Below are 144,179 nucleotides of genomic sequence, written 5' to 3' on the forward strand. Positions count from 1 at the left end.
GAATATGGTGGACGAACGTCACCATGAGGATGCCCAGTGACCAATTGACTTGGTCTTTATTCTTAGATGAATTTAAAAACAAGTACATTGGAGATCAATTTATTCGAAAGATGAAGCAGGAGTTTTTGAATTTGAAACAGATGAACCGCTCTGTATATGAGTATGAATGTGAGTTCAACAAGTTGAGTAGGTTTGTATCCGAGCTTGTGCCTACTGAAAAAGAGGCTTGTGAATGGTTTGTGGAGGGTTTAAGCCCTAGATTGAAAGAGATGCTGATAGTATTGAATTTGTCCTCGTTCCAAGAGGTGATCAATCGTGCCAAGGCTCTTGAAAGAGCTCAGAATGAGAGATTCGAGGATTTTAGAGTTCAGACATCAAAGATAACGTGTGCTTCTTCTAGCTCAGCACCATCAAAAAGGGGAAGAGACTCAGGATTTCGATCACAAGCTAGATCAGAATCAGTTGCATCGTCTGCTAGGGGAGCAAGTCAGGCAAGACCTAGACAGACGCAATCAGTGGGATCTGGTGTTGGAGATCTACTCCGAGTCAAGCGAGACAATGTCAGAACTGTGGGAAAAACCATTCTGGGGCTTGTCGGATGGCTGCTGGGACTTGTTTTCGATGCGGAGATGTCGGACATTTTATCTGGGATTGTCCATTGATGGTTGGTGAGCCTGCACCATCTGAAAGAGTTGGTTCTTCCTCACAAAGAGGACGAGGAAGAGGCAGAGGAAGAAACCCGTCTGAATTCTCTGCTCAACCTGAAGTTCGATCAACCGCACGGGTGTACAATCTAAAGATAAGTGAAGACCGTGATGACCCTGATATTATAGCAGGTACTTTTCAGTTATACGATAAATTAGTATTGGTACTGATTGATCCGGGTTCTAATTATTCTTATATTACAAGTAAGTTAGTAAAGGAATTGAGGATTCCCTTAGAAGCTACGAGTAATGAGATTATAGTAACAACTCCGTTAGGCCATAGTGCCCGGGTGAATAAATTCTGTAAGGGGTGCCCCATAAAGGTTCAGGGAATTGAATTCCTTGCTAATCTGATGGAATTACCCTTTGACGAGTTTGAAGTGATTCTGGGAATGGATTGGTTGTTCCGTTACTATGGAGATGTTAATTGCAGATTAAAAAAGGTAACCCTGAAAAGTCCAGGAGGAATAGAGATAAGTGTGAGCAGTGAAAAGTTTAATCCCTTAGCAAATGTAATGTCAGTAATGTCAGGTAAGAAGCTATTGCTACAGGGATGTCAAGGATTTCTTGCAAATGTTATAGGTTTAAGAGCTATAGAGAAAGGTCTAGAGGAGGTTTCAATAGTTCAAGAATTCCCTGAAGTTTTCCCAGCTGAGTTGCCAGGATTACCTCCAGATAGAGAGGTAGAATTTCAAATTGAAGTAATGCCAGGAACCGCTCCAATTGCAATGGCACCTTATCGGATGGCTCCGAAAGAATTGCAAGAGTTAAAGAATCAATTGCAAGAGTTGTTAGGAAAGTGATTTATTCGACCAAGTGTGTCACCTTGGGGAGCTCCGGTGTTATTTGTTAAGAAGAATGATGGATCAATGTGTCTCTATATTGATTATCGACAGCTTAATAAGGTGACCATCAAGAACAAGTATCCCCTTCCGCTCATTGATGACTTGTTTGATCAACTAAAAGGAGCTTCGGGTATTTTCGAAGATCGATCTATGTTCGGGTTATCATCAATTGAAGATTCAGGAGAAAGATATTCCGAAGACGGCTTTCAGAACGAGATATGGTCATTATGAATTCATCGTAATGCCATTCGGAGTAACGAATGCACCAGCTGCTTTCATGGATCTCATGAACAGGATTTTTCAGCCCTATTTGAACCAGTTTGTTGTTGTCTTTATTGATGACATACTGGTTTACTCGAAGTCCATTGAAGAGCACAACGCACATCTGAGGCTAGTTTTGCAAATTCTCAGGGATAAAAATCTCTATGCGAAATTGTCCAAATATGAATTTTGGCTAAACGAAGTAATTTTCTTGGGGAATGTGATCTCGGCAGTTGGGATTAGAGTAAACCCTCATAAGGTTAAAGCTATAATGGACTGGGAAGTTCCAAAGAATGTATCTGAAGTTCGGAGTTTCCTTGGACTTGCCGGTCATTATCGAAGATTCGTTAAGAATTTTTCGATGATAGTGTTGCCTTTAACAAAGATGATGAGAAAGAATGTACCATTTTTTTGGACTTCTGAATGTCAAGAAAGTTTTGAAGCTTTAAAGAGAATTTTGACGGAAACTCCGATATTGGTTCAACATGAATCTGGCAAGAATTTTGTAGTATGCAGTGACGTATCCCATAACGGGTTGGGGTGTGTATTAATGCAAGAAGGGAAGGTGGTAGCGTATGTATCGAGACAGTTGAAACCACATGAAAAGAGAATTACCCTACTCATGATTTAGAAATGGCTGCTGTAGTATTCGCTCTCAAGATTTGGCGTCATTATCTTTATGGAGAGCGTTGTTACTTATATACGGATCATAAGAGCCTGAAGTACATGATGACTCAAAAAGAGTTGAATTTGAGGCAACGTAGATGGGTAGAGTTCTTAAAAGATTATGATGTGATAATTGACTATCATCCCGGAAAGGCTAACGTGGTAGCAGATGCTTTGAGTAGAAAGACGTTTGCAGCTTTACGAGCTATGGATGCAAGATTATCTTTAACGGGAGACGGTGGTCTTTGTGCAGAGTTAACCCTTAAACCAGCATGGTTGGAACGAATAGGAGAATTACAAATTAAAGATGAAACGTGTTTGAAAAGAATTGAGCAAGTAAAGAGCAAAGAGATTAAAGACTTTGAGATTAAGTAAGATGGAAATCTATATTGTAAAGGAAGAATTGTAATACCCGATAATGACGACCTGAAGAAATAAATATTAACAGAGGCTCATTGCAGTCCGTTAACGATGCACCCGGGTGGAACCAAGATGTATATGGATTTAAAGGATCGATTTTGGTGGTCAGGGATGAAACGAAGCATCACCGAATTTGTGTCTAAGTGTTTGATATGTCAACAAGTCAAAGCTGAGCATCAAGTTCCGTCAGGATTATTGCAACCGCTTTTTATTCCTCAATGGAAATGGGAAAATGTTACAATGGATTTTGTTTCGGGGTTACCATTGACTCCGAACAAAAGAGAATCAATCTGGGTAATTATTGATCGATTAACTAAGTCAGTGTATTTCCTTCCAATTAGAACGGATTTCTCTATGGAAAAGTATGCAGAGCTGTATATTAGAGAAGTTATTAGATTGCATAGAGTGCTTGTTTCCATAGTCTCTGATCGAGACCCTCGATTCACTTCTAGATTCTGGAAATCTTTGAAATGAGCGTTGGGGACTCGTTTAAACTTTAGTATGGCTTTTCATCCTTAGACTAACGGGAAATCAGAGAGAACTATTCAGATATTGGAAGATATGTTGAGAGCATGCGTAATGGAATTCAAAGGATCATGGGAAAAGTATTTACCGCTGGCAGAGTTCGCTTACAACAATAGTTATCAGTCTAGTATAAAGATGGCCCCATATGAAGCATTATATGGAAGAAAATGTCGTACTCTATTAAATTGGTATGAACTCAAAGATCGAAGTGTTCTTGGTCCGGATTTAATTCAAGATGTAGAATAGAAAGTTCGAGAAATTCAGCATAACCTCAAAGTGGCCCCTGATCGACAAAAGTCCTATTCTGATCTTAAAAGAAAGGAGATTGAATTTGAAGTTGGGGATAAAGTATTTTTAAAGGTATCTCCATAGAAGAATGTGTTTAGGTTTGGTCGGAAAGGAAAGTTAAGTCCCCGGTTTATTGGACCATATGAGATTGTAAAAAGAGTGGGACCCGTAGCATACCAATTGACTTTACCACCAGAAATGGAAAAGATTCACAATGTATTCCATGTCTCAATGCTTCGGAGATATCGATCGGATCCCTCCCATATCGTAACCCCAGAAGAGATCGAGGTACAACCGGATTTGACTTATGAGGAAGAACCGATTCAAATTTTAGCTCATGAGGTTAAGCAATTGAGGAACAAGACTATCCCATTGGTTAAAGTTTTATGGAAGAATCACAAAGTAGAGGAAGCAACATGGGAGAGTGAGGAGGATATGAGGAATCAGTATCCCCATATCTTTTCTTATTGAAAATTCGAGGACGAATTTTCTTAAGGGATGGAGATTTGTAACATCCTCCATGCCGGGTTAGTGATTAATTTGTAAAGTTTCAGCATTTGGTGATTTAAAGTAGAATGATGGAAAAGTTCAATGACTTATTTGAGTTGTTTTGTGTAGGATTGAATTATAAAGAAGGAAGATTAGAAGGAAAAAATGGTCTTTTTTATAGTAATATAATTATTTAGGGTTAGTATTATATTAACCACGTGGAAGTATAGGAAATTAAAAACAAGCTTCCAGAGTCCTCTTCTTCTTTCTTCTTCTTCATACGTGAGACCCAAGCTAAGGTAAGATTCTATTGTTAGTGAATTTCTTGATGAATTTATGGTTGATTCATGACCATTAGGCAATAGTTAAGCTTAAAGGAAGTTTAAATTGTTTTAAAACCTCAAGATGAGAAGTATATGAAGAATTAAAGAAATGAAGTAGAAAAGTGAAATCTTAGATTAGAGTTCATAATAAGAATTGGAAGTGAGATTTGACTTTTCATCAAGTTAATTAAGGGATAGGAAGTGTTAGAATAGGAATTTGAACATGTTGCAAAACTAGTATATTTTTTGCAATTACATAGGAATGACTAGATTTGGAGTTAAAGAAGTGATTATTGAGTAGAAATAAGTTTAAGTATGTGTATTAAAGTTAGGAATATTAAAGGGAGTGAAATAGGAAGGTTTGAACTCAAATAAGGTGATTTTCGAGCTCAAAATGGGATTTTTGGGCTAGGGGAATCGGTACCCATTCAAGGGGAATCGATCCCACCTCAAACGAATATGAATTTCTAGAATGCTAAAGGGGAATCGATACCCCCCAGGGGGAACCGATTCCCCCCAAAAAAAAAGAAGAAAAGAAAGAAGAGAGACTAAACTATCAATCCCTTAAATTGGTAGGCTATTAGAGGTTAATTTCAAGACTTAGGCATCTGATAATCATCTTGAAAATTTTTCTTATATAGATATTGAGCCTAATCGAGTTCCGGAACCATCGACAAGTAGGATCAATCGAGGGAAAGGCAAAGAAATCTAGGTGAGTGCATATGCATAGCATGAATATGTATTTTATTCAGTTCTAGACTTATGATAAGTCTAGATTCAATATTTTGATACATGATCGTAGTTCATATGATGATATATGACATGAATCCATACCATATGCATTATGGGACATGAATATGAAAGAAAAGTTATATGATAAAGTTATGGAAATAATATGTCTACGTGATATAAATTAGATAAATTGTGAAAGCCCATGTTATGTAAATGAGAACTATAGGTATAGTTGGCATGCCAAGGATAGAGGGTCTATGTGGTCCTTTGGGACATATATGTATTCTTTGGAACATGTGTGAGGTCTGGTGAGACACATACTTGATCCTTGGTATATGTATATGATTCTTAAGGAATGATATGTGGTCTTTCGGGACATATATGTATTCTTTGGAACATGTGTATGGTCTGGTGAGAAACATACTTGATCCTTGGCATATGTATATGATTCTTAAGGAATGATATGTGTTCCTTATGGACATTATTATATGGCACTACGGTGCAATTCTACGCGGCACTCCGGTGCAATTCTACGTGGCACTTAGGTGCAATTATATGAGCTGTGGTGACAGCATAGTACACAACCTCACAATACTCACATACCTTAGGTTCTCTATATGGTACCATGGGCTAATGAACTTACTAAGGCGAACTTATGAATGTGAATTTGATAAGTATATGTGTAAGAAACATGGTTTTGGTTATTGCATTGTTTACATACATCTTATTATTGCAACACATCTCATTTTGGCAATTACTTTATATTTATTGATATTATTATTATATTGCCTCACTAAGCCGATAACTTAGCGTGTGAGTGTTTCACACGTAGGATCCGATAAAGTAGACGATCGAGGTTAAGCAGCTGGATAACATTACTCCTGCAACTATCAGATCAGAAGTAACTTAATCAGTAGGTCATTTTGTTATGAAAATGGATGTTGGCATGTAATTAAAGAGTTAAGTTGTGTATGCTCTGAATATTTTGGTAAACTTATATTACCATATGTATATTATTGTATTTTTTGTAATATAAGTTCAAGTATTTTACTATTATTTGTAATGAGTTGTGTTTTAAAAGTCAATGTAATATCTCTGACTCGTATCCGGGTTGAATACGGGTTGGGGGTGTTACATAGTGTGGCTAAAGTATCAGCCATCTGGTTTTCTTCTATCGGGAGATAACTAAAAGTAATCTCCTCAAATCTTTTTATCAAATCCATGACTAGATTATTGTACTCTAGCAATTTGGAATCTCTAGTCATCCATTCTCCGCAAAGTTGATAGATAACTAAGGCTAAATCTCTGAATACTTCTAGGATTTTGATTTTGCGTTCAATTGCAGCTCGGATCCCGATGATACAGGCTTCTTACTCAGCCATGTTGTTTGTACATTCAAAACTGAGATGACTGGTGAAAGAATGGTGATCTCCTTTGGGTGACACTAATACTGCCCCAATTCCATACTCGACAGCATTTGATGCACCATCAAAATTCATCTTCCATGTTTCATCTTTTGGAGCTTCCTCTTCTTCTATTGTATATATGGTCATTAAGTCATTGTTTGGGAATTCGAATTTTACTGGTTCATAGTCTTCTAGTGCCCTATTTGCCAAAACAATCTGCAATGACACTACTTTTCACAGCTTTCTGGCTCACATATACCAGGTCGAATTCTGCTAATAACATTTGCCATCTCGCCATCCTCCCATTCAAGATTGTTGATTTCATCATGTACTTCAAAGGATCCAATCTTGATATTAACCACGTGGTGTGGTACAATAAATATTGCCTTAGTTTTTTCGTAGTCCAAACCATGGCATAACACAGCTTCTCGATGTGAGAATACCGGGTCTCGCAGTCAGTGAACTTTTTACTTAAATAGTAAATGGATCGTTCTTTCTTTCCTTGTTCATCATGTTGTTCTAGAACACATCCCATTGAATTTCTAAAAATGATCAAGTACATAATTAATGGTCTATCAGGAACGGGCGGAACTAGGACCGGAGCATTGGATAAATAATGTTTGATTTTGTCAAAACCTTCCTGGCATTTATCGTCCCAGGTTCCTGGATTCTTTTTCTTCAACAAATGGAAGATTGGATCATATTTCTCCGTTAACTGAGATATGAACCTGGCGATATAATTTAACCTCCCTAAGAATCCTCGTACCTCCTTTAGTGTTTTAGGGGGCGGTAATTCTAGGATTGCCTTGACTTTATCGGGATCTATTTCTATCCCTTTCTCACTGACCACGAACCCGAGCAACTTCCCTGAAGTGACCCCAAATATGCACTTGGCTGGATTAAGTTTTAACTGATATTTCCTTAATCTCAAGAACAACTTCTTGAGAACTTGAACATGTTCTTCTTCAATTTGTGATTTGGCAATCATATCATCCAAATAGACTTTTATCTCTTTGTGCATCATATCGTGGAACAAAGTAACCATGGCTCGTTGATAGGTTACCCCTGCGTTCTTTAGCCCGAAAGACATCACTTTATAGCAAAATGTGCCTCACATGGTCACAAATGTGGTTTTTTCCATATCGTCCGGATTAATTTTGATTTGGTTATATCCTGAGAAGCCATCCATAAATGAGAAGAAAATGTGACTTGCACGATTAAGATCTCGGTAGTCAACACACATTCGGACCTTTCTATCCTTATTTGGAACCGGCATAATATTTGCTACCCATTCGTGGTATTTGGACACTTGTAGGAATCCATCATCAAATTGTTTCTTCACCTCATCTTTTATTTTTAGCAACATATCTGGTCTCATTCTCCGAAGCTTTTGCTGAATTGGCTTGCATTATGCCTTTATTGGAAGCTTGTGTACCACAATGTCATTATCCGAACCTGGCATGTCTTGATAAGACCATGAAAACACATCTTTGAATTCATTCAAGAGATGTATAAGATCCGATCTTATTTCTGCTGAGAATGAAGTACCAATCTTAACCTCCTTCTTATCATCCTCAGTCCCCAAATTTACTATCTTAGTCTTTTCTTGATGGGGTAAAATATGCTTACTTTCTTGCTCAATCAAGCTGACAAGTTCAGGATTTAACTTGCATTCCTCATCATCCTTATAACCCTCGGATTCCTCTAGACACATATCATTTTCAAAATCAACTCTTGGTTCAGAAACGTCATTATTCGTGCAATTAATATCTGGAGACCTGCAAAGGGAGATGAATACGTTTGGGCTAGAGACAATAATATTTTTTTCAATGACTAATGGCTATCATAAAGACAGAATACATGTTTTCCATGGAAAGAATGAAAGAAAATGAATCATTTTATTAAAATAAGGATTAAAGATAGTACACCCTAACAAAGGATCCCTATTACTTTCGGGCTAAAGTAACAAGGTTGTTATCATGTATTACTCTAAGATTTGTTTGAAAAATACAGGGAGCTCCTCAACAGTATAATTGTTCAGAACATATCCAGGAGGACATGGACGAATCAATGCCAGAGAGCACTCCCCACTAGTGTCATATAACGTTGATACTGAGATCTTTCATCAGGGTTTCAACTTCAGTAGCTCCTTCCTCAATCCATGGAACTTCCAGTGCCTTTATCACAAAACCCATATATGTGAATGTCTGAGTGATGAGTGGTATGATGATAGGTTCCCCGAAGGCATCTTGGCCATATGCTCTGGCCTTCTTTCTGTCCCTGAGCTTCTAGGCATATTTAACCCTGTCTTGATAGGTAGGTTTGTATCTTATCCCAAAAAATTTTCTCTTAGGTATGGGGCTCAATCTCTTGGTGACTCCTTGCAGCTCCTTCCTCAATCATTTCCCAACTATAGCTCCTCGGGCTAAAGTTTCCTTCAACTGCATCTTAGTATTCTTTGAAAGTTGGGGAGATGTAAATTTCTTTCCTTCAGGGACAAAGGTGGCATTGACGAACTCCAGGGATTGGAAGGACTACTCGAGTGCACTTTCGTTTACCTCTATATATGGCATATCAGTGGTGATAGAGGCTATGATTCCCTCTTCAGCTTTGATGGTTATAAAAGGCCCTTCAATGATAAATTTGATTTTCTGGTGCAGTGAAGAGGAAACCGCTCCAGCCATATGTATCCATGGTCTTCCAAGTAGGCAATTATAATTCGGGTGAATATCCATGACCACGAATTCTACCTCGAATGTTACAGGACCTACCCTCAAAGGGATTGTGATCTTTCCCATGATGCTCCTTTCTGTGCCATCAAATGCTCTAACAGTATTGCCACAAACTTTCATGTGTGAGGTATCTACTGGAATTCGATTCAAAGTTACCCAGGGCATGACATTCAATACTGATCCATTGTCTATTAAGACTCCAGATATGATAACCCCTTTACAGTGAACGATTATATGTAGTGCCTTACATCTACCCTTATCATCCTCGGGTATTTCATCATCATTAAAATAGATAAAATTGTCGGCATTGATGTTGCCCACCAACCTATCTAAGCGTTCTACTGGTATGTCCTTGGCTACGAAGGTCTCATTCAATACATTCAACAACGTATTTCGGTGTACCTCTGAGAACATAAGAAGATACAATTTTGAGATACGTGCAGGAGTGAGTTGTTCCACAATGTTATATTCACTGTGCTTCAAAAATTTTAGAAACTCTTGGGCCTCATCAATTTTAATAGGTTTATTAATCTTTTCTTCATTCTCATTGATTACAACAGCTCTAGCCTTTTCTGTTCGGCGAACATAACATCTGCCACTTTTAGTTAAACCTCCAACCTCATCAACTTCGCATTCCTTGTGCTTGGGAGTGGTAATTTGACATGTGTAACTCCATGGAACACTTCTGTTGTCTTTGTAGGAAAATGGTACTGGTGTTTTTATCACTACTTTCGGTACCGTTTCCCCTTGTTCACCTCGTAGCTTGGCTTAGATATAACCAAAACTGGCTTTTTCATCTTTGTGTGTCAATCTTTTTTGAATTGTCTTCGGAGGAATGAATGTCTCATTCATTCTTTGTCGATTCTTCTTCAAAGAATTGCATTTCCTTCTCATCCATCAGCTTCTGTATTATATTTTTGAATTCATGACAATCTTGGATCTGATGGCCATTATCACAATGGTCATCTGTTCATACACCCATTTTAACGGTGTCTTTACTTCTTCTTTACAAAGGGTTTCTTTAATGAGTTTTGGCCACCAACAATTTGGCCTTTCTTCAATGCCCTCTCAATCATTTCCCCACACATAACTATATCCGAGAAACTTTTCGTGGCTATCCCCAGCATATGATCAATATAAGGGGATTTTAGTGTATCAATGAACATGGTTATGAACTATCTTTCAACCAATGGGGGGTGGACCTGGGCAGCAATATCCCTCCAGCGTTGCGCATATTGGCGGAAGCTCTCGTTGTTTTTCATCTCCATATTTTTGAAGGGTAACCCTATTTGGCATCATGTCAGTAATATATTGATATTGCTCTTTGAAGGCAATTGCTAGATCTTTCCAAGACCTTATTTTAGCCTGGGTCAGTTGGTTGTACCATCTTGCGGTAGATCCTGTCAGACTTGCTTGAAAATAATGTATCAAGAGACTATCGTCTCTAACGAAGTCGGTCATCCTTCTACAGAACATTGTTATATGTGCACTAGGACATGTCTTTCCTTCATACTTCTCGAACTCATTCATCTCAAACTTAGGTGGTAAAACCAAGCCGGGTACCAAACTTAGCTCTACCGCGTCTATCTCTTCATGGGACCCTTGCCCACCCATCTCCTTAAAGAAATCCTTGCACCAATCTTTAGATGCTCAGGCACTTGATTCTTCATTTTCTCGATCTTATCAAGATCTGGTATATTATACTCGTTCGGGTTGTTCTGAGGGTTTGTGACAACCATTTGAATTTTAGCAGCAGATGAACCTGTTGGATGCCCAGTGAGCTTTTCAAATGAAATAACCAATCTAGAACTAGATTGTACTGGTGCATATTCAGAAGTCTCGGCTACTGCAGTATTTTGTTCTTTCCCTTCCATGCCGCTCTGCCCAGGTAATTTGGCCACGATGTCATTCACCATGTTAGATTGGCTTTGTATTATATGGTCAATGGCGAATTTTTGTGACTGCTTCATCTTAGCCTCCCAGTCTTGTTGCATCTTCAGGAGCTTTTCTTGAAGTTCTTTTTCTATTTTCTCGAGTTTAGCATCCATTTTCTTAGTCTTGTTTATGGTTTTATGCGAATGTGTGGCTTCGGACTGGTTTTTATCAGTTTTCAAGGTATTTTTCTTCAAAATAAATGTTCATAAATTAATATCTTTATGGTTGTTTTTTATGCACTTGAGATGTTTAGAAAATTAATATGCAAATGTAAAATTGCAAAATGCAAATGCAAAAGGTATCGATTTCCAAAAGTAACCATTCTTAGAAAAAGTTTCATTCTTCCAAAAGACTTTTCATCATTACAAGAGAGATCAATCTGCAAATATGGTTTGGCTATTTTACTTAGTTCCATGACCTCAGTCATGATCTCAACAACTTTCTCTCCATATTCGAAAGATAAACTGGTGCAAAGTAGGATGACTTCAGCTCTTTTGGCGAGCTCTTGTGTGTAGTGAGCCACCTCGCTCATTTGTGCTATTGCTTCACCCATCATGCACTCATGTTCCTCAACCAACATCTGGTGGTGCTCATACGTATCCTTCCACCCATCATTGATACGAGTGATTTTTCTTTCCAGGTTGGTGATGTGTACTCGAGAGCGCTGAAGCTCACTCTCTAGTCCTCTGACTTGTTCTCGCAAAAATTTATTCTCCTCACGAGAAAGCCTTAAGTCCATCGACCCGGGTGGTACTTGAACTTGAAGTAAGGACTCCTCAAGGTGCTTAACATGATCTTTAAGTTCACTATTCATATCCCGAGACTGATTTAATTCTCCTTCAAAACTGGTTTGTAGATCTTCTATTTCCTTGGTTAATTGTTCCACTCGCCTGTTCTTTATTTGGAATCTTTGCAAACCATGACCCAATTTCGGCCTACTTTCTTTCGAGAATTCGATTCCACCCCTGTCTCTCAGTCCATACTTCATCTTTTTTTTCTCTCTTGCTTTCTCTAATTCTTGGATCCTCTGATCTCTAGCCTCGAGTTCTTCCAGCATACTATTCATTTCAGTTTCCAAACCAAAAACTCGATGTTTTTCTGCTTCCCACTCCTTCAAGCTAGTTTCTTTCTCATCTTTCTATTTCTCAGCTCTACGACTTTCAATCTTAAGTTGCTTAGTCGCTTCTCTTTTTTCAGCTTTGTATTTGTCCCGTAATTTCTTGTCGGCTTCAATTCTCCTAAGTTGGTGTTTGTTCTTGGCCTCTAGACTTTGAACACGTCGCTTCTCAATTGCTAACTCTTTAGCCCACTGTTGTGATGTCTTGCTAGATCTATATATTTTCTTTACCTTTTGTAAGTTGCAACAATCTCTTTTCAGGCCAGCCAGTTCAAGATTAACTTTCTCTTTATCTTTCTTCAACAACTCACATTGTTTGGCATGGAGACCTCTATCAAGATCTAACATGAAATTCTCTTGTTTGACATCTTCCATTGCCTTGTCCCATTTATTATTTTCAGTTTCAAATTCAGCAATGAGAATCTATGCTTGTGAGGGTACCACCCTAATATGTTCTTCCCAAGGAATAACTTCTCCTTGATTTGGAAAATGGACATTTTCGTTTCTTCTTGCAAACCTCCAAGCCTAATAATTTGGAGTGTACATAACATCCTCGGCCACAACTTTTGTTCGAAAGGTTCTTTTCCAGGCAAGAGATAAATCACGTGCTCTCTTCTTGTAGTGGTCTCCATGGTATGTGATTTCAGACTTATTTAAACCACTCGTAACTGGGATAAATTGGCATGCCCTATACTGTCTGAGAACCATCACGGGGCATAGTTGACTCCTCCTCATAATCACAGCAACAAAACATGATCAAGATCTCCACATCTGAATAAAATGCTAGTATATCCTAGCCAATGAACACACCAAGCGATGTCTCAATCTTGTAGATTACTGAAAGTTGATATCCATCTTCTCCTTGGTAACCCCTCTGGACACTCCTTGCTAAGAAATTCTTTCAAAGGCGAATACATGGTGGAGAAACGATGATAAGATATTTTCTCTTCCTTCCAGAAGTGGCTAAGAATCCAGACAGTGAGTAGCTGGGCGCATCCTATAAATCGACCCCCTCCAGTCTACACAATTATTTAAGGATCGGAAGGTCTCTGCCAAAATAGCTGGTGCCGGATTTATGTCTTTCTCCAATCTGTCAAAGAAATCTGCAACAGCAGCCTCCGCATGAAACAAGGTATTCGGGAATATCACTAGACCATATACATCCAGAGCAAACGTGTTCAATCTCTTATCTTCATCCATGTGCTCGAGTATCACCTTCTTGAGACAATGCCACGTAAAATATTCACTTTCTCCTTTCTGTTGGATGTGCTCTACTATCAAATTTCTGCCTCTACTAGTAATCTTTACAAGTTTACTTTTAAAGGATTGGACTTTTGGAGGTCTAGAATAAATCCTATCCACCTGAAGGCTCTCAAAGTTAAATAGAGCTGTATACTCTTCTATTGTCGGCGTCAAATCTTGTCTGTTGAAAGTGAAACAGTTGTATGCATGGTTCCAGAATCGGACCAGAGCTTTAAGCAATGGTTCATCTATCTTTACATAGAGTTGATAGGATATGTCACTATATTTCTTGTGGAACTTCTCTTCGGTAGCTACTTTCCAACTCTCCCAAATCTCTATGCGTTCTTGTAGATTATTCTGCTTGAGAGTGACATTTACATCTGTGGACATATGTGATACATAATACCCAGGCAAACTGTCTCCTTTCGCCCTTTGTGTTTTTTCAAACCAAACTCGGACAGCCGGATTGAGTTCTTCCTTGTTATGAAAACTCTTTTCCATTTTAATGGTCGCTCTTCTACTATGATGATTACTTAGTTAATCAACACCTTTCTTTTATTTATGATGATCATGCAAAAAATGCCAAATAATAAACCATTAAACACAGAAAATATGCCAGTATAAAAGAATTCAAATATCAAGCAAATATTATTGAAAGGTAATTGCAACACCTACCCACATGCTCTTCTAGTTCACATGCTTTATTCAGAAAATAAAATATTATGAGTAAAGAAAGAAAGAAGGTTTAGCGTTGTTTCTCCTTTACGTATACTTATTTTGGGTACTTATTGATGGACAGAGGTTCTGAATGAATTTTATCGGGATGAGTTCGTAGAGCTCACTATATGCATGGTTTCGACACTATGAGAAAAATGTACTTGAATTGTCCCTGTTGGTGCCTCCTTAAGCTGCCAAACCCTCAATCTTGACCCATTACAGGCTCAAGCGGATCGAGTTCAATTCGAGAGGATACATTTCCTTATGTCCATACGGAGAAACAATTTATCTCACTTAAACATAAGGTATATGAACCCCAAAGGTTACTTGCTAAAACCCGTACGGAGAAACAAATTATCTCACGTAGGCTAAGCTTTTACCTAAACTTAAAAGGGACAAATCTCGTAAGTGAGCTTATGGTATATAAATGCACGTGTCGTTTGTGAGGAGAAACTCACAAACCTTTAACATATGACCAAAAAACAATTCTTTCACAAGTCCCAAAAAAACTGTTTAAATCTGAAAATCACTTAAAATCAAAAATCAATTAGTTAAAGATAAAAATAATGCATGTAATGTTGAAATTCAAAATAAATAAGGATCATAAATCAAATACAATTTAAGTTTGTAATTCCCAAAAATAAAATCAATGTATAATCGTTTATGGCTTGACTCTCTAAGCTTCCCCAGCGGAGTGGCCAAGTTGTCATAACGTTTCCCGCGAGAATCCGTTAGACTTTAAAAATTTAGTTTTGGGGGGAAAACGATGAAATTCGATTTTGAAAATAATTTGATTTTGGAGTCGCCACCAACCCTTAAGTTAGGTAGATTGGAAACCTTCAACGACAAAAATGGTCTGCGTTTTACCAAATATTCATTTTTAAGAGTTCGGGAGTCGGTTACGTGTGGGGAAGGGTGAGCACCTCCACAACACCCAAATTTTGGTACCTAAACGATTATATGTTGTTTAAATATTGGGAATTACAAACTTCGAAAATATATTTAAATCATGATCCTTTTATTTATTCTAATTTATTTAAGTATCAATTTCAAAAAACGACTTAAATAAGAAATACGGTGGATCAAAAGATTAAATAGCTCATAATATATTTTATAGAATAAAAATATCATAATTATTTTTATAAGAGAAAATGTGTCATTTTGTACGAACAATCCTTGAAAATGTGGTTCCTTTATAGTTAGGAGACTTTTCCATAGATTCTCCTCACAAAAGACCTTATTTCATATTTTTTTTAACTATAAAATATAAGTTAAGATATTTAAAAGTAAATACAGAAAAATTAAAAAAAACTAGAAAATGACTGAAATAAAATATTGAAAAATTAAAGGGCAGAAAAATAAAGTACTGAAAACTTACGAATGATGAAAAATAAATAAAGGAAATAAATCGCATTATATTTAAATGTTAGAGTATTAATAAGTCAGTGGCAAAAATCAAAAGAAAAGAAAGTAAAATGCCCAAATCAGAAATAAATAAAAAAGAAAATATAGCATATTTAGTGATATAATTAAAAATAACGAAACTAAAGTGTCAAAAACTAAATAAATAAATAAAGAGATCCGGGGACTAAAATGTGAGACACGGTAATGTATTAAGAATTTAACGTAATTTTACACAAATAATTTAGTGACCAGTTTATAAAAAGGCTTAAGTGTACAGGGGCCTAAGTGTGATTTTACGCACAAGTTTGGTGGCCAGAATGTAAAACATGGAAGAAATTTGAAGGGCCTCCACGCGATTTGTCCATATTTTCTCCTATATATTTATCTAATTTTAGGTAAAAAACCTAGCCATCTTTGTTTCTTCCTCTCTTTTTCCTCTCTACCTCTCTCGCATACTCCCTCTTCAACCTTTTTTCTTATTTTTTTTTATTTTTTAGAAAGCCATGAAATTTGTGTAGACAAGCAGAATCAAACTATAAACTACATTAGGTTTTCTAATTACATCTCAAGAATCTAACAAGATAAACCAAAAATAAGAAGAAGAAAAAACGAGAATACCTCTTTAATTTGCTTTAAAGATTTCAGTTCTATTTGTTGTGTTTTATTGCTGAAAAATCCGTTTCTTTTACATAGAATTCGATTGGGTTTTATACCCATTACAAAATCATATAAAATTTAGTGATGAAATGATCAAGTATGGGCTGCTGACAAGGCATGGAGGTGGCAGGGGATGGTGTGGAGCAACAGTGGCATGGGTGAGTAATGGGCAGCATGGGGCATGTTGACCGGTGAGTGGAGCATGGGCATGAGAAGCTGCACAGCTTTGGGAACAACAAGGTATGGGGGACAAAAATTGGTTATTACAGTAATATTACATTCCGTGAACCAAACGCACCCTTAATGGTATAAATAAATCGAGTTTGAATAAATAAAATTATACTTTTATTTATTTATTTATTTTTTTAAGTGTTCATATCCGATTCTATTCATTTAAATTTTTAATATCGTGTTTGTGTTCGTATATTTATTTTTTAAGATGTCCGTGTTCGTTCGTTTAATGCTCGTGGATATATTTGTTTGCCCTTCACGAACACGTTCCGCAACCAACACTCTAAAAAAACTAGTCACTTAAGATCATATATGGATCATACAATGATAATATCCTTAATATTATTAAGATAATTATGACTTGTTTTAATATATTTTATTCAATTTCACTATTCAAATAATGTTATAGCGTAGCCAACATAACATATAATCATGATTCATGTTAGACAATTTATCTAAGACTAATTCAAGAAGAGATCTTATATGTTTTGTGATTATAGGGCGAATTTTAATTAGTAACTCGTTAATACGAAAAATCAATTTATAGCAACCTTTCATTTTCCTATCTCTCAACGAGTTCATAACTAAAAAAATCATACAACAATTAATTTCGTTGATTTTATTGTAATTTTAACATCAAATTTAGTCTTCGTAGTAAAAAAAAAGTCATTAACAGAGTTTGTTTAAGTGGTACACAATTTGATACCGTTTAAGTAGATTTCGAGTTTGAGATTTTATGTATACATAAAATTCACTAAATTTGATTAAAATACGTTATATTAATAAATATTAAGTTTACTGATAAAATACGTTATATTTTTATGTGTGTATTACGTCAAAATGATTAAAATTCTATTTAATTTTAAAAAAACAAATTTTTTGATTCGACTTATTTTTTAAAAATTTGAGTCAAGTTATAAAATGAAATCGAATCACACTAAATTTTTAATAATTAATGGATTAATTTTTAAGTTTGATTCAAATATCTCAACTCTACATAGTATACATGAAATAAGATCAAATTACATAAAAACTTTTTTAGTTTTACTATTTATAATCATTGGATGAGTGAGAATAAACGGATGAGATTAATAGTAGAAATTAATAATATATTCACTAAAAAACCGTTAAGAGTTAATCTCAATAGTCTATTTTTACTTAGTCAACGGTCCTAAACATGTATAAAATTAAATAAATTTTATATTATGTAGATGGATCATAAATTCATAACCCTATATATATATATACCATATATGATTATAGAAAATTATTTATATTAGAATCAAATTGTATCATAATATTATAAATATTTATAATTAAAATTAAACAAAAAAGGAAAAACATCACTCGACTCGACTTAATTTTCTTTAAATAAAAATTAGATTATAAAATAAAAACTCATCGATTCGACTTATTCAAAATGTTTAAACTCAATTCTAACCCGGCTCAACCGAAAACTCAGGCAATGAGTTAAGATTGTAGAAAAAGAAAAGCGTAAAATAAAGAAGAGGGAAACGAGTGAATGAAAGAAAGTAGGTGAAGGAAGGAAGCGATGGGGTATAGGGAAGAGTGCACCCTGCGAGAAGGCAAACAGCCATTGACTTCGTTGTTACGTGCCGTTGAGGTTTGGGAGTGCATTTACCACTACTGCCATTCGCATTACTTTTATTCTTTCCACCCTTTTATATATAACCCCCAATCCATAGAATTAATAATGATTGAACCAGCATTTCCAGAAGAAAAAAAGTAGGTCAAGTTAAATTAGATTAAGACGAAGCTTTTGTTGCTTAAATTGTCACAAGCATGGTAATTTGGGTTTTCTTTGTTTTGGGTATTTTGAATTCAAACATTTGGTTAGTAGTTTTTGTGTCAAAACTTGGGAGGGTACCCACCTAACTCAGCACCCTCTCAATTACTCCATTTACTTGTTTGTTGGTTGAATTAGGAGAGACTTTCCAACCTCATGCTTTTGACTTTATAAATATATATATATACACATAAGATTAGTATCCACATACGCAATGTAAAAACTCTTTACAAATATATATACATAAAACACATTGTTGACTATGGATTGTGGAAGCTGAAATTATCTGTTGGAAGAATTGAGGGGAAAAGATTAGCAATGAAAATTCTTGGTTTATCAAGGTGACATCCAAGCTCAGTTTAGTGACTTTTAATTCAGTCATCAGATCTTCCTCTTCGTCATCAACGTCGAGTCCAGTTGGTGCCATTGGTTTGACAGCAACAATGAATTAAAGCTAGTTTGATTTAGAACCTGAACTTGAACCTAATTCAATACTACTAGATCGATCTATCCGTGTATCAAACAACCTGAACCTGCAATATATTAGCGTACAAACAAAGGGTTTGATTTAGAAATCAACATATTAATCGTTTCTGTGCAATGTTCACAGCAATCAAGCAGGCTCTAGTAAGATGGAGAATTTCATTTTATCATATATAAACAAGTCAGTCTTGGGAAACATAACTAGTAGAGCTGAATCTATTACATTTTAATTAATATTTGTTTGCAACTGTTATCAAAGTGTTGGGATGGCCGAGTTGGTCTAAGGCGCCAGATTAAGGTTCTGGTCCGAAAGGGCGTGGGTTTAAATCCACTTTCAACAGGTTTTTTCTTTTCTCCAATTTGGTGAAATTATTTTTTAGACCTCTTACTATACTTATCTTTAAGATTTATTCCTTGTACTTTTATTTAGTATAATTGTCTCCCTTTTACAATGTCATTAGTTAATTCAAGTAGTTAACAAAAAAATCATGTCAATATTTATGGATTTGGTCCTCTTATTATGCCCAAATTAGAGTTTAGTCTTTATAATTTAATTTAACGTAATTGTCTCCCTTTTACAATGCCATTATTTAATTGAAATAGTTAACAAAAATAATGTCAATATTTAAGGTTTTGATCCTCTTATTATACTTAAAATTCAAAATCTAATCATTATTGACATATCTGATTCCTCTACTTTGCATAACTGACTCCTCCAATTTTACACTGCTATTAGTTAATAAATTTCACACCAATATTTATGGTTTTGGTCCTCTCAGTATAATCAAATTTAAAATTTATGGTTTTGGTCCTCATAGTATAAACCCACAATCATTGTGTAAACCATCACCCCACTTGTTATTTGTTAACATTGATGCAATGAACGTGAATCATAGAATTGGTCGAAATGCTTAACCCGCAACAAACCCAAAATAGGTTGATGACGAGCCTGGAAGAGAAGCTTTTTAGGGACCTCATGGATCATTTGTCTTAGAACAATGTCTGTAGGTTTTATAAGAGCTTCTGACGAGCTTAAGTGCAAAGTCTTTCCGACCACCTTCCTCAGAAATGCTCGAAACCGAAACTATTCCCTTTCGAAACCGAAACTAATCCCTTTCTCCCAATTCTATTTATGATTCTAGAGGACGTTCATATCATTTTATAGGGCACTTCTTGGCCAATAAGGTCATCCTCAAACCTAGAGTAACTCTCCTTAAAGTAGTATATGAGCCACATGAATCCTTTGGAGATTATATTTTAAGGTCCAGTTGAGCCATTAATAACATATTTTAAGGATGTTATGGAAACATTAGTCAAACAAGACCACATCAATATTAGTCAAACTAAAACACATAATAAGGACAATTTTTTTATAATCATTAACACAATAAACTAATTACTTAAGATCATACGAGGACCATGTAATGAGAAAAATTAAAAACATAACCAAATAAACTCGGATAAAAGCTAAATACGAATAAATCTTATTGCATCGACAAACAAGCCACAAAAAGAGGTCAAACTATTGAAAGATCACTAATAAACTTCAAATCAGAATCAAATGACGTGAGAAAACTATCAACGAAATTAAATTTGTGTATTCAAATCCAATCCGAGGGTTCAAAGCATGGAAGATCAGTATGATAACAAATGAACACAATCTTCATCAGTTGTGGCAATATCAAATCCGACCCTGAAAGAAAAAATAAGTGAAACTAATTGACAAACTACCGAAAACTTAGCATGAAGACAAAGGAAAACGTGACATAAAGACATGTCATAATAAAATAAAAAGTAATGAATACCTACGGTCGATGATCAACACTAAAATTTATAGTGTCGTTAGTTATAAAGAAAAAAAAATTATCAACGACACAAAATGAAAAAAGAAAAAAACTAAAACCCCTGAACAATTCCAATTACCTTTTGACTATTTTTTCAAAATTAAATAAATATAAATATTGAAAGTATGAAATAATTTTATGTCGACCTTTGAATACAAAACTAGTAGGTTCATTATTGCTTGTAAGCCATCACGACACGAGACACCATCAAACTAATCCAAGAACCGAGGATATGGTTTCCACGTGCCTAACAATCTAGAAAACAAAAAGATAAAATACTTGAAAAGGTCCAAATCTTACTGGATCTTACTCTACAAGGTCCAACATGGTATTGCTGTATTGGTAGATAGGATCGACTTGAATTTTTTTATTTAAATATATCCTAATTTTATAATATAATTGATTTATGCCGTTTTAACTTTATATTAAAAAAAACTCTCCCGATATGACATGGTCACTTTAACATAGGTATAATCATTGATTTTTTTTAATTTAAATAATAATTTTTAAAATTTTATATTTTTTTATTAATAAACTATGAGATAAAGTTTATTTAAAGTGAGATTTTGTTGCACCCATTCTCTTTAAATTGATTATCTAATTTTGTCGATTAAAAAAGATTATCTAATTTTGATGTCGTTCTTTTTTTTGTTCTTTACTTAATTTTTTATTTAGACTTAAATAAATGTCCTTTTATTTTGATTTTTTTTATATACTTAAGGTGTTTCATTTTATTTGTTTTTATGACACAAATTTTTTTAACGAAAACTTGTTTCTTTGTAAAAATAAAATAATCAAACGTAGATCCTTTACCCCAAATTTTTGCTTCAAATTCTCTTTAACTTTAATTAATTTTTTTAATAATTGGTTTTAATAAGAATTTAATTTAAATATTTTTTTTTGTTTAAAATATAATAATTGTTTGATTTGACCTAACAATTAAACATTGGTTTTCCCCCCTTAAATCATGGTTTAAATATTAAAAATTGAATTTATTAAATTATTTGAAATTAAAATTAATTTATAATATATTATATATTAAGGATGAAAATAATATGGTGGTCAAAATAAGAGAAAGGTAATAGTATGATGATCGATGAGTGTAGTTTACCCATTTAATAGAAAGCTCAGTTTTGTTACAAGTAGGATAGATAAAAGGTGTGTAGTTCGCTGCGTGGGAATCCAAAACGTGGGGACTCTGGAGGAATAGAAAAAGAAGAGGGCCGCAGCAATACTTTCTCCGCCGTCTATATTTTTAAAAATGCCACCGTATCTTTACTCATTCACCATCTCCTTCGCCGCCGCTTAAATTTCTGAACCGCCGCGAACCCAACCCTATTTGCCTGAAGGAAATAAATATATTGACGAAAGGAAGAATGGATTCTTTGACCACTCTTTCTCCATGTAAGCCGTCGTCGTTTTTGTCCTCGTCTTCGTCTTCACTCTTCTCCCTTTGCTCTGTTGGCCTCAAAAGCGTCAGTTACAATGGGTCTCGCTCTCGTACTTGCGCTTCCAACAACTTCGTAGGCCAAATTTATTATTATATATAAACTTTGATTTCATTTTTGGCGTCTTTAAGATGCTGAAGTGAGTTTTAGTTTGCTTTAATTTTTTATTTTAGATGCTGGTTTTCCTTTTCTTATTATATAATTCGGCTTTCTTCTCTATTTGGAGTTGAATGTTTGATTTTTATTGGTGTTATTTTTATGTAATGTGCCGCACGTGTGGGTATTTGGTGCAATCGACAGTGCAACGTTTCTTATTTGAGAAAATCGTCACAGTAAACAAAAATGCCTTATAATATACGATTTTAATCAAATTTTTTTTGAATTTACCAAAATGACCAACAAAATCGCAATTCGAAATAAAAATTACAACTCGATCTCCAGAATCGCAAATCAGTTCCCAGAATCGCAACGCGATTATGAAGAATCACAATGCGATAGTACAAATTCGCATTGCGATTTTTCAGAATCGCAACGCGAATATGAAAATCACAACGCGAACATATAAATCGCAACGCGATTCTGATTATCGTAACGAGTATCCGTAAAATTGCAACGCGTATCCGTAAATCGCAACGACAATACGTAAAATCGCAACGCGTATCCGTAAATCGCAACGAGAATACATAAATCGCAACGAGAATACGTAAATCGCAACGAGAATACGTAAATCGCAACGCATATCTGTAAATCGCAACGAGAATACGTAAATCGCAATGCGTATCCGTAAATCGCAACGACAATACGTAAAATCGCAACGCGTATCCGTAAATCGCAACGCGATTTTTAAAGCGCCATTAGAATCGCTACGCGTATTTTATTTTCAAATTCCAAACACGAATATTAATTATCGGAACACTGAACCGTCCACAGTATATCCCGTAATCGCAACTCATAACCTAAAACTTAAAATCACAACTCAGTCTCATCTCCATCTCTCACTCTCTACGGCGAAATATGTCCCCATCTCCGAAGATTTCCGTCCCCATCCCTCACAACCATTCACGGTCAGAAATCCCTCACAATCATTCAGAAATAGAAAATCAACATCCGAGGGTTTGTTTTTTTAATTATTTTTATTTTGAAATTTTTGCATTATTTTAGGTTTTTCATATTGAAATTGATGATAAGTTTACTGGTAATTTCAATAATAGATTAACCATTTCACTTAGATTTCTTATTAAATTCATTCGATTGCTGCCAATACTGCTAAACTGTTTAGTCTTTAACCCTGTGAAGTTAGTATTTGTCTTTGTTTTGTCTTTTGGTTGAAGTAATGCAATCCATTAAAGTTTCAATTTGCAGAAGAAGAATAATTTCTAAACTTAAAATCGCAACATGAAAATGAAAATCGCAACACGAAAATGACTATCGCAACGAGAGAAATGAAAATCGCAACGAGAGAATCGCAACGCGAAATGAAAATCGCAACGAGATAATCGCAACGCGAAACCAAAATCGCATTGCGATTTTTATTTCGTGTTGCGATTCTTTCGTTGCAATAGTCATTTCCGCGTTGCGATAGTCATTCTCTCGTTGCGATTTTTATTTCAACCAAAAGACAAAACAGTGTTGCAAATTTTAGTTTCAAGAATAAACTACTACTCTTTATGTTTATTGTTTTTGATATATCTTCACAGTATAGTTTTTGGTATATCTAACTTGGTATGTTTATTATTTTTGTAGAAATTTGTTTCGGCTTCATTGACATTTAGGAATAAAGTTAGCCTAGCCACTACAATTGCTTCGAAGCTTTCACCTGCACAAATAAAATTGTTTGAGGAAACCTGCTTCTGGCCATGGCTGAGAGTACAACATCCGGGTGGAGATGCTAATTTGACCCATTTGTGGCTTCAGACCATGACTAGCGATCTACCCGACAGTATACAACGTGGTGAGGAAGAGATATGGTTTCATTTTCCACCGGCGTATACTTGTTTTGGGCGGAAGGAGTTATGCTTAATCACTGGTCTACGATTCGGACACGATGATGTAGGCCGGTACACTCGTCATATCACCCGCCCATCATGGTTATCCCGGGTTTTTTCCTGATGAGTCAATAGAGAAGCCGAACTTACACGTCAACGACCTGAAGAAATTGTTTAATAAGAAAGATGGTTTTACTCGGATGAATGGCGTCGATGTTGTCCGAGTATGCCTTATAGTACTTTTGTATGCCGGCTTTTTAGGCTGAGACGCCAGACAATCTATTCCTCAGGAGCTAATATTATTGGTAGAGGACCTAAATGCATGGAATCTGTTTCCGTGGGGTTCGTATATATGAAAAGCTACCTGGACTAAGTTGTCGTCTGCCTTTGATGACCGCAAAAGTTTGCGTGGCGATGGGTCGAAATACACTTTGTCAGGCTTTGTTTGGGCCTTTAAAGTAAGAATTTCTATATAATGTTTTCAAAATTATAATTAATTATTTAACAATTACTAATGTTTGTTATTATATTGTTTGTACATTTGGATATTCGAGGCTTTCCCCAGCATGCGGACATATGCATTAAAAACTTCAAATGATATTCCTAGGGCTATTTCCTGGAAGAAGAAACGTCTATTGGATTGGGAAGACTTAATACCATATGCGACAATAAATAATGTAAGTTAACACAAATACTATCATATATAAACAAGTTATTAATAGTAGACGTTTAACTTTGTTTGAGTTTTTATATTTTTAGGAGGCCAACACTCCATTACAGAGACTGACACCCACGGAGGATGAGCTTGCCACTGATTGGTGGCAAGCTAGTCAGCGTTTTTTTGATGGCACGAATGATGAGCAGCCTCCACTTCCTCCACTTCGAGAGCCATCACCTCACCCAAAGCCATCACCTGATCGACCCGACTATACACCTCTACAACGAGCGCCATCACCTATCCCGTCACATCATCGAGCCTTTTCTCCACCATCACCTCATGATAGGCGACCGGCAAAGATGCCACGACTTCTATCTCCCTGTTCTCCACCTCCACGGGATGAGTCAAGGGAGTTACGTGATGAGGTCAATGCCTTGCGTGAGGAGATCGGTACTCTACGCGATAATGATGGTGCATGGCGTGTGGAGGTGTCTACTTTACGTAGTGAGGTTGTCGCTCTACGTGAGATGGTAGTATCGCTGCAGAATGAGGTTCATACTCTACGCAACGAGGTAAGTTTAAGATTTTTCATATTTAACTTGATGATAAATTTACTCGTAATTTCACTTAGATTGCTTAGTAAATTTATTCGGTTGCTGCCAATACTGCTAAATTGTTTATTCTTTAACACTGTGAAGTTAGTATTTGTCTTTTGTTTTGTCTTTTGGTTGAAGTAAATTTATTCGGTTGCTGCCAATTCTGCTAAACTGTGTATTCTTTAACACTGTGAAGTTAGTATTTGTCTTTGTTTTGTCTTTTGGTTGAAAGTAAATTTGTTCGGTTGCTGCCAATTCTGCTAAACTGTGTATTCTTTAACACTGTGAAGTTAGTATTTGTCTTTGTTTTGTCTTTTGGTTGAAAGTAAATTTGTTCGGTTGCTGCCAATTCTGCTAAACTGTGTATTCTTTAATACTTTGAAGTTAGTATTTTTCTTTGTTTTGTCTTTTGGTTGAAGTAATGCAATCCATTCAAGTTTCAATTTACAGAAGAAGAAATAGTTTACTTTCGCTACACGAAACTTAAAATTGCAACGTGAAAAATGACTATCGCAATACAAAATGAATCGCAACGAGAAATGAAAATCGCAACGAGAGAATCGCAACGCGAAACCAAAATCGCAACGCGAAACTATAATCGCGTTGCGATTTTCATTTCACATTGCGATTCTCTCGTTGCGATAGTCAAATTCGTATTGCGATAGTCATTTTCGCATTGCGATAGTCATTTTCGCGTTGCGATTTTAAGTTTCAGATTCTATTCTTCTTCTGCAAATTGAAACTTGAAAGAATTTCATTACTTCAACCAAAAGACAAATACTAACTTCACAGTGTTAAAAATTTAAGTTTCAAGAATAAACTACTACTCTTTATGTTGTCATTGAACCTGCACTAAACCTATATGTTGTCCTTTTAAATGTTTATATAAGTGCTTACTTCTGGAATGTTATCTGATGCATTTTGTGAACAATGATATAATAATGAATTGGGTGAATACCGTGCAAGTTTGAAATATATTTGTCTTTGTTCTCACTGTTTAATATCATGTATGTTTATTTACTGATTTATGTATTAATTTATTTTTAGCGGTTCGCTAAGGTGGATGCTCTACATCGGGTTTTTCTTGCAAGACGGAGTTCACGCATCAGACGGCGTGCACGTGCCATTACGTCTCCGTTCACCCCAATAGTACGAAGAATCCGTAAGAAAAAGCCCGACTCACCTGTCATCGTTCAAGAGGCCTCCCCTATCGTTCAAGAGGCCCCTATCATCCCTCAAGAGTCCCCTCCCACCGTTCAAGAGGCCACTGTCATCGTTGAAGAGGTCTCTCCCAACATTCTAGAGCCCGATTCACACGGCGTAATATATCGAATTATTGAGAAGCCCCCTCACGTGCCGGACATGATGGATGACTGTTGGCTTTCGTAAAAGTTACCGGCCAGTACCATTCCGGCAGATGAAGTGGAGAGGGAACAACTACCAGAAATAATTCTGGATAATACCCTTTGGGCTAAGACCGCGGTTGATTTTTATCTACATGAGCGGAGCCAAGGGTGTTACGCTGACATATACAAACTCAACGATGATATGTATTTGTTGATTGAACGGTCTTGGTGGGGTGTATTATTAGGGGTTGAAGACAACGACTATTTCGATGGGGGGGGGTAAGTCTTATATTTCTTATATTTCAGTTTGATTAATTTTTTTTTAAAATTTATGTAATTCACTAATATATGTCTTTTTTTATAAAACAGCATATTGATGCATGGGTGACACGTCTTCTAATTGTAAGGAAATTAAAGAAAAATATTAAAAAAAACGTGATATACAATTATGCCGACGTCTTTTCACGTAGTTGACTTGAAGAATCAACGATATGAATCATATGTGTTGGCTAATGGACAAGCTAAACTTTATCCTTCATGGTGGGAGGTCGATAAGGTTAGTATATTTGTTTAAATATTTTAAAGGTGTTCATAAATAAGTGCGCAATTTGAATTATTACATTTCGATGCAGGTGTTTATCCCTGTTTTGGACCGTACTCATTGGCTTCTCGTCGAGCTTCAGCTCCCATCCCTAAAGACAATAGTATATGACAGCATGATAAATTACATATCATTGTCTGATTTGAGAGATATGATTAAGGGATGGAGCTCTCATTTGGCTAAATTCTTGGATGCAATTGATTATTGGACTAAGTCTGGAAACAAGAAGCCAAAGAAGTTCAATATTACAGTTATCAGAGACGAGACCGCGCCACAACAAACGAAGGAAGCCAGAGGGGATTGTGGTCCTCGTATGCATGTGCTTGGAGCGTTTGACGATAGGAAGTACACATTTTCTACCTCCCACCGATAGAGATAGAGGTGCAGTAGGCTTGTGGTTTCGGCATTTTATGGCTAGAGCGATATATGCGAGACACTGCCTACCTGCATCCGCGTTATGAAAGTGTCCATAAACAATTTGTAAGTCAAATGCAAGTGTTGTTAAACATATTTACTCTTTTTGGTTTGAAAATGTTTGGTTAAGTAGCTAAAATTCAATAATTTGCTGTTTGTAGGTTTTAGATGTGTAGAAAGTGTTGTTGATTCAATGTTTGGTTTCTGCAGGTTAATCCTGAAGTGAGCTGCGTGAAATGGATGTATGGGTGCAAAAGTTGATTTCATTATTATTTTTTGATTGTTTAATTGATTTGTAAAAGATGATTTGTAAATGTTGATTTGTTTAATTGATGTGTACATAATATTTGTGCTTGTTTAATTGATTGAAATGTAATAGTTGATTTGTTGATTTCAATCTGCATTATGTTGAATGCAAAACAGACTATCGCAACGCGTAAATGACTATCGCAACGAGAGAATCGCAATGCGAAATGAAAATCGCAACGAGTGAATCGCAATGCGAAAATGAAAATCGCAACGCGAAACTAATTTCGCGTTGCGATTTTCATTTTCGCATTGCGATTCACTCGTTGCGATTTTCATTTCACATTGCGATTTTCATTTCGCATTGCGATTTTCATTTCGCATTGTGATTCTCTCGTTGCGATAGTCATTTCCGCGTTCCGCATTGCGATAGTCTTGTGATTTTCATTTTCGCATTGCGATTCACTCGTTGCGATTTTCATTTCGCATTGCGATTTTCATTTCGCATTGCGATTCTCTCGTTGCGATAGTCATTTCCGTGTTGCGATAGTCTATTCCGCATTGCGATAGTCATTTCCGTGTTGCGATAGTCATATTCGCGTTGTGATTTCCGCGTTACGATAGTCAAATGAATGTCTAATAAGTGATAACAACTGAACTTATCATAGCAATGTTCAAACTCAAGTTACTAATACATGCCTAACTGAAAATGTTAAAAGTTCACACATAATATACACATAATACAACGTTTGCATTTAAAAATCACCTAAGTTAACAGTCCCAAAAGGTGAAGCCGGTTGTGATTGGGATTTTGATGAGGATCCATATTTTAGTAGAGGAAAAGATGATTGTGATGGCACTGGTGATCCACATGTCAACCTTGTATGACCACTTTCCTTGCACCGACTACATGTCGATCTCTTCTTCTCTTCACCCTTAGACGGTATACGATCGTGACTTTTTGGTCGGCCAGGTAGCCTTCTGTCCATGGCTGGTAGCAAAACTGTTTGTAAGTCATCTGGTATGTCCCACTCAGAAGGATGTGGAATAGGGTAGTTAATCTCGCCATAAGTCTGTCGATATACTTCTGTAGTGAAGCAATCCATAGCGTATGCACTTGAATCATCTTGGTTTAGATGAAGAGAAACTTTTATAACATGGCCACACGGATAACCAGATGTTTGCCATTTCATACAACTACACGTCTTTGCATTTAGATCGACAAGCCCATTTAAGTTATTATCCAGTACTTCAAACAAAGTGTTTGAACATGGTTCAACTCTCCATGACGTTGACTTCACAACACGTTTCGTTATCTTTTTTTCTGTCCATGGTGTAACACGATGTTCCAATGTTCCTATAAATTTAAATAAATAATACTTAGTAAAATATATGATAAGTTACGAATTTAAAGAAATAATACATGCATGGTTTCTTTTTCTTGTAGTACCACTGTTGAATAGAGGCTCGAAAAAACTCCATTAACATAGTAATGGGTAATTTCCGGGAATGACAACTTAGAGCGTTGATTGATTCTGCATTATTAGACGTTATGAAACCATATCTTACTCCAAGTTGATGTACTCTTGACCATCTTTCAAACCCGACATCTTCTAGTGTTTGAGCACACTGAGGCAAAACACGTCTTAAACAGTTTATATGCTTATTAAAATCCACTTCCCGATAAGCTTTTACAACCTTCCAGTATGTCCATTTTGTGATTTTTTATACTAGCAGACCTTGATTTTAGATTTCTATACAAATGAACACAACAAAGTCCATGAAAAGCATCTGGGAAACACCTTCTAACATCGTTGTCAATTGAGTTTGCCCTATCAGATATGATTGTCAGATTGCTAATAGGACCTATGTAATCCCTAAGATGCCCCATAAACCATGTCCATGAATCAGAGGTTTCAGATTTGCCAACCCCGTAAGCTATTGGCAGTATCCCATTGTTAGCATCCATGGCTACTGCTATAATAACTGGGCGTATGCAATTAATAAACGAACGAATCTACAAAATCATATACACAAGAAATATAATCATTTAAATGTGAAATGCATGTAACTAACAAAAATGAGTCAACAAAATTATATTGATTTACTAACCGTAGCACCAATGGCGATAAACAGCAACTCAAAGCGTCCATCTCTATCTGTTTTGATATGAGTTACCGACCCAGGATTTTTCAGCTTTAAATTGTGACAATAAGCCGGCAGTTGGGCAAACGATGCTTCTGGCGACCCCCTCAACAATTCCAAGGCATAACATTTGGCTCTCCAAGCTTGAGAATATGAGATACTAATCTTGAACCGAGCATTCATGTCAGTCATAATTTCATGTCCCCGATATACCCTACCATTAAAAACATTAACTCAGCCAGAAAACCACCTAACACCTTTTTGTTTTCCTGTCTATTGTGAGGAAAAACTTGGGTTCTTGAACATGTATGTTTATCAATAAAATTCCTAACTTGAAACATTTCGCAATCTTTTATCCTCTTTGCAATCATACGCCACATACAGTTTTTGTCAATCATACACCTTGTTTCGAAACGATATTTGTTTGATTTGTTAACTTTTAATTGATAGCCATCTTCCACACATTTCATATACAAAGCTATCTTCAAGTCTTCATTTGTATCAAAACAATCATCTTTCTTGATACGAATAATTTTTGTGTAATAATCAACTGCTATCTTTACCAACTCTTCTTTCGGTATCTGAAGTAATTCTAGCATATTCCAGTTATACTCCCGTGGCATTTTCTTCGTGGACTTTTCTTTGGGGATTTCTTCTTCTTCTTTTTCTTCTTTAGTGTTATATGAATTACAGAATGGATGTTCAACATGTTCATTTACAGTCGTAACTTCCTCCTCATTATCATCAACAACATCTTCCTCGGCAACGGCTGTTTCATCATCAAAATTCAGGTATTGACCAATATCAAAATCATTACACGCAGGGTCTGTTTCTTCTTCTGAAAAATCATCAAAATCCGAGTATTGACCAAGATCAAAGTCCAGGTATTGACTAAGATCAAATTTCGAATACTGACTAGTACTCACAATTTTTTCTGTTGGCTCATCATCGTCTAACTGGTCAATACGAAAACCGGAATTTAGTGCTGAGAGTTGATTGGATTTGGATTAGGGAAAGGTTGTGGGTTTTGAGATTGTGTTTGGTATTGGAAATGTGGTGAAACAATATTTGCTTGGTGATGAAATTGTGGTGAAACCATTAAATTTTGAGCACCATAAACTGGGGTTGAAAAACTTAGTTGATTACTACCCGCTACTAACCCAACTTCACTACTTCTAGGTTCAACAACATACAATATAACATCATCTTGCGAAACACTAATGTAAGCAATGAATCGTTCAACATCTTCATTGTCGGTTAACAAATAAACTTTACATTTTCTCTGATAAGATAGCCTAAATCCACTTAAGGGCTCTAAATTCAATTTATTTGTAACACGTAACATTAGAGTTTCATAAGTTAACTTTTTTAATGAAAGTTTTAGTTGAAGATTCATGGGTAAAGGCATATATTGTAAAACACCATGAACATTCTCCCATGACCCTCCAAAACACAAATCTATCCAAACATGATCAACATTAGATGATTTCATTATTGTAAATTAATTTACTAAACAAACGTGCTGCGAAACTAAAACCTGTTGCCGGATGGGGAAGGATGTCGTTGGATATAGGAACGAATGTCGCCGGAGAGAGTGATATATGGAGATGGAATGAGTTGCGATTTAGGGATTTAGGTTATAAGTTGCTGCTGCTGCGTAGTTATATACCCAAAACATTTTTGTTGCGAAATTAAAACCTGTTGCGAATTCAGAAATCGAGTTGCGAATTTGAAATTCAGTATTGCGATAGTCAGAATCTCGTTGCGATTTATGTAATCGATGCGATAGTCAGAATCGCGTTGCGAATCTGGAAACTGATTTGCGATACTGGAGATCGCGTTGCGAATTATCGATCGCGTTGCGATTTACGGATACGCGTTGCGATTTTACGTATTGTCGTTACGATTTACGGATACGCATTGCGATTTACGTATTCTCGTTGCGATTTACAGATACGCGTTGCGATTTACGTATTCTCGTTGCGATTTACGGATACGCGTTGCGATTTTACGTATTGTCGTTGCGATTTACGGATATGCGTTGCGATTTTACGCATACTCGTTGCGATAGTCAGAATCGCGTTGCGATTTATATGTTCGCATTGCGATTTTCATATTCACGTTGCGATTCTGGAAAATCGCAATGCGAATTTGTACTATCGCATTGCGATTCTTCATAATCGTGTTGCGATTCTGGGAACTGATTTGCGATTCTGAAGATCGCGTTGCGATTTTTATTTCGCATTGCGATTTTGTTGGTCATTTTGACAAATCCAAAAAAAATTTAATTAAAATCGTATATTATAAGGTATTTTTGGTCACTAACACGATATTCTCTTCTTATTTTCCTTGAAAAATTTGGCTTCGTTTTGATTCGTCCACTACTATTTTCCAGTAAAAGAAAGTTTTCTCAACAAAAGGCAAGTTTTGCCTTTTTGGGTGACTGGGAAAGGGCCTATTTAGTTTCTTGAGCAGTGTTAATGTTCTACTGATATGGGTGCTTTTCTTTTTATGGTTGAAAAATACTAGAAATGTGACATGGATCAACCAGTGAATATTGGGAATGGGAAGCCAGTGATTCCTATCCTTAATGAAAGGACACTGCCCAAGTTTTTGGATTCGGCTCGATTGGAGACAACTGTTAACAGAAATAGTGCTAAGATCAAACTGTTTTCTGGGACTGCCAATCCTGCACTTTCTCAGGTCATTTCGTTACATCTTGATCACTTAATGCTTTCTTTGGTAGAGATTTGTTTTAGGTGTTACTTTCAATTTTTTTGTGCTTGAAAGGTGTTACTTTCAATTACCATGTGGAAATGATAAGATTGCTAGGCTGATTGCCCGTCATCTCTAACGACCCATTCTATTTGAACCAGTCAATATGCTGTACATAATATGCCTGCTTGAATGGCATTCCCCCAATTTGTCGATATAAACAGTCTATTTTACAAATTCATTTTTACAGCTGTTGTACCTTATCAAGCTTCATGCACTTTTAATGCTTTAAGGATTAGGATTACTTGCCGTATCGTATCTGAACTTATGCAAGCATACTTTCTTATTTCTTGAAACTTGTGTTTGCCTGCTCTATTATTGCAGGAAATTGCATGGTACATGGGCCTGGAGCTGGGGAAGATCAACATTAAGCGATTTGCTGATGGGGAAATTTATGTTCAGCTGCAAGAGAGTGTTAGAGGATGTGATGTATATTTAGTGCAACCAACATGCCCTCCTGCAAATGAGAATCTGATGGAGCTTCTCGTAATGGTAGATGCTTGCCGGAGAGCGTCGGCCAAAAATATCACTGTGGTGATTCCTTATTTTGGTTATGCCCGAGCTGATAGAAAGGTAAGTTAACATGTGACTATTTTGTAATAAACTGCAGGAGATGAAATTTGTAGTATCAACTAAGATACCAGCTGCAAATTAAATTGATTAAAAATCTGACCACCCGAAGTAGCCTAGTCCGATAACATTGTATTATTCTTTTTTATCATAATCAGAACAAATTGTGCTATATTGTGTTAGACTTATGTTGATTCAATCAATGTCCTTGCTTTGCAGTTTTCAGCCCATAAGCTATAACTTCAAGCGTTTGAATCATATTGTATTTTTATGATACTAAATTATATTTTGTCTGTAATCATGTTTTCAGACCCAAGGGCGAGAATCAATAGCAGCCAAACTTGTTGCAAATCTTATCACTGAAGCTGGTGCAAATCGTGTTCTTTCTTGTGACCTTCATTCTGGGCAGTCCATGGGCTACTTTGATATTCCAGTGGACCATGTCTACTGCCAGGTATTCAACTATAGAACTTCAACCTTATGGTTGTTTACTGTCGATGGCTAAGCAATTACTAATTTGTATATCCTTTTACTGTCTGGACTGTAGCCTGTGATTCTTGATTATCTTGCCAGCAAGAGAATTTGTTCCACTGACTTGGTAGTGGTTTCACCTGATGTTGGAGGAGTAGCAAGAGCACGTGCTTTTGCCAAAAAACTGTCAGATGCACCTCTAGCCATTGTGGATAAAAGGAGACATGGACACAACGTTGCAGAGGTAATGCGTTCTCCATTTCCCTGCTCTCATTATCTTTTTTTTTTCTTTTCAAATTGATTGTGCAATTATATCTATTGTTATTGATATCAACATTGCAGACCTGGCAGTAGGCTGATGTCTGCTGCCAATAGGTCTTCTAAATCCTCAGTTTCTATTGTATTTCTTGCGTTGCTTCTATGGCTATTACATTATTATTGTCTTCGAGTCCATGACTACTACTACTTTGCAGGTAATGAACCTTATTGGTGATGTAAAGGGAAAAGTTGCTGTTATGGTGGATGATATGATTGACACTGCTGGTGAGTGAAAGCAATGTGCTAAGAGCATAAACATGAACCTCTTTTGAATCACAAATACACATTAGTTTTGCTTATCATGATGTATACAATGGTTAAATGGTGGCAAAAAATTTCATATTGATTACATCTTTTCTGCAAAATTCTATTGCCCCCATCTTTTGGAAATGATAGTTTTATTTTTGTTTTAATTTGCTACCTTGAAAGTGGTCCTTTTTTACCATTGGCTGTGTTATAAATTCTGTTTATGTTATCTGACAAAACTTACTGTGTGTGCTAGGAACGATCGCAAAGGGTGCAGAACTGCTACACCAAGAGGGGGCAAGGGAAGTTTATGCATGCTGTACTCATGCAGTTTTCAGGTCTAAAATTAATTGTCTGAACCATGTTAAAAGTGTCATATGTATCAACCTTTTCATCGATGTCATTTTGCTAATATGTGTATTGCTTTACATGGCAGCCCTCCTGCAAGAGAGAGGCTATCAAGTGGCATTTTCCAAGAAGTGATAATTACAAATACACTTCCAGTGGCAGAGAACTACTTCCCTCAGCTGACGGTTCTTTCCGTGGCTAATCTGTTGGGTGAAACCATTTGGCGTGTGCACGGTGATTGTTCCGTGAGTAGTATTTTTCAGTGAAATCGTATAGGAAAGGAATTACCCAAAGGTGTTTTGTTCTTCAGACCTTTGCTTGATGCCTTGGCTCCAGTGGTAAAACTGGATAATGGACCACAGATAGGAGTAGGTTTTAAATCGAAATCCGGTTTTTAGTCCAAATGGGATGGGGAATCATCACAATCGGTCCTATATCTCATTGATTCTTGCTCTCTGCATGTGCATTGCATAACTTAAGTCTCATAGTTTTCTTTTGCCTAAATTATCTTCCTTTTTCATTTTTCATTACCTTGTACTGGTTGGATGTTCTGTACTAAAACATCAACATAACCTGGTGCATAAAAGCTCCATCATTTCTCTCTGTAAAGGTTCAAATCTTTCTGATACAGTTTTTCTTTTGTAGCCAATGCTATTTGTTTTGTTGTCAATGAAGTACAAACCAATGTTCAGACAACATCAAAGTGTATTCTTCTATTTCTTACATGCTCGTGCTTTTGAACAGAGCCAGATTATATATGTACGTAAGTGAAACACCTTCCATTAAATGTGATTGAATGACCTTTTTTAAGAACATTTTTGCATTCTGTGATTGTAAATAATCGTATTTCCTTCAACAATAATCGGGTATACTTAGCATTTTCCTTTCTGTTTCTTACGTTTTACGAATATTGATCCTGGAAGTTTGGGGTTTTCAATCAGTTGGTTAGATTAACCGATCGAACCGAAATACTTAAAATTCATTAATAGTTTTTTTCTTCCTTTTAACGGTTAATCAAACAGAAGTTTTCAATAAATTTTAAGGAGAGTAAAGTTTGGTTAAATGAATTAACTGAAATTTATAAATAATATATGTTATATATTAAATATTTAATTCGACCAGTTAATTCGGACAATGAGCACCTTTGTGCTTTAACAAAAAATTGAATGCCACGATGCTTCAATCAACAACCAGCACCATTATGCACCAATCCATCAAGGAGTACCATTGTACATTTATACATAAATTATCATTAAAATCAACTAAAAACATACACCTCTGTGTTCTAATACCAAGTGTCACAGACATAACATCTCGACCCTTTCGTTATGCCGTGCAACACTTAAATGGAACACACACCTCAATAATCTATGCCTATGACTAAAACTCATCATAAAACTTTGCCATACTTAACAAGAGTCATTCCTTCTGTTCATCAGCTAATCTCATAACAACCTACCTAAATAGATAAGTCAAACATTAGTTCACAAGCCACAATATAATTGTAAAGCCATAACTATTCTTGGAAGGGAGATCTCATAGGGTATAACTAATGCTAGAGTGCAATCTCTTTCTTTAACCAAGAGCACGATATGGGATCCATAGACCCCAAACAATTCTTAGGTATTTTTCCTAGAGAGACTTGGTTCTAATGCCCACACACCTAGGCCTCTCGTGAGCATAGAAAAAGGTCACTTACACTATGGTAGCTCCACATGCTAGCTCAGGGGATGGTAGAGACCCAACACCAGATCGCTTCCCCTAAAGGGCTAAAGAAACTTATTAGTTATGACACCAATAGACGTTTAAACGCCCCAAATAAAGTCACTACCTTGACTGGCCCTCCATCGCCATTATTCAAGCTTTTCCTTGACTCACGATCGCACCTACTCGATCCACCGTCAGGTTATTATCAGGGCAATCTATTGCTACGGGTTGTTTGCTCTGCCCACCACTTAAGTGGTTTTTGTTTCATCCATCTATTGTTGTATGGCATTGCAATCTATGGTTTCTGCCATTGTTTTTTTTCTACCCAACTTGAAAATTTGTCCGAAATTTAGACTCTGATGTCAATTTATGATGAATCTTCAAGAATTTTTAAAAATGAAATTTGAGAGAAGAGATAAACGAAAGATTTCATAAGAGAAACCTTCATTTAATTTTTAGATAAATCCTTTTCCTTTCCAGTACACGTTTTATCTGATAACATTGTACCAAATCTGGTTGGGCTTGACTCCAAATTCGTTCAATTGGTCCACCAGATAAGTGTTTGGACTCCTCATTAAAATTCTCGTGCCTCTTTTCCTTTTTTTATTTCTAATCGAAATCCGTAACCCTTCTGTCAGTTTTCCCAGTTCTCCTTCGTCTTCTCCGACAATCCCTTTATCTTTGTCATTCGTGAGAAGATCTCAAATTTTATCATACTGTAGTTGGTGATAATAAGATCTCAAACTTTATCAAAGTGTAGTTGGTGCATTACAATGTCACAATTACAACGCCTGATATTTCTTACTCTGTAAATAAGGTCTCTCAGTTTATGCACGAACTAAAAGTTCATCATTGGCAAGTAGTAAAACGAACCATTCATCATCTCAAAGGAACAATTCACCATGGTCTTTTTACTTGGCCATCTTGTAACTTACAGATAGATAATTGTTTTCTCCGATGCTAGTTGGGCTGATAATCCAGATGATAGGCATTCTACACATGGTTATACAGTTTTCTTTGGTGATAATCTCATTAATTGGTCGTCTTCCAAACAGCGAGTAGTTGCCTGTTCAAGAACCGACGCCGAAAATTGAGTCTTAACTGCTGATTTCTCAAATGAACTGAAGAAAACTTGTTGATTAGATGCAAAAGCCCAAACCAGCTTTATCCTCCCCTTCATGGTCTTTAGTGACTATCCACTTCCTGCAAGAATGTTGATACCCTGCTTGAAATGCTCTAATTTTTCATTAAGGCTAGCCTGTTCTTTAATTTGAAATAATTGCAAACCTTGTAATAGGGAAATCATTTAAAAAAGTTTTAATCCACGTTAAAAATACCTTTTAAAGTTACACGCCACGTGAATTTACTTGCGAAAAATATTTATTTTAGTTTACATGGTTATCTTCAAGCTCATATAGGTAAATCATCGAAGAATGCTTCTCAGTTCTCATATGGCAGCTTCATCAAGAACAGATTCTCCAAGAACTTGTAGATAATTTCCAGTAACTACTCCAGGGAACAATATCAACAAATTATTACGTTTTTACTGAAATTCTCGATCAATATAACTAGATTTTCTTTGTTTTCTTCCTTGTACCGTCTGTTGTTGACTGAGAATTGGTCACTTTATTCAGAGTCTGTCTTTATTCAAGTATTTAACATGGACAAAAAAGTGATAAACTTAACTAGAGCTTCATTTTATTTATCATAAATTTCAAGTTTGCTGGTCAACTTCAATCTCCGGAACTCCTCAACTGGTATAGTCCTATACAGTGCTTTGTTCGTCTCAACTATATCTTGCAAAGGATCGATCTGAGTTCCCATTTTTTGATTGTGAAATGATGCGATCGACTGCCTCTCTTTCTCCGGATTAACGACAGCTCTATGTACTACACTTTTGTATTCTCCATTGCTCATAAACTGCATTTACATAACATCTTGACTTAGAGGCACATTAAGTCCAAGTCTATGTAGCTTGAAATAATTGTTATATTACCTCAAGTATGTCTCCGATATTGATGATGAATGCGCCTGGGATGGGTTTAACAGGTACCCATTTCTGGTTTCTCTTGAGTTGTAATCCTTCAACTTCTTTCACTTGAACCTAGAGTGTTAAGGTTGTAGCATCAGAGTGTGGAGATGCACTAAGAACTTTGCTTGCCTGTGCACAGGGTGGATAATAGTTCATTTTTATTCCTTGTTCTTCGTCCTCAAAAAGGCTTAAAAGCATCTCAGGATCTGTCCCCAGGTTTTTGGCAAGAATCTTCATGAGTTGAATCATAACATTATGCAACTCCATTGAGTACTTCTCCAAAGTTGGCCTGAAAACAGCTCAAGTTACAGTCACAGACACCCGATTACGGTCATGAAGTTGACGGATCATTATTGATTTTACCTGAATGAAGGGGGATTGGTGGGCCATAATCTCTTATTTCTTAAGGGCACAGGCAGGCCAAAAAGGAAGAGCATGTCTCCCCAGTCAAGCTTCTGTTCTTCTGATACAATAAAGGCTTGGCCATAGCCTTATCTGTGCACAAGCCATCTGATACCTTATTATGGTTATGAAGTTGAAGGATCATTATTGATTTTACTTGAATAAAGAACGATTGGTCGGCCAGAATCTCATATTTCTTAAGGACACAGGCAGGGGGAAAAGGAAGAGCATGTCGTTCCAATCATGCTTCTGGTCTTCTGATAAAGACTTGGCCATAGCCTTCGATGTGATTCGGTAACAGTGCACAAGTCATCTTCCCCTCCAATGGCAAGTTGAAGAACTCTTGTGCGTCGGTCTTCATTTTCTCAATCACTTCATTTGCTATCCCATGATTGATGAACTGTTTCACCCATCAAATAAAACTGAACTACTAAATCCATTTAGTAAAAAAAAAAGTTACTGTGTATTAATGACTGTTGTGATTAGATTATGTACCTGGAAGAAACCCCAGTGTTTGCAAGCGATATGGAGTTTTTTCTGTTCATCTTCATGGTCTAGCTTGCTCATGTCAATTACAGGAATCAGCAGGGATTCATCTGTGGAAACCACATCGGTTTCAACCTCTGGTCTGATGCATCTGGATGGGATGTTCTTGAGGTTCTTGGATGCAAGAGATTGAGCATTCTCAACAGGTAAATAATCAATTTGTTCAAGTTGAACTGTGTTCTGCACCTTTACTTCCATTGCTGTAAAGCTATCTCAAGTTCTGATCTGAGAAAATTTTGGTTTCTCTTTATAGAATTATCACGTTAATGCGTTAGATAATTTCTTAGAGCGTCATTTGATTCTTGTTTATCATTTCTAATTGTTAAAATACAAACGCTACCAAATCATTTTGTCCTTTTATATGAATTATTGAAAACTATATCTTTATTATTATTATTATTCTCAAATCTTCTCGACATCAAATCTTTGGAAATCTGTAATGGAGAGTCACAAGCACTGAGTAAGAACTATTAATGCACTTTTTTTTACATGAAACTGTTTCTTTGAGCAGTGTTTTGTTTGTCATAACAATATCTGGCAATGGATTAATCTGAGTACCCTTTTTTGGATTGTGAAATGCTGCAATCGGCAGCTGTTCTTTTACCTGATTAAACACAGCTTTATGTTGCATGATTTTACTTTCTCCATTGCCCATAATCTGCATTTATAACCAGGGTTTTAAATGGCATTCGCGGTCACGTTTTCGGTCGCATCGCGTTTATCGCGGTTGCGGACATAACGGATGCCATCGCATTCACTGCGGGTGTCGCGGTCGCGAATTTTTTTTAAATTTTGCACAACTTATCTTAAAACATAATAAAAATAATTATAATTATAAAGAATCATTTATAAAGATTTTTAAAATGTTTTCTAAGCGAAATTAACATATATATATATAATATAGTTTAACCAAATAGAAGACTTTAAAAATCCGATGATATGATAAGATAATTAATTAACGATGACATTATGCATACATTATTATTTAAAAGAAATAATACTATCAACATAGGAAAAAATTAATAAATTAAAATGGATAAAAATAAGTTTTGCTATAACTATGAGATAAGAAATTATTTACCATTTTATCAAAGAGTTATCCTTCACTGAAAAACTCAAGAATATATATATATATATATATATATATATATATATATCAAATGTAAGCAAAAAGAACAACACATATCTCATGCGATAATTAAAGTAAGAAAATAATCTTCATTAAAGCAAGAGCATAAAAGTACGATGTACAATAATTAAAACAACACATACCTCATGTAACATAACTATGTTAAGATGTACAATACTTAAAACAACACATACCTCATGCAAGCAACCTAACTATGTCAAGATGTTCAACAATCTTCATTATGGGTGTCTCTCTTTTAATCTAAAAACAATCAAACAATGTAAATTAAAAATCCAAAAAATGATAACTAATTAAATGCCATAGAAATATAGATTCTTTTGGTAGGTCAAACATACCTTATAAATGGGGTGGTAACAGTTTCACCAATTAGTGGAATAACGAGGAAGATCATATCCTTCACCTGCACTTTGAGAGTGATCTCCACTTGATCTTTGTGGTCTTTGTCAAAAAATATATCCAAAAAATGTAACATTTTCACCTTGATTTTCAAATAATTGAGATGGATGATATACTTGAGGAGGAGGATACATGTGAGGTGGAGGTGGGTGATACATTGGTGGTGGAGGGTACATTTGAGGATGATATGGCACACTATAATTAGGAAATGGTGGATAAAAACCATGTGAAGGTTGAAAATATGAATATTGTCCCTGTGGATAAAAATCATGAGTGCTAGTATATGAATTGCTATACTCAGGGTTACTAGAAGTTGATCTTCTGCCAGAAGAAGAACCTTCAGAAGTATGTTTTCTGGTGTCTTTCCCTTTTCCTTTTGATTGAGCTCTTGGTTCACTTCTTTCTCTACTAGATGAAGCACGGAAATGTCCACTACCTATATAAACATATTGTTCTCCATACCGATTAGAAGATCTAAATTCAGCTCCATCATCACTCTGTCTATCATCGTCATCAATTGGACTTAAACCACCACCATCGGTCCCATCACCACTTTGACTTGGTGTTGCACTATAACTTGAATGAGATAAATTTTGTTGTTGAGATTGATCATTAACATTCATTTCATCATCTGAGGTATCCACAGGCAACACACCAAGATTTTCACCATCTAATAATGGATTCCCTTTCTCTTGAAGTCATTCTGATAGTGAATCAACATCTTCAAAGATATTATCAAGGCTGATAGGATTGTAACTAGCGTTTATATCATCAATGCTCATTCTTTTTTGATGCCTCATTTTAAGTCTCATATTATAATAGGTAAACACTAGTTTCTCAAATTTTTTGTACTTCAATCGGTTTCTTGCTTTGGTGTGAATATAGCTGAATGTGCTTCAATTTCGTTCACAATTTGATGTGGAAGTTGTTTGACTAAGCACTTTAATTGCTAATCGTTGTAATTCAGGAATACATGTGCCATATATCATCCACCACTCAGCTGCATAATATTATTTAAATTTCAAACTAACATCAAAATGTACATATATAATTAAATAATATAATTAACTATTTACCTGGATTTATTTGATTCCAAGCTCTTTGTGCCTGTGGAGTACCAAATGTCTCGTGTTTACTTTGAAATAGTAACAACTGCATAAATAAAAGTTTAAGTTAAAATGAGAAAAATATTTCAATTTCAAATTATTTAATTAAGTTACAAATAATATTACTTGAATGAATCTAACATGATTAACCATTATGATTTGATTATCAATAGAAGGTTCTAATCTTTCAATCACTGATCTTGTTCCTTCTAATGTTTCTGCTAATACATTCTCAGAATGCTCCACCCCAAATTGAAATTGAGGATTGAGAAAATAACCTAATCATAATTTATGCTCAAATGATAATAATATAAATTATAAATTATAAAACTTAAAACTTAAAATAAAAAAAATAACTCTTAATGATATGATATGTTTTATCTTACCAGCTGAATGCAAGTCGGAATGCATAAAATTCCATCTATTGTCAATAATTCTTTCATAATCGATGGAATATCGACAATTTTCCTTAATTGCTCGTTTAGCTCTATCAACGGCCTCATAAATAAAACCAATAGTTGGTTTTTCATCACCATCAACAAGCTTTAGCACTTTGACTAGGGGTTCGTAAACTTTTATGATATCAACGGCTTTTTTCCAAAAATCTTTTCCCAAAACAATTTTTTTGGCTTCATAAGCATGCCCTGATTTTTGTTGTCCCCATTTTGATTCTCTGAATTTCTATATTTAATAAGAAAAAAAATCAATAACATAATTTAACTTATTTAAAAATTGGAACTAATAAAATCATTAAATATTGTTATATTTGAGTAATAAGTAACTGTATTAACTAATTATAAAATACTGACCTTTGACTTAAACATCTATCTCAAACCTTGTTATCTCCTCAAGTTGTATGAAATGAGTAGCGAATCGAGTAAGAGCAAGGTGAAGAATTTGCTTACCGTGAGTATATTTCTTCAACAAATCAACGGTCCAAATGTGATTATATATGAAGCATGTCACTTTCTTTGCTTCCTCTAACACTTTTTGCTACACTAGACTTTTTTCCAATATCCTCAAGACATAAATCTAAGCAGTGAGCTACACATGAGGTCCAATAAAGATGGTTTCTTTTCAACATTAATCTTTTCCCAGCGGCTTTCATTGCTGCCTCATTGTCGGTCACTATTTGGATAATGTATTCTTCCCCAATTTCTTCAACAACTTTGTCTAACAAATTATAGTAGAATTCAACATCTCTACTACGAACGCTCGAGATATCCACAGATTTCCAAAATGCAGTTCCTTTACTACAATAAACAATGAAGTTGATGATGTGCATTTGATTTAAACTATTGGTCCAACCATCACACATCAGAGTTGCACCCAGTTGTTTCCAATGCGTCTTCAGTTCATTTACCCATTCACGAACTTGTTCATACTCCAATGTCAAATACACATCTGAAATCTCATAAGGTGTTGGGAGCTTTACACCTTTTCCAACTTCCATTGATACTTGAATTAAGTTATACAACCAAGGCGAGCTTGCTAACCGAAAAGGAAGGCGATCGTATATTATAAATTTTGAGACCGCTTCACCCATCTTTTTATGCAATGTCTTTAAAATAGACTCTCTAACCTTTGGTTGTCTTGAGCTTTTGCTCTTAACCAATTCAGGTATAGTTCCCCTTAAACTAAATTCAGATATTTCTTCACGATATCTTCCACGTGATCCAAGAGAAGAAGATCGTCCTTCTTCATAAATGTTATCCCAACCACCCGTACTTCGTCTGAATTCTTCTCTTCTATGCCATTCGTGTTGGGATTGGATACTTTCTTGAGTGGCTTGTCTCATAGCAGAAACATCATCTACGAATTCATCCTCTTCTTCCCTTAATTGTGATAAGAATTCATATGTTCTCATTTTTTTGTCAATTTTTCTTTTCCTTGGCTTCTTTAAGTAATTTCATCATGCTTTCTCTAATGATACCTGTAATCAAATAAATATAATTCACACTATTAATAATGTATAATATTTATTATTAATATATAAAAATAATTATAAAGTATATTTTTTCTAAAGAAAGTATAAAGAATCAGTAACACATATTCACATACCAGTGACATTAGGACATGGTGCGACTTCACCGGTTTTATGAGCAATGTGTTCTTTAAACCGTGTTATTCCTCCTTTCACAACTTTGCCACAAAGTTTACATACAACATTTCCTTTCGTATTTGGAACTGAATCTCCAAAGTGCCAACCTATATCTCTACTCGGTGCACCTTCTAATCTTTCAGTCGGGAACTTTTCAATACGTGGTGGCATGCTTCAATTTCAATAAAAACTAAAATTAATATATACGTAAAGTTAAACAAAAATATAATTTTCCTAGCTTGTAAACAAAAATATAAGTTAAACTGAAACTAAATAAAATATATGAAAATATTAGAAGTTTAAAATACTCTTCTATTAACTAATCTAAAATAAAAAGCAATTTTCTAATAAAAATTTATTTTTTATATTCAATAGCATTTAAATATGAATATTTGTAGATAATATTTTAAATATAGAAAATTGTATATTCATATTACAATGTGCACAGTTCTGAACATTTATCATATGTTGATAGCATTTACATATTGAATGAAGATAAAGTTAGTGACAGTAAGATAACAAGCAATTCCCTCGGTGGTGCATGAAATAATTTTACATATTTTCATTTTTTTAATATAACCCACACTCATTGAATTGAGTTAGCTGTTTAATTTAATTTCAAAACTATATAATAAAAGGCAACTATGGAATTCTGAAGACCAGCATTTTTGTTTTTTTAATATATGTGGATTTTAATAATATATTTCTCAAATTTAGATTATTAAAACCGTGATCCGTATTTAATCTAAAAAATCGAATATTTAAATTTTCAAATTGGATATCTAAATATAAATTTTAATTTAACAAAAAATAATTTTAAATTTAATATTTTGTGATTTTATACAATTTATTATATATCTATATTATATATATATATTTATCAAAATATGCTTGAACAAAGTAAAAAAAAAATCTTAATATGCCATTTCAAACCTTAAAAAATAAATAATATAAAAGGTTAAAAAGGAAGAAGAACTTACTGGATTCAATTATAAAATATGCAACCATTAAGAGTTAATATATTCTAATTTTAAGGCCCGTTGGGTAGTGATTAGGCATTGAATCTTTCAGTAATTTTAGGGTCAATTTTTTATTAGTTATTTGGATGATTTTTGTCTAATCAAATGTGTAAAAAAATTTACATATTATCTTATTATAAAAAAAACAAATTAAATATCTCAACTTCCAAGAGATGTCCCAGAAGTTTCTCAGCTCTTCTCACTCCCAGTTTCCACTTCTCTCAAGTCAAAGCCATCTTCTTCGTTTTTTTTCCATTCTCATTCCCAGTTAATTTTTTTTCAGTTTTCACCCCACCTATTTCACTCTTTCATATTTGAAATCAAAACCTCAAATCCCCTAGTGAAGATTGTATCTTCAATCTTCCTAAACTAAGCAGCAAAAAAAAAATTACCTTCTTAAATGGAAGCGGGAAGCTTGATGCCTTGATCTACTCCTTCACCGGCGGCGAAGCTCGACGAACAGCTTTATTTTTCCAGCTCTTTCCCTTCTCGATTGGTTTTTGGTAAGATGTGTAATGTGTGGATATTTGAGTTCACGGTTGATTAAATAATCTATTTTGTTTTGTCCCACTCCCTACTCTGGTTGTAACTTGTAAGTAATTTTTCTTTCTTTTCAGTTTTCAGTTCACTTTTCACTATACTTGTGGGCTCACAAGTTGCAGGGAATATATTCCCTTAATTTTCTTTTTTGTTTTCTATACGATGATTGCAATGAACGTTGATTTTTGTATTTGTATTGGAATCACGGTTGAATAACGGTGATTGCGTCCCGTTATCAGCGTAATCGTTCGTTTCCCGTTAAATTACGGGTGCAATCCACCGTGATCGATGTGAATCTGTGACCCACCACAAAAACCACGTATAGTTGTTTCGGACGGTGGCGCGACCGCAATATCGCGGCCGCTATAGCGTTTTCGGAACGCTATTTGATACCCATTATAACATCTCTGTAGTCTTTGCTAAGGTACATTACATTTACGATCCATTTTCTTCAAGCATATTAGGATGCAGACAAGCTCCCCAACAAGATCAATACGCCACTACCTAGTAGATGAATCATTTAAATTGGAAACCCTAATGAGGCGAGAAGGATCCAGACAAGCTCTGTGTAGAGCCATGGGAGACCACTATTGAACCCACTAATAAGAAAAGCTAGATGTGGAAGAACCAACACCGATTTGGTGAGTCTTAATAACAAATAGTAAACGTTGAAGAAAAATGTTTGATTGTAAAATTAGAAAATAATTTTTAAAATATAAAAATTTAAAAGTTGAAAACATAAAGGATATGTTTTCAATATTTTCCAAAAGTTGTTTTAAAAATTTTAAAAATAAAAAAAATACGAGATTTAGGTTTCGCAAGTTCAAATCTTTCTAACAATATTCTTTTTATTTAATAGTATATCTCATACCTTTACACAAAAGTTAAGTCGATCCATGAAATTTTTTTATACTCAATATAGTCTTTAAACTAAAGAAAAAACGAATTACCTTTTAACCAATGAAACCGAACATTGACAATTACGATGTTGAAGTGGTGGTCCATATCAGTATCATGGATTACTACATAAACATCGTGAATTGACATATAAGTATCGTGATTGTCGACATTTGATTTCGTTGGTCAAAGAATTACATTAATATTTTTCTGAGTCTAAGGTCCCTTGCACTATTTTTTTTTGGGTGTAAAAGTTTAAACGCATGAGATACATTAAACCTAGTTTTTATGTTAATGATATTTTTGCTTGTACTTTTGCTTATAATATTATTTTTTACTATCTTTTCTTTAATTTAATTGGTTAAAAATATTTTTTAAGTTATACGCTACATGAATTTACACATGAAAAATATTGATTTTACTATTTTAGTTTACATGGTTATCTTCAAGCTCATATCTGTAAATCATCGAAGAATGCTTCCCGGTTCTCATATGGCAACGTCATCAAGAAACAAATTCTCCAAGAACATTTAGATAAATTCCAGTAACTATTCCAGAGAACAATATGAACAAATTACTACGTTTTCACGCAACAGTCGTCGAAGTTCTCGATCAATGTAACTGGTTTTCTTATTTGAACCGAGTGTTTGCTAAGTCTATGTCTATGTAGCTTCAAATAGTGTTATATTAGATCCTATAACTCCATTTCCTTAAAGAATGTTAATGTTTCCAATGCTTCAGTTTCACTGTCAAATGATAAAAGCACAGGCCATAATATCCCAGTTGACAGTACCCTAATTAGTCATTAATATTTACTTTGAACAGATCACAAATATTGTATCAGTTGAGAGAGATCATTTGGGAGTATGAGTCGAACGCATTATGAAGTGTTAACATGAGATGTAACTGCTACTATAAATGCAATGTAGTTGTCAACTTGACCCTCGTCATTCAGCCTCTGATTCTCCATTACTTCAGGTCATTGCAAATGATGCGTTTCTCCTTTTTAGTGTGCTAGCAACTCCGATTATGACCCGTCCTAATCATAGGCCATTAATGCAGGGTCCATTATAGATTTCCAAAGATTTGTAATAGTAAAATGAAAGATATATTTTTCAATAATTCGTATAAATAGACAAAATGATTTGATAGTGTTTGTATTTTAGCAAGTAGAACTCGTAAACAAAACTCATTTAGTGACTTTGATTAAGAGAGTATTGTTCTTTCTTGAAGTCTCGGATTCTAATAGTGTTTTTTTCAAAGTTGAATTTTACATTGTCTCTCCATATCCAAATAGTGTTTATTTGATTATTCTATTGATTTATCTTTTCTTTGGACCCTCAAATTAGACATTGATAAGCGTTCGTAATCATCGAAGATAGATCGTGATTGAATTGTGACAATGTCAGTTTATCAACAATCCGTCATTATTATATGTGATTTTAAGTTAGTATTGATGATGTTTATCTTTCACTTGTCGACAGTAATGATTGTTTATATCTATCATTTCTTTAAGTTATTTAGTTGAATTTCTGATTAATTTTCTTTGTATGATTCTCCTTTAATTGTAGTGGTTAGTTTGTGGCCTTTTTCTATAATTTTAAAATAATATCTCGTTATTTAATAAAATTAATGTCTATTATTAGTTCAAAAAGAAATAATAAATAAGAATCAAATGGCGATTTAAGAAATTACCTAATGCATTAAAGTGATAATATTACAAAGAGATTATTTTTTTTCTCATATAACTTAAGATAGCTCATACTAGTTGTAACTACTGTGAAGCTTTCTTAGATTTGTTTTTTCTTGTAAATTTGTAGATATTAAATCTTTTTAATTTTTAATTCTTTGTAAATATTATCTGATTTTGTATCTAAAAATCAATTTGAATATACCACAAAATTTTTAAATATTAGATTTTTACTACAAAGTTTACGACGTATAAAATCTTTAAATATTAGAATATATCAAGATTAAATTTTTTTAATAGTCTGAGGAGAACAGAATCTAAGAGTTCTTCAACTTGCTTTTGGAGGAGAAGATGGCTTGTGCACAGATACCGAATCACATCGAAGGCTATGGCCAAGCCTTTATTGTATCAGAAGAACAGAAGCTTGATTGGGGAGTCATGCTCTTCCTTTTTGGCCTGCCTGGCTGCCTGTGCCCTTAAGAAATAAGAGATTCTGGCCGACCAATCCCCCTTCATTCAGGTAAAATCAATAATGAATAATGATCGGTCAACTTCATGACCGTAATCGGGTGTCTGTGACTGTAACTTTAGCTGTTTTCAGGCCAACTTTGGAGAATTACTCAATGGAGTTGCATAATGTTATGATTCAACTCATGAAGCTCATTGCCAAGAACTTGGGGACAGATCCTGAGAAGCTTTTAAGCTTTTTTGAGGATGAAATACAAGGGATAAAATTGAACTATTATCCACCATGTCCAGAAGCAAGCAAGGTTCTTGGTGCATCTCCACACTCTGATACTACAGCCTTAACACTCTTGCTTCAAGTGAATGAAGTTGAAGGATTACAGTTCAATAGAAACCAGAAATGGGTACCTGTTAAACCCATCCCAAACGCATTCATCATCAATATCGGAGACGTGCTTGAGGTAATATAACAAATATTTCCAGCTACAAATATTTCAAGCTACATAGACTTAAACTTTGATGTAATATGAATGCAGATTCTGAGCAATGGAGAATACAAAAGCGTAGTGCATAGAGCTGTGGTTAATCCGGAGAAAGAGCGGCTGTCGATTGCATCATTTCACTGTCAAAAAATGGGAACTCAGATTGGTCCTTTGGAAGATCTTGTTCAGACGAACAAGGCACTGTATAAGACTCTACCGATTGAGGAGTTCCGGAGGTTGAAGATGACCAGCAAACTTGATGGGAAATTTATGATAAATAAAGACAGATTCTGAATAAAGTGGTTAATTCTCGGTCAATAACATTCGGTGCAAGGAATAAAACAAAGAAAATCTAGTTATATTGATCGAGAATTTCAGCCATTGTTTGGTGAAACTGAAAACGTAATGATTTGTTCATATTGTTCTCTGGAGTATTTACTGAAATTTATCTAAATGTTCTTGTAGAATCTGTTCTTGATGACGCTGCCATGTGAGAACCTTCTTCGATTATTTACCTACATGTGCTACAAAAATCGAGTGTTCCAAAAGAATCTGATTTACCTATATGGACTATATTAACTGCAAATCCAATAGATGCATTAAATGAAAGGTATATACATGTACTTGAAACGAGAATATTTAGAATAAATACTCAAAGGTCTGATTTGTTTTCCCAGACATAAAGATGACAAAAAATGAAACGGATATGATCAATCCAAAAGAAAAATAGTTTCTTATTACTAATCTATCCATATTTGTTTGAGTTTGTGGAAGTTTGTCCACCATTAAAAATCCACAAATAATAGTTGGGTGCAATTATCCTTGAATGAGAGGGTAAATTGAGCCCCGTTGCTCATAATCTGAATTAAAATAAAATAGAAAATAAATTCTCTTCAGGGAAATATTAATTTTCTTGAAGGATTGAATTCGAATAATTGTATCTACAGAGAATGTGTATACTAAATCTGTCAAGATAAATATGTGGCATCAGGTTCTTAGCAATCAGCTTCATGAGTGAACCATAGCCTTCTAGTAGGATTCTTAGAAAACTTCGATATATGTTGTACTTGTCATACTTTTCTTCCATGTTTATGTCTTAACCTCTTTGTCTGAAACTCTTCAGGTTAGGCCCTGCTTGCTTTTCACTAACGATGTCTCCATTGTTGTCCTAAAGAAGTGATGCATCACATCCCTGAGACCCCACATCAGAGATATCAATTAAACCATTAGAACTGAGGAATTAATGAAAGGTGAGCAAATATGATTAGCTTGATGAGTTGATGAAACTATGACCATGAACTCTCTTGAGCCTTCTTACGTTCCAAAATTATGACCGGGATACAGATAAAAGAAATCTAACCATCACAAAGCAATCCTGAAAATGCAAGCGAAGGAGCAAAGTGACCATTTGAGGATCTTCGACGCTCAATGTAATTTTGACCGCCTTTAAAACCAAAACCAGGAATATGCAGAACGCTCTAGTAATCTCCATTGAAGCAAACGAAAATAATACTGTATATAGAATCAAGATGGCTCATAGGATAGGAATGTTGCAGCAACAGATATCAATCTATATATGGGCACACGTTTTGACAGTCATGGTTTTCTTGTACCATTAATGTATCTTCTGTTTTTTTCTACCTAACTTATCTTGAAAATAAAAATTTTCCTTTGAGCTCTTGTTGTTTATTCAGTCAATTTGTGGTTCTAGCTCTTTAACCTTTTTCCATCATTCTGAATTTTCAATGAACTTCTCAAAGTTCCAATTTAGTTCATAACATCACCAAAATGTAGCTTAAACTTCCATTATTTTGGCTACATCGACAGAAAAATGGAAAAAAAACAAGGCAAGATAAACTGTAAAGCTGAAGTTTCTGCAAAAAAATTTGTGATTAGAACTAACTTTAAGAAGAGTTTGTAGAACTATGAACTTGGAACAGTGACTATATGACAGGAAGAAAAAAAAAGAATTTTAGTTCCTATACATTCAGCCCCACTAATATGACATGTTTTAATGCTGTTATTAAATATGTCACAATAGTCTGACTACAAAACTACTTAATATCCTTCTGTTATCTCTTGAACACAAAGTAGCACCATATTTCCTGTAATGGTATGCCAATGAATCCTCAGGTAGCATCTCGGAACATGTTCCCAAATAAAAAGACGCCTTCCTTTCACCTTAACGACTTAAAGCTGCATCTGTAATAATACATGTAATTAGAAATGCAAAGAGAAATTGAAAGAAAAATTATGGTAAATCATTGAACGTCAAATTAGAGAAATAAAGTATCACTGGAGAATGTCATATCCATTTTCAGAGGTCTTTACAAAAACTTATATGAAAAGTGCAGAGAGGACAATCATAAAGGCATGCTCGGTAACTGGTTAATTGTTGAGTTGTATTACCTGGTTTCTGCTAAAGTTCGAAGTCCTCATTTTCATCAAAGATAATGTCAGGATGGACGGCAGCAGTGCTAACATTGAGAGCCCTTTTCAACTTCCTATGGTTGAAGACTTCAACTTCTAGCAAAAAGGTTGAACTGACGGGTCGATGATCCGAGAGTCTTATTTCTGCTCGCTGATAACAAAGTTGTTTTATGCCTTTTCCTGACCAGAGTATACGATCACACCTATCAAGGGAATTAATACATGTTATAAGAAATTGAACAATAAGGAACTTTATGAATAACCAGTGGCATTGTGCCAGAAATGTTCGATTTCCAGAAATCTTTTCTAACTTTGATGATATCATATTTCTTGTCCATCTACTTTACAAAAGCTATTACTTACCATGCCGGAGATCTCTTCTTCTCCCCTTCTCTAGGGATCTCACCGACATATCTATCCGAGTCCATTTCATACTTGTATGTGGGAGGAAAGTTTATTACCCCTTCTTTCCATCCATCAAATACATGTCCACTACTCAGTTCATTATGAAGCTATGGAACAGAATTGAAGCCATTAACTTTTTCCATTAAAAAAGTTTGTATGATAAGGTAAAACTAGATAACTGTGATGCTCACCTGATCATTGTTGATAAGATCGTCCCAGCGCTTTAAAGCAACAAGCTTTCTCACCTCGGCGTCCAACATATTGAGACGATAATTTAAATCCCCGAACCAAAATATCTGACTGTTAGGAGAAAGCAACCATTTAGAAACTAATATCTCATGTTGGATCAAGAATTAATCATAAGGAAAAAACCTCAACCATCAAAGTTAATAATTCAGCAATGATTAGTAAGTTACTTACTCATGAGATGGAATTGTTAGGGGTTGTTCTGTATCAAGGGCAGATGAGAAATGGGTACGTCGTGTAATTTCATACACGTCAGAGTTACGTTTTTGTTCAGCTCCGACCTTATGACCTGATGTCAGATGAGAACACACAAAGCACAGCCTGGATTGAAAAAGTGTCATGCTTACAGAAACCGATCCCTGCAGAAGTGCAAACCATAAAGCAATCAATAATAGTACCTATTGCAACACAACAACATTTGGATGGCATTGATCCATCAAATCAAAGAAGATCAATATAGAATTGAAACGAATGGAAGCAGTCCATCCCTAGAGTGATGCCACCAATATAATTCCCTGCAAAGGTATTTACGGAACCTACGATTACCTTGTTTCCCATGTAGCCCATAAGACCAATTCCAACGGGAGAGACTTTCAAATTGTTTATATGTCTTCTCAGCCTCTTTCGTACCCATATAGATATGTATATTCCAACCATCTGCTTGCTAACTATCCTTACATACATCGGATGTGACCCTGCCCCATCATTGTCATGTTGCTCCATTGGTTCCTCCAAGAAAGTATCATCCTCCTCTTCGGGAAACTCGTCAGATACTTCAGAGAAGGAATCAACAGCTTCAAGATTTGGTAGCTCATGCAGCAACATTGACTCTAGGTTTCCAGAGCTATGGTGTGATCTTTGCAGTCTGCTTCCTGTTAACACCACAGGATGTGGACTACAGAAGGAGTTTTCCGCCATAGTAAAGCCTATTCTAGCCGAGCTGCTCAGTACTCTCCGCAATTTCGAATGTGAAGAAACAACTTGTGGGGTTGCATCTAGCGAGTGTTCTGGCCAGTCCAACCGAGTGTCAAAATCGACACCATATATTCTCTTCAGATTTAAATTTTGTCCAATATCAGAAACTTTCTTCAAATCTTTTTCTTTGAAGTCGCAGCCATTAGCAGCCTCCAGATACTCATCGCACATCATTTGCAACGGCAGAGCATCTATTTTGTCTGCTAATACATCTGCAACCGAAGAAGTCCGTAGCACAGGAGAAGGTGGGGCACTATAGTATTTATGCTTGCTTTCAGGTTCCAAAGATTTGTTCAGAGTTCTTCGAATGATCAACTCCCATTTAGGAATCGGCCTGTTATCCTCAGCTCCGAATACATTTCCAGCATTCAAAGGGACCACCTCCTGGAAGCTGTCCAAAGCAGATCTAGTATTAAAATATTGGATGAAAAAAATGACACATCTAACAACCAAACCAATATTCAAATAACTTGCATATGCTCATGGGCTTACTCATCTACAACAGGAAGAGATGTGGAAGATTAAACCTCAAATGATATAAGATCCACCAACGAAAGGAAAATACTCACCCGATAATGTAAATATCAGCTGGATCTTCGGTGCAAAGCCAATCATCAATCTCGAGATCCTCGGATGGAAGTCTTCCAGCAACATTCCAAGTGCCTATTGTAACCCTATAGGCAACCACAATATGTTTTGATAAATATTAAAACACAAACGCCTTAAGGTTTACAGTTTAAGCATAAGCATCTTGTGGACAAACCTCACATCCTTTGTATTTATGTACTGTGCACGCAGAGTTTCCGATTTCCCCCTCCTGTGTCTTAACCGGTAACCCGAACAGGGTGCATCTGAACATCGAAACATCAAAGCCATACAAAACAAGTTTAGACAAACAAATCAATAGATAACAACGATTTACTTAAGACCATAATAATACAATGATAGGGAACAAGAAGCAGCATAGATGAGTTTGAATATGCTCTTAAGCGCAAAGAAATATTGAAGAAATTTATTGCCTGAAATTCGGCTTCTGCAGTCAGATTGGTTTCCTAGTGTCCTACGGGTATGATCCTCACCATCGTGCAATCTCGAGTACTTAACATAGCAAGCTGGATGAAAATTCAAGAAAAACACCATCAAAAGAAAGAAAGTACAAGGAAAAATAGTAGTTGTTCAATATGACAGGACAATACCGTCATCTTCACTCTCGGTTTCGGTTTCGACCTCGTCTTCACTGAAATCATACACCTTTGGCTTTATATTCAACCATTTCTTCATCACAACGGATGGCCAAAAGGACTAAAAAAAATTTAACCAAGTTAACAATTCAAACATCACTTTTGATCTAAATTGCAGATTTGGATGAAAACAAAAACCAAGAAGCACCGGAAGCATACCTCGGAACGCTTTCTCGTCCTAGCTTTCATAGTCTTTAATCAAAAGGATTTGTGAAAAGATATAAGCTTTCAAAGAACAGGTTCTAGAACTTGAAAATGGAAGCAAGAGCTGGGGTCTGAACCGGCTGATATTCACAGTTCTATGAGATCAATATAAAGAATTTGAAACATACAGTTACGACAAAAGCCCGAATTCAGGTCACTTGGTGCCAAGCGCAAGGAAGATTCATGCTAGAACCTAACAGAGAAAGACAACATGTTTAATAGGCATCCAAAACCTCAACTTGCATTTAAAAAAAAAAAGATTTCTCAATGGTCCTCTTCCACACGTCCTAATTTCTTCTGCTGGAAAACGGCTAAAAGCAATTTTTAATCTTATAAAATACTCAATAATAACCATAAAAACAGACCCAGAAAAAAAATCAAAAAGGTCACTTTCAATACTATAAAACAACTACACTCCTAATTCAATTTATAATGCAACACGCTTTCAGTTCAAGCAAATGCACTGCAATTGACAGAGTTGTAAAAGAGAAAACAATACTACTTTTAACTCTTATGGAAAACCCAACAAGACTGAAACTTGTAACAAATGTATACCCAGACAAAATAGCAAACTTCACCTTAAGATAATACACTAGTAGAACCCAGATCATCAAACTAACCCTTAAACTAAACGCAAAAAAAATCTCACCACAAATGTTGAAGATGATGACAAGATAAACCAAAGGAAAACGCTGATTAAGACAGGCAACAGTAAATTCCATAATGGGGGAAGAGAAACTGATCATCATACCATTCAGCAGTCAGGATTTGGTTAGAGCCCACCATTATACTAAATAAACGACATGGCTTAAAACATGAAGCAATCCAAATAAACAAACTGGAACTTGGCAATATAAGAGAGTTATTTAGTCAAATGGGTAATCGGCATTCAACACAAAGTAAACAACAACAGCTGTAGACCCCAATTGGGTGGACGGTTTCATGCAAAACATATCTTCTATAAACAGAATTATATATATATATAATACTATGATAATGAAGTCAACCATTTTGTTTAAGCATGTAAAATAATTAAGATTAGATGTTTGAAAAGTTGACACATGAGCTGTAACCAAAAGGGACCACATAAGCTGGATCACCCGCACTATATGTGATGGTAAATAGCCTTCTGTGTTTCAACTGAAAAGCCTCGTCTGTTTCCCTCAAAATGAAAACTTTTTCTTGATTTTCTTTAGGTTTTAACTATGGGATAAGGATTAAATAAGCACAAAGGCATCTCTTTTCATCCTTTGCTCTCTCCTATGTTACATTCTACGGCAAGTTGTACTAAAGGCTAAGTGAAGTTAAAATTAAGGCAAGAAGTATAAAGTTTGGAACTTTGAGTGTGAACTCAAACTATTAGGCAGTGTTACTAAACTTGGGTGATTAGTACTTACAACTTGTCACCAATTTCAACTTGTCATCTCATTTTATCATTTTTTTTTATTGAAACACTCAAATACTTCATTTTTTTCATATAAATTTGTATTTAATGTATTATAATTTTTGGAACAAGAGTACAAATTGTTAATCTTATAATAGCTGGAAAACATGTCAAGCCAGCTCAGTACCCACTAAAGAAAATCCAAGTTTCTTTCTTGAAAAATCAAAGGGTATGGTCTATATGCATTGCCAAGATATCATAATTTTAATTTACATTACCTACTTTAACTTAATATCTTGGTTAAGGTTAGGCAGAGGTTGTGATTTGGAATAGATTATGCATTTTTTTCTCTTTTAGATATTTGCAAATTATAGTGCTTCGATTCCCCTAGCCATTGCGTTTCCTTTAAAAAAAGGTTAAGTTGTATCGATGGTCACTCAATTAAAAAAATTGTTTATTTCAACCTTTCAATCATTATATCTCTAACTAATTTGATTCAACATGTCATTTTATTTTTCCGAATAAATTAAATACATATTATATAATTAAAATAGAACTATAAATCTTTATTTTTCCGAAGTGAGTCATCAAATGACAATTCACACTAAAAAAGGATTTGGTCCCCAAGGAAGAATAATGCAGAAAGAGGCCAACTTCAAAGTATATATTGGCAAAGCTTTCTTTTTTTACACTTAAAATGTTCAACCATGCCTTGGCTTTAGTTCACATCAGCTGTTCCAAACACAGCAAAGAACTATCTTTTTTTTTTCAAGCTTAACCCTTACTTTTCTTTTTCCCATGGTGACCACTAATTAAAAAGAAATAAAATCTCAAAAAGATAATAAAGATAAAAGGATAAGAATGAAGTGACATGGAAGAACCAACTATTCTATGTACCCATCAAATTAATCCACTGTTGTAAATTTTGGATGGATCACAAAATTTAAATTGTGATAAGAAAATTTTAAAAATGAATTATATTCTTTTCGATAAATTATAAATTGTCACTCAATTTTCTTCTTACTCCTATTTTGACCAATAAAGTTTAATTTTTTTTTTAGTTTACTCATTGAACTTTTGATATACTCATATTTTGATCACTCGAGCGTTAAATCAGAAATGGAATAATGACATGGTAGCCACATATGCTAATGTGGATTTTTGTTGACATGGCATTCACATGTCATCCACATCATTTTCCCATTTTTCTTTCTTTATTTATTTTATCTTCTTCCTCCAAAGATGAAAGTCTTATAGTTTCATCCTTGTGACACTGAAATCACCATTCTTTAGCATCTTCTTTGACCACTTAAGACACGGATAAACTCGCCTTATCGTCTTTTACCACTTTATATGTTTTAGATTCTTTTCACCAAAATCGCTTTAAAACTCACAAAGTTCAACTCAACCCCAAAACTCATAAAACCCGAAACCATTATGACATCCAATATCCACCATCCAATTAGCATGGAATCAAGATATACAGTTCACTTCCTCCTTCTCTACCTCCCACGGTTGGGATTTGAATAAAGATGTTTTATGGTCGAGAAATAAAAGGAAATATGAAACCAAGGGGTTTTCATGAAAAATGAAGAAAATTTTGGGTTATTTCATAATTTTTAATAAAAAATATTCAGTCATAAAGCCGTCAAATATTTAATGGTGGAGTGACTAAAATAAAACAAATCAAAAGTTCAGTGAGTAAATTGAAATTTTTTAAACTTTAGTGACCAAAATACGAGTGAGAATAAAGTTGAATGAGGAAACTTGTAATTTAACCTATTCTTTTAAAGTAACATTAATTTTATTTTGATTATTTTTATATAAAAGTTGTAAAGAAAAAAATCTAAAAATGTTGGAGGTGTCAACTGATATTTCTTTATTTAACGTGATGCCACTGTCCATCAGTGGACAGAATGCATGCATATATCTTTACAGGCTTCGTTTGGAAGCAGCATCCAAATGTTCAAATATGTTTCGAATATATCTGCGTGCGTCTGTATACACTTTATTGGCTTTATACCCTAAAGTCCATGTCTCATGACATGACAGTTGGATGTTTAAGGCAAAGTTAAACGCGATGCTGCAAATTCAGTTGGTTGTAATAAACAGATGCACGCATTCCCAACTGTGAGAAGAGGAAGGAACACCGAGAACGTGAAGAGCTATCTTTCTAGGGTTTAAATAATAACTGTTTATAAAAGGTGTACGTAAATGGAATGTTTCAAATTTTCATGTGAATATGTGTTTTGCCTCTTTCATTGGCTAAGAGGTTTTGTATTTGAGTTATAGTGTTAATCTCTCTCTTAGAAATCACTGTTTCATATATAAACTATATAATTAATTTACTAAAATAATATTAGAGTAGAATTAATATAAGTAAAACTTTTTATAAAAAATATTCATTTATAATTTGACACTTTTAATATTAAATTAGGATTTGAGTTTGGGTCGATCTCGGATTTAAATTTTCCGAGTTTAGCCTTTTCAAGTTGATTTTTTTTTTAATAATTAAAGGTTTTTTGGGTTTGCGTTCATTTTTACACCTCTATATAGATACAACTAACCCATATATTGCATGGGTATGCAAACTAGTTAATTACTATATATTAATGAATAACTTTAAAAAATTCAAGTAGCTTAACCATAGTTGAATTAGTGGTTAATGTAAGGTGGAAAAATTATTTAAAATAGTATATATATATATATATATATATATATATTAAGAGTAGTTGGCAATTGGGTTTTATGTCACACTCCACAAGAGTTTTGCCGAATTTATGTACAAAAATCTTTCAATTTTTTTAGTTTTACGTCTTTTTAGGATCGTTAGATGAAGAGAAATAAAAAATTGAGATTAATTCATTTTTTTAGTGAGTATATTTTCTTTTCATACCGTAAATCAACTTTTGATTTCTTAAAATCCAACAATCTTAAAAAGGTGTAAAACTAAAAATTTTTATACTATGTAGTGAATCCTAACCCATATATGTGTGTGATAACGAGGCCAAAAGGGTGATTAATATTAACAAATGATAAGACAATATTTTCGAACATGAATGGGTTAATTTAAGTTTTATTTAGGTCATTAACAATATTTCGATACATTAATCCAAGTAGTTAAATGAATACTAATTTAATTGGCATCATTATTACCTAAGATCCCTGAGAATTACATGTTCGAGTGAACTTTAAAAATGTACTAAAAAAAGCCATTACACCATCAAAACCCAAAGGGAAATTAGCAAAACCGACCCTTGTCTTCCTTTTTTTTGTTGACCGGGTCCTTTGATTGTTGCCACTCAAGGACCACCACAAAGCAAAGGTATATGCAATTCGAAAAGTAGTTATAATTAGTAATTTTCTTTTACAATTACACCACCACAAATACCATGTACAACTCAAAACCCTTCACGCTTAAATGACAAATAATCACATCAATAATAAAATATCCTAAGGATTGTCTTGGAAATGACCAATCAACAAGAAAGTTTTCGTTGAGTCATTCATGACGATTTGTCCTGACGAGAATAATCGTTTCTTTTCAAAATTTTAAATTTTCATATAATTTAGATAATTCTTTTATATGATTTGTTTTCATCTCCTATGATTTTATAAATTCATCCCAACGTTATATATTGCGTCCATCCCTATGCAAAAGCATTAAACCCCTCCAAACGAAAACTGTATGCATTCTTTGTGGGGTTTGAGATCATCGTTGGTTTTATTTTCTTGTATTTTTGAAACAGGATTTGGACCACATCGGAGACGGAGAAGGGAGGGATAGGCCGTTTACTGTGATATGGACGCCATCTTTATTGGCTTAGAACACAAATTGACCCCTAAAGTAGGTAAGTTTGATCAAATTAGCCCCTAAATTTTGTAGTCAAATTAACCCATGAACTTGATGAGTTTGGTCAAATTGAGCCTTGAAAATTTTGTTTAGCAATTTGTTGAGTTTAGGGACAATTTGACTCTACCAAAAAGTTCAAGGGCCACTTTGATCAAACTTGCTAAGTTGACGGGTCGTCATTTTGTGGTTTAAGCCCTCTATCTTCAACCAATTACTGGCGTTTGTGTGTTAGGAAATCAATCTCGAGGGGATGGAAAACGATGTTTCGTTGACTTCTCTTTTGGGGCTCTCCTTTCAACTACTACTCTTCAACCCATTTGGTTCACCGTTCACACCCAAAGATTGAAAACCCTATATAGGCTAACACGAGTTTGAAGTAAAGGAAAAATAATGGAGGTAGAGGGGAAGTGAGTTGTATATCTTGATTTCACGTTAATCTAATGATGAATATTATAGATCAAAGTGATTTACAGTTTCAAAGTGATCGAGGTAAAATCTAAATTGATATAGTAGAGGAAGACAATGAGGTGAATTCGTTGATATCTTGAGGGGTCGGAGAAAACACCAGAAAAATGTAAACCTCCCACAATGTTAATTGGACATTACCGACTGCAAAAGGATTAATAAGAAGAGGACGACTAATCAGAAAGCACAACAAAAAAGAAAATACATCCTTGAGAGGCATTTGTGGGGTGATGTTGATGCTTCATCAGTGTTGAGAGGACCGAAGTTGCTTGAAACGAATGCTTTAGATATTCTTGCATGACAAGATATAGATTCGGTAGTTATGAGTTGCAAGATGCAATGAATAAAACCTAGATGATGGTTTATTAATTCTCATTCAATCAGATTAGATAGATGCCACATGACATGTGACGCATTTACAAAATTTACAAAATTTTATTTTAAAGCAATAACATTAGGAATTAGACAACATGGCCAACAACTATGATTACAATCACAGATGCCAAAAAGGAATATTAAAGCTGTTGTCATTTTCTTTCTCAGTTCTCACTTAAGAACATATTCTCTTTGATTCAATTAACTATAAAGATATCAGTGACATCTGCATTGATTTTCAGTCGGATCATTTCGTGAAGACAATCGATTTTTTCATTCTGATGAAAGATCGAATCGGATTATCAACAAGTGTTAAATGTAATGGCAAGGCACATTGCTCTCTCAACTATAAAACTCCATTCGAAATAGTTCGTGCACGCAGCACGTACTTGCAAATGCATTTTTTTTTATTTTATTTTGTTCTTTTCTTTTTCCCACTTTCATGAGTGAATGATGGGAGCTCGAAATAGTTCAAAGTGCAGCAAAAAAAAGGGTGGTCCGAACGAACCAGTCACATAGTGCCACATCAGGATAGATTACGGCCGTCGATGTGAGGAGGGATGGTGGAGATGCCTTGTTTAGAGAGCTCAGCTAGCACACTATCAGTGGAAGGAGGCTTGAGGCCTAAAGGCAAAGGTAGCCATGGCTTGTTTATTGCTTCCTTCACAACCTTGTCAACTACCTCCTCTGCCTGCCAATGCATTCAAACATACACATTCATCACAGTGAAAATAAAAGTGCAACATCAGATAGTAGTAGACTGGTAGCTCATTCATCCTACAAAACGACACTCTGCAGCATTCTTTCGGTAACTATTCTTATGGGGCATGTAGGTTTAAACAAACATGTGTAATGGAACTGGCCGGAACTAAAAAGCTTAACGAAAGATGGATTACCGGCTGATGTTCAACAGTATTCTGAGGCATGCCACTTCTGTTATCCACGGTGCCAGAACAATGAAATACAGATGCATTCTGAAGATTCACAGCAACCGGAATACCAGAAAAATATTAAAATTCTTTCATACTTGATTTATATATATATATATATAAAGGATCATTCTATGTATGTTGATAACTACTCACTTGAGTGAATGTAGAACAATATCCAAGAGGTGGGGGAAAAACAGGGCAACCCCATGCATCAGCATGCACCTGAATAATAAAAAAGAAAATAAGATCATATATCTACTTAGCTGCATTTCGTATCTTTGTCTATGCAATGTAACATGCTGGTCAACGGAGTCAGCCAAGTAGTTAAAAAATATGAAATTGTAGACAATAATAAACTCACCAATGGATATGGCTTCCAATGCCAATTTTCAGTTGGTTGCCACGGGGGATAACCTTGTGAGCCCCACATCTGGATGCTGGATGGATGAGGAGGTGGTCCCCACATGGGATAGGGTGGACCAACCGGGACAACATGATTCGAGTAATGTGGTGGAAAGGCCATGATCGGTTTATGTGGATAACAACTCCTTCGCATTTGATCTCTCTGCGGCCGCCTTCGATCATCCTCCTTGGGAAAAATGTGTCTTCTATTCATTCTATATTTCTGCTTCACAAACAACAGGCGAATCATTTTCAGCAAGAGTAAAAAGTTTATTCAGCGGTGTTCAGGCTGAAGAAGAAAAGGGCAAAATCTGATCACTAGGCTTGGCTAGATTAACAAAGGAAACCATTCTTTTGAAGCAAAACTGTAACCAGAAATGAATTTTCAACAGGAACAAGCAGCGCATTACACATTGAATGAAAGGCAAAACTGAGACCGACCTGGAGATGACTAGCAACATTATGCCGTGTCAAGCCTTCTACTTTCATTAGCTCTAGTACTCGAGAAGGGATGGCCTGATCTATACCCAGTTGGTCCACTGCCTGTACAAATTTCTTGTGGAGTTCTGGACTCCAGTCGACCTGAGAGATCAGACCCACTATAAGTACTTAATTTCTACATCATATATAGTTGTATAAAAAATTACTTGATCATAAATGTTCAAATTTCGAAATCAATCGATAAAACTATAAAAGTTTGATGGGAACTCTTTTTCAAGTCTATGTACGCTGGAAAAGTTAGGATATTACACATTAACAGAAATATTGCAAACATTACAGCCCAACAGATGATTATAAGCTATAACCCATACCACCTACTTTCAACATTTTCCTTGATTACAATCAAGAGTTAGCCCAAGACTGATCTTAGGGCTTATAACAAAGAAAACAAGAAAAAGTCAACTTAAGTTAATGATATACTTCCTCTAAAACTTTTTGGCGTAATCTGAAGAAGTTGACAATGAAGGCAAATAATGACATGAACGAACTGGAAATAATTTCTGAGGATGGCTGGTGAATGGCTTTCTAAATGTCAAAAGTTTTAAAATTTCAAAAAACTAATCACCCAAGACTACAGTTTTGAACAGAAACATGATGGAAACGTGTGATCATGTGACGGTAGATTAGTGATTAGAAAATGCTCTCAATAAGATATGTTTCCTAAGCAGGTATCTTACAAAAGATAGTGGCAGGACTACCGGACAAGTTCAAGATATGTGGTTAAGTTATCTTAAAAACTTGTGAAACTTTGCCGATATAAGAAGAGGAATGAATTATATATACATACATACCATAAGCTATATTACCTTCATTTTTTTCCTATTAGCTTTGTTCGGACAAGAACTATGAATACCAGAAACTGTGTTGGGGATTTCAGCAACAGCATCAGAATCTTTGTTATTTACTCCGTTTTGTGTTTGAGAGTATATGGTACTCTCACCCTTGGTACCATCAACTAAGTCAGCCTCCTCTCTTACTGTTGTTTCTCTTGGTCCCTGAGGTTGGCCAACTGGTGCAGTTACTTCAGCAATTGTATTGTCACTGGTAGTTTCGACAGATTTGGATTCTCCACCCTGCTCGTAGCTCTCTTTTTCGGTCGAGCAGTGAGTATTATCTTGGCAATCTCCATCGGCTAACAAACTTCCTCTCTGCTCTAGTTGTGGTTTTGAAGGAGCTGAGTACTTATCACTTGCTGTTGACGGTTCAGGGTCATTTTCATGAATGACAGATGCATATTCGGTTTTAACCGAGTCCTCATTCTTAGCTTCTCCACTTTTCAATTGTAAATGCAGCATTGAAACCAAGGATTTTTTAACAGGCTTTAGTGATTCAGAAATGTCTTTGCCTGCAGCATTGAATGCCTGAAAAGGACTAATAAAATGAGAATTTCTATAACAAAGTAACTTAGTTTCCATTTGCATGTAGATTCCAATGTAACTCAAGCGGTATCCAGATCAACCTTATGAACCACATGTTGCCATAGATTCCGTAGTTTCTCCTCAGACAGCGGTTTCCTAAGAAACTCAACTGCACCTAGCTGAAAATAAGATGGCAAAGCATTAGATATTATGGTGTGTGGAAAAGAACATAGGCACCACTATATGGCTTCATTCAGGATGACTAGTACAATGAAACTTAAAAGTTCGTTAAAGCACTGAATATCATCGGAAAAGTCCAAAGTTTCTCTATGGACGGCGGGTAAGAAGAAGAAAAGATTAAGACCATTAAGAATCTAAAATCTTTTGAATTGACAACACAATGCGCAGCAGAAGACACATGAAAACTGCTCAGTGTATTGTATGCTGGAATAAATCTTACCGCTATGCACTTCATCATGGTGCTGATGCAATGAATGTTTGAAGTCACTGAAATTAAGATTTACAACAGCATTAGGAAATAGACAATATGTCCAACAACCATGATTACTACCACAGATGCCAATAAAAATTCATCTGTGGGGCGATAAAACAGTGTTTCACATGGATATAATTTGAAGATCTACAGCCAAACCAGGCAGGTGTAGTTTTCGAACTTACTAATGGTGGGCAAATCCTTCACGGTTTCAAGGAATTTGAAACCCCCATTGTTATTGTTTGTACTAACCTGCATCAACAAGCTGTTAGTATAAAGTTGCATTTGAAAGAAAGTAGCAAAGGATTACTTCGTATGACAAAGCCAAAGTAGCTTATAGTATAAAATTTCTAGTGAGCAACTAGTACAAGTGTTGATACAAAGATCATGCTAAGGAAGGTCTAACATCATGTTTAATTATCCATTCATTACCTCTACAATGGCTACATGGAAACTTTCAGGTTTACTTGAAACCGCCGAAATCGCTTCATTTTCGTTGCAGAAGGTATGAACTGCAAAAGGCACAATAACTTTTATCATACATTTAGAGAGACATAGGTAAGTAGAAAAATATATAGAAACTCCATGAGAATACCATAAAGATAAAGTATAACCGTTAACATTTAACAGGAGATCTTTAAAGGGAGAGAAACTGAACTGAAATAAGCATCCAGAACAGCTAAAGTCTGAAATTTGGTATACTACTAAAAGAAAATTTTCTATATACAAACCTTCATTCCCACCCCATAAAAAGGGGAAAAGATTTATACCTTTTTTCCCATCAAATTGAGTAATTAAAACATCCATAGCTACAAAACAAATTACCTTTTGTTACTTTAAATGTTCACGTGGAGAGGGAAATCTATTAATAGAAGAATCAAGCTAATGCAACAAATCGATTCTTTTTGTAGACCTCATGACCACAAAATTTCCAAGATCTATTTACTGCTTCAATCTAAATGCAAACTTCCATAAAAAAAAAAACAAAAACTACTAATCCAAAGCAATGGGGATATAGCAGGTAGCAAATATGCTTTGATAACAGAAAGAAACTAAAGACTACTAATTTAGGGGAAAAAAGGGGTGGATTCTAACCAATATAGTCCATTGCTTCAAGCTTTGATTTTAACTCAGCAGCAGATTTGGCGTCTTCATCAAGAAGGAGGACCTTGAGACCCTTTGGAAAATCCTTCCATGTTGACAAATCATCTGCAGTGTAAACCATAGCTGGTTTCGCATCCTTTCTTAGGCAGCCGAGAAGTACTGCAATTTACTGCTTATCGAAATCTCTGCAATCACCACGAGAATTTTCCCATGAAGAAAAGTTTTATCTCGATCTAAATAACCCCATTGCAAATGCAAAAGGTTTTCAACCGATCTCTGAAGATTGGCTACAAAAAAAAGGTGTAATGAACAGAAATACCGTAATTAAATTCTAATGCATGATGAGATCACTATGCATGCAATGTCTGATAGATCTTAATCAGAGAAAGATCTTATATTTTGGGCAACTACTAGACTAGTCTTGGACGACAAGAAGCAGACAAAACAACCCATTTAAGATGTCCATAAAACTCATCAGGACATAGCTTAACAACTACCAACAAAATTGAATAAAAAAAACATGGGAATCATTTGAAAATGAGACCATTTCATGCATGGTAAGAAGAAACATCAAATATGCCAAAATTTTTGCAAGAAGAAAAAGAAAGGAAGACCCACTTCTCTTGGTGTCTGAAAAGGAAGTTGCATGCAATAAAAGAAGAATACAACCGAAAGATAAGGCTGGGGAACCCCAGGAAGAAGCTGTGGGTTAAACAAGATTTAGGGAAGATAGATTTTTTATTTTCCCCCTCTCAAGTCCTTGTTGTTTCAACTACTAAAAGCTCTCCCATTTTGGCTGCATACAGAAAGATTTAAGGCTGAAAATAATGGGAAGAACAATGTAGACGTAAAACTGCGGCTTTTGAGAGGAAGAGGTGGTTGGTCTTTGTGTAGTGTAACGTCGCTGTTAATCCCTTGTAGACCACATAATATGAGGAAACGAAAATGAAAAATAAAATCATAAAAGCTTTATTTACAACTTTTTATCCCAAAAGATAAAAGGTTGATGATTCTTTTATCCATTGACGTGACTTTGGAGTAAGTATTATTATTAAAGTTTTGAGCTAAATCAAAGGAAATGGGAGGATCTTAAAACTGCTTTATCTTCCTAGTAGGTGAATAAATTGGACGTACTAAATGTACTTAAATAGAAGATACCCATACTTAAATTCCCTAGACATGTCTTTTCAAACTTTAATATAATTAATACTATATATATATCAAGTTATTAAATTGTTTGGATATTAAAAGCATATTAACTGAAAGTAAAATTTTAAATTGTAGAGATTACAATAAAATAATTAAAATTAAAATATAACATTACAAAAACTACATTTCAGAGAAAATAACATGTATGTTATCTAATGTAAATATAAAAAAAAGATGGAAAGGGAGTTAGTGGGACGATAATCCTTTAAAAATTTTAAATTATCATAAATTTTAGAGTTAATTATATTATATATCCACTAACTATAAACTTCATTTTAAATTAGTTCGTAAACTTTTTGAATGTTCCAATTTCAATTTTAAATCGATCCCCAAACTTTTGCATATTCTAATTTTATCCCCAAACTCATCCAAATATGTAATTAGTTTCAATCGTAGTTTAACCTAAATTTTGTTTTTTTCAAACATATAATAATATAACTTGACCTAACGGTTTTATTAACAAGGGATGTGATTAGTATATAAATATGGTTTGGGATGAAATTTGAAATGACCAATTTAGAATGAAAGTCATGGTATGGGGATGAAATTGAAATGTTCAAAAGTTTAAGGACTAATTTAGAATTATAGTCATAGTTTAAGAATGAAATTGAAATATTTAAAAGTTTAAGGATCAATTTAAAATAAAAGTTATATTTTTGAGGATATATGATGCAAGTAATTCTAAATCTTAGATATTTTATATATAATTTTTGTTGATAACATATCTTCACTCCTACAATTTTAGAAACTCACCGTCTTTCTAAAATTTTAAAAGTTAATTGTTTCTAATATAAGATTTATGTTCATTACTCCGTAAACACATATGAACATAAATATGCAAGTGTAATTTAAGGTTTAATCAAATTCTTTCATTTGTAACTGAAAGAATACTTGCGAAATGCATCCACGATGCGAGTTATGGGATCAACACCCATTATCAATTGTCTGTAGGTGTCGTTTCCAGGCAGGAAAGGTCGGCAAAGATCAAAAAGCACGCGTAGGAGCGACGGCGTCAGTGGGAAACACCAGATATATTATTGCCTACTTAATTGTTCACCACAAAATAGGTAAATTTCTTGTGTTGCTGTAGGTCATCAGACACTGTTGAAGCCGGTATAGGTAGGCAAAAGCCCACAGATTTAGAGGAAGACGACGACGGTTATGTCTGGTTTTAATCAACACCAGACATTTGTTCCAAATGTTGAAGCGGAGATTCATATCGTTGCATGATTTCTCTTTTGACGCTACTGTTACTGCCGAACAACTTTCTGTTCATGAAAGGACACAGCAAAGAGTTACATATGTCAACAGGCTGCCTCTATCCTTCACTTCTGTCTTACTCCAATCGGTAAAAATAATAATTCTCAAAATAATATTATTTGCAGTTTATTTTTGGAATTGATATACTTTATGTCATCTTAGATTGGGTGTTTTTATCTAAATATTATCATTAAACTTAATAATTATCTGTCAGACATTCTTTCTTCAAATATTATTGACTTGACTCTTTTTCTGACATGGTGACAATAAAGTGTGGATCGCTATTCGTGCCTTTGCAGGGTTCTATCCAAACTTACATCACGTAAGGGGAAGGCCTTCGCGGGGTTCTAACACGTACAAAAGGCGTAGATTATGATTCGTGCCTTTCGTTATGTACGTTGAATTATTGGTATTTCATTATTACATGAGTCTGAAAACTTGGCTTTTAAACGCTCTCCCTCGCTTATAAATAATAATCCCTCTGAATGCAAACATCACCACACCAAAAATACTTTCTTATTATCACTTCTATCAATTCATTTTATCAAACTAAATAGATTTTGTTATTATTTTTATAAGGTAAAATTATTTTATTATATTATATTTATTTTATATTTAATTATTTGAACAAATTTTATTATACTAATTATTTATATATTTTTTTGCAGTTGTAAAATTAAAAACATGATCATACCTCAAGATATTTTGTCGATATGTAATAAATATGAAATTGTGTTATTTAAATTATTGTGATTTTTTAAAAAAAAATTGGATTCGTTTATATTTAAATTCATATAGTATTTATTTAATTAGGCGTATTTTAGCTATTTTTTGCAGATACAAGACTCTCAATCTTTTAAACTCTCAAAATGACGCGTATTTCATCTATTGTTTACTATGATGGAGAAATTCGGGAAGATAAAATCGGTCGTGTCTTCGCATCAAATCATTATGTCAGAATATCCTTCAAGAGAAACATCACTCTTGAGGAGTTGATCACTAAAATTTCAATGAAGGTTCATGTTAGAGGTATTAGAAGATTGTCCTAATTTCAGTACAGATTTCCAACAGTAATATTTCTGTTAATTTATACAACGTTCGAACTCTCCAACGATGACTATCTTGTTATGATGATTGATTCTCAGAATCAATATTCAGATGTCGATACACAGATGTATGTGACATTTGTTGAAGTGCCTATGATTCGTGATATGTCTTTATGCTCCCACTATGGGTTATCTCAACAAATTAATCAAGTTGACAGCCCAACTCAAGTAATATGTAATGATTTTAACTCGTTAATGAGAAATTCACATCATGGTGTCATCCCATCAAGTTCAATGGAGAGACATTCATCAGCAACTTGTTACGATCTGTACCGAGGTGGCTCCACAAATAATCTGTATAGCAACATTGCTTCCAGTTCAAAGGGAATGCATTCATCTGTCAATTTCTTTGACCTGAATATAAAGATGCTCTCGACGCATCAATCTGTGCAGTACTAATTTGACATGATGCCTTCAAGTTTCAAATGGAGACATTCAATTGCGAGCTTCTTCAACCTCAATGTCGAGATGCCTTCAAGTTCAAGGAGAAGATATTTCTAACTTAACGTTACGAATAAATTGATCTAATATTCGACATCTCTCCTAATTTAATAAATAGTATACAAATTAAAATATAAACTAATACTAAAAAATTAAATAAATAAAACATTCACAATAATTAAAATAACAACACAATTTAAAATTATTACCTTATCAGTAAAATACCGCGAGAAATGATTCTCATCTAAATGTAGCAACACACCTTCCATTTTATAACTGCAAAAAGTAATAAAAATTAATACAATAAAATTTAATAAAATAATAAATTATTAAATAATTATAATATAATAGAAAATATTTTACATTTTTAATATAAAGATTGATAGTATGAAGAATGAGAGAATTTGATATTTGAGTGTGGTTTGAGGGTTGTGTTGAGTGTGGTATTTATAAGAAGAAGGGGGAGACGAGTGGTAATCAATGTGGGAAACAGACAGTTGTGGAATTAAAGGAAAGTGATTCGTACCTTCCGTACGTGTTAGAACCTCGCAAAGGCGTGGATGACGATCTGCGCCTTCCCCTTACGTGGTGTCAGCTCGGACAAAATCTAGCGAAGGTGCGGATGGTGATCCGCGCTTTATTGCCATCATATCAGAAATTGTGCTAGATCAATAATATTCAATGAGAGAATGCTTGACAGGTAATTATTGAGTTTAAGAGTGACATTTCAGTAAAAACACCAGATTAAGGTGTATATCTTGCTAGTTATATTTTGAGATACGTTCCTTGGGCTTGCAGATCATGTCTTTGTCCATATAACGTTATCATTGTGAGAAGGTTGGAATAAAATGGAAGAATGAATAAAATCGTCAAAAGTTAAAATTAAAAAAAAAAACTCTAAAAATAAGAAATATGCACAATATGTATATTGACACGAGTTTATATTGACAATACTAACACATATGTATAAACATTGTCTTATATTACTAAACGAATATATATTTAAAAAATTATATTTAAACATTTGAAAATATCAGTGTATGATTTGAAGATCTAATGACTAAAATTGTTAATTTTGAGCTATCATAGACAAAATCTGGACTTAATCAAACTTATGCCATGAGCTCTATCTCATGTTACCTTCTAAAATGCTTGAGTTCTATATAATGTTTTTACATTTATTGCTCAATTTGTTCTCTTTCTTTTGTTTTGTTCTAATTTTTGTAAGATGTGACTTTATTTTATCTGTGTATGTCTAATGCGATAAACTTTTATCTTACATAGATATAAAAGATGTCAATCTGAAAATTAAATTGAAACAAAGTATTCTGAGTATTAATTTTTTTAAAGATGATATTTGGATAAGAATCCCCTATTTGGTAGCTAAACTTTCTTGTAAGAAACTTTTACCCATCAATCATTCACTTGCCATGAAACCTTGGGGCTGCAACGTGTGCTATCGCTGGTCAAAATCAGAGTGCCGATTCCCAGTAAAATCACGTGATGCTTTGCATTGATCATGAATCGATGAAACAGACCTCTTTGGATGAGTTGGCTTTTCCCTTTTTTTCTTCTTTTTTGCTGCAGGACATGAAGAGGCATACCATTAACCATTTGAGCAACAGCAGCACAGTAAAACTTGACCACCACATTCACCAACTCGCACTGATGAAAGATGGGTTATCCATTTTTATGCTTGCCGACTGGTTGGTATAGTTGTCGGCAACCGAGAACCGAACTCGCAGGAGCCGCAGACCATAGACCATATTAGGTTATCGTCACTTAATCAGTGTTCAGGCGAAGGTAAGCGGGAAAACTTTTCATATTTTGCTTTGCCTAGCACTATATTGGATGTCTCTTTTAATGGCATCAAAAACACTTTTTATCAGTAGACTTCTGTAAAATGCTTGCGGTCCTGCAGTGACTAAAAGCAGAATCCGAGGTCAGCCAATTGGTACATACAATTATTCTTAAAATATAGCATTCAACAAGTATCGAATTCGAAAGAGATTCCAATGAAAGCGTGTTCAGATATGTAAAATGGTTATCATAAATAGCATCTTTATTGTCATTCATCATTATGCATTCCAGTATCTCGACATAATTATTTGGGCAGCTACACTAGTCTAATGAATAACACAATGTAGCAACTTGGGTCTCCTTTTGAGGATTGTTGATTGGAACCCTTCAGTCCCTTGGTATGAAGCAACTTTATCATCAGCTGAAGTCTTAATCTCCGCTTGAGTGTTTTTATCCCCAAATAAACAACCTGTTCATGTGGTTAATTCGTCGTCGGAGGTACTGTTTCCTTTGCTACCGACCCAATACCGTTTAACTGCGACTAGTATCTTCTCCGGCACAAGGGGACCATCCTCGTGATCATTCATCTTGGTGTCCCATCTCATGCCTCCAGCAATTTTCCTCACCTTGTTTAGGACATCGACATCATCCCGGAAGATAATAGACCCTTCAGGCCGTAAAATGCGATCCATTTCCAGAAGGATGTCATCAAAGTTACACCTGTATAATCATTTCCAGAAGAATGTATTTAGTGCATAAAAAGACTTCCCATTCCACATAGTGCCCCTGAAGTATAACTCTCCACTTCAAAATGATGTAACATGGTTACACTGGACGTCTATTGAATTATATGTCGAACGATATTTGACTACTTTGATTCCTAATAAAACATGGCACACTAGAAAAAGATGGATAAGAGACTTACTTGTTTTGGTACAAGCTAAAGACACCATTAGCATGGATAAGGTCGTACGTTCTCGGGTATGTAGAGAAACCTTCACACCTGCAACAAGAAATGAAAATGTCGCAGAGTCGGTCTGAAGTTCCAATGTCCTCAATCACTGTGATAAAGGCCTTTTTCATGGAACTGGTTGTTAATGAATGTATGAAGACTTTCTAAGAGAAGCCTCTACTTTCCACTGGTTTGCATACCACACAACAAATAAAATCGTCCTAGTAAACCTCCTTGTGATAAATAATGGCGTTGCATTTAGGATGACAAAAAAGAAGGAAATCCAATAATTACATACCACAAAGAAGATCGATTGAGACGTACCAGTCATGATATATTCCAATGAGACCTCTCTCATAGACAACACCTAAGGTATCCTTGGCAATTGTGGGCACCACATTCATCACCCAAGATTTTGGCGATTCCAAAGCTGCTGCAAATCCTCCGAGACCAGCATTCATATCCATCACGTTTCTGTATCTTGTAGTACCAATCAATCTATTTATCCTTTCGTAAGCATTTACATGTTTCTTCCAAAGCTTATTGTCCTCTTCGTAAGATTCAGCTGAGACCCCCTCGATATGTCCTTTGGATATCCGAGGAGGGACGGCAAAAAGCCTAGCTGGGAATTTCTTCAATTCCCCTCCAGCCACTTCACTCACACTACTGACCTTAGGGAAAGGGGTTACACATGTTTCCATTTTCTTGTACCTAAAACATGTCAAAAAAGAAATAATTTAAGTGGAAATACAAAAATAAAATCAGAATGACTTGAGAAAAAAACGAGTCGGGAGTGGAAATGATACTCTAAAGCAATGATGAAACAACAAAGTTCTTATCGACTAGCTAATCAATATTGATTAGAAAATGCATATGAAAATAAATGGAACTATTGGACAAGTTAACTCACCAAACATCATTGGCGGCCCTTGGTTTACACATATTGGCAGAATTCCTGCGGCAGGATTTGTCATTAACTTTTTTTCTCCAAATAGCAATATCTCCCTTCTCATATTTTTTCTCCCAGCAAAGACGTTCAGCTAACTCTTCGATCTTTCGTTGCTCACCCTTAAGATCTTCCTTAGATCGCTTCCAAACTTGGTAGTAGGTCTTCCAATTAATTGGAGGGCCAGACAAGACCCAGTATCCACCAGGCCTTAGGACTCTATCAACTTCCATCAAGTACATCCCATCTGAATAAACCAGAACACAAGTAGAAAGGTTATCAAATTCCTGGTATTGTTAAAGTTCTTTTATCATTTAATTCCGATCTCTATCCATTCTTGAATAATTAATGATGTTACAGGTGAAAGAGAACATAAGTATTGCACAATTTAACAGCTAGCATATTCATTACTACGACTTACCATTTGCAGTCCAAGGTATTAGGCATCGAGAACACTGAGCCATATCAAATGCTCTTGATGGATATGGAAGATTTATAGATCCAAGAACACCAATAACAGCAGGCACACCTCGCTCCAATGCAAACTGTACCTGTGCTTCATGATTGTCTCGAGGTGCAAAAGACATAGCCAGAACATTTCGCTTCAACATGTATGCACCCCAACTTGCAACCTACGATAAGATTTGTTATATTTGTGCATGTAGTTTATACCGAGTAAAAATGCCAAAGTAGATTCTCTGATGATGATTGTAAGCAAAAAGACATAAAAGAGTATTCTCTACAGGCAGGCTGTGTTCAATAAGACAGAGCTCCAATAGCATAAAGAGTATATGTGATGACTAAAATGCAACGAACGATGAAAGCAAAACTTATAAGAGAATGGAGATTCATCAGCAACAACTTATATGATCCGAATTCTCCTAAAGTCTATTATCCAACAATTCTATTCCTATGGGACATAACGTCTATGGGTAGGTCTTATCAAGTGAGAACAAAAGAGACTTTTCTCTTTTTCATATGCTGTGATGGCTTGAGGCACAGACGTGTGTTTTTCTCTATAAAACTAAAGAGGTAGGCCAACTGACTGAATATACCCTCACTATGGTATATCCAATTACTAAAGACCACGCTCATAAAAACTATTTTATGGGATTCAAATACTCAAAACAATTAATAAGGTCACAGTCTGGAGAAGTATAAAATCAATAGCGAATAAGTAAACTGCTTTGTAAATTACTAAACATCCTCCTACCATCAATCCTTCCCACCTCTACCCCTTCCCCCTACGGCGCTGAAGAAAGCACATGCATAATGGCATTATAAATTCTAAAAAAAACTGTATAACAGATTATTGAAAACAACATACTCCACAACCGGTATCTAGTGCTGTTCTGACAGAACCGTCTGCTATCGGGATGACTGAGACAAGCTCATCAATATACGCATCTGCACCTTGGGGGAACATAGTTCCTCCACCCGGAAATTTAAACACGTTCCCTTTGAACTGTACCCAGTTCTGGACAGCCTTCTCAACTGTCAGGCTTTTATGAGGAACATTAGCATAATGGACATAATCACGACTCTTTGGCCATTCAAATGGTGTCATATACCCTTTGGGTGCTGGGATGAGACAGTGTAGCTTTTCTTCTTGAGGAGGACAGTGTCTTTCCCGGTAAATCATGTTCTCCCTAGGAAACTTCATGGCTCGGTCTTGCTCTTGGCAAGGGGTGTAATCAGTGTATTTCACATCGCATGGGTTAAACACTTGAGCTTTTGGTTTGGAAGGCTCAACAATCTCCACATCATTGTGATGTGTTTCAAAGTTCAAATTTGTGAAGATGTTGCAATCTGTCTGCTTGGTCACCTCCAACGCTATGCTATCTCCTTTGCCGAAACCACTTCTCTGCCATGCTCCCATAATGTAAAAGAAACCGCACAAAGCAATCACAGCAAATATAGATAGTGGGCTCCGTTTTTTGTTGCCCGGCGGATTGCTCTTGGATACCATGACTAGACTAATTCCCTAAAGCACACTTTAAGAAAAAAGTTGGGAAATAATTATTTTCCACAGATAAACAAGGCGAATTTAGAGCTGCATATAAGATGTAAGCTAAACTAGTCCTAGAATTTCAATTGCACAAATGTTATTAATGACACGATACACTTGCTTCAACCAATAACTACCAAAAAATTAAAGCCAAATCTAATTATCTTAAAATCCTTTGAGTTTAGATCAATTCTAATCTCAAGAAGTGACATATATAACATAAGAAATATATCAGCGGTTTGGTATCTTCAGAATTGAATGGCGTCAATCTATGATATATATATATATATATATATATATACTCACACACACACACACATATATAAACCTATGTTTAAGATATGATTTTGAGCATTTAGAAACTTATAACAGAAAAAGCAGTGAAACCCAATCGAGTCAAGAACTTAGCAATACAACTAAAGTTTTACTATGTTTTTCCCCTTTTAAAGCTCTTAGACTAACCCACTGCACTTCCAACAAGCTAAAAGTTCATTTACACTTACTGATCTACAAGAAACAGCCAAGATTTACAACCTCAAAAGAAAAACCAGAAGAGCTCAGTATGAATATCCATAACATAGACCCTCATAAATTAACTAAACAGCAGGCATTTTTATCAAACTGATCTTAAAAAATTCACATTATCTTTCAGCTGAAAATACAGAAAAGAACAGAAGATAAGCTGAACAAGAGAGATCCATAAATTAAAAGAAACAACAGTTGATAGGTCCATGCAGATTAAACAATAAAAAAAAAAGCAAAGAACTTTGAATTAAAAAGAAGAAACTTGGATAAAAGGGAAAATACCCAGAAGAAAGGCAGAAAGGAAGAGCTCCAAAGCAGAGCCCTTTTGGTTGAACAACTGAGTCTAGATCTCTGTAGTACAAAATGAGTGCAGAGTACTATAGTGAGAGAGAGAGAGAGAGAGAGAGTAGAGCTTAATAATAAAAGACGTTGGCTTTACAGTGAAGGGAGTGTGTTTTGTTTTCCTACCAAAAAAAAAGATCAAATTAAGATATGAGTGATGATGAGTTACCTGTCGAGTTTACTTCAGATGAGTTACCTGCCGACACTAAATAGTTAAGATCGATTGTGTAGATCATGAGGTACCTTGGAATAAAATGCAGAGAATTTGTGATTGGGATTGAGATTTAGATTGAAACCTGATTGCCGACAAACATTTTCGTAAGATTTTCGTTCTACTTATTTATTAGACATGTCGGATTGGACTTCGTCACTGTGACCGAAAGCTGACGAGCATTAAACAAATGGAAACAGTCGGTGGGGGCTTAATCACATGGCCGCTTGAGTGTGACCACTACTCAAAGTAAGCTAATCACATTTTACTTCCATTCCAATATTTTGTACTATTTGCAGTATTAATGTATGAGATTCAATTAACTCAACTAATTTAAATTAACCCAACTTAAATTCCACTCATTTAACAAAAATAAATCAACTTAAATTTTAATTAAAAAAAACACGACTCTGTCTAATTGGATAGCAACTTCCGCCTATGTAAATGTTTACTTGTGGTGATTTCTGTTTTCTTAGCGTCGTAATAATGAGCGTCGTCATTGTATTCGATGATCTGTAACAACAAAGATAAAGTATAGAGGGAAATTCAACATGGAAATAAAATATAGAAGTGTAAAATAAGAAAAGATTTGAATACAAGATGATCACAGATACATAAAGCAGAGAACATGAAAAGAGAAATAGTAGATGATGGCATCAAGCTTTATTCGTCGAAGGAATCCAAATAGCATGACAGGATTCCAGTATTATAAAATGGAGTTTCGATTACTTCATGTGTCCATCCACGGCACTTGCGGTTTTCAACCAACCCTGCAAAAATGGAAACGCCGACGAATTACATGGGGTGAATCAAAATACGAAAACGATGGGATGAACGTAACGGATTACGTACTTGGAGCAATCGACATTGGGTGAAATGGTGACGGGCAATGTGATTCCACAGTTAGAAGGAAGAGCCTGAGCTAAATCGTTTTTGGGTTTCATGTTCTTAGCTGCAGATTTGATGCACTCACAAGCAGCCTTCTTGTCAGCCGACGACGACGCGGCGGATGCCAGAGCAGACGCCCCGGCACAACAAGTCGTCGGCGGTTTCCCGGTCCCGTTCACCAGGTAATTCACGCAAGGTCTCAAGTCCTTGATCACCACACTGCACGAAATGGCGGCATTCGAAGTCGAAGCGATCAACAGAAGAAGCATAACCGAGATTTCGATTCTCCAAGCCATCACTGTTCTTGCTTAAAACCTTTAGCTTTAATCGGCGACCGCTGCTTCTGTTCTGATTTGGCCATCATATTTATAGGAAGCTTCAAGTGCTAACTCATCGGTCAAAGAAACGAGTGCAAATATTTTAAGCTAATTGCTTCTTACACCCAAGTAAGTTTGGTATGATTGATGAATTCTTCTGAAATATAAACCAAAGAACCCTCACCATGTCGGTTCATGCAGCCGAATAAGAAACGAGCCCAGCATTGAGAAATTAAGTGAAATGTGAAGGTGAAAGTTCTACTAATCTAATGGGTTAATATAAGTTTTGGTATTTAATCAATTCATTGAATGTTCAATGATAAAAGAAAAAAAATTAAATATCACATTATATATTAATACTTAAATTATGCAAACAAAATCATATTAACCCTAATTTAATCAATGGAAGTTGTCATATATTTTAAGGTGAAGTGGTTGGTTGGTTAAGAATAAAGAATTAAAAGCTGGTGGAATTTGCAGAAGAGTCAAATACAGGAAGATTACTTCCTTTACAAGAGTACCATATTGAAAACCTATTGCTTATGCGTTCCCATGATTGAACATCTCAACCAAACTTTATATTTGTACATATAACACTAAAACCAGTACCATAGAAGTTTATATCAAGCGAAAATCATAGACACAATATTAAAATTATGTTTTAAAATGATATTTAATTCATTTAAAATATAACATATTATTTTTAACATGTCGCGACATTATTTTTAAATGGTACATGAATAATAATATTAAAAATGTTAGATACCTAAATTGATCAAAAATATTTTAGGTACCAAAATGAAAAAATAAATATAATTTGTACACTTGTTTTTATATTAAACCTTTTTAAATTGATTTGTTTTTTTAATAAATTGGATATAAAATCTAGTTAAATTGAATGTGTCGGTTCGAATTAAACTATAGTAGGTTAGAGGACGTAGCCAATTTTGATTTTTTACTCAAACAATTTTCAGAAAACAGTCGAATTAGTTCTTGGAAGATGAGGAAACCATGTTTCGGTCCTTTCGGAGGTAAAACAAGGGTAAACTATACGTTTAATATCTAAACTATCACTTTTGTTCTATTTTGGTCACTCAACTGTTTTGTTTTCAAAATTATACCTACCATTACGTTTTGGTTACATTTTGGTCACCACTGTTAAATTAACAGAATTACTAACATGTCATTTTTTATTCTTTTCAATGATGACATGGCATTACCATATGGCGACATATCAATGCCATCGTTAATTTTTTAACAAAAGGTTACCAAAATGAAACCAAAACTAAACGTTATGTATAATTTAAAAAAATGGTTGTATGACCAAAACAAAACAAAAGTAATAGTTGGGATTCTAAATATGTAGTTTACCCGGAAAAAAAAAAAAAGCAATCGTTTCTTCTACGATCGTATGCGAGTCATCCGGTTTACTATAGAGACGCTATTAACGTTAAGAAAGCTATTTACTTCACACTTCTACAAAAGCATTACAACAATGACACTGTTTAGGAGAACAATAAAAGCATAGACCAATGTTCTAGAAAAAAAAAATAGGTTTTAGCTGGTTGGAACAAAAGCTGCACAAGAAAATGCAACAAAAGTTGAATTAAACTTACACCTTCTCCGGTCTCCCTCGTTCTTTGGCGGTGATGCAAACGCTCTTATCAGGGGGTCGGGTGGTTTGATCTGGCCCATGAGACTGAATCAATCTCATCTCTTGCAGATTTGTATAACTCAAGCCTCTTGACACATTGTTGCCTCCTTTCCATCAATGCAGGGTCTTCATCCAATAACTTTGCCAGTTGCTTGCCCTACAAGAAAAGAATGGATACAAGTCAGCAAAGAACCCTCGGTATACGTTGCAACAGCTCGAATGGAATCCGTTCACAATAAAATTACCGAGTGAGTGTCATGTGGATGTGTCAAAATGAATGTATGTGTGCAAGTAGGGGAAAATGCACGAGTAAAGATATTTGGTACCTCCGTTTTACCCAGCTGTATATAGAAGTGATCAAGCAATGACTGCTTGGCCTCCCTTACTTGGCAATAAACCACGGCCTTAGGAATGGTATTTCTAAGCGTATCAGACACCATCCCCACATAAGAGTAAACAACTGATCCTATTCTGCGGAAGTGACTTTCAGCATATCTATCTGCAGATGAGGAAGTCGGGTTTCCACCTTTCTCCACTTCTTGGGGGAGTCTCCGAAAGAAATCCACTGTCAAGTATGATGACTCCATGTCCACCATTCGCAAAGTTGTTTTTTACTCTCTTCACGAAGCCTCTCCAATGCTTCATTTGCAGCTGCTGCAATTTCAGCTTGGAGAGTTGGAAAGCGCTTCAGCTCCTGTTGAATTCCAAAACATGAAATTTCGTTCTTCCATTATCCCTAAAGTAATCACTGTTTCATCCAAGAAGGTAGTGAAGTTTCAAACTCCTAACCTGAGTTTCTGCAATGGACCTTCTTACAAGCTCTTTTAAAAGAAAGTGAACCTGCAAAAAGGAACCAGTCACTGCAGATGAACTACTTTTAAAGAATGAAAATACAATAGATATTTAGTTTTTATTTTAAATCCAGCAAACAGCATACCATGAATATTGAACCCTCGGTAATTGAACCCTCTCCATTCTACTTACCTCCAAGAAATAGTCAAAAGGCCCTATGCCAAATATAACAGAGAACTAACCAAGATAACAAGAAAATGCCGACGAGAGAAGGGAACTTACAGCATCAACAGAAGCCTCTGCTGGGCCTCTGAAATAACTAAGTGCACCATCAATGAGACGTCGGTAACCTTGCTCAGGAGCAAGTAAATGAGGTTGATACCCATCTGCCTCTGAGACTACTTTCCTAATGTTTTGCAGTGACAAATGACGGTCAAATGGAAGCTTCCTTAAAGCAGCAGGCAGCTGGTTGTCAAAAACTCCATAGATGCGGTCTCCACCTGGTCGCCTAGAGAAAGATTGAAACAAGATGATAAAGAATTATGATTGTATCATATTATATATTTAATTTGTACTGCAAATTCTGCACAAAATGGAAGTGAAAAGAAACGAGCTAAAAATAGTACCCTCCATCCAAGTGCTCCTTGAATATGTGATCAAATGTTCGACATAACTCTAGGATGGTGTATAACTGAGTCTGATATATAAAAGCAATAAAATATAAATTGATTAATGAAACCTATGAATACCCCAATATCAAAAAAATAAGCCAGAAGTTCAGAGGCTCACTACCCCAGCATCAACAGCAACAGATCTACCGAGGTGGGACAATTCTGCTTCAAGTTCTTCGATGCTTTTGTTAATTAAAGAAGTAATGCCAGGAAGCCGGGCTCTAATTACAGATTCCAAATGCTGACACCAAAGGAATATTCTAGTAAGTAAATAGATATGCTATACAGAAATGCAAATAACCGGGAAACAAAACCTGTGAGAGAACTTTTGCAAGATATTCAGAGCCCATTTTTCTAGCTAAATGTCCATAATCAAGATTAGTGGCAAAGAACTCGCACTCCTTCCTCCTAGAGGCAATCATGTCAACATTTTTGTTAATATCAGCTTGTGAACGGTTTACTACTCCAACCCAAGGGTGTTGAAGTGGATAAGCTCTTCCCTCAAGAACCTGCATTTAAAAAGAAATGAAAAGAGAAGAAGAAAAGTAAACATGTGTAAAATGGGCAAGAACAAATAAGCCCTATGTGTGATCCTATTCAATGTTAAATTAACAAAACATATATTGGTTAGGTTTTATACACTGCAGCAGATGCCCAGTCAAGTCATAAACATACTCTGAATGCAAATTAAAATAGGAAGAAAGCTTACATCTATAGCATTTGTTCCCTTGTCCATCAAGTCGAGCTTGGTTAACACACCAAATGTCCTTTCACCTAATACAATTAACGACGACTATGATACTATTCTTACAAGACAGTCCGATTAAACTGTAACCAGCAATTATAAGAAGACAGATACCTGCAGGATCTACTTCTCTAGACAGCTTCATAGCATCAGATGTCGCTATATCTTGATTAGCTGGAGTTATAGCCAGAATGATGCAGTTTGGCTGTGCAATCAATGGAGAAGAGAAACCGGGCATTTGAATCCCCAAAGGTCTAATAAATTCTATCTTAGATAATAAACTGATTATTCATTGGAAAAAGGAACTAACAACAAACAAACATCAAATATATCTTTACCCACAGATATTAGATAGAGTTACCACAAAGGAAAACTTTAGCAATTGGGTCGAAAACCTACTAAGCATCGTATACAGCCATGAGGACAATTTCAATTTATAATTATAGTATATTACACAAATCCTAGAAGGATGCAATTAATTTTACTTTTCTAGCTTCCATCCAGCACAAATTATTGTTAAAAAGGGAAATTTACTGTTACCTTCTCAACATATGAGCGAACCATGGTTTCTATGTCTTGAACAATACTCTCTGGCTGTCCCTCTACCAAAAACAAAACCACTATTTACAATCTAACAGATGAAAAGAAAGAGAAATTCTTTAGGAGACCGGGAGGTATACCTACAGCAACCTTCGTTAAACCAGGCAGATCTATTAATGTTAAGTTGACAACTGCAAAACCATGAATTACAATTGTTAGTAAGCAGAAAGCAAGATTACTAATAGTACAAGGATACCATAGAATGAATTTAAACAGGCTACTTTTCAGCTTATTTAACAGAAATCAAATTGTAAATGCCAGTACCTTTTGGTGAGTAGATACTGAGATGAATCGGTACAGGAGAAATTTGTTTTGATTTCCCAGTCATCCTATCAGTTTCATCTTGGATTTCCTTCCGAACCATAGCTGCATTAGGAAAGAAGTAAACCAGACAATTCAACTGCAACTGGACATTTTATTTAATTCACATCCAAGAAACGGGATCATTAGTTCATTGCTAAAACTTATAAACAAGAAGCAATAGCAAGTACATGAAGTTATCATTGTAATACAGTTTCTAACGATGACAACACTATGACTTACGGACACGTTAATAGTATGACTGATAATATGCATGAAAAAGAAAGGTTTAAGGGTGTCTTATCCCTTCAACTTTTTTTTTTAAATCAACTGAACTCCTAATCTTATTTCACCCAATCGAATCCTTGAACCTAGAAATTGAATCAATTAAATTATTTGACCAATTTTAACCGTTAAGTCTTAAGGATTGTTTTCTTATATATTACTATTACATGACACATTACGGTTCTGCCATGTGTCATTTACAGATTTTGTAAAGAAAAAATATATCTATTAATAAATTTCTGGAAATGTCACTTGACAACTGTGACACAACATATGACATTGACACTAATAAATAAATAAAAAAGTGGTAGATTTAATTGATAAAATTTGGGTAAAAAAAGTTAATAGCTTAATTGGTTTTTAAAAATTAAGAGGGTTTGTGCATCCTTAAGCCAAAATGAAACTGGCACCAAAACCAGAGAAAGTGAACAAAATCCGAAAATTATGAACTGAATAAATAAAAATAAATAAATAGGTTTATAGAAGTAATTACTTACAGAAATCAGTGAATTTTTTCTTGGGCAAGTGAAGGAACTCTCCATATTCTTGAATCCCTTCTTCTGTTTTATGTAGCTGCAACACTAGGGGTCTCCTAGTCACAATACCTGAAATTTCAAAGGCATAGACAGAGACATAGACATCATCTGAGTTTCTCAGCTTAACAACAAAAGCAAGGAATTATACAAAATTTCATTTGTCCATCTCCCAAATTAAACAGTATGAAGCATGCCACACCACACCAGTTTTGACTTCTGTTTGAAGGAAGGATTAATTAGAAAATTTTAAATTAGTTGGACTTTTCCCCCCCTTTTTAAAAACTTAAACTCCCAGTATAGTTAATAACTTAAAAAACATAAATCCGTCACATGTGAGGCGACGTGCTTCGCCTTACATTATTTTATCATTTAAACATTTCTTTAAGATTTTCTCAGCTGCCAAACAGAAGTCAAAACAGAAAATTCAACATGCAAGCATATAAATTAATAAGAAAAAGAAATATAACCCGATCCCCTAGGAAGGAAGTCGCGTCCGACAATGCTCTCCAACACCGATGACTTTCCGGAACTCTACACTCACAGCAAATGAACAAATTAACAGAGAATCGCAGCAAAGCCACGAAAAGTTATATACGGAAACACCGAAAGAAAGAGCAAACCTGGCCTCCTACGACGACAACAGAGGGAAGAGCTTCCCAAAGAGTAGGCAAAGCAGCGTCTCCGCCGTGATCACCGAGTACCGTACAAGCTCTCTGAATCCTATTCACCGTCACAATCAAGCTCTCCATTGTCGTCATTTCACCTCCTTTTTCTTCTTGTTGTTTGAAAGCCCTAACGAAGGACGAATCGGGATTGGATTTCGAATTCGAACGGATAGAAATTGCTATAACGAAGGAGATTGAGAGGAAACAGTAGAGGAAGGAGACGAGGAAGTGAAGTAGAAAAGCTATTTTCGCTTATTCTTTTTTTTTTTTTGGGAAATTAATTATTTTTTTGGGATTCTTTGTGGGCCTTAAGATGGTATGATGAGATACTTTCAAGAGAGAAAAGATGATATAATGAGATATGGTTTAGGTGTATAAATGCGCCACGTAAGCAGATATTATTTTAAAAAGTTTTTATTTTATTTTAATAATTTGTTACCGTTTCAGGAGTTTGTTAGTTTCCTCTGCCTTCGACAGACGCCACCGCTCCATTTGGATTGTAACGGAAATGGGTGGGCCTGGTTAGGAATTTGAATATTTTTGAATTTTGGCGGACTTCTTATCCAGTCGCAGCCTCAACAGATAGTCTTATATTGAGTTATTCAATCCTACAGTGGAAACTTTAGACCTAAATTGCAAGGGATCACGTATAAATCTTTAATTTTCCTTTGTTTTTAAAATTTTTAATAATTATATTTTTATTACATATTTTTCTTTACTGTTATTGTAAACCGACATGTTAATATTATAAATTATTATTGTTGAATTATGTTTCGATATAATAAATTTAAGGCAAAATATTTTTGGACTTGAATTGAATTTATTCAAAGTTTTAAAAATGTTTCAAAAATAATTCAAAGTCCATTAAATTCGGATTTGAGCCAAAATGCTAAAGGGTGTCAAAGTGCATCCATGCACCCCTGTAGTGCATCCATGCATCCCTGCAATGCATCCATGCACTTGCACTAGTGCATCCATGCACTCAAACACCGAATGCAATTAGTGCATCGATACATCCTTCTATGCATCGATGCATCATTTTGTGCATCGATGCATCAAGGTTGTGCATCCATGCATCCTGCTGTGCATCCATGCACGAAGGCTGCAACGGCTAGTTTATTTGAATTTAATGAAGGGGTATCGATGCACAATGATAGTGCACCAATGCACCATGTTATGGGCAGCCTTTTTGAGTAGAAAAATCATCCCCAAACGGTTCCAAAACATCCCCAACGGCTATATACAACATCAAACACATTTCAAGCTATAAATACAAGCTAAGGACACTTGAAGAATAGAGAGAACAAATATCCAAGCAATCAAACACAAGAGAAGAGTTTTTCATTCTTATTTCATCTTTCTCTTGTAAATATTTTGTTCTTGTGAGATCAATCTTGTAAACACCTACCTTAGAGAGGTTTTCTTATTTACTTATTTTATCCTTTTTGTAAAGGGGAAAAGTTCTAGCTTATCCCGTGTAAAAGCTAGGGAAATGTTCTAGTTTAGCTCGGAAAAACTAGAGATTTGTAAGGTTATCTCTTTGTCCTCAAAAGAAAGAACAAATTAGTGAATTTGTTGGAAAATCCTTGGTGAGGAGCTAAGGTAGTAGACGTAGACTTTGGTTTAGAAAGTCGAACCACTCTAAATAGTTGTGCAATTTTCTATCTTTCAATCTCCTTACTCCCTAAACTCAAAAACTATTCCGACCCCTCTTTGCAAACCGTTCCGGTTGTCGAATCGAGCTTCCGAAAATCCCAACAATTATGTCAATACCGTAATGATCAACGATAGAAAACATTAGTCAAAAAATCACATTAAATTTATTTTCTAAATTAAAAAATCACATCGAGTACAAAAATAATTTGAGGGTCACATTTAGGGATGGCAAACGGGTACGGTTTCGTGGATTTCGCACCGCATCCGCTCCAATTGGAGCGGGGATGGGTATAATTTTAGCGGGTAGTGGGCGGGTGTGGATTTATAAAGTGGTACCCGTCGTGGGTGGTGGGCGGGTAATGGGTTTGAGACATTACCCGCCCCCGCATCCGCCCCGCATCCACCCGCCCCGCATCCGCCCACCCAGCTAAATATCTATTAAATTTTGGACCATTATGAATTTATGTGTAATTTTATAGACTAATTTATAAATTTTAATATTGTATAATATATAACATATAATTTATCCAAATACTAAGGATATTTAGTCTTTAATCTGGTCTTTAATTAGGAAAATATTCGGCTCTTTGATTAAACCCATAATCCTACTAACCACGTCACTTTCTATGTTCTTTAGCCCATGTTGCCCATCCAAACACAAATTAGTCGTACTATAAGCATTAACATCAAAAGCAGCAGTTTCCATGTTCTTTAGCCCCTCAAAACCCATATTAGGCGCACTATGAGCATTAACATCGAAAGCAACACAACAATCCAGCTCTGCGACTACATGCTTCCTACAATCTGTCTCCATAACATTCGTAGAGCTACTCCTCTGACAAATTGAAGCATGCGCTGCTACCCCATCACGAACTGTCTGGGAACCAACTCCAACATCCCATTAGTTTGTTGTTAGGCGGGTCTAGATAGGTATGTCGCTAGTGGGTAGTGGGTGTGGGGATGGATTTGAAAATGTACCCGCGTGGGCGGGTGTAGATTTGAAAATTTGTACCCACCATGGGTGGTGGGCGGGTGGTATATTGAAAAATATTAGGTGGGTATGGGGATGGGGGATGGAGTATCCGCACCCGACCCGCCCTTTTGCCATCCCTAGTCACATTATTTTTTTTCAAAATACAAAGACTTTAGATATTATTTTGTCAAACTTAGATCTAGAACAAAATATATATAAAAAAATAATAAAAGAGATATTATTTCACAGAAAATGTAGATCTAGAGCAAAAGATTTTAATCACCCAAATACTTAAAGAAATTTCAATCTTGTAGATTTAAGTGGCATGCATATTTTATTAGTATATTTAATGAAAATTAGCGGAAAAAAAGGCTTCGAAGGAGAGAGATGATAGACTGAAAAAAATAGAATATTGTATGGTGAAGTTTAACCTAAAGGATAAATTATATTTATGGTTATTTAACTTTAAGGGATTTTAATTTAATCGTTGATTTTTTAATTTTATTAATAATTAATTATTTTATTAATGTTAATTAAGTCATTAATAATTAATATTTAAGACGGTGTGACAATTATATATATTTTTTTATATAATTATACATTTGATTCATGTTACTTATATATTTTATCAATTTAATTTTTATTTTATTCAATAAAATTAATCTTCTAATCAAATTATGGCACGTGTCACTAGTAACAGGTGTCGCTAGTAACACGTGTGAAGGAACAATGAGATAGGAGAAACTTGAGAAATCAAACATACACTCAATTATTGATCCAAAATCATTATATGATCAATTATTGATCCAAAATCATTATATGATCAATAATTGACAATATATGAATATATATTGTCTCTTAAAATTAAAACAAAATAAGAAATAAATTAAATTCATACATTTTATATGTTTTGAATGTTAAATACTGTAATTCATTAACCATAAACGACATTCGTAATTACAATGTTAACAATGCAATCTAAGATTCATAACTAAAGTACAATGACATGTGGATAGAGGATGCCTTTTGAGTAAGAATGGGAATAACATCTTTATTTTAATTTAAATTCATATTTTAACCTTAAATATATTTTAACTCTAAATAAGATATTTTGTTTTATTTTAATTTATTAAATATATTTTATTTTTATATTAACTTAATATTTGCTACACAAATGTTAAGATACGATGGAAAGAAAGGTGCCGATAGTTCACCACTTTATTGAACCGCAAGCGCGCACACGGTGGTCTCTGACCAAGACTGGGACCTATTCGAATTAGAATCTTGACATATTGTAGTTTTTAATCGCAGTCATCTTGCTAGTAAGTCGGTGGCGGGTGGTTTCGGGATCCCGTAGAAAATGCTTCCTTTTTGCCTCAAGTGTTAGTAACCGAAAATTTTCCTAACCATTATTCAAGGCTTTTCTGTTATGATTTTTTTTCAAGAATTCTGCAATTGGAAAAGAGAGGGCAAAGTGTTAAGAAGAGTGCTGGTAAGTGATTATAGGAAAGGCACACGCGTAATGAATCTGTATGGGTATACGGAGCCCGGCTAAGCCAAAGCGTAGCTGTGTAGGGAATTATATGAACGAGACTTTCGTCTTTCAGTTTGACTGAGAAAAATCAACATTGTTTTGCTTCTCGCCTTTCTTCGTTGCCAAACAGTATTCTCCTCCTCTCGCTTTCTGTTTCCGTTTTTTAAGAAATCGAAAATTCAAGTATGTAGAGTGACCTGTTTTCCACAGTATTTTGAGTTCTGGATGCCTGAAATGTGTAAGGTTTTGACTCTGATAAGAAAGGATTAGTCTATGCTTATTTGATGATAGTAAAAATTAGTTTGTGATCTGCATTGCATGGTATTGTTGTGTTATTAATTGATTTTTGTGTATATTTGTGGATAATTTAGTGGTTGATCGAATGGAATGGCATTGATCGTGCAAGTGAAAGTCGTTTTAACTATTGTGTAACGTAGGGACGGAGCCAGAATTAAATATTAGCCAAAATATTAGATTATTTAAGAAAAATATAAAGACTTATTAGGTATTTAAACTCGAAATTCAGTATGAACCAAGCGATCTTAATGATTAAGGGATTTTTGTTATCCTTGAGGTCCCGAGTTCAAGCACGTATATGAGCGTTCATTGTTAAATAATTGAAAGTATTTGTACAGATATTTCCTTGTATTCACTATAAATTAAAAAAAAACTCAAAACTCAAAAGACAACTAATTTGTCTAATATTTAAACTTACCATTCTTTTAAATATTTAAATATTTATTTTTACATGAATCAAAATACTATTAAACCAAAATTATATCGAATATATAAATTTTAACAGGGGCCGGGCCCTCTTGGGCCCTAAGGTAGCTCCGTCGCTGCACTAACGTTTCATTGTTATTGTTTAACCCAATAAGATGGCTGAACAAGGAAGTAGGAAAGATTTCAGCATTATATTTTATTTTTACTTATAACGGGCTAAGCAAGGGGCGGTAGTGGACAATTTCTTGTAACTGCATTACATATTAAATACACTATTTTTTTCTTATAAATAAGGTTCATTGATTTGAATATCCTTGTTTGCAAATGGGAGGATAGCAAGTTCCAAATTCTGTGTCAGTATATGAAACATCTGCTTAGCTGGATCTTGCTCACTTTGTTTCCTAAACTGTCATAGATCTTTTTAAGTTGATCTTCTTCCAGTTTAGTCCAGTCTTGCTATGCATCTTATGCTGTGTTATCTGTACTCTTTCATTATTATATCTTTTGTCAAATTATGTCTAAATGTCTGGTCTTCCTGGCAGGATGAAATTGTGACATTATTGACTATGTGAATTTCAGTGTGAAGAAAAGAGAATATTTCTGTATATTGTGTATGGGAAGACGGTTTCAAGTACATGATTTTCTACAGACAAGCACTATGATAAGCATCTCGGTTAGAATGGGAAGCTAAGATTAGTGTGCAGTATTGGATGCATGCAACTTTATCTAATGGTCAATTGCAATGGATGGTAATGCATACATTGCTAATGTACTGGTACCTCTGTTGGTGCATTCTATTTGGGCATTTTTACACATCCGCCCTTTGTCTTGGTTTGAAGCAGTCAGAGAATCTTTTCCAGAAACCTGGATTGGTTTTAAGAATTCAATTTCATTGCCATTAAATGGTTCTGTATCTTGCGAAGACCTGGAAGGCGTTGGATCATTAAATTCTACCTGTTTGTTAAACTCAAACTTGTATTTGAGTTCTGATCTTTACATTTATGGTACGGGAAATTTAGAGATACTTCCCCATGTTTCTATCCAATGCCCTAAAGAAGGCTGTATGGTTACCTTTAACATGTTTGGAAATGTAAATCTGGTTCAATACGTTGTCATCGTTGCTGGTTCAGTAGTTATTTATGCTGCCAATTTGACCATTGGTCAGATTCTTCTATTAATACAACATCCTTGGCTGGTCCACCACCTCCGCGAGCTAAGCTGGTGGAGGACATGGTGGTTGAGGTGCATCATGTTTAAAAGATGCTAAGACAAGCTTTTGGGGAGGTGATGTTTATGCTTGGTCAACTTTGTCTGAACCATGGAGTTATGGGAGTAAAGGTGGTAGTAAGATTGATAGACCTTTTGATGGACATTGGTTTGGAGGGAAAGGTGGAGGACGAGTTAAACTTATTGTAGAGGACATGCTGGATTTGAATGGATCTATAACTGCAGAAGGTGGAGATGGAGGCCTAAAAGGGGGAGGAGGTTCTGGTGGAAGTATCTATATAAGAGCTGTGAAGCTGTAAGAAATTCTCCTGTACAAACCAATTTCTATATTTCAAGTTTTCTGTGCATTATGCTATTTTTACCATTTGATTCTAATACCTACTGATTGAGCACTTTAATATATATATATATATATATATATATATATATATATATATATATATATATATATATTTTGGTTGTCCTCCCGATTCCAGGGCTTCGACCTGACTAACCCGAACCGACCCGCGTTGCACACTTGGTTCATTCTGCAGATAATGGTGCTGGAGATAATGGTGGACTCTTTGGAGACAAGGGCACAGTAACTGGGAAAAAGTGTCCAAAAGGCCTCTTTGGTACATTTTGCAGGGTAAGGTTTCACTAATTTAAAGTTGTTACACATTTTTAAAAATTTATGATTCTACCTGTCGTAGAAAAAGCCTTATGCTGTTATGCATCACCCCAGTGGGGTCTTGTTATGAGAATACTTACAATTCTAAAAGTTCATGATACTTTGGTGTATATGCCAAATCTCTCTAAAAGTTCATTAAATCCTAGTGCTTCTTTGGTGTAGCATCATGATACATTTCTTTGTAGGTTGCCATGGAATGATATTATACTGCTAAGCAATTTTTCCCATAATGCCATCATTTTTCTTTCTTCAATAATGACACACAAACTTGAGTTACTAGAATTTGCTCTGAGAAAAACATTTACTTCCCATACTATAATCTGATTAGTCTGATAATACTCACTGTATTAATAAACTATAATGAGAAATTAGTCACCATTAATCAATCAGGGGCTTGGTTTTCTTGACATATTGATATGAACCATTCAAGTCTTCTAACGTTTTCGCTTGACATAAATATAGATGCAAATATAGTCTTTTTCTTTTAGGTTTAGAATGTTGGTATGAGTTTTATGCATCATCTTGTCTTTTGACAATGAGAACTTTTGATGTTTCAACTAATCTGTTTTTTCTATAAAAAAAAATTATATTCACAGGAATGCCCCATTGGCACTTATAATGATATTGATGGCTCTGATGAAGATCTTTGCATCCCTTTGTCTCTAGAGCTTCTTCCTGATCGTGCTAATTTCATATATGTACGAGGCACTTGTTAATAGTGTGATTTTCATTTTGTTCTTTGTCTTTATTTTCAATCTTTCATACCTTGTTATTTTTCCTTGATTCTTTCTCATTGGTTTGGTCTTCTATACAGTTTTTGTTTTCACTTTAGAGTGCTCATTTTGCAGGAGGAGTCCGTGAGCCATTTTGCCCCTATACGTGAATATCTGACAAGTATAAAATGCCAAATTGCTGTACTCCTATTGAGGAGTTGATGTATACATTTGGAGGTCCTTGGCCTTTTGCACTTATTCTGTCTGGAGTTTTGTTGCTTTTAGCTGTATTGTTAACCACTTTAAGAATCAAATTGCTTGAATCAAGCTCATATGGTGCTAACGTTGAACATCAGAGTAGCGATCATTTCCCGTACCTTCTTTCCCTATCAGAGGTATATTGTCGAAAGCCATATTTCATTGGCTTAGATGTATGCAGCTATGACTAGAACCAGTTTCATCATTATATGACATTGCTTTATGGACTGTATATATTTTGTCATTCTAGGTACGGGGAACAAGAACTGAAGAGACTCAGAGTCATGTTTAAAGAATGTAATTCATAGGTCCCAATACTTTTAGAGAACCATGGAACCTTCCTTACTCTCCTCCTGATACCATCACTGAGATAGTGTAAGAAAATATTTTAGCACCATAAAGATCAAACTATGGCACTTTTTTTATGCTAATGTAATATTATAATCCTCTAATTATCATTGCTGAACTCAAAATTTACAATCCGCCCTGAAAATGTATTATGCTATTTCCAAAACTTTTGTTCTGTGCATAGTAACCCAAGGGTTTAACAGCCTGCTGGTCACATGGGAATTGTTTTTTTTGGAGGGTTGGGTTGTGAGAGTGGTATTAAGAGTTTACCTCATTTACGTTTAAGTAGAATTCTAAAGTACACTTTACGAACAATCCTTGGGAGAATAGTGATCATCTAGCTATATTTACGCTGTTTTGCTCGCTGTTGATGCAAAATATTCATTGTCCTGAGGCTTTCCAGTTATAGGGCTGCAATGGACATTGTCTATTGTTATGGATTCATGTATTGAATATCCTTTGAATATCCTTTCTTTATGTACGTTAGAATCCAACTTTTCTTTTTATTCTTGGGTCCTAAAATAGTAATCATAATTAAAAAAACTTCATTGGGCTGTAGGTATGAAGATGCTTTCAACAGATTCATTAATGAGATTAACTCAGTTGCTGCATATGAGCGTTGGGAAGGATCAGTGCATAGTATACTGTCATTGCTTGCATATCCTTGTGCCTGGTCCTGGAAACAATGGTGCCGCAGGAAAAATGTAGACTGGCTTCAGGAATTTGTCAAATCGAAGTATGACCATTCATGTCTTCGCTCATGCAGATCACGTGTGAGCTATACAAGGAGATGAAGGTTATGCTTCTCATATTTTATTCTTTTGTAGTCATCTTATTCTGAATGATAAACGTTGTCTATTCAACCTTTTCCTTATTGTTTGCTTGAGATATATTTCTGAAATTATTCTGATGCCACGTTTTGTTACTGTCTTGATGTCACTTATGATTTTGAAGAAGATATCGAGTTCCATATCATCTGGATTTAACTAACATAAGATGGTTACCAAGTAAATCATTCCCTTAGGGAAAATTGAGTGGATGGAAGTCAAACCTGTCCATGAATTCCTTGGCTTATATATTCATTCAAGAATTGTATACATTTTATATTCTTTATATTGGTGCCTAATTTATGCAGTTTGGAGCAACACCTGATTTGATGGTTGCATACATTGATTTTTTCCTTGGTGGCGATGAGAAGCGTATGGACATGGTATTGATCATACAAAAGAGATTCCCCATGCGCATAATATTTGGTGGGGATGGAAGCTATATGTCGCCCTACAATCTTCATAGTGATACATTGTTGACTACTCTTGTTGGCCAGGTGTCTTGGCTGTCTTGTAGATTTTTAGTAGCTTTATCGTTAGTTTGATTTAACCTTCATCTGATTTAAAGAAATGTGCTATTCCCAGTACATTCCACCAACTGTTTGGAATCGTTTGGTGGCTGGTTTGAATGCTCAGTTGAGGACTGTGAGACATGGATCCATTCGCTCTGCACTAATTCCTGTTGTGGATTGGATGGCTAGTCATGGAAATTCCCAGCTTGAATTCCATCGGGTTAAAATTGAGCTAGGCTCGTTTCAAGCATCAGCTTCTGGGTACTTTCAGCTAGGCATCTTGGTAGTGATTGGTGACTGTATCTTTCACAATTTGCACCAACCTGATCCATCAGATAGAAGCAATGATGATGGATACCCAAGGTAACCTCAAGTAACAATGCCTCTTAGATTTCTATGATAAACATTTCCAATATTTGAATGGTTGCTCTTTGATCTCTGTAAATTATTATGTGCTAAATGGCTGTTTGTATGTGTATGGTTCAGGAAAGATTCCGAATCCACAGGCAAAAGCCTCAAACAGCTTCAACAGAGTTGCCCACACCCAACTCATGCGTCATCCCGCAGAAAGATCACAGGGGTAATTAGTGGAGTTCTTATAAATGATAGTACCTTGAAATCTTTGGAATTTAAAAGAGACTTTTTCTTCCCGTTTTCTCTCTTACTGCACAATACTAAGCCCGTTGGTCGTCAGGTGATTTCGATATATTTCTTGTATAACCTCACTCATATGGCTGATTTTATGAATTGTTCATCACCTAATGCTTAAAATTTGTGTTACTGGACTCCCTTCAGTTCCTATTTACTACCATTCTTTTGGCAGATCTTGCTGTTACCCTTCTTACTTTCTTCAGTTTATATTGGATATTTCTTGGTGCGTTCCTTGCTGTCTTACTAATTCTTCCTCTATCGCTGCTTTCTCCATTACCTGCTGGTTTGAATGCCTTGTTCAGTCCAGAGCCTAGGAGAGCTTCTCATACTCGTATATATTCCCTGTGGAATGTCACATCTCTGTCAAATATTGTAACACCTTTTACCAATGACAGCTATTCTACTATGGCATTAGCACAAATAAACTACAATTCTTTGGGGTTTCTGTTACTTTCTTGTTCTGTAAAATACTCTGATGCAATAAACTAAGGTGTAGTGTTATGCCAAAACCTATCCGTCATGCTTATAGTGTAGTCACTAGTCAATTGACATGGGTATAGCAAAGTGGAGAAATTTGCATTTTCATGAAGCATAGAATCTGGCATTGCATAACCACGTGAAAAGGGTAGGTGGACATCAATAGTCGATTTACATATGCCTCATCTTATTTTTGGCAGGTTGTGGCTTTCGTCTGCGGCATGATTCATTATGGATTCTCCTTTTTCCAACCACCTGAGAAGGAAAATACTTGGAACACGAGAAGGTGAGGAATTTGATGCTCTTATTAATCTAATACTGAACATATAAACTTCAGGATGATAATAACATGAAGAAGTAAAAAAAACGATTGTGACATCGATAGACTTTCGAAATTTATTTATATGGATTTTAGCAACAGGGAAGATAACAAATGGTGGGTTTTGCCAACCATACTTGTGGTATTGAAGTCGAGACAAGCTCGTTTAGTTGATTGGCACATAGGTAATCTAGAAGTCCAAGATTTCCCCCTCTTCTGTCAGGATCCAGATGCTTTTTGGGTACATGAACCTACGTCTTGACAACTGCTTTCCAGCTTCCTCTGTAAATTTTGTTCAAAGTCGTACAAAGCATCAGGTGCAGTAGGCTTTCCGCATTCTTTTTCGCCTTTTTGGGCATAGTTTTTGAAGAAGAAGAAAACCATTTGAGTACTTGTGATTATTCATATCTATATTGGGCCAAGAGCAATGGTTATATAAGTGTTCGATCCTGACAGAAGAGGGGATTTTCCATATGGTAAAAGTACTACGGAGGACATTTCATAATATGGATGTGTTCCATGAAAATTGTTCTCAACCTGACGTTAGGGATAATCTACTAAATTACCTCCCTTTATCCCATTACATATGGGAATAAGGGTCAACTAATTTTTTATTTACACAAATTATGTGGGCTTTTCCATATTCATATATGTTTTCCCCCAAAACCAATGATTTGTAATTGGTTTTAAGAACAAACATTTTCTTTGTTTTTCGGTGTTTGATTCAAGTAAAATATATAGTTAATGTAAAATTAATTGAAAATACATGAAAAATATATATTAAACTTTATAAAAATAACTTAATTTTTTGGCAAGTCATTTTTCAACTTGTTCATTATAATTTCAAACTAACTTATATTAGTGTAAATAAGTTTGAGGAAAAAGGAATTGACTTATATCGATTTAAATAAGTTAATATCTTCTTAAGTATTTAAATTAATAATTTTTATCTCTATAAATTAACAATATTTAAACATTATTGGTTTTCCATGACTCTTTTTTCATTTTTCCAATAAATATCCTCATTTACTAATGTTAATTTTAATTTTTGATTTCTCAAATCCAACTATCCGGAAAATATGTAAAACTAAAAGCTTTTACACTATATAATTGGATCCTAGTCAATATAATATTATGTTATTATAATAATATATTTAAAATATTACTAAATATAATACTATTATTTGTTTAAAAATTAATAACATAATATAATGTTCTTATTTCTAATATTGATATTATTTTATATATTTAATGTTAATATAATATTTTCAATATTTTTAAAAAAATAATTAATAAAATATTAAAAAATTGTTAATAATTTTTCATAGTACATTATTATTATTTTAATAAGTAATGAATATAAATCATAATATTTATTATTTTAATAAAATATAATAAATTAGATATATTTTATTTATTAAAAATATTCTAATAATAATATTGATTAAATTATTAGAATAATTTAAACTAATATTACTATTTTTATGATTAATACTATAAGAAAATTTCAAAACCTGTTTTAAAAAAATATATTTAGCTTTAAAAAATAATTTTAACAAGTAACATAGTGTTAAACGGCAAAAATAAAGGGCCTGGAAAACAAATTCCAAATAAACATACTCTCAATACATTTCCCTAATCTCCAAACCCCAAATCCAGCCGAAGCCGACCAAAAGACTCCTCACTGATCATGTTCCGGCAAGCGTCACGCCTCTTGGCTCGAACCACCACGGCCACCACATGGAGGAGGAGTCGAGCTTTTCCTCAGATGTACCGGCTGCTACCGCTCAAGATTCCAACTTCATCGAGTCATGGACCAAAGTGGTTCCCAACCTAGACCCTCCCAAGACTCCGTCTTCCTTCATGGCCCCTCGGCCAGCTACCCGTCTTCTATCCCTTCTAAACTCACCGTTAACTTTGTCCTTCCTTACGCATCTGAGCTTTCCGGAAAAGAGGTATTTCCACCTCCGTTTTAATTAAAAATCTGTTTTTCTCATTTTTTTAGTGGTTTGCTTGGATCTTTGGTGTCTGATTTATGGATATGGTTTTGGCGTCTGAGTTTTGCTTCGATTTTGATTTTGTAGGATTTTCCCGTTGATTTTTTAAATTTTGATTGGTCATGTTGAGACTCTCTGTTCATTGAATTAATAATGTTCGTCTAAGATTGGAATGTAGTATTCGATTGTCCGTTTTAGCCTGGAACTTTATTGTGTGTGTTTTTAATCAAATTGTTGATCCGTTTCAATTTTTAAAGGGCTAAAAGTGATTGTTTTATGCATTTAGTGAGAATTGTTGCTTCTTCACTCTGTTTTATTGACCTTTTAATCTGATAATTTCAGTTTATTTTGTAAAGTACATCAGATGAAAACACTGAATAAATTATATTCAAGCAGTCTTGATATACTAATAGCATGATTTCAACTTATGCATCTTTTTTTATGTATCAGTTCCATTGTGCACCTTCTTCTATGAGATATCATTTGTCTGGAATTACAGCTTTTATGATCATGGATGTCTTAAGCATGGTGGCCATCATCCATTCGATTATATCGGGATATTACCTAATTAAGATTGGGGTCTTTTTACATTTTGGTTTGAATGATAATAAGCAGCCTAAAAGTCACTTATAATGAGGAAGTTTATAAACAAAGCATTTTAAATCCTTTGGTCTTCTTGAATTTTGTAATATGAGCCTTCTGGTCCATGAAACTGTTGTTTCGTTTTATATTCTTCTTTCCTTTTGACTTTGCTCGTAGAAGATGGATAAATAAGCTATGGTTGCAAACTGAATAAACCAATTGAGCCTAGCATAATCTACTCAACAATGATGAACCAGAATTTGGTTCTTCATCTAGTACAGAAATATTTTGCATCTTTTCAGAGAAGGGGAAGGCCGGAAAGGGGCGTCGAATAAAAATTTCATATTTCTGAGACGTTACATTCTCGAATGTCTGATTTGTAGAGCATGTAATATTTATCAGGTTGACATGGTAATCGTTCCAGCAACCACCGGACAGATGGGTGTTTTGCCTGGACATGTCCCTACAATTGCTGAACTGAAACCCGGGATCCTGTCGGTGCATGAAGGAAATGATGTAACAAAATATTTCCTTAGCAGTGGCTTTGCACTTATCCATGCCAATTCTATTGCTGATATTATTGCCGTGGAAGCAGTGCAGTCGACCGCCTCGATTCTGCCTTGGTCCAGAAGGGTCTGGCAGACTTTACCCAAAAGCTTAGCTCGGCTACAACTGATCTGGAGAAAGCTGAAGCCCAAATAGGTGTCGACGTTCACAGTGCTATGAATTCCGCTATTACAGGTTAATTGTTTCCTTAATCGACTTTGCTGATCCTCGGGCGTTTGTTTTCTCAGATTGCTTCCAGTTTTGTGCATCAACTATTTTGTATGTCTTGATGATCATCAAATGACAGAGATCTCTGAAGATGCCAAATTCGTTGATTTTCAGAGTTTAGAATAAAATTTTCTGAAACAAGAAACTTATAATATCTCTTGCTTTGCTGTTGATGGTTTTATTCAAATTAGATTCATCTCAATTTGATTATTAGAAAGCAACAATCTAAATCTGTTTAACTCCAACTTCAGTTTATAATGATTGTTTCCAGAAATCTCAAAGGCAAATAGTATACAGCTGCAGCATTACCCCCCACTTTCTTTTATAAGCTGTGGCTGTGATAATTGCATCTACATGCATTCAACTCTCAGCTGTTGCCTTTGTCATCAAATCCCCTCAACACCAATGATACATGCTTTTCATGGTTTCAAATTTTACCATTGATCTAGTGGAGAAATAAAAAGAAATTAATAAAATTTTAAATTGGTCGATTGGTCAAGGATGCTCATATTGTCTCACCCTATGTGCGTTTGAATCTCTGGCGTTTACCTTGAAAATGTAAAATCTATCTTTGTAACTCCCTAGACCGAACTTATGCGTTTTGACTAAATCTAGTGGATCACATTCATGATTCTTAAAGACATTTTCGAAACCGTTATTCAATCAATGTAAAATTACATTATAATTAACATTTATGAAATTATAATAGATTATACTATAAAAAAAACTCAACTCATAAATAAAATCTTGAAAAAAATAACAATTTAATTAAAAATATGTCATAAAATCCAAATTACGATAAACTAAATATAAATAGCAAAAGAGTAAACATTATCAAATCCAATACTTTAAAATAAGGCTCATGTTTCAATAGTAAAGTCAAATTTCATGCTAAAATCATTACATTTAGATATACTTCAAGAGATATGTTGATCCTCCAAGTGCTTGATCCGGGGTATCTAACCAACAGTATCTGAAAGGAAAAAATATTTTCGAAATGTGAGGTAGACTCAGTGTGTCCCAACAGTACAATAAAATTATAGTAGGTACTATAAACGAGCAATAGTTTAGTAAATCATCATAAAATCATAATGAAGTTTAACTTTTGAAACTCATCGTTTAAAACCTTCTCCTGTACACCATCCGCAGTTTCCCAGAACTGCGTCCAATAGGGCTTACCTTAAGCACACAGCAGAAAGGAAGTCAACCTAAGGATAGGCTTTGGGGCCTGTATCCTTAAGTTCGTAAGTCCGTAAGGATTACCCTAAGCACACAGCAAAGGGAGCCAACCTAATGAAGCATATTGTGGCCCGTGAGCCTACCCAAGAGTCACATTAGGTCCATAAGGTTTACCAGCTTGATCAGAGCTATACCTCCGTAATTCAATCAAACCCAAAATCAGTATTTCAAAATACAATTTATGCAGTAAGCATTATTTCCATAAATCTGTAATCATCGTTATCATATATCAGAGAAAACCAATAATCATATATCAATCGTAGTCTATAATCATCACCAGTAAGTTGGTGTATCAATAAACAGTAAATTATAGATTTCATTGTACCATATTTCAAAACAGATAAAACAATTAAATAGTACTTAGGGAACACACCTCGATGGGATCAAACTGTAGATCTACTGAGTACTGGCCTCGCCATACTCTGCTGCAGTTTTCAAACCTAATTCATAGTAACACTATATTATTAATGGGTAACATAATTAATTCCTGAAATCATAAAATTTACGGGTCTTACGAGTGAATACTGGCACACGTGGTTTAACTGATCTAGAGGAATTGGGTCGAACTGTCGAACGGACAGGAGAGTCTCTTGTACCTTCAAGCATTAATAATTTATCAGTCCCAAAGTCTTACTCAATTATTCAAAGCTAAAACTCTTAAGTACATAAGCATTTTTCGGGTTTAGCTGATGATTTGGAGGCCTTCAGGTTTGAATTTGGAGAAACAGACTTTGGAAACGGATTCGGCACGTCGAAAAATGTCAGAATAAGTATACTCGAATAAAATCAAAGGTCGTTTAAAGCCGGTCAAAGTTATGGTCAAAGGGGTTCAATAGTCCACAGTCAAAAATTACCAAAATATCATTGTTTTAAAAATAATTACCAAAATATCATTGTTTTAAAAATAATTACCAAAATATCACCGATTTAAAAATAATTACCAAAATATCACCGTTTTAAAAATAATTACCAAAATATCACCATTTTAAAAAAAATTCCCAAAATATCATCGGGTCGGTTCAGACCGGTCAAGCCGGTCAAACAACAACATCAACCAGTTCGTAGCTCCCCCACGCGCAGGGGCGGCGCGTGGGGGGGCGTGAGGCGTCCTCCGGTCTCTAAAATTTCCTGCAAAAATTTCATAAAATTATTTTAAGCGATTTTGAGTCACTTATCAACCTCGGTTCAAATTTTGAACGGTGGAGAGCTCGATTTCAACTCGGCCGAATCTTTGACCGCTTCAACTCCCACACGCGCCGCCGCTACGGAGACAAGGAGGACACCGTTGGACTCGAAACGACACAAGGAACAATGGTGCGGGAGGTGTCGAAAACCGATCAACGATCGGAGATGAATTTAAGATTTTCTCGACGGTAGTGCTAAAAAAAACGTAGAGACTTTGACTAGAAATTCGTCGTTTGACAGCGTTTCGCTATAATTGGTTTACTGGGTTTTGTTCATGGGTCGAAGATGAACATGACGGTGGTTTCAATTTTACTATTGGAAGTCGGACGGTGTCGGAATCGGGATTGAAAGTAGAGGTGTGGGATATGTGTTTTATGATTTCAAAATCAGAAAACACGTTTATAAAACCAAACATACCGACACTCCTTGGCTAAATTCAGAGATTGGTCCCTAAACTTCTTTTACTTCTAAAATAGGCTACAATTTTTGAAAACTTCCAATTTAATCCTAAAATTTTGCCAAATTACTAAGTTAATAATTTTTTTTTTCAAATTTTTCAGGTTGTTACAATTCTCCCCCTCTACAAGAAATTTCGTCCTCGAAATTTACCTTATGAGAATAGTTGAGGAAATTGAGTCTCCATTAACTCCAATGTCTCCTAAGTAGCTTCAGAGGGGCCTCGGTTACTCCATTGAACTTTTACCATTGGGATACGCCTATTCCGAAGAACTCGCTCATCTCTTTCTAAGATCTGAATGGGCTCCTCCTCATATGACAAATCAGGTCTCAGCTCTACGTCTTTAACCTGAATAATGTGACCTGGATTTTGACGGTATCTCCTCAACATTGATACATGCAAGACATTATGAATACGACTGAGCTGTGAAGGCAACTCGAGCTGATATGCAACATGTCCTATCCTCTTCAAGATACGAAATGGTCCAATAAATCTTGGACTCAATTTACCCTTACGCCGAATCTCAATACTCTCTTCCAGGGTGATACTTTAAAAAGACCTGATCTTCAACTTCAAACTGAATATCTTTCCTCATTTGATCTGCATAAATTCTGTCTATCACATGCCTCTTTCAGACGGTCACGAATCAACCTGACTGTGTCCTCCGTCTCGCGTACTAACTCAGGTCCCAACGTCTTCCTTTCACGCAACTCAGTCCAACAAATCAGGGTGCGACATCTTCGCCCATAGAGTGCTTCGTAGGGAGCCATATGAATGCTGGTCTGATAACTGTTATTGTAAGCAAATTCAGCCAACGACAAAAAGTTTTCCCAACTACCATGGAAATCAATTACGCAGCCCCGCAACATATCCTTCAAAATTTGAATCACTCTCTCAGATTGACCATCCGTTTGTGGGCGAAAGGATGTACTATAATCCAATATTGTTCCCAAAGCCGTATGTAGCGCCTTCCAAAATCTCGGATCTCGATTAGAAATAATAAAACAATGGAACACCATGCAATCTGACAATCTCTGAAATATACAATCTCGTCAGTTTATCCAAAGTATAATTTACCCGCACAGGAATGAAGTGAGCTGACTTTGTAAGTCTATCAGCAATCACCAGACTGAATCCTTTTTCGAAGGAGTCATAGGTAAGCCGGTAATAAAATCCATAGTAATTCGTTCCCATTTCCATTCAGGAATCTTAATAGGCTGTAACAAACTTGATGGATGTTGATGTTCTGCTTTAACTTGCTGACAAGTCAAAACCTAGCCACAAAATCCGAGATGTCCTTCTTCATGCCGACCCAATGTTACCTCTCTCTCAAATTTCGATACATCTTATCTCCACCGGGGTGCATAGCATATGGACTACTGTGAGCCACGTTAAGAATAATCCGCCTCAACTCAGCATCATCAAGCACACAATATCGACCCTTAAAGCATAAAACTTTATCCTGATCAAGGGCGTAATCTGAGCTTGTCCCCTGCTCTACTTGCTCAAAGATGGATAGCAAGGAGCTATCAAGGGGTTGTTAACTTTAATTTCATCAACTAAAGTCGGCTTAACTTGCAATTCTGCTAACAAAGTACCATCGTCATATAAATTCATCCTGACCATTAAAGACCTCAACTCCGCTACCGCATTTCGACTCAAAGCATCCGCCGCAATGTTAGCTTTACCAGGGTGATAATCAATCAAGCAGTCATAGTCTTTTAGAAACTCTAGCCAACGCCGTTGTCTCAAATTAAGCTCCTTCTGGGTCAGAAGATACTTTAAGCTCTTATGATCAATGAAAATGTAACACTTCTCTCCATAAAGATAGTGTCTCCAAATCTTCAAGGCAAAAATCATTGTTGCTAACTCCAAATCATGGGTCGGATAATTACACTCATGCGGTCGTAGTTGACGGGACGTATAAGCACTACCTTAGCCTCCTGCATTAGAACACAACCAAGTCCTGAATGTGAGGTATCACTATACACTGTAAAATTCTTCCCGGACTCTGGTTGAATCAACACTGGTGCTTGAGTCAAAACCGCCTTTAATTTCTCAAAGCTCTCATGTTGTGCCTCGCCCCAGTCAAATGGCACGTTCTTCCTTAACAGCTTTGTCTAAGGAGCAGCAAGGATCGAGAAGCCCTCGACAAAACGTCGATAATATCCATCCAAGCCCAAGAAACTGCGGATCTCAGAGACGTTCTTGGGTCGTTTCCAATTCACAATAGCCTTGATCTTGCTTGGATCGACCTGAATACCTCGCGCAGAAATAATATGCCCAAAAACGACACTTCTTGAAGCCAAAACTCACACTTGCTTAGTTTGGCATATAGATGATGCTCTCTCAAAGTTCGCATAACGATCTTCAAATGCTCTTCATGCTCCACCTCAGTACGAAAATATATCAGAATATTATCAATGAAGACAACCACAAATATCCAAATATGGCCAAACACACGATTCATCAAATCCATGAAAGTTGCATGAGCGTTCGTCAAACCAAAAGGCATACTAAGAATTCATAATGACATATCTAGTGCGAATGATCGTTTTTGCAACATCAGACCCCTTAACTTTCAATTGATAATACCCCGAACGAAGATCAATCTTAGAAAATACAGAAGCTCCTCGCAACTGATCAAATAGGTCGTCAGTTCTAGGTAGTGGGTACTTATTCTTGACCGTCATCTTGTTCAACTTCGATAGTCAATACGTATCCTTAGTGACCCATCCTTCTTTTTCACAAACAGAACTGGAGCTCCCTAAGGTGAGGTACTATGCCGAATAAATCCTTGATCAAATAATTCTTGCAATTGGACCTTCAACTCCTTAAGTTCATTTGGAGTCATGCGATAAGGTGTCATAGAAATAGGTGCAGATCCCAGATAAGTCTCAATCTCAAACTCTACCTCTCTATCAGAAGGTAACCCAGGCAACTCCTCCGGAAAAACATCAGGAAACTCGCTAACTGCACGAATATCCTCGATCGGGACAAGGAACCTTTAGTGTTCAAAATACAGGCAATGAAAGTCTCATATCCTTTCCTGATCATACGATCAATTTCTATAGTTGAAACAATATGGAGAGATAGCCACGTCGTTCACCAATTAACACAACAGTCCGACCATCTGAAGTCTTCAGAGTAACTCGCTTGTATTCTCAATCCAGATTTACCTTGTGTTTATTCAACCAATCCATCCCAAGAATTAGATCAAACTCCTCAAAAGGAAGCTCCATAAGATCAGCGAGAAAAAAATCTTCCTGAACCTCCAGAGGACAACGCCGAAATACTTTATTCATAATAATGCCTGTCCTACTGGACTCGTAACCGTACAATATTATCAGTGTTCTCGATCGGAATCTGAAGGTTTCAAGATACTAAACTCGATACATAAGAGTGGGTGGAGCCATTTTCTAGTAATGCAAAGTATGTAATAGAATAAATAGTAAATGTACCTACAATAACCTCAGGCTCATCTCTGTCATCCCGACGTGGTGGCGTAAACCAAAGCTGGCTGTCTAGCCTCTGAAACTGCAGGCTCTCGACTGCTGGGGTCGAGCTCTACTATCAGCTCTGGATGCTTATCCGGAAGGCTTTCTTTGATTACGACCTCTAGTTGGGGTCTATATGAAGCCTGAGAACGTATAGGAGTCTGAGTAGCGGTCCGCTCAGACGAAGCTAGCTGTGGACAATCTCTCAGAAAATGACCACTAGATCCACTGATAACAAAGACCCATCTTCTTACGACACTTCCTCGGTGTTGATTACCACAATACTCACAGAGGGACCCATGATAAAACGATGAGGAACCACGTTGACTGACAACTGAAGGTAAAGATACTGCAGGCCTAGAACTGGTATTGCTTCTCAAAGGACCTGAAGTACGAGTCTTCTTTCCAGGACGTGCAGAGAACTCTTTCGGGCCAGAAAATTCCCAGATCACTCTCGATCAACACGGTATCTTGCTGGAGCCAAGGTCTCTACCTCCTCAGTATCCTTCGCTCTGCCCACTAGCACGTTAAAAATCTCATCCTGATGGGTCACAACTTGCCTACGCAACTCGTATCTGAGTCCAAGGGCAAATTTACGGCATCGATCTCTCAGTAGGTACCATACTGGATCCATACTTCAGTAACTTCAAAAACTCGATCTCATACTCAAAAACGGTCATGTCTCCCTGAACCAGGTCCTGAAACTGCTGTCGTCTCTGAGCTAAGTAACGCTCTCCCAGAAAACGGCTCCTAAAGCGCTCCTTAAAGTATCCCAAGTCAGACGATCAGCCGAAAACACTGACCACTGAATCCCAGGTGGGCATTGTCATCTAAAATCGCTACCGCACTATATATCTCTTAGTTGGATCTAAACTCAACTGATTCATGCGTTCTGTATCCTGGAGCCAATCTTCCACTTCAATAGGAGCTCCATCAATTGTCCTTCAAAAGTTCTGACTCCATTGGCAATCAGAGTCTGAGAAATGACACCTCGAATCAACACCAGTAGCTCTGACCGCTTCCTGAATCAAATATAAAAATTGTCTACCAAAATTCTCATCAGGTGCAACTCTGGTAAAATCAGACTCAATATCAGTCGCTCCTATGATCGATGTAGTCATGCCAATACTAGCGGCATGAGGCAAATTCGTTGGGGTTGTAGGAGCAGGATCACCAATCGGAGGTGGGGGATCTACTCATATCTCATCGATCGGGTCTACAAATCTAGCTACTCGACCTCGTCCTCGGCTAGTTCGACGTCCACGTCTAGCACTCATTTTGGTAGATCTCGGGTTTACTACAGAAGATAAAACTTAAGGTTAGATAAGCACTTGGATTCTCGAACAGTTAAAACTGTAAAAACTTTGTGACATGGCCTTAATAACTTGTTTTGTAAAATATTTCAAAACCGTATTTTCAATTGGACTCATACACAGTCCGAGATTTAAGAACCAAAGGCTCTGATACCAATAAAATGTAACCTCCTAGACCCAGCCTATACGTTTTGACTAAATCTAGTGGATCACATTCATGATTCTTAAAATATTTCCGAAACCGTTATTCAATCAATGTAAAATCACATTATAATTAACATTTATGAAATTAATAGATTATATTATAAAAAACCCAACTCATAAATAAATCTTGAAAAAATAAAAATTTAATTTAAAATATGTCATAAAATCCAAATTACGATAAACCAATATAAATAGCGAAAGAGTAAACATTATAAAATCCAATACTTTAAAATAAGGCTCATGTTCGATAGTAAAGTCAAAGTTAACGGGTTTGACTGATGATTTAGAGGCATTCGTGTTCGAATTTAGAGAAACGGACTTCGGAAACGGATTCGGCACGTCGAAAAAGAATGGGTATACTCGAATAAAATCAAAGGTCGTTTAATGGTCGTTTAAAGCCGGTCAAAGTTATGGTCAAAGGGGTTCAATAGTCCACAGTCAAAAATTACAAAATATCACTTTTTTAAAAATAATTATCAAAATATCATTGTTTTAAAAAAAATTACCAAAATATCACTGTTTTAAAATAATTACAAAAATATCACTAATTTAAAAATAATTACCAAAATATCACCGATTTAAAAATATTTACCAAAATATCACCGTTTTAAAAAAATCTCAAAATATCACCGGGTTGGTCGGGTCAAACCGTTTAGACCGGTCAAGCCGGTCAAATAACAACGTCAACCTGTTCGTAGCTCCTCCACGCGCAGGGGCGGCGCGTAGGGGGGGCGTGAGGGGTCCTTCGGTCTCTAAAAATTCCTACAAAATTTCATAAAATTATTTTAAGCGATTTTGAGTCACTTACCAACCTCAGTTCAAATTTTTGAACGGTGGAGAGCTCAATTTCAACTCGACCGAATCTTTGACAGCTTCAACTCCCACACGCGCCGCGCCTACGGAGACAAGGAGGACACCGTCGGACTCGGAACGACACAAGGAACACGATGGTGCGGGAGGTGTCGAAACCGATCAACGATCAGAGATGAATTTAAAAATTTTCTCGACGGTAGTGCTAAAAAACGTCGAGACTTTGACTCGAAATTCTTCGTTTGGCAGCGTTCGCTATAATTGGTTTACGTTTGTTTATGGGTCGAAGATGATCATGACGGTGGTTTCAATTTTACGATTGGAAGTCGGATGGAGTCGGAATCGGTATTGAAAGTAGAGGTGCGGGAGGTGGAAATTTGAGAAATTGCTTGTTTCTGATTTTAAAATCAGAAAACACGTTTATAAAACCAAAACATACCGACACTCTTTGGTTAAATTCAAGGATTAGTCCATAAACTCTTTTACTCTAAAACAGGCTATAATTTTTGAAAACTTTCATTTAATCCTAAATTTCGCCAAATCACTAAATTAATAAAAAAATCAAATTTTAAGGTTGTTACATAATGAAAGAAACTATCTAATATTAAGATTTTAAACTCAAAAAAGTTCAATCTTGGAAGTTACATATGATCAACCATTGCTAACCAAGTCCTTTGATGCAGCCTATCCAAATCATCAGTTCTAATGTGACTTTAGGTTGGCCAAATAGCTGTCCTCAACGGCTGAGAAATTATCTGCCAAAACTAAACCAATGTTTGATTTGGACATATTCATGGGCGGTGCTAAGCTGTCCACTTATTTGTGTCTGTACCTGCCCTAATTCTTACTTTTAATTTTAGCCCATCAATTCTATCAAGGCCCCATTATCCTTTCCTCCTCATTGTCTCACTTGTTTCCATAATATAATGTCTTAATTCAATTCATTATTATATAGATATTTTCTGTATATTATCTTAATTCATTGTGAATTCTGTCTATATTTTTTAAGGATCAGATTATACAATCCTTAAATGTGTTTATGAAAAATTAGATAATGAATTTGAATTTAAAATTCAATTCTAATAATTCTTTAATCAAATTTAAATGTGTGACATCTAATATGTATGACTTCAAATCAAACACCCATATATTTTAACTAGTGTTCTTTTTGTTGTTGTCCGCGTTAGTCATTTTATCTTTTTCATCTTTGTAATATGTGGCGGTACGAGTCTTAGTGTTGGTCGTCGACGGTTGATATTCATTGTTTTTCTTTATTTTATTATGTTATCTTTATATATTTTTTTCTTGTTTTTAATTTTTAATAGTTTTATTCAGGCACATTTTCCTCTGTTTTTATAGCCGTTTCCTATGCCTTTCGGCATGTTTTCGGTCGTTTGGCATTATTATCATTTATCATTTTTCTCATGGTTGGATTTGACATCGTCCCAACGACCAAGATGGCGTTCATTGTTATAATGTTGATCTTTCTTGTTTTGGACCATTGAATTGGATTCGGATACGTGATTTGCGTTCGAGATAGTTTTCTCACGTCTCTTGATTCTGATTTACGGTTTGTCAGCAATAGCTTGATCCCCTTGTGGTTTGTTACATATATGGTCAGATCTGTTCGTATCTACCTTTTATTTGAGTTATTTGGTTAGGGTTTTAACATTTTCCTTATATGGTCGTGTGATCTTCGTGCTAGTTTCTTATGTTAATGGTTACAGGAAATATATTATCGTGTGTTTAGTTTACGATTACGATGATAAACTTTTTTAATATGAATATTTTTTTAATTTAAAAAATAGATGTTCTTAAAAAAAAAATCAAACACCCATAGTCCCACTATTACTTTTAGGTTATGAATCATTTGTAAAAAGGAAAGAAAGAAAGGTGGTTGGAATATTTATTTTTATTTTTCTTTCAAATTGGGATAGCTTTATGCCCAAACCAACCAGAGTAAAGGTTACTAGAGGACCACTTTAATGAAATATGACATAATTGGGATAGCCACTAACCTTAGAATATATTATTTTTTCGATTAAATTTAGCTAGATCGGTACTTTATAATTACCTCTAATTCAAGAGTTGAAAGAATATAAAGTAATTAGATACCGTATAAAAATATGTGCGTTATTACTTTATAATTACCTCTAATTCAAGAGTTTGAAAGAATTATAAGTAATTTAGATACCGTATAAAAATATGTGCGTTATTTAAAATTTTATAATATAAAACAAGTCATTCGTAAAAAATAAGGACAATCTTAACAAAATATTTCACGAAACAATCACGAAGAGAAAATTAAATATTATTACTGATAATAAATGTATTTAGATCCAAATTTTCAATATCTGCCACCTTTGCCACCTTTGCCACGCAATAAAGCAATAAGAAACGTTTGAAGGCAAATTAATTATTAATTAGGATTGATTCAATCCGAATTATTTTACTCTCTACAAACAATTGTTCATGTCCCAAACCACATGCTTGCTTAATTGATTAGCATTGGCGGTACTCATCTCACTTATTTATTATGATCTTTATAATTAATGCATAACCTTGACAATGTACCCCCAAAATCAAAGAGGAAAAAAGGGTTTCGAGAATTGAAATTCATGGTTTTCAGAACCGGACTGGTTAGCGAACCGGTCATGTTACTGGTTCAACCGGTCGAATCGGTCTGACCAGTCAGAAGAATCGAACGACGTCATAATTATTTAAAAAATTAAATAAAAATACCAAAAATATTTAATAAAAAATAATTTTTTATATCACAAGTCATATTCAAAGCAAGTCATAACATATAAGTTAAAACCATAAAATCAAGTGAAACAAAATGATTCAAATTAACTACAACATAATATTTAAGGTAAAACATATTAAATAATAAATATAATTATATAACTATAATTAAAAAATAAATTTGGGGCTAAAAAAATCATAACAAAATGATATTGTTTGGTTTAATTTTTTTTAAAAAACAATCCCACATGGCTAAGAAACATAGAAGAGCATCCCAAAAGTCTAGAGAGTAAAAATATGAGAACAAAACAATCCCACATGGCTAAGAAACATAGAAGAGCATCTCAACTAACTTCTATAAATAATAGAGGTAATTTGAAATTTAAAATCATAGAGTTTTTTGGTGAGCATTGAATGAACTATTCTTTCACTTCAATCAAGCTTGAATTTTAGGCTCCAATCGAGCTTCTAATTTTTTTTGAGTTCAAGACTTTTCGAGTTCAAGTTTCAATATTATATTTCGAGTTCGAGTTGAACTTGATAAATTTTAGCTCGTGAGTTTAAGTTGAGTTGAGCTTACTTTTAAAGTTTTCAAGTTCAAGTCGAGCTCAGCAATACTCGAGTTCGACTTGGCTCGTTTAACAAACGATTTGGTTTAATTAAAAAAAAACAAAATTAGCGGTTTTTTTCCGGTTTTTTTTTCCAGTTTTTTTCGGTTTTCAATCGGTCTGGTTCAAACGATTCAACGGTTTCGAACCAGTGTAGATTGAACCAGAATAGATAACAGTTCTCGGTTGAACCGACCGATCCGGTCTGATTTTAAAAACACTGCCGAAATTTGAACATTGGAAATTAGATGAGAAAAGAAATGAAAAGGCATGGGCATGTGATGGGGGAATCGGAAAACCTATAAGAAAGTTGAAACATGAGAACCCCATTTAATTAATAACCCCATGAGAGCATGAATCAACGAGATTTTGAAAAAGATTCTACACATAAAGCTAATGAAATTTGCCCCCCCCCCCCGTTTCAAAATTTTCTTTTGTATCTTTTGTCCAATTAGGTAGGTATGTTAAGATAAGAGTGGGATGGGAGAGAACATCTTAGCTAGGAGTGATTTGAAATGGGGATATGTGCCCAAAAAAACAAGTGTGATAGTTGAGAAGTAAAATAAAACTTCGAACTCACAACCTTCTGGATGTTACAACATCAACAATATCAATCAAATTAATGTTCAATTGGCGTTGTAAATTTACTTTTTTTATATATATTATGTGTATCACAAAGTTACATGGTGAAACATAACGTGTATTTGTTGTGTGTATATATTAAAAGAAAATTTAGTTTCACCACCCACATGCCTTAATTGGATCGGGTGCTGTAAATCACAATTATTATATATGGAAGTTGGTTCAATGGCTTTTGCTTTTGAATAAGAATTTGAAGAAAATGGAAATTGCCCTCACTTGAGCTTTGCTTCATCTTGGAGAGTGCATCAAAATTTTCTCGAGAAAATGACAAAGAAGAAGAAAAAAACAATGTCAAATTGTAGCCGAAGATATTCCCTTGTCTATACCCAAAATGGTTGTAGCATTATTTTTGCATGTGTAAGCCTGACGCGTGAACGTTATAAAAAACAAGGGTAAATTACATTATTAGTACTTAAACTATTATTTCTATTTTGTTTTAGTATTTAAACTTTTTTTCAAGATCATACTTAAAACGTTTAATTTAGGTTTTCATTTTTCATTTTTTTAAAGATGATATGACATTATCTTATAGTGATATGTCAACATCATTATTAAATTTTTAACGGTGAGATATCAAAATGAAATTTAATAATTTAATTCTGAGGGTACTAAAACAAAACAAAAGTAATAATTTAAGTACAAAACATATAATTTATCCTAAAAACAAATGTGTAGCATTATCGTACGAAAGCGAAGGAGAAAGCGATGGATGGCATTCACAATTGCAAATTCAAAGGTAGAGGGTGCGTGAGAGTTTCAAGACGCCATTGCTCGTCTCTCTTCTTTGCACATCTTGCGCTGCTATTAGTTGATTTGGTTGGCCTGGCATCATAATCATATGATAAAGTCTATAATAATGTTTAATTAATAATAAGTTCTCTATTTTTTATTAGAAACGGCTTAATACAAAAAAGTGCTCAAATTATACTATTTTTACTAAATTAGTGTCTAAACTTTTTTCTATCAATTTAGGTGTCTAATACTACAAACGTTATCACTTTAGGTGTCTCGACCATAAGGGCCATTAAAAAACCATGTTAAGTGACACATGTCACGTTCTGATAATTTTAAGAATTTTATTTTTAAAAATTTATCGAAATTATTATTATATTAAAAAAATTTAAATCTTTAAAAGAACTCACAACTTTAAAAATTCTAACTCCAATCCCTATATCAATGTCGGCTGCCGCCGTCAGTCGAGTCAAATCTTTCTTATTTATCTTTTGTTTGAGTTTTTTATATGGATTTTTCACATTTCCCTTACATAGTCCTTATTTAATTTTAAGTGGATAATTTCTTATATCACTGATTATAAAAATATCTTAATTATATGTTTAGCTTATAATTATAATTATATTTTTTTGTTATAATTTAAAATAAAAATAGTTGTTTTTATTTCTATTAAAAAAATATTTCGTTAGATAGCGGAGGAAAATGACAAAAATAAGCTATGAAAATAGATAAAATAACTTCAGTGACAAAAAATGCTTTATAATATACGATTTTAATCAACTTTTTTTGAATTTGCAAAAATAACCAACAAAATCGCAACACAAACTCTAATTTCGCAAAGAAATTCGCAACTCGAACATGGAAATTTTCGCAACTCTAATTACCGATATAAGTAAACACAACTATTCGCAACGCGAATTTCGTAAATTGAATTCACCAATTTCGTAACTCAATTACTGATATAGGTAAACACGGTAGAAAAAATACGGTAAAAAATTTGAATTCGTCAATTTGAAAACTGAGTGGCGAATTTGGCAAATTTGTGTTGCGAAATGTAAAATCTCGCCTCTTAAAGAAAAAATCATTTCGACAGTTCGTTTGTTTGTTTAAAGTTAAATGAACGAACGAACATGAACATACCCTCGTTCGTGTTTGTTCATTTTATTTACTGGCGTAGGTTTAACTGAGTGATTCATACATGGACTTAGCAACTGAGATGTCCAAAGTTGAAAACCACTCTAGTGCATTTTATGTCCTTTAATTTTTTATTTAAGAGGCGAGATTTTACATTTCGCAATACGAATTTGTATAATTCGCAACTCAGTTTTTAAATTGTCGAATTCGGATTTTTTACTGGATTTTTTCTACCATTTTTACCTATATCGGTAGTTGAGTTTCGAAATTGGCGAATTCGATTTACGAAATTCGCGTTGCGAATAGTTATGTTTACCTATATCGGTAATTAGCGTTGTGAAAATCTCCATGTTCGAGTTGCGAATTTGGAATCTGTGTTGCGAAATAGGAGTGCGCGTTGCGAATTTGTTGGTTATTTTTACAAATCCAAAAAAAGTTTGTTAGAATCGTATATTATAAGGCATTTTCGGTCACTGAAGTTATTTTCTCCCTGAAAATATTGCAAATTCTTAAATGCGGTTGACGGGCAAGAACCGTAATTGTGAAAGTGAGATGGGCTGATCCAAAAGGGTATTTATGTGACCATCTTAATATATTGTTAACGAAATATGCTATCGAAAATGTTAATAATAACAATAATGTTTTTTAATATTTTTGTTAATATATCTAATATTAACATTTCTGGAAAAAAAATAATATTTTAGATAGCGTTTTATCAAATATGTTAAACATTTTTTGTAAAGCACCTAATAATAACATTTTCGTTAGAAATAATAATATTTTAAGTAAATTTTTTATTAAAAATGTTTGAAAAATAATAACATTTCTAGTAATATATTTCCTTAATTGTATTAAGACTTAGACTTTCATGATCCCAACCCCTTTAAGGGAAACATTAAAAATCATTATTCCCCAGGATTCGCCCCTTATTGGGGGCTAAAGTGTCAGGTTCTGCCTGTTAAAGGCCAAAACCCTAAGCTAAAATCATTTATCAAATATAATGGTATTGTACCAATTTGGAAATACGTGAAATTATATAGTACGACACTTTTAATATACGATTAATGAAATATATTATCGGTTTTGTTATTATTTTTTAATAAAATTAGTAAAAAATTACCTTAAACATTATTATTTCTACCTAAAACATTAAAAATCGGTAAAAAAATAATAAAACCGATAGCGCTTTACCAGATAAAGCATCCAATACTAATAAAACTGATAAAAATAATAATGTTTCCGAATTTATTAATAATACCGGTAAAGCGCCCAATAAAACTGTCCGATTTCACAGTGAAGCTTTACTGTCTGACTTTGAAGATTATAATACAATTGTAAGTGTAACTGCAGTATTGATATGTTCTTTTTGGTGAGCCACTAAGCATTTGAGGAAATTTTTGAATATTTAAAATCGTGTTTTAATTATTAATGAATAATTGGGTAAGTGAGATTAGATATCAAATTTCTTAACTAAAATTAAAAAATGAAAACTTATATTATGGACTGAGTAAATTAAGTTAAGAAAATAAAAAACATAAATTTAACTTTGTATTTCTTTTTTGTAGTAATATCTTTTGCTTAATTTTATGTTTTAAAAAGAAAACATAAATGAAAGGAGAGTCCCACACAAATGGGGCCTATACGGTGGTGGATATGACAATGGAAGTGTGGGCACAATAAATAGAGAGCAAAAGAAAGATGTTTTGGTTTTGGTGTGAAAGTTTTTGATTCTTTAGGAGCCAATGCAAATGCCCCACTCTTGGTGTTGTTGCTTCCCCATTGCCCCCTTTTTTTCTTGTGAGTGGCATTATAACAAGAAACAATAGATGGCATTGTCCTTCCACTCTCATACATTATTGCACCATCCACCTCCTCCCCTACTCACATTTTCATAATCTTTATTCGTCATTAATAACGCGCATATACTTTATATAGTTATTTGAAATTGGAACCTCTAGGGAGAATAACATTTTCTTTTATCAGTGAAGTCACTTGATGAGTTCTCATAAATAAATATATTTATTTCAATATGTTGGGTTCGTTTTTATTTCGAGAGATAAATTATTTCGTCATTGTTTTTTTACCTACAAAAACTCAAACTCGAAATTCTACTCAAAGATAAATCGATCTTTTTACCACTTGATTTAACCTAGACTTGAATTTTACACTTTATATCTAACCAATGCCATATAGTACTTTCAAATGGTTAGGTATCCAACCACAACTATCTTACCTCCTATTTACATTTGGGTTTTGCTTATAAATTAAATTTATTGCTATGAATCACTAACACACACTCATTATATATTTTTATAAAATAAGCTTATCAACCAATCAAATGGAGCGATCCAATTAGCTTGGGTTAGGTATAAATTCATGGCAACTAACAAAAAATGTGGATCAGTAATCATCCATTTCCTCTCATTGTTAGTTCATCAAAAACCCATGAATAATAAGATAATATACTATATTGTTCATTGCATGCTATATTGATCTTGCAATTATTGTGGTAGGCTATATAGTCTATATATCACTTCCACTTATTCCAAACTTTCCTCATCAAATTACCAATGTCAATAAATTAATAGAAGAAAAAAGGCTGTTGGTGAATGCATTAGGCTTAAAAGCAAAGGTGGGAGACTAAATTAATAAAGAGTTTAGTGTTGATTATTGGAATTAAGGGTGAAGGAAAGGCATGAGTAGTGGGTAAGTGTGTTGGGAAGTGATGGAGTTGTGGGAATATGAAGGATGGTGCCAAATGCCAATGGCAAGGCAAATTTTCAAGTGCAAAGAAAGCATGGGGAAAGAGGAAAATGAGCAAGAAAGCTTTTGTTTAAAAGGAATATATTTGTTATGGGATGGGATGGGACAATGGGAATGGTTGAATTAGCATTAAAGAAAGTAAAGTTGGCATTGTCTTGAAGCCAAGGAAATGTGCCTCATTTCACGGTGCTTCCTGGAAATGATGATTCATTCACGTCCGACCTAGCCAGGTTTTCTGCTCATCAAGACCACCACACATGAAATTGCCTTTGTTTTCTAATGTTAATGCAATTGATTTGTAATTAATATATTGATAAATTATTTTATATATCACTAAATTTTAATGTTTATGTTATTATGTTTTCATTAATATAGGATAATTACAAGATATTATTTGTTCTAACGATTCTCAATCATTTGACAATAGAGACTCAAATACCTTGAAGTCTCTGGTGCTCAAGCCTGAGACACCTAAGAATAACAATCATCCCTTTAATTACTGAAGTAGCTTGGTTCGTGCTATATTGATGTTATTTTGAACTTAAAATCAATATAATTATAATATTAAATTTTGATTTTGTCTTTATATCGATGGTCATTAACTCGAAAATGAAGAAATGACATAGAAGATAATTATATTAATATGAAAATGTAATCAAAACGATGCCATTTTGATTTGGTTACATTGATGTTCTATTTTAAACAATTATATAAATATTTCTTTATTCTCAATTACGAAAGTAAAAATTAAATATATTGAATAATATAGACATGTTCAGGGATGATCATACATCACAAAGGTGAAAGACGGAATCGAGCGCCTCTAAGATGGATCAATCTCTCGACATTCAACCCTCACACCCCTAACATCTATGAGTTCAAACCCGGGTTCTCAAGGAATAATAACAATTCTTTTATCACGGATGTCACTTGGTTAGTGATGATTTATATATATAATTTATTTTTATTAGATAAAATAAGAACATAATAAAAAATAAAAAATAGTAATTATCTCTAAATATATGAAAGATAACTATAATACTATATCATATCAAATCGAGTTTTTAATCTTAAGAACACATACGATTCGATCAAAATTCACTCTTACAAATACTTGACCCGTCTTCATATTAAGTTAAAATTTTTAAATAGAAAATCAACCCAATTAGAACAAATCAAATCAAAAACTCATCAAACCCATATAAACAACAACAACAACAAAATCCTATTCTCATATACAATGGAGTAAGGGTAGGTAGGGTAGTAGGCTGCCCCAACGTCAGGATTGAGAGCAGTTTCTGTGGAAAACCTCAGACAGTCAGAAAATTAAAAATAAACATAAAATGCAATGCATGTATAAATACATAGTTGAACAGTTTTCATATACAATCTTCATATACACGTATATATAATAGGAAGTAATCTCTGCGTAAATATTACGTAAATCACTATACGTAAGGGCAAATAGAAAGACCATTGCCCGAGTGATTCTCAAGCACTCACACCTCCCTTTTTCTTTTTAAGAAGCCTTTCAGTGTGACCTCCTCCATTAATTAAAGTTAAAATACCCTTCTTGGTTTCGCGGAAGATGACCAAATTCAGGCTAACTTTTGTTTTCCCCTACATTTAATTTATGAATTTACATTACCTAAGCCATGCATACACTTTCTTGCTGTACAGAAGAGTATTCAGGAAATTTAATAATTTCTTTATAAACAATAATATTTAAATCATCTTTCATAAATTTCTTCCCTTCTACCGATGGAAATGGATGTGTGAAAGATGATATCAAAGACAAACACGAGACGTGAGGCCGAGACTCTTCCTCGACAAAAGGCAATTCCACGAGAAGAACAAGCGAAAGTAAAGCAAAACCAAAAGAAAAAGACGAAACACTTCTCTCTCTGATTCTTTTTCGTTTCTTCATCTCCTTCTTTTACCTATTGTCGCAACCGTCTTTCGGTTGGGCCCTGGGATTGGGCTTCGACTTGAATGAATTGGGTTAGAGTCACCACCGATCATTTATTTTATGAAAAATGGGTTGATCGGATACCTTATTTCTTACCTGATCTGCGTCTTACCAAAGATGTGTCGGGTTCGGGAGTCGGTTACGGTCAAGAAAGGGTTAGCACCCTTGAACCGCCCTTTCGGTACTACGTAATTTCCAGTTATCTTTAATTAAGAAAATTGAAAGTTTAATTTAAAAGGTAAAATAACGATCCAAAATTACTTACCTCCGATTGATTGAAAATGTATTCTTTAAAAGTCAAAATATGTGTCAGAAGAAATCAATAAGTAATAAAGAAAGTAAAACGAATGAACGAAGGAAAATAATTATACTGATATATACATAGTAAACAACTAAATATGAATAAGATGATAACGTAAATAAATAAATAAATGAAACAAACAAAAGGAGAATAGAAAGATAAAAATGGAGAATAAAAATAAAAGAAATTAGATAAATAAATAAATATGTATATGTAATAATAATAAAATAAGTAATATAAATAAAAAAACGAAAGTAAGAAACAAATATACATATAGGAAATAAAATGGGAAATATAAACAAATATATAAATATGTATGTATAATAATGATAATGATAAAAAAATATATAGTAATAGTAATAAAACGTAATATAAAACAAAATAGGAAAAATAAATAATTAGAACTTTAAAAATTAGGACAAATTGAATTTTACAGGGGCCAAATTGAGAACAAGACAAACTGCGCGGCCAAATTAAAAGAGAACCGAAGTTTAAGGGTCGATTTTGGGGGTAAACTACAAGCCTTTGAACACCGAGGGACCAAAATGGAAGGTTTTAAAACAAGAAGGACCAAAAGCACGGTTTATCCCAATTATAACGAAAACACTCGGATCCTATTAGGCGGGTCGGGTCGACACGCGGACCCTGAGCGAGTATATGGGTCGCGTATAAAGGCCACTTTATTGTTTTAATTTCTCATTTTCTCTTCCAAAAAAACGGAGCCCTCCCCCTTTGACTTAAACTCTCTCAAGTGTTCCTGAGAGTTCAAGAACACGGCCGTGGGTTGGGGCAAACCCAGAAACCGGCCACCGTGAGCCACCTCGCCACCGTCGTTCATCGGCGGCAAAACTTGTTTTTTTTTTGTTTTTCAAAGATCTTTTCCTCTGGTTTTCCAAAAATCCGAATAGTTCTTTTAGATCGGGCCTCGGGGTTACTAGATCTAACAAGATAGATCAAAAACAAAAAACCTCCCGTTCATCGGCCAAAAATGATTCTATTTGGTGTCTTTCGGATCAAAACAACGAAACCAAGCAACAAGAACCACATGCAAGCCAAGAACACAACGAATCGAAGGTAAAAGAAAAGAAAAAAAAAACAAATACCTTTATTTCTTTTGAAATTCGTACAAGAGTGCTTTGAAATAGCTATCTATTTGTTTCGTATCTTTCTGGTATTTGTGCCTAACACTGGTGTGTAATCCTGTGTAATCCTGTGTAATCCGCCCCCTTTCTACTGTGTGATTACATTGAATATTTATAGTCTAATATTTGTAGTGTTTGAGTCCTATAAAAAATCTAACTCCATTATTTGTTGGTGGTGTCTTGCGAGACCCTTGCGCTGGAGGAAACGGGGTCGGTGGCGTGGGAGAAACGTGCAAGCTGAGGGGTCCTCGGGTAAGCGGCGCCGCTTGGAATGCTAAGGTTCTGAAAACCCTAGCTCACTGTATGTTTGGGGTTCTGTTGGGTCAGCATGGGCCTGCTTATTTCTGGGGTATTGGGCATGTACCATTTAAATAATAAAATTAGTAATTATATATATATAATTGTATAATATAATAATATTAATACAAAAGTCAAAATTGAGTGTCTTCAGCTGCCCCTCTTTGCTCATTGTCGTGTAACGAAAATAGAGCAAAGATTAAAAGACATGAATTCCGTCCTTATCGAATATCCTCTGTCGTAGAGTTGAAATCCGATGTTGAGACTGGTTTGTCAATCACAAAATGACTTCATCGTCGTGAGGTTGAGTTCAAACTGAGCCCGAAAATCTTCATTGTGAAGTCGAAATTGAACTCGGAGCTTTGGGAAAGTGGCCTCTGAATCATCTTCTGGTTCAAGGTACTTCGTCGTGAAGGTGACCCTTGATCTGAAGACTGTGGTGTTGTGGTGTTACAGATGACTCCTTCGTCGCGAAGTTGAGTCAATCTGTTTGTGAAGTTGGAATTTGTATATGGCTCCTTCGTCGTGAAGTTGAGCCTGAGAATTGGATATCCCCCGTCGTGAGGTTGAAATCCAATGCAAGTTGCGTTGTTTCGAGGCCAATATCCTTCGCTGTGAACTTGAAATTGACTCTGAAACTGAAAAGCGTTTGTTGACAACCAGTGGCCCCTTCGTTGTGAAGTTGAACTTGCGTTGTCTCGAGTCCAATATCCTTCGCTGTGAAGTTGAAATTGGCTCTGAAATTGGGGAAGTTTTTTGTTGACAGTCAGCGGCCCCTTCGTTGTGAAGTTGAACTTGTGCTGTCTTAAACTGGGAAATTTTTGTTGACAACCAACGGCCCCTTCGTTGTAAAGTTGAACTTGTGTTGTCTGACACTGGGAAATTTTGTTGACAACCAGCGGCCCCTTCGTTGTGAAGTTGAACTTGTGTTGTCTGATACTGGAAAAAAAATTTTGTCGACAACCAGTGGCCCCTTCGTTGTGAAGTTGAACTTGTGTTGTCTGACACTGGGAAATTTTGTTGACAACCAGCGGCCCCTTCGTTGTGAAGTTGAACTTGTGTTGTCTGAAACTGGGAAATTTTGTTGACAACCAGCGGCCCCTTCGTTGTGAAGTTGAACTTGTGTTGTCTTGAGTGGCACGATATCCTCCATTGTGGAGTTGAAATCACGGATGGCCCCTTCGTCGTGAAGTTGAGCCTTGACTTGAATATCCTTCGCCGTGGAGTTGAAATCCAAGTATTATATGTTGCGGGTGGACACGATTCACTTCGCCGTGAAGTCGAAACCGTGGAGACCCCTCTATCGTGGAATTTGGTTTTGAGCTATATACCCTTCGTCATGAAGTTGAAATCTACTCTCGAGTTGATTGTGTAGCTTTGAGCTCAATATCCTTCGCTGCGAAGTTGAAATTGACTCTAGCTAAAACCTGAAGAAGTTATGCATATGTGATGATATAGATGCCATGCCTTTAGGTATGCCTAAAATGCATATGCAACATGTGTTATTTTTGGGTTCCGAAGGGAAATCTCAATCTCCGGTTGTTTTTCTGGAACCTTGATTCTGGAATCTTCGAGTTCTGAGTTCTTCAAATGTTCAAATCAGACATGCACATTCTATTTTTGACTTGAGAAATGCTGCTCGACCATCCCGAGTATGTGCCTGAGCCTTGATTGGCTTCCAAGTACCTGTACTTTCAATGAATCTTTGTACAGTAATATGCGACTATCTTTTGCAAAAGTAAATAATCATTAAGTTTAAGCTCAATCCAAGATGCTCAAAAGGAATTGGTTTAGAGAAAAAGATTGTCTTTTATTTATGGAAAAAAGAACAAACAATTCATGACAAACGTTCTGGGAAAAGAATACATGATGAGACGTAAATAAATGTCTTAGATCTCGATAATGTGGGCACTTCTGAGCTGAAAAAGCCGTCAGGTGACCTTGAATGCAGCCTTTGCCAAAAGGTCTTTGAAAATGAGACAATGTCTAGGAGAGTACAACCTTTCTCCGACTTGCTGAGACTGGTAGAAGATTCAGATGTCGGGATGTTTCCACTGTATGGATTTCTTGAGTCAATATCCAAATCGCCCTTTCGGGTTTTCCATTCGGACCCGTCCTTGGTTGCAAGACGCCCTTTGCGGGTTTTCATCTTGAACCCACCTTGTTTTTTCTTTTCTTTTTGTTCTTTTTCTCTTTTTTCTATTTAGGGCGCCCTTTCGGGTTTTCACCCTAAACGTCTTTTGCTTTTTTCTTCATTTTTTTGTTTTTTGTTTTTTTGCTTTTTTCCTCTTTGTCTTTTCGACTTAGGACGCCTTATCGGGTTTTCATCCTAAGCGAAGCATTTCTTGACTGTATCCGAATTGACGGGGTGTCGCAATTCTGGTCCGTCCATTTCAGCCAGGACAAGCGCTCCTCCGGAAAAGGCTTTCTTCACGACATAAGGTTCTTCCCAATTTGGCATCCATTTTCCTCGGAAATCTTTCTGGACTGACCAAATTCTCTTTAGCACCAGATCTCCTTCACGGAATATCCTTGGGCGCACCTTCTTGTCATGTGCTCAAATCATTCGTTTCTGATAGATTTGACCATGGTGAATGGCCTTCAGCCTCTTTTCATCTATCAGATTTAACTGATCGTATCGGGATTGCACCCACTCTGCATCATCTAGTTTGACTTCTGTCAAGACCCGGAATGATGGGATTTCTACTTCGATGGGTAGAACTGCTTCCATTCCATAAGCGAGTGAAAATGGAGTTGCCCCAGTCGAGGTTCGTACCGAGTTTCGGTAGGCGAACAAAGCAAAAGGCAACTTCTCATGCCAGTCTTTGTAGGTTTCAGTCGTCTTCTCCACTATCTTTTTAATGTTCTTGTTTGCTGCTTCTACTGCTCCATTCATCTTTGGTCTGTAGGTAGTAGAATTGTGATGCTTTATGTTAAATTGCTCACAGGCAGCCTTCATCGTTTTGTTGTTCAAGTTTGTAGCATTATCGGTGATGATCCTCTCAGGTAGACCATACCGACATATGATCTCTTTCTTTAGGAACTTGCAAATAGTGGATTGAGTGACACTGGCATATGATGCAGCTTCTACCCATTTTGTGAAGTAATCGATTGCTACAAGGATAAATTGATGACCATTTGAAGCCTTTGGATGTATTTGCCCGATAACGTCCATCCCCCACATAGAGAAAGGCCAAGGTGATGTCATCACATGTAGTGGATGTGGTGGAACATTTATTTTGTCTCCGTAAATCTGACACTTATGACACCTTCTAGCGTAGTTGATGGAATCACTTTCCAGTGTGGACCAGAAATAACCGCATCTCATTATTTGTCTTGACATCATGTGTCCGTTCGCATGTGTTCCACAAACTCCGTCATGTATTTCTTCCATAATCATTTTTGCTTCTTCTGCATCGACACACCTTAACAAGACTTGATCATGACTTTTCTTGTACAAGACCTCCCCGTCAAGGACATATCCAGCTGCCATCCTTCTAATGGTTCTTTTGTCAGTTTCGGTGGCTTCTTCTGGATAACTATGATGCTTGATGTATTGCAGAATATCATGGTACCAAGGCTTAGTGTCTTTCACCTCCTCGATTTGGTAACAATGAGCTGGGTACTCATACGACTGCATATCAATTGGTGTCATTTCAGATTCCCCGCCAGCCTTGAATGCGGCTGCCAAGGTGGCTAAGGCATCAGCCATTTGATTTTCCTCTCTTGGTACATAGTGGAAGGTGACTTCATTGAATTCTTTGAGCATATCTAGTATTAGCTTCTGGTACTCTATCAGCTTTACATCCTTGGTTTCCCATTCTCCACGGAGCTGATAGATTACTAAGGCTGAATCTCCGTATATCCGCAAGGTTTTTATACTTTGCCCCAGTGCAGCTCGAATTCCCAGAACGCATGCTTCATACTCTGCCATGTTATTAGTGCAATCGAAGTTTAGTCTGCTGGTAAATGGGTAGTGACTCCCTTCCGGGGAGATCAATATTGCCCCGATGCCGTGTCCTAATGCATTTGATGCACCATCGAAATACATTCTCCATGAATTGTCTGTTGAAGTGTCTGCTTCCTCTAAGGATATAGCCATTAAGTCTTCGTCTGGGAAATCAAAGTCCAGCGGCTCATAGTTCTCATCGGTTCTGCTTGCCAAGAAGTCTGATATGGCGCTTCCTTTTACGGCTTTATGGCTCACATACTCGATATCAAATTCTGACAAGAGCATATGCCACCGGGCTAACCTTCCAGACAGAGCAGGTACACCCATCATGTACTTCAAAGGGTCTAACTTGGAAATCAGCCACGTAGTGTGATACAACATGTATTGTCTAAGTCTCTTTGTAGCCCAGACTAAAGCGCAACAAACCTTCTCAATGGGAGGATATCTGACCTCATAATCTGTGAACTTCTTGCTCAAGTAGTAGATGGCTTTCTCCTTTCTTCCAGACTCATCATGTTGGCCTAGGACACAACCCATCGAATTCTCGAATATAGACAGGTATAAGAAAAGAGGCTTGCCCGGGATGGGGGACATCAAAATAGGAGTGTGTGATAAATACTCCTTTACTTTCTCGAATGCAAACTGACAGTTTTCATCCCATGCTCCAGGGCTATTCTTTCGGAGGAGACGAAAGATGGGGTCACACTTGTCGATTAACTGAGAGATGAACCGAGCTATGTAATTTAGTCTGCCCAGAAAACCTCAGACTTCTTTTTGGGTTCGTGGTGGTGGTAGATTCTGGATAGCCTTAACCTTATCAGGATCGACCTCAATGCCTCTCCTGCTGACTATAAAGCCTAATAGTTTTCCAGATGTTACCCCGAAGGTACACTTGCTAGGGTTTAGTCTCAGTTGGAACTTTCTCAATCTCTGGAAGAGCTTCCTCAGATTCTCGACATGTTCATTCTCGGTTTGTGCCTTAACAATTATGTCGTCAACATAAACTTTGATCTCTTTATGCATCATGTCGTGGAACAGGGTCACCATAGCTCTCTGATAAGTTGCCCCAGCATTCTTTAACCCGAAGGGCATCACTTTGTAACAGAAAGTTCCCCACATTGTGACGAAAGTGGTCTTCTTCATGTCTTCAAGATGCATCTTGATCTGACTGTACCCCGAAAATCCATCCATGAATGAAAAGTAGACGTTCCCGGCTGTATTGTCCACCAGAGTGTCTATGTGTGGTAGAGGAAAGTTGTTCTTGGGACTTGCCTCGTTAAGGTCCCGGTAATCGACACACATACGTACTTTCCCATCTTTCTTCGGCACCGGCACTACGTTGGCCACCCACTCCGGATACTTGGCCACTTGAAGGAAACCATCATCGAATTGCTTCTTGACTTCTTCCTTGATCTTAAGGAGCATTTCTGGTCGCATTCTTCTTAGTTTTTGTTGCACAGGTTTGAATTCCGGTTTGATTGGCAGTTTGTGAACTACCATATCTGTGTCTAGCCCCGGCATGTCTTGATACGACCAAGCGAACACGTCTATGTACTCCTGAAGTAAGACTATCAGATTTTGCCTTGCTTCATTCGAAAGTGTGGTGCCAATTTTAACCTCCCTTCGATCTTCTTCAGTCCCTAGATTCAAGGTCTCGATCGTCTCTTCATGTGGCAGTATTTGTTTATCCTCTCTTTCTACCATTCTCAACAATTCGGTAGGCAAGTTACACTCTTCTTCATTTTCGCACTCATCAAATTCCCCGAGACAAATGGCTGATTCAAAATCCACCTCCGGATCAGGATCATCAGTGCCTACATTATCGTTATCTGGAGACCTGAGGGAAGAGAAAAATTTGTATGCGTGAGAGGAAAATATCCCACACGAAATGGTCAAGAACTAATATTTGAGAGTAAAAGGTAATGAAGTATTGGAATGAAGGAAATAGATAATGAATTCAGAAGAAAATAAAACAATAATTTGTTTGCCATGGAAAAAGAAAGAAATAGCATCTTTTATTAAACTTAAACAAAATGTTTATTCACCTTTACAAAAGATTGCCTATTGTCCCGGGTATAGGCAAATAGGGATAATTCGAATATTACTCTGAAAGACTCTTGTAAACCACAGGTAGTTCTTCGACCGACCAACGACTAGGTACGAACCCGGGTGGCAGAGGGCACATCCCAAATCTATCTCCATTATCAACATTTCCAGTGGTTACGGCATTGATGCCCAGATCTTCCAAAGCTGCTTCTAAATCTGCTGAGGTGGTTTCAAACACATAGCCACCTGACTTGAATGTATGGTAAAGAGGCGGGAATGTCATGAGCTCCCATTGAAGTTCATTTCCAGTCAGCCTAGCTATTCTTCTATCTCGATTCTTTTGGATCTCCTTCCTCTTCTCATTATGACTGGGCTGAAAACCAAGCCCAAACCGATCTATCTTCGTAATAGGCCGAACTGGATTGATCCTTCCTTGTAGAAACTTCCCAAATCTTTTTCCGGTTTTGGCACCACGTCCCAATGTTTGTTTGATCTCCATCTTGGTGCATTGGGAGAGTCGGGGTATAGGAATCTTACTTCCTTCTGCCACGAACGTGGCATTCACAAATTCTAAAGAATGGAATGAACATTCTACCGCTTCCTCATCTACCTCGATGTATGGAGCATCCGTGGATGCACTTGCCATGATATCTTCTTCTGCATTTATGATCACCAAGATTCCATCAATCACAAATTTTACTTTTTGGTGCAGCGTAGATGGTACTGCACCGGCTTGGTGGATCCAAGGCCTTCCCAAAAGATAGTTGTAAGAAGGCATGATATCCATTACTAGAAACTGGACATTGTAGGTGGCTGGTCCGATGGTTAGTGGTACCTCGATTTTGCCAATAACCTCTCCCTTGGTCCCATCAAATGCTCAGACCACATTCTGGCATGCTCTCATATGTGAGGTATCTATTGGCAGTCTCTTCAATGTAACTAAAGGCATTACGTTCAGGGTTGATCCGTTGTCGAGTAAAACACTTGGTAAAGCATGTCCCTTACAGTAGGTAGTAATGTGTAATGCCTTTGTTTGACCTCTCCCACCGGATGGAATCTCATTATTTGAGAATGAGATGAGATTATCAGCTTGAATATTGTTAACCAATCGATCCATCTTGCTGACTGATATGTCTTGTGGCACGAACGTTTGATTCAGGACTTTCAACAGTGCCTCCCGATGTGCTTCTGAATTTAACAAAAGTGCCAACATTGAAGTGCGTGTTGGCAAGTTGTGGAGCTGTTCTACAACACTGTACTCACTATGCTTCAGAAATTTGAGGAATTCTTTAGCTTCCTCCTCTTTTATAGGTTCATTGATAGCCAGTACGTCTTCCTTGAAGGGCTCTAATGGTCTTTGCCCCACTTTGCTGTCACATTCTTTGGAAGTACTCACCTGGCATCCGTACTTCCACGGCACCTGCCGATTGTCCTTGTACTGAAAAGGTCGAGGTGCTGTAATAACCACCTTGGTTAGCACTGTTGTTGTCGTCTTTACTTTAGGGGTAATTATCAAAGGACTACCCCTGCCGAATCTTTTGTCTGATGATTCTCCAGTAGCACAGATGTCTACTTCCGGGGAATCCTGAATTTCTTCATAGAACTCCAGCTCTTTCTTGTCCATCATGAGCTGGACTAATGTTTTGAATTCGGGGCAATCCTACACTTTATGCCCCTCTTTGTTGTGGTAACAACAATGGTTACCATCTTTATTTCTTACTGCATCGGGATAGGGTGCAAGAAGCCACACACCTTTATCATTTGGCTCCATACCCAAGATAAAGGAGTTTTAATTTCCGAAACACTGGTTTTGATTTTCCTGCCCCCTTCAGTAGTAACTGCAGTGATTCATGTCTCCTGATGATTGGGTAAGGGGTTCTAGGCGACGTTTGGTGCTCCGGAGTCGAAAGTAATCCAATTCTTGTTCCGCATCTGTTGTACTAGCCTCTTAAATGCGAGACAACTTTCAATAGAATGCCCCTGCACACCGCCATGATAATCGCAGTTAGCGTTTTCGTCATACCATTTCGGATAAGGGGGCTTCATTGGATCCATAGGATAAGGTGACACTGCGTGAGTGTCAAAGAGCTGTTGGTATAATTCTTTATATGTCATGGGAATGGGGTCAAACTGCTCCCTTTCCTTTTCTCTTTTTTCCTTTTCTCTTTTTGGTTCTCTCTGGTTCTGTCTAGAAGTACCGGATGGTACAGCTGCTGTGGAATTTGAACTTGAGATCGTAACCCCCTTGTTGACGTTGTAGGTGTTTACATTGTTGATCTCTCGCTCTTTGTTTTTCATGGGAGGTTTTTTACTAGAGTCTCCTCCCTCGATCTTTCCTTGCTTAATGGACAACTCGATCATTTCACCGGCTATGACTAAATCTGAGAAACTTCCTGACGTGATTGTTACCAAGTTCCCGAAGTAAGGTGCCTTCAGGGTCTGTACAAACAGCTTTCTAGTTTCTTTTTCATCCAAGGGTGGATGAACTTGCACAGATAAATCCCTTCATCTCTGTGCGTACTGTCGAAAACTCTCATTGTGTTTCTTCTCCAGGCTTTGTAACATAACCCAGTCTGGTCTCATATCGTTGATATGCTTATACTGCTCCAAGAAAGACTTGGCTAAGTCTTTCTATGTTTTGATATGAGTTCGGCTAAGCTGGTTGTACCACCGAATAGCTGAACCGGACAGGCTCTCCTGAAAGCAATGGATCAGGAGTTGGTCATTCCCCCCATATTCTGTCATCTTTCGACAGAACATAGTGATATGGGCCGAAGGGCAGCTGTTCCCGTCGAACTTCTCAAACTCAGGAACCTTAAATTTTGGTGGAAGCACCAAATCGGGAACCAAGCTTAGTTCCATTGCATCAACACCATAATAATCATGGTCTCCCTGGACCATCTTCATTTGGTCTTCTAACATCCTGATCTTTTCTTCCATCTTCTTCGCCTTATCCTCCTCGTCAAAATCCGGGATAGGGCAATCGTCCAGATGACTGTCAGGCTTTGTCGCAGAAGTTTGTAAATTTTCTGCTGATACAGCTTTCTCTCTAGCGGCAGATGAGTCACCTTGCAGTCCGGGTAAGGTCCCGGATGAGGCAACCACTTGTGGGGTCGGTGGTATGGTTATCCCCTCAGATGCAGCTTCTCCGGATGCACTTGTTTGTTGTTGTAAACCAGATAACTTAGCCACGATCTGGTCGACTAGGGACTCCGTGCTTTTCTTTATGGACTCCATGGTACGTTGACTATTCTGAGCCATCTTGTCCTCCAATTCCTTTTGAAGTCTTGCCATGTTCTCCTCGAGTTTTTCCATTCTGACATCCATTTGTTTTTTCTTTGCACGAGTGTTGTGAGGGTGATGCGTATCTATTGCTTGCGGTGGTAAGCTTGGTGTCTGAGACATGTTCTGTTAGTTAATACGAATGTAAAAACATGGGGAATAAAAAATAAAACACATGAAATATAAAAATGCAAAATATGCAATGTATGATGTATGCAATTTGGAGGCATTGATCTAGAAAAGTGTTCATTATTATAAATAATCCTTATTCAGACAAAAATGTTTTATCTTTTTAGAGACATAAAAACAAATTAAAGGTACATTCGGACTAAATCCTCTAGACCCCGAACAGCTTTCAGTAGGTTGACAAGTCTTCTGTCTTCATCTGTCACTGGTTGAATGCCTTGTCGAACCACTCCAGCTTCCCTTGCTAGGCCAAGATGACGGGCTACTTTTTGCACTTGATCCAGGAAATCTAGGATGGTTGCATCTCGGGCCCTCACCCTTCGCTGTGCTTGTTCCCAACGAAAACGCCATTGTAATCCTCCGTCGAAGGGCACCATCTGAAGCTCGTTTGCTTGCCTCTTTAACCCATCTACAATAGCTTCTAACTCAGCTATCGTCTTGCCATCTTTTTCATGCTGTTTTTCTAAGTCAGCTACCCGAACTCTCAAGCGTTGGTTCTGATATTGACTATCTGCCAATCGTCTTTGGGCAGTGTTCGTTTGTTCTTTCCAAGCTCTCTCATCAGGCCCCTCGAACTTTCTTTTCAGGCTATGAGTTTCGTCTTTCCAGTATTCAGAGGCTACCTTCAACTTGGAGTTATCCTTGACCTTATCCTGATACCCCTTTCTCAAGTCTTCGAGCTCAAAACAGTCTCCTTTATGTTCCCTTTCCAGTTTATCTGCTCGATCTTTCTGAGAGTCGGCATCTAACTTCCACTGATAGCGCTCGGCTTCAAGTTCCCTTATATTATGCTTTAGCTCATTATTCACAGCTTCAAACTCGGTCTTAGCTATCTCGAGCTCAGAAGGGACAGGCCTGAGATGTTCTTCCATGATACGGGTGTCCTCACAGTCTGGCACCGGAATATTGTCATTTTTCCTCGACCTTCGCCACTCCACATAATCAGGAGTAAGCATGCTTCTGGCAGCTACAACATCCATCCGGAATACTTTCCTCAATGAATCGGATGCTTCTTTGATCATCTTCTTATAGCTGTCACCGTGATACTCAAACTCTGACCTAGCTAATCTGCATGTCGCTGGGACAAACTGACGTGCCCCATATTGTCTAAGTGCTAATAACGGAGTATACCCGACTGCTCCCCAAAGTCCAAGTAAGGTCACAGTGTCGGAGTCACCACATCGGAAAAAAACATCACTGAGGAATAACCAGGGGGCTCTCCAGACAATATCCCGGTCCTGAAGATGTGTAAAGACCTTCATCCATTTTTCCTTTGAAGCGCCTTCATGCCATTTCAAGGTGATGAATTCACCTAGAGGTGAATATGTGGTGCTGAAACGGCGGTAGGCAACCCCGTTAGTCTTCCAGAAGTGGCTGTGAATCCAGACCTGAAGGAGCTGAATACACCCGGTGAATCTTCCTCCGCCAGTTCTTCGGCAATGGTTGAGAGATCGAAAGGTCTCGGCCAAGATGGCTGGTGATGGGTTAACTCGTTTCGAGAGTTGCTCAAACAGTTGTACCACGGCAGCGTCAATGCACCCCAGAGCCCTCGGAAAGATAATCAAACCATACAGCCCTAGTGCAAAAAGGTCTATAGTCTTCCACTCATCAGGGTGGTTTTTCATTAGTTGCTTTATATGGATCCACTCGATTCCTTCCCCGCTACCTTTGTGCCAGAGTCGATCAGTCACCCACTTTTCATCCAGCCCTGCAATCCTGGCCAGTCTGCTTTTGAAAGGCTGACTCTTGATATGTTTGATATATGCCCTCTCTAGTTTGATGCTTTCGCAGTGCAGTAGAGTAGTATACTCTTCGATAGTAGGCACCATATCTTCCCGGTTAAAGGTGAAGCAACTATACCCTGGGTTCCAGAATTGAATTAATGCTCGGAGTAGGGGCTCATCAGTCTTGACATGGAGCAAGAGGGCGATATCACCATATCGTTGGCTGAACTTCTGCTTTCTATCATTCTTCCAACTGTCCCAAATGTTTCGCAGCTCTTGGACATCATTCTGTTTCAGGCTGACAGCGGCGTAACTAACCAGCTCTGACACATAGTTCCCCTGAAGATTGTCTCCCTTCTCTTTCTGAGTCTTCTCGGACCATAGTTGTGCTTCAGCGTTTTCAATCTCTTGTATTACAACACCTTTGTCCATTAATTCGAATTATTTTGTGTATAACAAACGCTTTTTAGGGATCAATAGCCTCTTGTAATGATGCAAATGCTAGAAAACAAACACAAAGGCAAAAACGATAGTAAAAATACAAATAAAAAAAATGACGGAAAGAAAAAACACAAAAAAAACATGGTTATGGTAAAACATCCTAGGTTTTGGAACGTGGTTTCGGGGTAGGCTCTAATTCTTCATGGTCTCCTGGTTTAGGTTTTAAAAACGGTACCCGAGTTCTCATTGCCGGTGCCCCCTTGGGCTTGCCAGACCCTTAGTCCTAAACCCATCACAGACTTGTGTGGACTAAGTTAAACTCGAGAGGATACATTCCCTTATGCCCGCACGGTGAATAAATTCACACGAAGACATAAGGTATATGAATCCCGAAGGCTACTTGCTAGGCCCGCACGGTGAATAAATTTACACGAAGGCGTCGTTTTCACCCCCACTTAAAGGGTTCGGAGCTCGGGTATAGAGCCTTTGGATGAAAAAGTTTGGAAAGCTGAAATCATTAGAAAACGGTCAGTCCAACTATTTACTCGAAAAAATATAACCAAAAGTAAGTAATAAGGATCGAAATGTTACCTTAAAATTCAAACTTACCCTTTCCATTAAAAAGACAACTGGAAATTACCTTAGCCTGACTCACTTACCTGTGTCCCCAGCGGAGTCGCCAAGCTGTCGCAACCGTCTTTCGGTTGGGCCCCGGGATTGGGCTTCGACTTGAATGAATTGGGTTAGAGTTGCCACCGATCATTTATTTTATGAAAAATGGGTTGATCGGATACCTTATTTCTTACCTGATCTGCGTCTTACCAAAGATGTGTCGGGTTCGGGAGTCGGTTACGGTCAAGGAAGGGTTAGCACCCTTGAACCGCCCTTTCGGTACTACGTAATTTCCAGTTATCTTTAATTAAGAAAATTGAAAGTTTAATTTAAAAGGTAAAATAACGATCCAAAATTACTTACCTCCGATTGATTGAAATGTATTCTTTAAAAGTCAAAATATGTGTCAGAAGAAATTAATAAGTAATAAAGAAAGTAAAACGAATGAACGAAGGAAAATAATTATACTGATATATACATAGTAAACAACTAAATATGAATAAGATGATAACGTAAATAAATAAATAAATGAAACAAACAAAAGGAGAATAGAAAGATAAAAATGGAGAATAAAAATAAAAGAAATTAGATAAATAAATAAATATGTATATGTAATAATAATAAAATAAAATAAGTAATATAAAATAAAAAAACGAAAGTAAGAAACAAATATACATATAGGAAATAAAATGGGAAATATAAACAAATATATAAATATGTATGTATAATAATGATAATGATAAAAAATATATAATAATAGTAATAAAACGTAATATAAAACAAAATAGGAAAAATAAATAATTAGAACTTTAAAAATTAGGACAAATTGAATTTTACAGGGGCCAAATTGAGAACAAGACAAACTGCGCGGCCAAATTAAAAGAAAATCGAAGTTTAAGGGTCGATTTTGGGGGTAAACTACAAGCCTTTGAACACCGAGGGACCAAAATGGAAGGTTTTAAAACAAGAAGGACCAAAAGAACGGTTTATCCCAATTATAACAAAAACACGCGGATCCTATTAGGCGGGTCGGGTCGACACGCGGACCCTGAGCGGGTATATGGGTCGCGTATAAAGGCCACTTTACTGTTTTAATTTCTCATTTTCTCTTCCAAAAAAACGGAGCCCTCCCCCTTTGACTTAAACTCTCTCAAGTGTTCCTAAGAGTTCAAGAACACGGCCGTGGGTTGGGGCAAACCCAGAAACCGGCCACCGTGAGCCACCTCGCCGCCGCCGTTCATCGGTGGCAAAACTTGTTTTTTTTTTGTTTTTCAAAGATCTTTTCCTCTAGTTTTCCAAAAATCCGAATAGTTCTTTTAGATCGGGCCTCGGAGTTACTAGATCTAACAAGATAGATCAAAAATAAAAAACCTCTCGTTCATCGGCCAAAAATGATTCTATTTGGTGTCTTTCGGATCAAAACAACGAAACCAAGCAACAAGAACCACATGCAAGCCAAGAACACAACGAATCGAAGGTAAAAGAAAAAAAAAAAAACAAATACCTTTATTTCTTTTGAAATTCGTACAAGAGTGCTTTGAAATAGCTATCTATTTGTTTCGTATCTTTCTGGTATTTGTGCCTAACACTGGTGTGTAATCCTGTGTAATCTGTCCCCTCTATATTGTGTGATTACATTGAATATTTATAGTCTAATATTTGGAGTGTTTGAGTCCTATAAAAAATCTAACTCCGTTATTTGTTGGTGGTGTCTTGCGAGACCCTTGCGCCGGAGGAAACGGGGTCGGTGGCGTGGGAGAAACGTGCAAGCTGAGAGGTCCTCGGGTAAGCGACGTCGCTTGGAATGCTAGGGTTCTGAAAACCCTAGCTCACTGTATGTTTGGGGTTCTATTATTGGGCCTGTACCATTTAAATAATAAAATTAGTAATTATATATATATAATTGTATAATATAATAATATTAATACAAAAGTCAAAATTGAGTGTCTTCACCTATATATCAAAAGCAATGAGAAACCCAATGAAGAAACAACAAAATGAGGAGGAGGAAGGCTGATTTGGGTTGTTGAGCTTATCGTTTCTTTCTTTGATTCTTTCATCATCTTCTCCCTTCTCACCTTTCAATTCACCATGGCCGTTCAAGCTCAATACGCTTCAAATGTCTTTCTTTTAAACAGGTTTGTCTTCTTCTTTTTTTTCGTTCTTTGCCTTTGCTTCCCTGTTCTGTTCATCTTGGTTTTCATCTATTTATGTATTGTTCTTGTTGGGATGTATTTTTCAGAAGTGGGCAAGATGAGTTTTCACTGCATCAGCAAGGAGGAGTTTGTATTGATCAATCCCATATGTTCTTCAACAATGGAAGCGATAACAATCCAAGGAAAAGACGAAGAGAAGTGGAAGCGGCGGCAATCAATTCATTTTCTTTGCAAACGCAACCGCCTCAATTGATAGACATTTCTCAACTCCAAAGACCCAATGGAGTCTCCACTGGACTCCGCTTATCTTTTGGCGATCAACAGCAACATTTACAGGAAAATCGAAATCAAAGTTATGAATACCAACATCAAAATCTTGTTCCAAACTCCTCTGCTTTTTGGTCTATAATATCTGATGATTTGGGTACCCAAATCAAACGCCAGAGAGAAGAATTGGATCAATTCCTTCAGGCTAAGGTACCCCAGATTTTTCTTTCTTGAATTGGGTTTTGGTCAATTTTTTGCTTGAGGAGAAATTGTGACTTTTTTTATTTGGTGTTAAAGGGGGAGGCATTGCGGCGTACGTTATTGGAGAAAAGGCATAGGCACTACCGAGCGCTACTAGGGGCAGCGGAGGAATCGGTGGTGAGGAGGTTGAGGGATAAAGAAGCGGAAGTGGAGAAAGCAAAGCATCGGAACGCAGTGTTGGAGGCACGCGTAGCGCAACTTAACGTGGAGGCGCAGGTTTGGCAAGAAAAAGCCAGGACGCAGGAGGCGACGGCGGCTTCGTTACAAGCACAGCTCCAACAGGCAATAATGAGCGGAGGGGCTGCGGCGGTGCAGGATAGCAGGAGAGGGGAGGAGTGCGGTGAGGGAGCAGAGGACGCCGAGTCGGCTTACGTAGACCCGGAGCGGGTGGTGGTGGCTTCGGGACCGGGTTGCAAGGTGTGTCGGAAACGTTTGGCGGCCATGGTGCTGCTGCCGTGTCGGCATCTTTGTTTGTGTACAGAGTGTGATCGAGTGGCGCAAGCCTGCCCGATTTGCCTCATCGTCAGGAACTCTAGCGTGGAGGCCTTTCTTAATTGATTTTTTTATTATTAAAAAACAATTAAAACAACGAAAAGCAAAGAAAATCAAATATAAAGTTTGATTATAAATAAATTTTATATTTTCTCAACTTTTTATTCTGGTTCTGATTTTCGGATATTTACCCATGAAGGTAGAACCCGGAAATTTACAAGTAAAAGTAAAAAAAAAATCCATTTTATGATTTAAATAGATATTTCATGTTTTAAAATGAAATTGATTTAAACTTTCATTTTATTTATTAATTAAATATATTTTATCATATTATTAACTTAATGCTATATAAACATAAAATTTTATCATTATCTATTTTAAGAAATATTTAAAACTAATAATATCAACATTTATTTTAAGAAGAACTTTATAAGTTATAAAAATGAATAATAAATTACTTTATTTTGATAAAATCTATGTTAGATGTGTTGTGATGCCATAGTTTTATCTCTTGTTTCATTTATCTTTCATACAAGTAAATTTTAGTTTAAAAAATCAATTACAGAAAACACAAATAGATAAAGTAATTAAATTAATTCGACATAACATTAGTTGTAAACCCAAGTCACTCATTTTGTATAATTATTTTAAATTATATTACAAAAATAATTTATTTTCTGAACATTTTGATGGTTCTTATATATATATATAATATCATTTTTACACAAATAATTATTTCATAACATTAACATTTATGTGTTATTTTAAAAAAACAGTATAAGATTTTCATGTACTTAAGGTTTATGTTCGAGTTTGAGATTCAATCGAGTTAAGTTTAAGGTTTTTTTATTTCAAACTTGTTATTCATGGTTTCGACTTCGAGTGGAGCTTAAAAATTTCATATTCACGAATTTTCGAATCGAGCTCAACAATACTCAAACTCGACTTGGCTCATTTACAACCCTAAACTCCCTCCTTTCTTTTGTGTCATACTAATCGTTACTAGTAGAATGAGTTTGGTGTCACTAATGGTTGTACCTTCTCCGGATTCATTCTAAAAATTTTATTTTCATCATCAAGTTTTTACTTATCGAGACATCCAAAGTTCTTGAAAAATCTTTTAAGATTTGTATTTTATGATATTACAATCTCTTGATATTATCGCTATCAATTTCATCATTAAATCCATTATAGACAATCAAGTCCATTCATTTTGTTAACATATAGATAATCATTACACTAGCATTAAAGACACGTAAATTATCATGCAAAACGAAGAGGAGATGTCTCTCTCATTCTAGATATATTGTTCATTATCTTCTTCAACATGTTTATTTTTCTTTTATATCTATAAAATTATCATACGCGACTCTTCATTTAAATAAGAAGAAATGAAACGTTTAAAAGCGTTACAGTCGTATTATTTTCATCAAGACTAATTAATCGGACAGTTACTCAAAATCACAAGTAATTTGTAGGTCAAATGGTAGTTTGCATGGCAATGAGATTAAACAGACATCACGTGAAACTCAAAGGTGTCGGCAAACGAAGACACGGTCCATTTTCCCATGCGTTGTTATAAAGAGGAACATGGTCCTCATTGAACCACCACGACCCTGCAAAATGGTAAAGACGTGATAAATACAAGCCTATGATCAGGGATGGATTAAAGTGGCGGGTTATGGTAGTCATTTTCATAAAATTTCAAATTAGTATATATTTTAAGTATATTATTTATATTTTCAATTGACAATATGTTTTCGTCCCTTCTAAAATTTTAAAATTTCACCCCTAACATAAGATTTCGTGTATGTGCTACCTAGGACGCTGCTTAATTTTTTTGATGAAATATATGTAACCCATGAAAACCTCAATCAATAATTGAATTTGAAGTGGAAAGCAGGCAATTGTCCCTTCTGCTGGCTCGTTTTGATGGTTATACATGATACATACGAAATGTCATGTTTTGATGGATGCATGCATTTCTTTGTCTATTTCGTTTTCATTGATAATATGATGCACAACGGGATGGCAGTTCGACAGATCCATCCCTGCTGCATACTTTTTTATGTACGGATTATGGTTTTCTACTTCAGTTTCGTAAGATGTGGGAACTGGGAAACCTTGGTTTACGGTTTGAATGGGTAGCCCATAGGTACCTTTGGGCCGAAAGCCAGTCTATTGAAATGGATTTGCTTTGCTTTATCGGGCATGGCTGAGCAATTGATTAACCAATTTAAGTATTGTAGATGTAATTAAATTGGTTTTGGGGTTTAGGGTTTAGATGTAATCAAGATAATTTTTTTTTTTGAAAAAATATTCTTTGTTTTTTATTTATCTAATTAACTTAAATAACTACTTCACACAATATACATCAACCATTGTTATTAGAATAATTAATTTAATCTAATCCAACACCATCGAAAAGATCAATTAAATCAATTTACACGTACTTTTACTCACCTCAATTACTACATAATTTAAGAAGCATTATATTTGAAAAATGGGTATTGATCCAAAGAATCGAAGAAATAGGTTTCGAGTAGGGCTGTAACTTGCGGAGTGAAATTCGAGCCGTGTCGAACTCGACTCGAGTAAAAAAAAAAATTGTGTTTAACTCGACTCGAAAACTCACGAGCTTAAATTCGTCATACTCGATTTGAACTCGAAATAAAAAACTAAAGCTCGACTTGTACGCGAAAAAACTTGAACTCAGAATATTCTAAGACTTAACTTGATTAAAGTTCAAACTCAAGCTCAAACCTCTAAGTACATAAAAGTCTTACATTATATTTTTTTAAAAAACATATAAATTTTAATATTAATAAAAAATTAATTTAAAATCTTAAAATTTAATATATTATTATTTTTAGGTGCTCGTTAGTTTTTCGAGTATGATATTAAATAGCTCGTTTTCGCTCGTTAAAAATTTCAAGTCGAGTTTAAGCTTGAATTGAATATATTTAATTCAAAAATTTATCAAATTTTAATCAAATTATTTTCAAATAACTCGTATCTTCTTATTTAGAGCCCTCCCGATTAACATCAAACTTAATCAAAATCTAATCCAAAAGAAAAGTAAGTTGTCTCTTTATTTTTGTCCCGTTGTGATGGTTTTATCGGAGAAAAAAAAGCAAAAGCCGAGGGCATATGCATCGAAGTCCAACAAAATATTTGGAATAATTAAAGTTTGTTTTATTGATCTATAGTGATTAAAAGTTTATATTTGTATTAAATATTTTTAATTATTTGAGAATAAAAAATTAAACATCCTTATAATATTTGATACTCGAATATAAAACTTACAAAAATAATAATCATCGCTTTAAATATTAAAATAAATTGACTCGTGTAGAATAATCAAAGTCTAATTAAAAATAAACAAAGATTTTTTTTATATATTATATAGTTTCATTAAAAGACTGGCCAGCAAATTTAAATATAGCAAGAAAACAAAAGGGAAAAGGTTGCCTGCGATGCCACCTTAAAGCCTACAAAATAAATAAATAGAGAAGAATATGTTGTTGAAGACACTTAAATTCGTCCCTCATAATACATACATATATATAATATTATATTATGTTATAAGTTATAATATATACATAGTTTATTTATATTTTTTTCTTTCTTTCTCTTCTCTCCTTTTACAGGGCCCAACAGTGGACCAAACCCAAGTGACCCGGACCCAACTGATGCTTCCAGAACCCTAGCAAGCATTTCATCTCGCGCCGTAACTCCCTTGGTCAGAGTTCCCTCGCGCCTCACGCACCTCCACAGCCGGTTTTCTCGGCGTCGTGATCACATGAAACACAAAAAAAACGACCTCATCAGAATCGTGGACTCTCATCTACCAACAAGTCGAGTTTCACTCAGATCAAAACACTAAAAATAGGACAATATTTTGTATTATAAATAGACGCATGTAATCAACAGTAGGGGGGGATTTTTTTTGGATACAAAAATACAAGAAGAAGGTTACTAGCAATTTTTAGCAAAAACAGGAGCTTTTTCTTTTGCAAATTTTCGAGAGAACAATAGGTAAAGTTCTTACCTTTTGGTAGTTATTTTGCATGCTCGCCCGTTTGCTTCTCTTTTTCTTTTTCTTATATACTCAAAATACGCTAAAAAACGCCGATGAACAGGGGGGTTTTCGAAGTTCTCGAACCCAGATTCATACCCTGAGGCTTTGTTTTTGAGAAAACTGTTTAGGTTTTCAAAACGAGGGCACCGAGAGCTTTAAAAAAATAAAAACTTTTTTCGATTTTGCCACCGATGACGGCGGCCGGCGAGGTGGCGCGGTGCCGGAGTCTGGGTTCACATGAACCCCACGACGGCGTGTTCATCTTTCTGGATGAACATTTGAAAGAAAGCATTGAGAGAAGGAGAGGCTCTCTCGATGGGAAGAAGAGAAATGAAACTAAAAACTTTTGATCCAGGCTTATATCAGATCCGTGTTTTTGGTAATAAAATAGGGTAAACTACTCTTTCGGTCCCTCCTTCCTTAAAGGCTCGTTATTTTGGTCCCAAATCCGATTTTAAATTCCGATTTACTTTCAAATTGGCCACTTGATTTGCTTTTCTTTTCATCCCAATCCTTATTATATGTATACATAATAAAATATATTTATCTTTTTTTTTGTGTTTTATTTATTTATGTTATATTATACCATTTTTCATTATTTCTTATATACACACGTAGATATATTATCGTTCGTACTTCTTTTTATTTTCATTTCATTTTGTATCTTTCTTTTGTTTTTTATACTAATATCTTGTTTAAACGTTATTATATATATATATATATATGTTTTGTATTTTATCTTATTATTTCCTTACTTTTGTATTACTATAATTATTTAATTTTTCTATTATTATTATATATTTTTCCCTCTCTCTCATATTTAGCTATTATATATATGGAATTAATATTGTTATATGTTCTTTATTAATTTTACCTTATACGCTACTATTTTACATTTTTTTATATACATATGTACGTTTTATTTAATTCCAATCACTTTACATTTGTATACTATTTTATTTCACTTTTATTATGTTTTATTTATTTATTTATTCCTTTCTTTCTCCGTTTTATTGGGTTTTATTTTCTTATTTCTTTATTCTTTCTTTTTTATCTTATCACATGTTGTCATACTTGTCTTCATTTTTATTTCCTTCATGTTCTATATCTCCACGACGATTATGTTACTTTTGGTGTCATCTATTGTTATTTTTGTTATTTGTTTCGTTTTCTTTATCTTTCAATTTTAATTCATTTTCATCACCTTTTCTAATATACGTTCGGCTCCTAAAAGGTTCACTTTCAAGTCAGTCAATTGTAAGTAATCGGATCGATATTTTACCTTCCAATTTAAAATTACGATTTTCTTAATTAAAGACAACTGGAAATTACACAGTACCGAAAGGGCAGTTCAAGGGTGCTAACCCTTCCTTGACTGTAACCGACTCCCGAATCCGACACATCTTTGGTAAGACGCAGATCAGGTAAGAAATAAGGTACCCGGTCAACCCATTTATTTTTAAATAAATGATCGGTGGCGACTCCCAACCCAATTATTCCAAGTCGAAACCCAATTCCGGGCCCAACCGAAAGACGGTTGCGACAGCTTGGCGACTCTGCTGGGGACACAGGTAAGTGAGTCAGGCTAAGGTAATTTCCAGTTGTCTTTTTAACGAAAAGGGTAAGTTTAAATTTTAAGGTAATATTTCGATCCTTATTACTTATTTTTGATTATATTTTTCGAGTAAATAGTTGGACTGACCGTTTTCTAATGATTTCAGCTTTCCAAACATTTTCATCTAAGGCTCTAAACCCGAGCTCCGAACCCTATTTTAAGTGGGGTGAAGCGACGCCTTCGTGTGAATTTATTCACCGTGCGGGCCTAGCAAGTAGCCTCCGGGATTCATATACCTTATGTCTTCTTGTGAATTTATTCACCGTGCGGGCATAAGGGAATGTGTCCCCTCGAGTTTAACTTAGTCCATACAAGCCTGTGATGGGTTTAGGACTAAGGGTCTGGCAAGCCCAAGGGGGCACCGACAAGGAAAACTCGGGTACCGTTTTTTAAAACCTAAACCGGGAGACCATGAAGAATTAGAGCCTACCCCGAAACCACGTTCCAAAACTTAGGATTTTTTACCCTAACCATGTTTTTGTTGCGCTTTTTTTTTCCTCCTTCCGTCATTTTTATTTGTATTCTTATTTTACTAACGTTTTTGCCTTTGTGTTTGTTTTCTAGCATTTGCATCATTACAAGAGGCTATTGATCCCTAAAAAGCGTTTGTTATACACAAAATAATTCGAATTAATGGACAAAGGTGTTGTAATACAAGAGATTGAAAACGCTGAGGCACGACTATGGTCCGAGAAGGCTCAGAAGGAGAAGGGAGACAGTCTTCAGGGAAACTATGTGTCAGAACTGGTTAGTTATGCCGCTGTCAGCCTGAAACAGAATAATGTCCAAGAGCTGCGAAACATTTGGGACAGTTGGAAGAATGACAGAAAGCAGAAGTTCAGCCAACGATATGGTGATATCGCCCTCTTGCTCCATGTCAAGACTGATGAGCCCTTGCTCCGAGCATTAATTCAATTCTGGAACCCGGGATATAGTTGTTTCACCTTTAACCAGGAAGACATGGTGCCTACTATCGAAGAGTATACTACTCTATTGCACTGCGAAAGCATCAAACTAGAGAGGGCATATATTAAACATATCAAGAGTCAGCCCTTCAAGAACGGACTGGCCAAGATTGCAGGGGTTGATGAAAAGTGGGTGACTGATCGACTCCGGCACAAAGGTAGCGGGGAAGGAATCGAGTGGATCCATATAAAGCAACTAATGAAAAACCACCCTGATGAGTGGAAGACTATAGACCTTTTTGCACTGGGTCTGTACGGTTTAATCATATTTCCGAAGGCTTTGGGGTGCATTGACGCTGCCGTGGTGGAATTATTTGAGCAACTTTTTAAACGAGTTAACCCAGCACCAGCCATCTTGGCTGAGACCTTTCGATCGCTCAACCATTGCCGAAGAACTGGCGGAGGAAGATTCACCGGGTGCATTCAGCTCCTTCAGGTCTGGATTCACAGCCACTTCTGGAAGACTGACGGGGTTGCCTCCGCCGTTTCAGCACCACCTATTCACCTCTAGGTGAATTTATTACCTTAAAATGGCATGAAGGCGCTTCAAAAGAAAAATGGATGAAGGTCTTTACGCATCTTCAAGACCGAGATATTGTCTGGAGAGCCCCTTGGTTATTCCTCAGTGATGTTCTTTTTCGGTGTGGTGACTCCGACACTGTGACCTTACTTGGACTTTGGGGAGCAGTCGGGTATGCTCCGCTATTAGCACTTAGACAGTATGGAGCACGTCAGTTTGTCCCAGCAACATGCGGTTTAGCTAGGTCAGAGTTTGAGTATCACGGCGACAGCTATAAGAAGATGATCAAAGAAGCAGCCGATTCGTGGAGGAAAGTATTCCGATGGATGTTGTAGCTGCCAGAAGCATGCTCACTCCAGATTATATGGAGTGGCGAATATTGAGAAAGAATGACAATATCCCGGTGCCAGACTGTGATGACACCCGGACCATGGAAGAACATCTCAGGCATGTCCCTTCTGAACTCGAGATAGCCAAGACCGAGTTTGAAGCCGTGAATAATGAGCTGAAGCAAAGAATAAAGGAACTTGAAGCTGAACGTTATCAGTGGAAGCTTGATGCTGACTCTCAGAAAGATCGGGCAGAAAAACTAGAAAAAGAACAAAAAAGAGTCCGTTTTGAGCTCGAAGACTTGAGAAAGGGGTATCAAGATAAGGTCAAGGATAACTCCAAGTTGAAGGTAACCTCTGAATACTGGAAAGACGAAGCCCATAGCCTGAAAAGGAAGTTTGAGGGGCCTGATGAGAAAGCTTGGAAGGAACAGATGAAGACTGCCCAAAGACGCTTGGCAGATAGTCAATATCAGAACCAGCGCTTGAGAGTTCGAATAGCTGACTTAGAAAAAAGACATGAGAAAGATGACAAGACAATAGCTGAGTTAGAAGCTATTATAGATGGGTTCAAGAGGCAAGCAAACGAGCTTCAGATAGTGCCTTTCGACGGAGGATTACAATGGCGTTTCCGTTGGGAACAAGCACAGCGAAGGGTGAGGGCCCGAGACGCAACCATCAGAGATTTCCTGGATCAAGTGCAAAAAGCAGCCCGTCATCTTCACGGCCTAGCAAGGGAAGCTGGTGTGGTTCGACAAGGCATCCTACCAGTGACAGAGGAAGGCAGAAGACTTGTCAACCTACTGGATGCTGTTCGGGGTCTAGAGGACTTAGTCCGAATGTACCTTTAATCTGTTTTTATGTCTCTTAAAAGATAAGACATTTTTGTCTGAACAAGGGTTATTATAATAATGAACACTTTTCTGGATCAATGCCTCCAATTGCATACATCATGCATTGCATTTCTTGCATTTTATATTTCATGTCTGTTTTTTATATTCTTTCCATGTTTTTACATTCGTATTAACTAACAGAACATGTCTCAGACACCGAGCTTACCACCGCAAGCATCAGATACATCACCCGCACAATACTCGAGCAAAAAGAGACAAATGGAAGCCAGAATGGAAAAGATCGAAGAGCACATGGCAAGACTTCAAAAGGAGCTAGAAGATAAGATGGCTCAGAACAGTGAAAGTACTCTTGAGTCCATCAAGAAAAATCAAGAGTCCTTGGTCGACCAAATCGTAGCCAAGTTGTCAGGTCTACAGCAAGCTAGTGCATCAGGGGGCATCTCTTCCGAGGGGGTGGCCATACCACCAACCCCGCAAGTGGTTCTCTCACCCGGAATATTACCCGGGGACGCATCTGCTACTAAAGGGAAAGCATCACTACCCGGGGACTCATTCGCTACCAAAGCGAAAGTTGCACCTGCTGTGAAGATACAAACTTCTACAATCATCCCTGATGATCATCCGGATGATTATAATGTCCCAGACTTTGACGAGGAAGATAAAGCCAAAAAGATGGAAGAAAAGATAAAAATTTTAGAAGATCAAATAAAGATGGTCCAGGGAGACCATGATTATTATGGAGTGGACGCAATGGAGCTAAGCCTAGTTCCAGACTTGGTGCTTCCACCAAAGTTTAAAATTCCTGAGTTTGAGAAGTTCGACGGGAACAGCTGCCCTTCAGCCCATATCACTATGTTCTGTCGAAAGATGACAGGATATGGAGGGAATGATCAACTCCTGATCCATTGTTTTCAGGAGAGCCTGTCCGGTTCAGCTATTCGGTGGTACAACCAGCTTAGCCGAACTCA

The 144,179-nt window shown here is 35.8% G+C and overlaps 8 protein-coding genes and 5 pseudogenes across 12 annotated transcripts; 5 read left to right on the forward strand and 8 right to left on the reverse strand.

Moving 5' to 3' along the window:
* Nucleotides 1-10,974: 10,974 nt before the first annotated feature.
* Nucleotides 10,975-12,392, reverse strand: LOC120202177 (cingulin-like). Its single transcript, XM_039202648.1, has 2 exons — nt 11,646-12,392; nt 10,975-11,514 (listed from the first exon to the last, which is right to left on the reverse strand). Exons 1-2 carry the CDS (start codon nt 12,390-12,392, stop codon nt 10,975-10,977), a joined length of 1,287 nt encoding a protein of 428 aa, XP_039058579.1.
* Nucleotides 12,393-22,175: 9,783 nt separating this feature from the next.
* On the forward strand, nt 22,176-35,492 carry LOC120202182 (ribose-phosphate pyrophosphokinase 1-like). Its single transcript, XM_039202654.1, has 9 exons — nt 22,176-22,351; nt 32,797-32,970; nt 33,367-33,615; nt 33,923-34,066; nt 34,160-34,327; nt 34,557-34,626; nt 34,904-34,985; nt 35,084-35,275; nt 35,329-35,492. Exons 1-8 carry the CDS (start codon nt 22,205-22,207, stop codon nt 35,259-35,261), a joined length of 1,212 nt encoding a protein of 403 aa, XP_039058585.1. The 5' UTR covers nt 22,176-22,204; the 3' UTR covers nt 35,262-35,275; nt 35,329-35,492.
* A 2,884-nt stretch (nt 35,493-38,376) lies between these two features.
* On the reverse strand, nt 38,377-39,959 carry LOC120202184 (annotated as a pseudogene).
* Nucleotides 39,960-43,280: 3,321 nt separating this feature from the next.
* On the reverse strand, nt 43,281-44,201 carry LOC120202178. Its single transcript, XM_039202649.1, has one exon. It carries the CDS (start codon nt 44,199-44,201, stop codon nt 43,281-43,283), a length of 921 nt encoding a protein of 306 aa, XP_039058580.1.
* Nucleotides 44,202-48,902: 4,701 nt separating this feature from the next.
* LOC120202183 lies at nt 48,903-49,837 on the forward strand (annotated as a pseudogene).
* Nucleotides 49,838-51,404: 1,567 nt separating this feature from the next.
* Nucleotides 51,405-55,678, reverse strand: LOC120202181 (type I inositol polyphosphate 5-phosphatase 2-like). Of its 4 annotated transcripts, XR_005523715.1 has the most exons (12): nt 54,985-55,671; nt 54,779-54,886; nt 54,604-54,697; nt 54,348-54,435; nt 54,154-54,258; nt 53,156-53,975; nt 52,784-52,968; nt 52,555-52,663; nt 52,322-52,470; nt 51,938-52,161; nt 51,592-51,656; nt 51,405-51,559 (listed from the first exon to the last, which is right to left on the reverse strand). XR_005523715.1 is itself a non-coding variant. In XM_039202652.1 (11 exons), the coding sequence occupies exons 1-10, from the start codon at nt 55,012-55,014 to the stop codon at nt 51,948-51,950; spliced, it is 1,899 nt and encodes a 632-aa protein (XP_039058583.1). In that variant the 5' UTR covers nt 55,015-55,672; the 3' UTR covers nt 51,592-51,730; nt 51,938-51,947. The 4 variants fall into 4 exon arrangements, 3 of the variants coding, with proteins under 3 accessions (XP_039058583.1, XP_039058582.1, XP_039058584.1); XM_039202652.1 differs by lacking the exon at nt 51,405-51,559 and having other exon boundaries at nt 51,592-51,730; nt 54,604-54,696; nt 54,781-54,886; nt 54,985-55,672; XM_039202651.1 differs by lacking the exon at nt 51,405-51,559 and having other exon boundaries at nt 51,592-51,724; nt 54,985-55,672.
* Nucleotides 55,679-61,444: 5,766 nt separating this feature from the next.
* Nucleotides 61,445-66,627, reverse strand: LOC120202188 (two-component response regulator-like APRR2). Of its 2 annotated transcripts, none has more exons than XM_039202656.1 (12): nt 66,515-66,627; nt 65,888-66,081; nt 65,225-65,304; nt 64,978-65,044; nt 64,760-64,806; nt 64,401-64,478; nt 63,748-64,302; nt 62,882-63,022; nt 62,400-62,663; nt 62,192-62,260; nt 62,003-62,080; nt 61,445-61,797 (listed from the first exon to the last, which is right to left on the reverse strand). In XM_039202656.1, the coding sequence occupies exons 2-12, from the start codon at nt 66,015-66,017 to the stop codon at nt 61,633-61,635; spliced, it is 1,674 nt and encodes a 557-aa protein (XP_039058587.1). In that variant the 5' UTR covers nt 66,018-66,081; nt 66,515-66,627; the 3' UTR covers nt 61,445-61,632. The 2 variants fall into 2 exon arrangements, with proteins under 2 accessions (XP_039058587.1, XP_039058588.1); XM_039202657.1 differs by lacking the exon at nt 66,515-66,627 and adding an exon at nt 66,216-66,439.
* A 5,332-nt stretch (nt 66,628-71,959) lies between these two features.
* LOC120202187 (probable methyltransferase PMT14) lies at nt 71,960-76,598 on the reverse strand. The gene is made up of 8 exons (XM_039202655.1): nt 76,426-76,598; nt 74,938-75,604; nt 74,032-74,242; nt 73,575-73,857; nt 72,989-73,375; nt 72,638-72,715; nt 72,182-72,432; nt 71,960-72,151 (listed from the first exon to the last, which is right to left on the reverse strand). The coding sequence occupies exons 2-7, from the start codon at nt 75,577-75,579 to the stop codon at nt 72,186-72,188; spliced, it is 1,848 nt and encodes a 615-aa protein (XP_039058586.1). The 5' UTR covers nt 75,580-75,604; nt 76,426-76,598; the 3' UTR covers nt 71,960-72,151; nt 72,182-72,185.
* A 761-nt stretch (nt 76,599-77,359) lies between these two features.
* Nucleotides 77,360-77,931, reverse strand: LOC120202189 (non-specific lipid-transfer protein 8-like). The gene is made up of 2 exons (XM_039202659.1): nt 77,549-77,931; nt 77,360-77,466 (listed from the first exon to the last, which is right to left on the reverse strand). Exons 1-2 carry the CDS (start codon nt 77,878-77,880, stop codon nt 77,457-77,459), a joined length of 342 nt encoding a protein of 113 aa, XP_039058590.1. The 5' UTR covers nt 77,881-77,931; the 3' UTR covers nt 77,360-77,456.
* Nucleotides 77,932-79,345: 1,414 nt separating this feature from the next.
* Nucleotides 79,346-84,435, reverse strand: LOC120202185 (annotated as a pseudogene).
* A 5,342-nt stretch (nt 84,436-89,777) lies between these two features.
* Nucleotides 89,778-95,299, forward strand: LOC120202179 (annotated as a pseudogene).
* A 1,315-nt stretch (nt 95,300-96,614) lies between these two features.
* Nucleotides 96,615-98,541, forward strand: LOC120202190 (annotated as a pseudogene).
* A 35,162-nt stretch (nt 98,542-133,703) lies between these two features.
* LOC120202191 (E3 ubiquitin-protein ligase BOI-like) lies at nt 133,704-134,960 on the forward strand. Its single transcript, XM_039202660.1, has 3 exons — nt 133,704-133,809; nt 133,914-134,304; nt 134,392-134,960. Exons 1-3 carry the CDS (start codon nt 133,763-133,765, stop codon nt 134,911-134,913), a joined length of 960 nt encoding a protein of 319 aa, XP_039058591.1. The 5' UTR covers nt 133,704-133,762; the 3' UTR covers nt 134,914-134,960.
* The last annotated feature ends 9,219 nt before the right edge of the window (nt 134,961-144,179 follow it).

The sequence above is a fragment of the Hibiscus syriacus genome, unplaced genomic scaffold (assembly GCF_006381635.1).
Source record: "Hibiscus syriacus cultivar Baekdansim isolate YM2019G1 unplaced genomic scaffold, ASM638163v2 tig00008276_pilon, whole genome shotgun sequence".
In the NCBI taxonomy this organism is placed as follows: Eukaryota; Viridiplantae; Streptophyta; class Magnoliopsida; order Malvales; family Malvaceae; genus Hibiscus; species Hibiscus syriacus.

Coding starts and splice junctions, on each gene's coding strand:
- LOC120202177 (XM_039202648.1), bottom strand. CDS start 12,392: ATGAATAGTATGCTGGAAGAACTCGAGGCTAGAGATCAGAGGATCCAA. Junction 11,515..11,645: donor TGAAACTTTTTCTAAGAATG/GTTACTTTTGGA, acceptor TTTATTTTGAAG/AAAAATACCTTGAAAACTGA.
- LOC120202182 (XM_039202654.1), top strand. CDS start 22,205: ATGGATTCTTTGACCACTCTTTCTCCATGTAAGCCGTCGTCGTTTTTG. Junction 33,616..33,922: donor ATGCCCGAGCTGATAGAAAG/GTAAGTTAACAT, acceptor TCATGTTTTCAG/ACCCAAGGGCGAGAATCAAT. Junction 34,067..34,159: donor TGGACCATGTCTACTGCCAG/GTATTCAACTAT, acceptor TCTGGACTGTAG/CCTGTGATTCTTGATTATCT.
- LOC120202178 (XM_039202649.1), bottom strand. CDS start 44,201: ATGAGAACATATGAATTCTTATCACAATTAAGGGAAGAAGAGGATGAA.
- LOC120202181 (XM_039202651.1), bottom strand. CDS start 55,014: ATGAAAGCTAGGACGAGAAAGCGTTCCGAG. Junction 54,887..54,984: donor GGACGAGAAAGCGTTCCGAG/GTATGCTTCCGG, acceptor AATTTTTTTTAG/TCCTTTTGGCCATCCGTTGT. Junction 54,436..54,603: donor CTGCAGAAGCCGAATTTCAG/GCAATAAATTTC, acceptor TTCGATGTTCAG/ATGCACCCTGTTCGGGTTAC.
- LOC120202188 (XM_039202656.1), bottom strand. CDS start 66,017: ATGGTTTACACTGCAGATGATTTGTCAACATGGAAGGATTTTCCAAAG. Junction 65,045..65,224: donor TCCATGTAGCCATTGTAGAG/GTAATGAATGGA, acceptor TTGTTGATGCAG/GTTAGTACAAACAATAACAA. Junction 64,303..64,400: donor GGCAACATGTGGTTCATAAG/GTTGATCTGGAT, acceptor AGTCCTTTTCAG/GCATTCAATGCTGCAGGCAA.
- LOC120202187 (XM_039202655.1), bottom strand. CDS start 75,579: ATGGTATCCAAGAGCAATCCGCCGGGCAACAAAAAACGGAGCCCACTA. Junction 74,243..74,937: donor CACTAGATACCGGTTGTGGA/GTATGTTGTTTT, acceptor ATCTTATCGTAG/GTTGCAAGTTGGGGTGCATA. Junction 73,376..73,574: donor AGGGCCGCCAATGATGTTTG/GTGAGTTAACTT, acceptor GACATGTTTTAG/GTACAAGAAAATGGAAACAT.
- LOC120202189 (XM_039202659.1), bottom strand. CDS start 77,880: ATGGCTTGGAGAATCGAAATCTCGGTTATGCTTCTTCTGTTGATCGCT.
- LOC120202191 (XM_039202660.1), top strand. CDS start 133,763: ATGGCCGTTCAAGCTCAATACGCTTCAAATGTCTTTCTTTTAAACAG. Junction 133,810..133,913: donor AATGTCTTTCTTTTAAACAG/GTTTGTCTTCTT, acceptor TGTATTTTTCAG/AAGTGGGCAAGATGAGTTTT. Junction 134,305..134,391: donor ATCAATTCCTTCAGGCTAAG/GTACCCCAGATT, acceptor TTGGTGTTAAAG/GGGGAGGCATTGCGGCGTAC.